A 136,499-nucleotide genomic window follows, 5' to 3' on the forward strand; every position below is an offset into this window, starting at 1 on the left:
CATACATAACAATGGGGACAGTAAAAACCTTCTACTTGTAAAAAGCTGAAACAGAGACTAACTTGTTAAATTGGGAAAGGTATCTAAAATAAAATTGTATTTGCTTCCTTAAGTAAAAAAATGACATTCAATACAAAACAAAAGAGTAACAGGCATTGACACAGATTGTGATACTTACTCTTTGCAATACTCAAAAGGCACTTTCACGTAGCCATAGTCTACAAAAATTCTTCTTTTCACAAGTGAAAAAATACCCCCCACTAGAAGGTCCCCATCTTTAGCTAGCTCTACATAACCTGTCTGTCCTATCAGCCTGCATGCTGAGCTGTCTGACTGAGTATTTGCCAGTAGTCCAAGAAGGATGACTCCCAGCAGTCTCATCTCAGAGTCTCTCTCCTCCTCAAACTGCAGTCTCTGTCAGAGGACATAACCTTTATAGATGCTGAGCAATGTGAATCGATGAGTCTTTCTACCAATAACATGTTTTTTGTTTCTCCATGCCCTCCTAGTCTGTCAGATATTACATCAGTGCAGTCTCTCGGGCAGTGCAGTGATACACAACCATCTCCAAACTGCACTATTACTGTAGGCTACATATCCAGATGAATGAATGAAAGTTAGTGTCAGAATTGCTGTATGGCCAGTGAGGGAACTCACTCATGGGATGAATTTTGGGTTGCATCATGAGTAAAACTAAGGAGAACTCCCTCTTAACAAAACGTAATGTAAGAATAAACACATATTGTATCCTTCTGTCCTGCCCCTAATTAGAAAGCAGGACCCTTCTTTAGGCAACTACTATCCTATCAATGGTACATCCTCTTGCATTTTCTACATTTTGATTTTGTTCATTATGTTTAAATGTTCACTGTATGCACCTGCCCCCAAAGTACATTCCTTGTTTGTGACCACTTACTTGGCGATTCTGATTCTTACCCAGAGCCAACTGGGTCTCTCATCCTGTAGCTAGCTAGGTATTAGTATCTACATTTACATTTATGCATTTAGCAGACGCTTTTATCCAAAGCGACTTCCAAGAAAAAGCTTTACAAAAGAGCATAGGTCACTGATCATAACAACGAAATAGCCCCAAACATTGCGAGCAGCCAAAACATGAAGCATACATTGTGGAAAACCAAATAAGTGCCAAAGGGAAGAACCATAAGAGCATGCAGTTAAACAAGTTACAATTGAACAACATGAAACTCCCCACAAGAGTGCAAGAGTGTACCTGTAGAAAAAACAATCAACAGTAAAAATATTTCACAGCGAGTACAAGAATTTGAAACCGTAACAACTAACCAACAAGAGCAACAAGTCTCTCAATACCAGTCATTGTGATCCTGGAGGAAACGAACATCAGATCCAGCCAAGCATTCCTAAGTGTCGTTGTACTCCCGGAACAAGTGCGTCTTGAGCCTTTTCTTGAAGGTGGGGAGACAGTCAGTGTCTCTGACGTAGGTAGGGAGTTGATTCCACCATTGGGGGGCCAGACAGGAGAAGAGCTTGTGTTGTATCTAGATGTTTTGATGAACGAACTTGTCTCGATTAATTGCTTGACAACAATTGGAAATTCGCCAAACCGTATTTCTAGAAAACTAGTTATGTAAGCCAGTTTAGGCTATACTTTTTTTTAGGCATTCTTTCAGTTGGCAGATGCACATTTTAAAAGTAGGGCCTAACAATATTGAGATTCCAGCATTGGTACGGCCATGTAACAACGCTGTGTTTGAATCAGAATGCTCCAGAAGTTTCATTTAAAATTCTCTTTTTTTTCATCGTCACACTTGTTTGTCTGGAGTTGGCGTAAGAAGTGCACAGCCCCACCAGGTGGTCGGTTCATGGCAACACCAAACAAACTGTCCTCTACCATTCAAGTCCAGACACCGCAATTTCGTTCCACCATTAGGGCGGGTGTGATTCCCAAGCTACCAGTGCCACTCAACTGGATGTGACGGCTGAATTTTCATGTGACGGCTGAATTTTCACCAATCATGAGGGAGTTTTCATGTGACAGCTGAATTTTCACAGATCATGAGGATTTCCTGAAGAAATGAGCAACACCACTGATCCCGCCGATGCCGGTCAGGAAATAGCCAATTTGAGTAGCAGAAGTCCAGGAACACAAGGCCCTGTGCGCCCTGCATTTAGCTAGAGGTAAATATACTAGATTCGAATCCATTGGTAATTGGCCAGCTAATTTAACAATCTAGCTCAGCCATTCCCGACCTTTGCCCTTTTGCTGCCCACTTGCATATCTCAAATATTTTTAACACATCCGTTCACTAAATATTGTTAGCTAGCTAGCCTAACTAACGTTACTGCTCAAATCCTAGATAGGTAGCTATCCTAGCTAGAACTAGCCACTTTTACTGTGTGAGTTAGATAAAACTTACTTTCGTAATTGTGGATGTAGCTTGAAACGTACAATTTGAACCCTTTTCCCCTCTTGCTTGAAGGTCAGCAACATAGAATACTATGTACATCGTTGATTGTCATTTTGGGAAGGCAACCCAAACTCGTAAAACCGGCATTTTGAGTATGAGAATGAACGTAACTGCTAGCTACCAGAAGTATTTAACTTGGCTTATGCAATATGCGGAAGTGATGCGTGCATAGTGAATTGACCTATCGCGAAAGCCACACCCCAAAACATTTGACCAATCCTACCTCAGCTGCCGGTCACTAGTCAAGCTAAATACGTAGTGTTGGAGTGTAGCTGGCTAGTATAATCTGTTGTCATGGTCTAGAGCTAACGCTATGTTAGATGTGAGATAATATTCGCAACACTGGATTTTCAATGATTACTTTCTAGTATGATTAACTATTGCTAATATTATCATACTAGTAGCTTGTGTACAGCGTCAGCTGACAACATTACGTTAGCTTATGTAGCTCTACCTGGCCTCTAGCTCTATCTAGCTTAACTTTACAGCGGTTAGTTTAGTTTGTTGGTAATACTAGCTCTATAAGCTAGCTATTTTAAAGATAATATTAGAAGCCTAATCATACAATAGTAACCATAATTTTAAAATCCAGTTTTGCAAATGTAATCTCACATCTAAATGCTAGCTAGGGCTTCAATAGCATAGAATGCCTTTCGTTACCTTAACGGCTTATTGAAACAATTGACCTATCGCAAAAGCAATTAACGAATTGTCAGTGGATGAGAGGCTCTGCAGGACTACAGTGGATGAGAGAGGCTCTGTAGGACTACAGTGGATGAGAACGGCTATGTCAGGACTATAGAGTGGCAGATCAAATCAAACACTATTTGTATAGCCCTTTGGACAAGCAATGCCACAGAGGGTTCACATACGCCCATAGAACTGCCTCTAAACCAACCTAAACCCTCAAAGAAACAAATAAAAACTCCCGGGACAACTGAGGTAAAAAGGGAATATGGCCGTCATTCTTTCTTGACTTGATTCTCTCTCCAGTCAGCTTTGTTGTCTACTACTTATAAAACCAGAGTTGGAACTGGCCGTCACACCGTTATAGTAAAGACAATACAACAATATCTTTCCACAAAAATTGTATTCAATATTGTTGAAAGAAGCAGCATGTACTCAATGTCAAAAAACAAACATAATAAGCATTGTTCACTTCATTTACAAAAACTATTTATACATTAAAGGCATTTAGATTGTTTTACCATTATATGTTTCTTTGAATTTAGTTCTGGCTTGAAAACTATGATGAAGCACTTAGGCACAAATATGCATATCAACAAAGCAAAACTGGAGGCCAGGATGGCAAAGATCTCCACAGCTACAGTGAACTTCCCAGGAGAGCTGACATAAGCTGGGATAAAGGTGATCCAGACAGCACAGAATATCAACATGCTGAAGGTGATGAATTTGGCTTCATTGAAGTTATCAGGCAGCTTTCGGGCCAGGAAAGCCAGGACAAAGCACAAGAGAGCCAGGAGTCCTATATACCCCAGCACAGCCCAGAAGCCCACAGTAGAACCTAAGGCACATTCTAGAATGATCCTGTCATTATAGTATGCCATGTTCTTAAAGGGGAAAGGAGGGGAGATTGTTAACCACAGCACACAGATCAGGACCTGGATGAGAGTGAAAGCCAGGACACTGAGTCTCTCCTGTGGAGGCCCAAACCATTTCATGACATCACTTCCTGGAAGTGTGGCCCTGAAGGCCATCAGCACCACTATAGTCTTCCCCAGGACACAAGAGATGCAGAGGACAAAGGTGATCCCAAACGCCGTGTGGCGCAGCATACAGGACCACTCAGAGGGCCGGCCGATGAAGGTGAGAGAACACAGGAAACACAGAGTCAGGGAGAAGAGGAGCAGGAAGCTGAGCTCTGAGTTGTTGGCCCTGATGATTGGCGTTTCTTTGTTAACAATGAAAATAATTGACATAAGCACTGACAAAAACACACCAAAGCAAGAAAACAATGTTAACAGAGTCCCCATAATTTCTTCAAAGGAGAGGAATTCAGTGGGTTTTAAAACACACATGTCTTGGATTTCATTCGGCCAGGACTCTGGAGGGCACAGGAAACAATCTGAAGAATCTGTCCAATGAATTGTCAAATAAAAAGAATACATCATCAGTTTAGGAACAATCCCAGAGATTTGGGACGGTAAATGAAGGTCATCTTCATTGGAAACAGCCAGGTACCTGTCTGATTGCTGATCGCTCCCTCTGGGCAGATGAGGCAGTCAAAGCAGCACACTGGCTTCCTTTTGTTGATGGCCTTCCGAGTCCCAGGAGGACAAGGCTCTGTGCACACCGATCTGGGAACCTTCCAGAAACAACATTTCAATTAGGGTTAGTGTCAGCTAACCCTAACTATACAGCAACAATAGAAAATCACTGTTCCATTTGTTTTAGTTTTCATTAGATGATATCCTGTGACCATGCTGTTTTTCTACCTGTAATAGTACTGTTTAGTTGCCTAATCAATGTACACAACTTCCACAACTGTTGTATGCAGACATTACAATCACATTTTTGTTACCTCAGCATGGTTTCCACCCCAAACTATTTTTAAATTGTCTTTTATATGAAATTTCTGTCCATATGGTTTGGATCCGTCATATCTGCCGATGTTGACAATGTTAGCAGAGCCATCTTCTCCTATCTGCCAGTTAACCAAGTCATACTGGGCCACCGAGTCTCCGTTTGCATCAAAGGACACCTTATTCCCAGCCTGCGTTGTGAAGTTCACCAACCTTAGCTGCTCCAGCACCTGCATGAAGACAAACAATTCATTGGAGCTGAATGTCACCTAAAGATATGAAAGGAAATGAACACAAGTTGGGTTAATTTCTCCTCCATATTTTCACCTGTTGAGGCATGACCTCAGTCTTGTTGATACAGCTCCTCCCTGTGGTGGGATTTAACCCATTCTCACACTGCAGTAGGTTATGGAGGGCGTGTGCTACTGCGTAAACAGCCATGTAAACATTGTTGACAGTCCTGGTCTCCGTTGTGTCTGTGTAATCGTTGACGACTGTCCTCAGGTCCTCTGAGCCGGTACACAGCTTGGAGGTGTTAGAGGGGGAGAAGCTGCAGTGGAACACGTCCTCCCAGAAAGCCCTGATGTGAGAACTCTGAGGTGCGTCTGACGGCTTCAGACTCAGCAGGAACTCATTCAACCCAGGGATGTCAGACTCAGGAATGGCAAAGCCCATCGCCCCTTGTAAGATACTCCCGCTCTCCAATGCCAAGCTTGCTGTTGTGATCCATGATTCACTGCCAATCCACTGTTTCCCAGTAACATTATGGCTTACCATGATCTGTACAATAATATCAACATAGCTCATCTGACAAAACAAGAGGATCACCCTGGAGGTGGATCGCTTTATTATCTCTACAATTCCATCAAGTTCAGTAGTTGTGTACTTTTTGAGGAAACGTTGTGTGTACTCAACACAGATTCCCTCTTTCTTTGCTTCCTTTATGAATTCAGCAGTTCCTTCTAGGGAGTATGACCCAGTTGTATAAACAATTCCCACCCAGTTCCAGCCAAAATGCTTCATAAGTTGCACGAGGGCTATGACTTGGAACTGATCACTGGGCACTGTTCTGAAGAAAGAAGGATATTGTTTCTTGTCACTTAGACAAGCACAAGTGGCAAGGTGACTGATCTGTTAACAGGGGAAATAAACATATTAAACATGCTATAGAACACCTACAAATAGACAGAATATTCAGTGAAAATGTGACTAGAAATTGTGTGGTTTTACTTTGTAAATCTTGCTTGGACTGTATTATGTCATAGTAAATGTAACAGATGATTTAGTGGAGATTCTGTAGACATATTTAAAAGGAGGCAGGCTGGTTTAACCATCTCACCTGTGGTACATGTAGAGGACCGATAGCTCTGTTGATATCCCCACTAGGTCCAGAGGAGGAGTGTCCCAGCAGGGCCTGCACTCTGCCACTGCCACAGCCCTGCTCCCCCTGCTCAGCCCCGTTCACTGCCTCCAAGCCAGCCCTCATCAGGTGGTTGGAGCCACAGCCCTTGTAGATCCTGTAGCCCAGAGTCACTCCTGGAAGAAGCTGGGGGCTGCTGTTGATCTCCTCCACGGTGAATATCAACGTTCGGGCAAATTTCAGCTCCCTGTCATTCCTGCTGGAGAAGGAAGTCAGAGCAAGTTCATAATTTAAGATGAACAATCAAATAAACTGAAAAAGAACTTCCCTCCTAGTGATCGAGCATCATTAATTACATGCAGTTACATTCATAAATCTATTGACACATAGGTAAAAGACGAAAACTTACTCTATGCAGTACTCAATTGGTGGCTTCTTGTAGCCATAGTCTATTATTTTCCGTCTTGTCTCAAATGTGAATATTCCTCCAACTAGAAGGTCCCCATCTTTAGCTAGCTCTACATAACCTGTCTGTCCTATCATTCTGCATGCCGAGCTTTCTGACTGAGTCTTTGCCAGTAGACCAAGAAGGATGACTCCCAACAGTCTCATCTCAGAGTCTCTCTCCTCCTCAAACTGCAGTCTCTGTCAGAGGACATACCCTTTATAGATGGAAACACATGATGTTGTGTCCAGACTCAAGAGACGTGTCAAGTTTCCTCAAAGGTATATTTTATGACATGGAAACTGTTTACTAAAGTTACCATTTTTATTGAAACTCGCACTGTAACCTTCGCAAGCCCTTTGAGTTAATTTTTCCAAAACTATTATTAACTTATTATTATTATTATTAAAACTATTAACACCCACTTAGTCAATTATTAATAAAAGCATCTGTAGACATTAGCACCATATCAAGATTAGTGTGCTGAGGGGCAAGATGCTCAGCACAGTCACAAGATCAGACAGAAACATGAAAAGGATTGTTCATTCCCTGTTTACTCTTGATTGGTAGACACACAACGTATCAGCAACAAAATGATATCCCTGTAATACCAAAATATAGACAAATTGAACTCATTTTTATACCATTTAGATGTTGTAAGACACCTCTGCAGAAATGTAAAGGTCTTCTTAAAGTTTTTAGGGATATTGCAAAGTTGGCCTTAATTGCGTGTGGCTGTGGCTAGATTATCTCAAGAACCTGGCTCTGTTGAAGTTGAAATGTGACAGGTTATGGCTCACTACCCACGGACGTGCAGTGTCACGTGAAATTGTTTGGACTAGTGCACAGTGCCTGTGATGCAGTTAATGCTTAAGATTGCGGTGAGACACACGCACACGCAGATACCTGGAATTACAGACAGGGCACAGTGCCTGTGATGCCGTCAGTGAGTAAGATGTCGGTGACACAGATTTCTGGAATTACAGATTTTTCTGGATCAAATCCAGTGCCTGTGTGCTTGCTGATGTCCTGTCTACAGGGCACAGAATATAAATGAGGCCGTCTTTCCAGAGAAAACCAGAACCAGTGATTCTCGTTCCCAAACGACATCCGGTTATTCTATTGTTCTCGTACGAATTAATGAATTGAACCCATTTTAAACAAATAAATACAAATTAAAGAAAAACAATACGTGGTGGCCAATGCTGATATTGTGGCGGCCCTCCACAAATACATCAATGTATGGGAAATACTGGCCACATTGTCTAGCATGACCTCATAAACTGTTTAGTAAATAATGTCAAGATATATTGCCATGGATTTCGTATGATTGGCAAGGCTAACAAGCTATTAATCATAGCCTAGATCTTATTTATTTATATATATAGACACAGATTACAAAGTGTTGGTCCCATGCTTAATAAGTTATTAACTAGGCCTGTATAATAAATAATAAAATAGGAAAAAGACCACAGATAAGGATTTCTCTCATGAAATCCATAGATTAATTCCCAATGCAATTATTGGGTGTGCTTTGCCTTCGGCAAGGGCACAACCTTTGTTCTCTCACATATATATTATTGGGTGTGCTTTGCCTTCGGCAAGGGCACAACCTTTGTTCTCTCACATATATATTATTATTATTATTATTCTTTTTGCCCCCCTAAAACTCAGTCAATATTTGGCCTACATAGACAAAGTAGGTGTCAAAAGTTTCGTCTTGGTAGCGATTGAGTTGCTTCTATTGGAATTTACGTTCCGTTGCATGGTTTAGGCTGAAGTTAAGTTTTTGTGGCGAAAAGTGAAGCTAACGGTGGCTAATTTGCTAGCCACAGTCACTGACGTTACTAACGTCACTAACGTCACGAAAACACGCGTGACTACCTTTGGCAGAACATTCGTTTCGCATCTGTTAACTTGGGGGATAACTAGGCTAACTATAGCTTTACTGTAAGGCAGCTGCAGAAACGCCACAAGCAAAGAGGCCAGGGTGATAACTATTTACTCATTTTACTTTGTGATATGACACACAATTGTCATGTGTAATGTACAGTATAAGCTGATATTATTAAGGAAGTACATCTACTTTCGGAAACAGTAGTCTACTATTTCACTGAAGTATTAGCATCATGACATTAGCCTGTGTTGCCCAGGCAACACATACTACAGTGGTCTATGATGTATCTGTTTTAAATCGTTAAAATAAACATTCCTCACATATACATTTTCGTTGTAGGATTTATTCTGACATTAGTAAACGATTTGTTGGTGAAATTACCATTACCTGTGGTTTCAAACCAGTGTAGCTCACTGCAACGCTGTAGCTTACGCGAGACACACTACAAAAACATCTAAAGTACACAGCTGTTTAGGAACTCCCCTTACTTAAATCAAAAGTCTATCTAACTACTAACCTGAATTTCATTGCCACAGCCTAAACGTTGTCAATCTGTTCATGAAAATAATTAATTTCAGCCTAAACCGTACAACGGAACGTTAAATCCAATTCAACCAACGCAATCGCTACCAAGACAAACACAGCAGTAGTCTAGTACTGTACCGTAGTAGTACAATTTACCGGGGCAGCTTCTCCACACAGGGCTATATCGCATTTTGCGTTGTTACTGACAATGATCGCTACCAGTGAGCTTTTTATCAATGAGCGATTTTCCACTAAATAAATGTCAAGCTTATTTACGTTTTGGGGGGCATCATTTCAGTTAGCAGATGGTACTGTTTGAATCGCGATTCCATCTTCTACTGCCGGGTATCGTCGTAGAATAATCTTCAAAGGGGTTGTTTATTCATGAATGCATGCAATATGAGTAGGCTAAATTCCTGAAAATATCATGAGAAGGGAAAAACTTAAAATGACGTTTAAATCATAGAGATTAGGTCAATTTTTACACCGGTCTGCCAAATGTATTCGTTTTGATTCAACGATGAGGCTGCCTCTTGCAGGGGAAATGAGAAGACATCTATTTCATTCTACACTTCACTCATATTTTCAGTTGTAAATGAGCAGCAAAAAAATCTATGTAATCTTTATAAATAATAAGTAGGCATTTTTATATAAAATATACAGAAATATCAGTTGTAAAAATGTCATTCAAAAACGGACCCCTGTGCAACCGACGCAAGCAAGCACACCCTACAATTTCCCCAGAAATTGTACCCTCTCTAGTTTAATTTGATCTGATTTCTTTAGGCTATATAAATGGTAACTTTATGATTTTTTTGTCATTGTTAAATGTTGCCTTTCTGTTTTTGTCCAGTCATCCATGTTAAGTAAAACTCCAGTGTGATACAGTATAATATTCATGTCGCTTTGGATGAAAATGTTTTGCTAAATGAATAAAACACAAATGTACGTGAAGGAATTTAGAACACACATTAATTACATTTTATTATTGCACACATACTGGAAGAACTATATACACTTGCTACATTAAGAAAAAAAGGTTTGAATAGTAAACTGTTAATTGAAGTAGCATTCAGTTGTGGCCAAGATGTTTTTATTTGTGTTTATTTATTTTGTTTGTTGCCTGTTTTCAACCACAGCCTTCACTGAGATTAAACTCTTTTTTTACAATGCTGGTTTATTTATTTCAATGACAAGAGTACACTTTGTTGGTGCTGTGGAAGCTTGAAGCCAAGCCATCACATGAATCTGGATGAGAACACTGAGAAAAACAAACTTAGCCTGCAAAGAGGCTGGTCTGTTCACCAGACAGAACAGCATAAGAAAGCACACTAGAGCCAGGAGAGCTATGGAGACAAAAACAGCTGGGCCTAACACATACTCTCCTAAAGTCAGATTTGTCTTTTTATTACTGCTTAAGTCAGGAGGGGACCTCTTTAACCAAAGCACACAGATCAGGACCTGGATGAGAGTGAAAGCCAGGACACTGAGTCTCTGCTGTGGAGGCCCAAACCATTTCATGACATCACTTCCTGGAAGTGTGGCCCTGAAGGCCATCAGCACCACTATAGTCTTCCCCAGGACACAAGAGATGCAGAGGACAAAGGTGATCCCAAACGCCGTGTGGCGCAGCATACAGGACCACTCAGAAGGTCGGCCGATGAAGGTGAGAGAACACAGGAAACACAGAGTCAGGGAGAAGAGGAACAGGAAGCTGATCCTGGTGTTGGTCCTCAGGAAAGGAGAGTCTCTGTTCAGGGTGTTTGCTGCCTTGGTCACACAGACACCCACCAAGCACAGAGCTGCCAGAAGCAAGCCCTCCACCCAGCCATAGGAGACCGCCTGGGGAATCCTGCTCTCAAGACTGCTGTAGGAGATGTGTGGGATGTAGGTATGGCCATCTGGAGGAAGTGTTTATTTGTATATTAGTATTAGCAGGTTTAGAATCCTAAGCGATGTGTAATATCTATTTATTGCGTGTGATGTGCATGTGTAAGGTTTAATTCGACTGATTGTCTCATGTTAATCAAATGAGTTTCTTATTCATATTTACCCCTGCTTGGAGGAGCGACAAAAATTACCTTTATTAAGTAGATTTTTTCCATCCGTGTCTAGGAGACCATTACAGCAGTGTGAATCTGTCTCCAGAGGATGTGCCTGGATGTAAACTGTCAAGGGCACCTATCAGAGGAAAGATGGAAATGCAATGTATCTCTAGACATGTAATATAGATAACTTGTCTACTCACTCAATGACATATAATGAGAAGTTGATGATACGATGCAAATAATTGATTTGATACAAGTGTTGGATGCCCTTTAAAGTCCTGTCAATCTTCTGAACAGAGTTCATATTACTGTATAATTTAGGTTCTTATTTACGTTCTTATTTACTTATTTACATACATCTATAAAATATATGTATTATGGAAAGTGGTATTTCTATGCTTGTCTACAAACAGTAAACCTACAAAGATATACCTGGCATGGCTGAAATCCAGCTTGTTTCCGGGGTGAAAGCAGAGCCCAGTTTCCTCTCTCCTCTCTCCCAGCGGGGGCATCCAACAGCATCACTGATCCAGAGGCCAGCCCACAAGGGCAGGGCCCCGTCGGAGCCCTGGGCAGAGGGAGGCAGAGCAGGGCTGGGGACCTGCAGGCCCAGGCCTCCCTCCAGCACCTCCAGACCAGGCCTGGGGAACCAGAGCAGCGGACAGAGACCTCACCCTCCACCAGGACGGAGGGGGGCTCTGGTGAGGCATTACAATTTGTCTCTGGTCCAACAGTCTGTCTCTGAGTTTGGGTCTGTGGGCAGAGCAGGGTGGCGTGGATGTGTGGGAGACCCAGGCTGTCTGTGGGCTCCAGGACCAGGCCGCAGTCTCTGGGATCTGCTCTGAGGAGCGTGGTTGTCAGGGAAACCCTCTGGCTAATAAGACATGCACAGTGGGGTACCTGGCTTACCTGTGCAGGTAAAAAAAAACAAGAGAAAACAAAAAAACAAAAGAAGAGTTAGGCTTTCAATAAATACTGTTAAAATAAAAAACTATTTAACAACAAAAAAGTAACAGTATAATGTTGCCTTGAGAGAGGCTAATGAGAAGATTCCCCTAAAGAGTTAACAATGCAAACAAGCGCAAACAGAAGTGCTCCTTTCTTCTCCATCACCTGCAGTGTGAGTTCTGCCCAGCAGGGTCCAGACGAGGACTGTTCCAGCACTGCCTCCACGCTGCCTCCACAGCTGCCTCGGCCACAGCCCTGCTCCCCCTGCTCAGCCCCATTCACTGCCTCCAAGCCAGCCCTCATCAGGTGGTTGGAGCCACAGGCCTTGTAGATCCTGTAGCCCAGAGTCACTCCTGGAAGAGGATGGGGGCTGCTGTTGATCTGCTCCACGGTGAGAACCACCATGAGGACTGATGCTGATTCTGATCTGCAGAGCAGAGGGAGAGAGACTGAGAACAAGCAGATGTCAAATATAACTTCTACTCATAATTTCTTACAGTTATGCACTGTTTGTAAGTCACTTTGGAGAAAAGTGTCTGTTACATGAATAAACTGTTAAATGTACATTACTTGACCTATATAATTCTTTGTGATTTTGAAAATACACATTTGCATAAATAACATGCAATCTGCTTGGTTTCAAACTTTCAATGTGGGTGTTAATAACATCACGAGTAATGTAGACATTTTGACCAGTAAATAAAAGTTATCATCAACAGTGTACATCCCTGTAAAAGACTAAAAATCTAATATATTGTCAATGACAGACAACTGTGACATTTCATCAGTTTAGCTATATCCAAAATATAAGATATCTGTTATCATGATGCATCAAATTATTCCTGAATTTCAAAGTGAATGCTGCAGAAGTACGGTAGGATACAAGTTCTCCGCCTGACAGAGAGAGGATAATGGGAGTCATTTTCTTAATTGTTTCCCCTGATGACCCAAGTCACACATGGCAGGGTACAGTGGGTCTTGATTATAAGGTTATGCACAGCTACTGTAGCCAGAACCATCATCATTATGAAAACATGTCAACAATGATTAATGTTAGTGTTTTCGGTGTCATTATAGAAAAGTAATTTAGTACCACACAGTCTCTGGAGTTTCTCTGAAAGCGTTTTAATTGCCGTTTTAGCTGTCCCATCATAAGGCATTTAGACTCCTAACAATTTAATTTAAAGATCCCCACCGAGATAATTAAAACAATTATAAAGTCAGTGATTATGAAACAAACCCCTGGCAGATTTCATCCACCTGTGCGATTCCAGGAGCCCTGCAGGTAAACCAAGCTGAAGCAGGTTAACACAGAGAGAACACACCTTCCTAGCCAAGCAAAGAAAACTAAATAAACCATTTGATATAGAACTCACCTCTGAGATCCTTCCAGCGTCTCTGAAGGATGGAGGCTGGGGGTGTGAGACCGGCTGGGAGGGACGTGTGTGTGTCCTCCACCCCCAAGACAGGCAGCTGTCTCTGGGCTGAGCTGCAGTGGGAGCCAGCCTCCACAGCTCTGAGACACTGCCCCGGTGAGCAGCGCCAGCAGGACCAGGGTGAAGGGTCTCATCATAGAGCGTCACCCCTGAAAGACTGCCTCCAGCCTGGATGGTGGCAGAGTTTTATAGGGCCCCTGGTCGTGCCTCCCAGCTGGGGGGCTGTCCAAGGTGGGATGGACAGGGCTATCCTCCGAGGGCCTCAGACACGTGGGGAGAATAACAACGTCTCTTGAAATAACAACGTCACAGAGCGTCACGGTTGTTGTTGAGGTTGTCGATCGGCTTGTTGCTTACTTTGTGTGTGTGTGTGTGTGCGTGTGTGTGTGCTGGTGTGTTTGTGTGCTGGTGTGTGTGTGTGCTGGTGTGTGTGCCTATTTGTGCAGGTCAGTGTGTGTATGTGCGGTTGTACCTTTTCCATGCTTAAAAAAGGCCACAAGCTAAGTTAAGTTCCATTTTGCTTTACAATAAACACATGTTACTTGATATTGATCATTTATTTATATTTGGAAATCAAGATGATTTTAAGATATACTGTAAGTAATGAACTTTATGCATGATGCTTTGGATTAAAGCGTCTGATAAATTAATAACATCTAAATGTAATGAGTACCTGCATAGCTACATGTGCATAGGCATTGTCAAGGTATCATGGATTATTTGTGCTGATCCACATATTTAAAATCAAACTGTATATTTTAGATATACAAAAACCTGTTCACTTCCTGCTTTGGTAAAGCATCTGTTACCCAGCAGACTTTTCTGATGACTATGTTATAATGAGGAGGTGGATTGTGAGGATTATTGGGTGGATGATGGATGACGGACACTGTGCACAATGCAGCCACGTAAGAAAAGGAACAGATTGTTTATTAAGTTAATAATGCAGCAAATTATGATTACACAATAAAATGACTTCAGTAGCATTGTAATTATTAGTTGGACAGGGTTCCTGTTTCCTAAATTTCCGTATACATCATCTGTAGCCAACATATTTCGTTGCCTTACCCATTATGTGTTTTTTATTATTCTGCTCGGGCCTCAGTAATATAATGAAACATTTAGGGGCAAATATACAGAAAAGTAAAGCAAAACTGGAGGCCAGAATGGCAAAGATCTCCACAGCTACAGTGAACTTCCCAGGAGAGCTGACATAAGCTGGGATAAAGGTGATCCAGACAGCACAGAATATCAACATGCTGAAGGTGATGAACTTGGCTTCATTGAAGTTATCAGGCAGCTTTCGGGCCAGGAAAGCCAGGACAAAGCACAAGAGAGCCAGGAGTCCTATATACCCCAGCACAGCCCAGAAGCCCACAGCAGAACCTAAGGCACATTCTAGAATGACCCTGTCATTATAGTGTTCCATGTTCTTAAAGGGGAAAGGAGGGGAGATTGTTAACCACAGCACACAGATCAGGACCTGGATGAGAGTGAAAGCCAGGACACTGAGTCTCTGCTGTAAAGGCCCAAACCATTTCATGACATCACTTCCTGGAAGTGTGGCCCTGAAGGCCATCAGCACCACTATAGTCTTCCCCAGGACACAAGAGATGCAGAGGACAAAGGTGATCCCAAACGCCGTGTGGCGCAGCATACAGGACCACTCAGAGGGCCGGCCGATGAAGGTGAGAGAACACAGGAAACACAGAGTCAGGGAGAAGAGGAGCAGGAAGCTGAGCTCTGAGTTGTTGGCCCTGACGATGGGAGTGTCTTTGAACTGAAAGAATATCGCTGCTGTGGTCAGTGTTAAAAAAGCTCCAATCAAACTAAAAAGTGAGAGAACAATTCCCATGATTTCTATGTAGGTCAGGAATTCAATTTCTTTTAAGACACATCGGTCACTTCTGGCTTCGGACCAGTATTCAATAGGACATTTCAGGCATTCAGTAGAGTCTGTTTGAATAGAAACATTAAAATAGCGTTAGAAAAGACTGTTGATACTAGTATTGTATGCCGTGAATCACCTGTCTGCTTGAGTGTGGTTAAAGTCTCCGCTGTTTGGCGTTGCTACAGTTCAGAGAGAAGTGGACCTGAGTGTGTGTATCACCTGTCTGGTTGCTGATCTCTCCCTCTGCACATGGGAGACAGTCGTAGCAGCAGACAGGCTTTCCTTTCTGCACGGCCTTACGAGTTCCTGGGGGACATCTCTCACTGCACACAGACACAGGCACCTGACACACACACACACACACACATGCATGCTGCATTTAATATCATGTCAGCTTTAATTAAATATTTTCCCTTTTACATGTGACTTAGGAATTCCAGGGTGTAATGTGATTCATTTAGCAGATTCTTTTATCCAAAGCAACAAATGGGGGTGGGATTTGAACCAAGGACCTCTTGATCTACAGTCAAATGAACTCCTACTGAGCCATACTGTTCCCACGTGCTACAGAACAGCATGCAGGACAGCATTTAGATTCACCGACCAGAAATATGACAACAAAGCCACGTGTATGTGTACCGTGTCACTTCCTGTCCCCCAAACGGGTCTGAGGCCTGTCATGGTGAACTGATGATCTTCTGGTAAAGATGCATCGTAGAAACCGACAGTAGCGAATTTCATGGTTTGTGACGTGGCACTTTGTAAATTGACGAGTTCATATCTTGCGGGTGAATCTCCGTTGGGGTCGAAATACACCCACTCCCTCTCATCTGTGGTGAAATTCACGGTCTGTAGATAGTGAAGCACCTGTCCAATGTTGAAATACATTGTATTAATAACAAGAATACCATTTTAATCCGTTTGTTATGGAAAAATGCGATCAATCTAAACAGAAAATGCAAAGGAGCAGATGGTAAACCAATTACTTTTTGCTATTGCTGATACAGTGGAGTCGGAGAAGCTAGTTTAGCAATAACGTGATCTGTAGTAAGAACTCTCTCACCTGCCACGGCTGGATGTGTGTGAGTTCAGCACAGCTCCTGTTAGAGAACGGGCCCTGGCCTTGCTCACAGGAGAGCAGGTTGTGCAGAGCGTGAGCCACTGCGTACACTGCCTTGTACACGTTATTAGAGAACCTCACATCAGACACGTCTGTGAACTCGTTGTTCACATGTCTCAGACTCTCAGAGCCATTGCATGCCATTCTACGACTTTCCACGTTCTCATTCAGAGAGCAGTCAAAAACCGTTTCCCAGAAGTCTCTGAGAAACATGCTACTGGGGAACTGGGCGGGGTGGACCTGCTTCAGATGCTCCCCAAGGCCGGGGATGTGAGCCGTGCTGACAGCAAACCCCACAGATCCCACCAGCATACCCAGTTCCGTGCTGTCAATTAGGGACGTGTCAGTGATCCAGGCATCACTGCCTATCCACTGCAGCCCTGAGATATTTTGTCTGTACAGCTCCTGCACCAGCACCTTGATCTCTCTGTGTGTCATGAAAGCTATGATCACCTTGGAAGTCGATTCTTTTATGATCTCAACTACCCTGAGCAGCTTGTCTGGTGCTCCTGTCTGCTCAAAAGCCTCAGAGTACTCTAAGCAAACTCCCTCCTCTTCTGCAGCTTGAATGAAGGTGGCCATGCCATTGAGACCGTAGTCATTGTCACTGCACACGGCCCCCACCCAGGTCCAGCCGAAGTGTTTCACCAGCTGGGCCAGGGCTCTGCTCTGGTAGTAGTCGCTGGGGATGGTCCTGAAGAAGGAGGGGTACAGTTTCCTGTTGCTCAGACACGCACAGGTGGCAAAGTGGCTGATCTGTGTTAACATCAAAACAGAAAGTTGACATCAAAACAGTATGCTATTACAAATAATCACAAAATCAATTTGAGATTAGATAAACATTACACATTTGTAAATCTTATGATGGTTGACACAAGTACGCTCGAATGAACATTTTACAACAGACAAAGTTGATAACTAACAACTAGATCCTTTTGAGGGGGGTTATAAAATATCTGAAAGGCATTTAAGCACAATTGATTCCAACCGACACAAAATCTTACCACTGGTACGTGAAACCTGCCAATGATGCGTGCAAACCCCATGGTTGGTGTGGAGGCAGAGTGACCGATGATCGCGTGGGCCATGTCCTTAGTGCAGTTGTTGTCATCAGCAACCTCTGTCTGGCCGTTAGCTAGAGATACAGCTGACATCAGGATGTTGTCAAATCCACAGGCGTTGTAGATCTTGTATCCCAGAGTATGGTCCGGCAGAATATCTGTATTTCTATTAATCTCTTCGATCGCAAAGATCATTGTTAGCGCGAACTGCAACTCTCTGAAATTCATACTAAAGACAAAACCCATAAACTTTCATCATGAGTCAGTTGGGGGGAAAAGAAAACACCTGAGACCTGGTATACAACAACATGGCAAATATCGATTCCCCCAAAAAGTTTAAGACAAACCGCCTACTTCAAGCATGTCGGGGGTTTGGGTAAGCTGCGGAAGGTGGGCACCCTCCCCACATACCCCGTCCGAAAGGTGAAAATGCCTCCGATGATGAGGTCTCCGTCTCGGGCCAGCTCCGGAGGCTGAGGCCTCCCCAGCAGCCTGCACGTGGGGTCTCCCAGCCCAAACAGCAGGGCCAACAGGACGAGCATCACCAGTGTCATGGCTCCACTCTGGCCTCTGCCTCTCTGTCCTCACTTCTGTTCCCTTTTTATGACCGCAGCAGCCAACCAGATTTGGTTGGCCAGGTCCTCGTCTTGTTCTACCTCCCTGCAGCTAGGGGGAGCCTGAGGACGCGTTGACACGCTCCTCGACCCCAGGAGAGATGCTGGCTGAGAACGTAAAAAAATGTTTCTCTTTAACTGTTCTTATTGCATATTTTCTCTTCCTTTATATTGACTGTATTTGTATTGCTTATGTTGTAAATGCTTTGAGATACAACTTTTAAAAGCGCTATAGAAATAAAGTTATTTTTATTATTATTATTTAATGGTTTAGTTTTTGTCCACAGCGACGGGCAGGGCCGGATTAACAATTTTCTGTTCCCTGGGCAACAAGGCTCAAGGCCCCCCCCCCATCAATTCCATATTGCCTAAACTTGGTGATCGCCTTTCCTCGGAGACAGACTATGAAAAAAAAAAATGCTATTTTTGGTATATGGTTTCAAATTGTCGACTAACTTCAATTCTTTTTTTCTTTTCAATTTTCTTTTAGCAGTCCCGCTTAACTGCTTTTCAATCTTGCTACACTGCTTCTCCCCATAGAGTGCTCTCCTCCAGCCGCAGCGCTTCAAGTCACGTGACTCTCGCTCGCAGTGTCCGCGGCGTAGAGCTGGCAAGCCGCAAGCGGCATTTGTGCAGGCACACTGTTTTTGGCGTGATTTAACATAATATTTTGATCGAACGAGTTGCAATAAATTGCTCACATTAAGGAAAGTAAGGTCTGCGTTCATAACGTGATATAACATTTTAGTTGACGTTGTCCAGGGCCCCTTAGATGTCATGTGCCCCTGGGCAAGTGCCCAGTTGCCCTAATGGTTAATCCGGCCTTGGGCACATGATAAATGCAGGATATAATAAAGGTCTAGAAGTGTAAAGTTTTAACAGTTTCTACAGTGGTTAGTGCCAAGGGACAGGTTGTAAGACACAGGGCAACAACCAACATCATATCTGAAACACAACATCGTAATAAGGTCAATAAAAATAAAAAAGACTCAATGTAAATGTACCCATTCCCTGTAAACCCTGTTTATCCAAAGCACATTCACAGCCCCCAGTTCTGTTACATACAGCAAGAACCAGCCTTATTTAGGAATGAGCTAAACCTTCATTCAGGTGGATGAAGGTCCTGTTGAGATGTTTGGAGTTTTGTTGGGCTGCTTCAGGGCCCGTATGTCTGCAGTCTGGTGAGGATGGGACACCATGACCACTTGAAGGAAACTTGTGAGTTGTGAGTGAATAGTACTGTATTCACACCAACACTTTTATCCAAAGTGATGTTCGGTACTGGGTGGAAATTGAATAAGCATCCTCTTGATCTTAAGGCAAGTCTCGAACCACTGAGCTGTGCCATCAAACTTGATCAAAAGCGACATATTGGGTGGGGGGAATTAAGCCTGCAACCTCTTGATCTGCACTCTGATGCTGTAGTGCTGAGCTGTATGTATCTTTGTGGCAGTAAAATGTAATGAGAAGGCCAACCTCGACTGCAGACTGGGAACAGGGCATCAGGGGAATAGATGTGTGGGAACCAATTTCTGCTGAATACTTTAATCTCAAACATTTCAGAAAAAATATTTTTTAAATAATAATTTTTATGGATGTTTCTGCTTAGTGGGGACAGGTACAGTGAAGAGAGTCAGGAAATGAATGGGAGACGAGGACATTCAGGAAACATCCCAGACTGGAGTTGAACCTGGGCCCCAGCAGTAGGGTCTCAGCCGACATGTTACACACACTTGACCAGTGCACCCCTGCGAAATAGAAAATGTTCTTACGATATATAAAAACTGGTAATTCCATACTGGTTATAACAGATGATTCTATTGAATCCTTTCTGTACCGTGTCGCAACACCATCTCTTGACTTTCATCATGTTCGCCCTGAGGCAGGTAGTGCCAGCTGGGTGCCTGACATGTTGATGTTGTTGAGGCAGGATGTTGTGTTGCTTCATGTGCTTGTGTCAGCTCCGTCCCTGGAGAGACCACCGCCACACACAACCTGTCCGAACTGGCAGCTAGCTTATTTACCTGCTTGTGTGTGTGTCCGTGTGTGTGTGTGTGTCTGTGTGTGTTATGGTTAGATGATGAAAGTCACATCCAATCCACTTACTCACAAATCACTTTTTTATTGTCAACAATCATTACATCATTGTCTATCTGAGTGGCCTGTTTAACTTTAAACATGTTTTCAGGTTTTATCAAATTTATAAAACCAAAGATGACTTTTCTACGGCCATGAAGGCATACAATTGAAAATTATTTGTATTCATAAGAATATTATAATATTAGAACTATGTAAAGCATAAAATCAGTCCTGCTAAAGGACTTATTCAAATATATACAACTACATTTATCATGTAACGTGATATCAATGGTTCAGTTGAATTTGGTTTCACTTACTTTACATTTGATTGATTTAGATGATCATTTTATTCAAAGCAACATGCAAATAGTTTATGTTGTGTTTGCGGTACCTTAGTCACAATTTCAAACTGAGGAAATATTTGCAAGTGTCAAATTGACTCTGGCTAATATTGGATGTCTTTGGAGGTCTTCCCCATGATATGCTTCTTAGTATTTTTATTGGGCCTCAGTAATATGATGAAACACTTAGGACCGAATATACAGAAAAGTAAAGCAAAACTGGAGGCCAGGATGGCAAAGATCTCCACAGCTACAGTGAACTTCCCAGGAGAGCTGACATAAGCTGGGATAAAGGTGATCCAGACAGCACAGAATATCAACATGCTGAAGGTGATGTATTTGGCTTCGTTAAAATGATCAGGCAGCTTTCGACCCAGAAAAGCCAACACAAAGCACAAGAGAGCCAGGAGTCCTATATACCCCAGCACAGCCCAGAAGCCCACAGCAGAACCTAAGGCACATTCTAGAATGATCCTGTCATTATAGTGTGCCATGTTCTTAAAGGGGAAGGGAGGGGAGATTGTTAACCACAGCACACAGATCAGGACCTGGATGAGAGTGAAAGCCAGGACACTGAGTCTCTGCTGTAAAGGCCCAAACCATTTCATGACATCACTTCCTGGAAGTGTGGCCCTGAAGGCCATCAGCACCACTATAGTCTTCCCCAGGACACAAGAGATGCAGAGGACAAAGGTGATCCCAAACGCCGTGTGGCGCAGCATACAGGACCACTCAGAGGGCCGGCCGATGAAGGTGAGAGAACACAGGAAACACAGAGTCAGGGAGAAGAGGAGCAGGAAGCTGAGCTCTGAGTTGTTGGCCCTGACGATGGGTGTGGTTCTGCTACAGTAGAAGATGAAGATTGTTCCCAGAGTCAGAGAGATCCCTAACAATGAACAGAAGACGAGGATTGCTCCCATGGTTTCATCATAAGCCAAGAATTCTATTTGTTTGGGTACACAGCCGTCTCTCTGTCTGTTGGACCAGTATTCATGTGCACACTTCACACAGTCTAGGGAGTCTGCAAACACATTTAAACAAAATAAATAAGTATGAATGAACTTTTTACAGCAAATATGGTGTGGTTAAAATCTCTGCTGTTCAGAGAGTGTGTGTATCACCTGTCTGGTTGCTGATCTCTCCCTCTGCACATGGGAGACAGTCGTAGCAGCAGACAGGCTTTCCTTTCTGCACGGCCTTACGAGTTCCTGGGGGACATCTCTCACTGCACACAGACACAGGCACCTGACACACACAGACAAAGGAGAAACATATTATCTAATTTAACAGACGGGTACTTTACAGGATATTTGCTTTTGCCATATAGAAAGAAAACTAATAAAGAGTTTCAAATGTTTTCCTATTGGTAAATATGAAGATATCAGTATTACTGACACTGATTATATTAGTATTCATACTACAGTTTTACTTGTATTTATTTTTGTTGTTGTTGATTAGAGTAGATAACACATAACTTTATTCATCCCTGAAAGGAAAGTCAGGTTTACCTTGGTCACCCCTCCTCCCCAGACAACAGTGCTGTTGTGCCTCATGAACTGGTGACTCGCAGGCAGGGAAGCATCATAGATACCGATAGTCACAGCTTTCATGGTGCCACTGTGGGCCAGCTGCAAACTGACAAGCTCATATCTGGCTGGGGAGTCTCCATTGCTGTCAAAGAAAACACTTTCCCCCTCCTTAGTGGTGAAATTCACCGTCTGCAAGTAATGTAGAACCTATTGCCGGACGGCAGAATTGTTTGAGAGACAGAAAGAAAAAAAAGTGGGATTTTGTCAGTGTGGGTTTGAGAACATGGCGTGAAGAGGATTCCCCTGGTGTGTTGATGTGACTGCTCACCTGCCACGGCTGGATGTGTGTGAGTTCAGCACAGCTCCTGTTAGAGAACGGGCCCTGGCCTTGCTCACAGGAGAGCAGGTTGTGCAGAGCGTGAGCCACTGCGTACACTGCCTTGTACACGTTATTAGAGAACCTCACATCAGACACGTCTGTGAACTCGTTGTTCACATGTCTCAGACTCTCAGAGCCATTGCATGCCATTCTACGACTTTCCACGTTCTCATTCAGAGAGCAGTCAAAAACCGTTTCCCAGAAGTCTCTGAGAAACATGCTACTGGGGAACTGGGCGGGGTGGACCTGCTTCAGATGCTCCCCAAGGCCGGGGATGTGAGCCGTGCTGACAGCAAACCCCACAGATCCCACCAGCATACCCAGTTCCGTGCTGTCAATTAGGGACGTGTCAGTGATCCAGGCATCACTGCCTATCCACTGCAGCCCTGAGATATTCTGTCTGTACAGCTCCTGCACCAGCACCTTGATCTCCCTTTGTGTCACAAAGGCTACAATAACCTTGGAAGTGGACTTCTTAATGATGTCAACTACCCAGAGTAACTTATTAATCGGCCCTGAACTTTCATAAGCCTCAGAGTACTCTAAGCAAACTCCCTCCTCTTCTGCAGCTTGAATGAAGGTGGCCATGCCATTGAGACCGTAATCATTGTCACTGCACACGGCCCCCACCCAGGTCCAGCCGAAGTGCTTCACCAGCTGGGCCAGGGCTCTGCTCTGGTAGTAGTCACTGGGGATGGTCCTGAAGAAGGAGGGGTACTCTCTCCTGTTGCTCAGACACGCACAGGTGGCAAAGTGGCTGATCTGTGTTCGAGAAGGTGGGCATTTCAATAAAACACAAAAAAGGAAGATAAGGTTAGCAAGCATCAATCAAGATCTACATTTACATTTATTCATTTAGCAGACGCTTTTATCCAAAGCGACTTCCAAGAGAGAGCTTTACAAAGTGCATAGGTCACTGATCATAACAACAAGATAGCCAAGAAACATTGCGAGTAGCCAAAACATGAAGCACACATTGTGAACAACCAAAGTAAGTGCCAAAGGGAAGAACCATAAGAGCATGTAGTTAAACAAGTTACAATTAAACAACATGAACCGCTATAAGTGCAAGTGTACCTGTGGAAAAAAAGCAAGCAACAGTAATAAAAACAATATATCACAGCGAGAACAAAAATTTAAGTCTCTAAGCAAGAGTCATTGTGATCCTTGAGGTAACATCGGGTCAAGCGAACCATTCCTAAGTACCGTTGTACTCCCGGAACAAGTGCTAGTTTGACATTACATTTGAAACTGTACTTCAAACAGTACATCTACGTCAAGTTGCAGATATCAGACCCCAGAATTCACATAACACAACTGAGCAGGACTGCGATGCCTTTCGGCTGTTTTGTAATATTTCTGTGATTCGTACCACTGGTATCTGAAATCTCCCCACCAGCCGGGCGAATCCTATAGTGGGCGTGGAGCCAGAGTGGCCCAGGATGGCAGGGGTTGTGTCGCTGCAGCTACTGTCACCGACGACAGTCTCCTGGCCGCTCACCAGCGTCATGGCCGCTCTCAGGATGTCCATGGTACCACAGTTGTTGTAGATCTTGTATCCGAGCCTGACTCCTGGCAGGATGTCTGTGTCGCTGTTGATCTCCTCGATCGCAAAGATCATGGTTTGAGCGAACTGGAACTCTCTGAAATTGAAGCTTAGAAATGACTGAACAGTCAGGTTGTTGCAAAGACAGGATCAGAAACCAAGTCATACAAAACGTATAGGTAGTGATTGAACAGCACATGAATGAAAATATTGAATAGAAAAATGTCACCTCAGAAAAACATACAAATGTGTTCTAAATAATGTCTCATACTCTAAGCATTCACGTGTGTCTGGAATCGTCTCGTAGCTGTCAACAACCCCGTTCTGCCTCGTGCGGAAAGAGAAGATGCCTCCGATGACGAGGTCCCCATCGTGGGCCAGCTCCGGGGGCTGAGCCCTCCCCCGCAGCCTGCACGTGGGGTCTCCCAGCCCAAGCAGCAGGGCCAACAGGACCAGCCTCTGCATGGCTTCGCTCTGCTGACTGGTGTCTCCAGCTCCTCTCTGCTCTCACCGCTGGTCTCTCCTCTCTGCAGGCTGGTCCTCCAGCCACACAGCCCCAGCCCTTATGTAGACCCTGAGCCCAGACAGAAAGCCCTTATGTAGACCCTGAGCCCAGGCAGAGAGCCCTGACACTGCTGGGGAAGCTGGGGCACCAGGTCTCTGGAGAACCCCAGACACCTGACTGCAACATCAAGCATGAGACGCCTTCAGTCAGGGCGGATGAAAGACATGTAGACGTACAGAAATACAGACATATAGAGATACAGACATATAGAGATATATACATATTGAGATATAGACATATAGACATATACAGAAATAAAGAATTATGAAATTGCAGAAATATAGAGCGATAGAAATACAGAAATATAGAGCGATAGAAATACAGAAATATTGATAGACAGAGATGTAGAAATGAAGAAATATAGGGATATGAAAAGACAGACATGCTGAAATATCTAGAAATTTTGAAATATAAAAATAAAGTTTCTTAGGTTCATCGAATATTTTTTTATGGAAATGTGATGGTGCTTTGGTGTGACAATGTGTTGTTGATGGTTTATTCTCTCCTTAAAGTTTTCATTTTAACTACATAATTAGATAAAACTCTCATTATATGAGGTCTCATACACTTAACATTCATTTTGAGATTATCAATAAAAACATCTCTTTTGGTTGGTTTTTTAAATGTTTAATTATTCATTTAACATTTTAATGCAGTTGAGATTTAAATCTTAACTATCAACTTTAAATAGGCTTTACTGTACATTCTCAGTCTATCTGGTCAGTCATAAGGATTTCAAAGCCTTTTTCCCCATCATCATGCTCTTTCTGGTATTTTTTTTAGGTTTGAGTAAAATTATGTAACATTTTGGAATAAATATGCAGAAAAGTAAACCAAAACTGGAGGCCAGGATGGCAAAGATCTCCACAGCTACAGTGAACTTCCCAGGAGAGCTGACATAAGCTGGGATAAAGGTGATCCAGACAGCACAGAATATCAACATGCTGAAGGTGATGAACTTGGCTTCATTGAAGTTATCAGGCAGCTTTCGGGCCAGGAAAGCCAGGACAAAGCACAAGAGAGCCAGGAGTCCTATATACCCCAGCACAGCCCAGAAGCCCACAGCAGAACCTAAGGCACATTCTAGAATGATCCTGTCATTATAGTGTTCCATGTTCTTAAAGGGGAAAGGAGGGGAGATTGTTAACCACAGCACACAGATCAGGACCTGGATGAGAGTGAAAGCCAGGACACTGAGTCTCTGCTGTAAAGGCCCAAACCATTTCATGACATCACTTCCTGGAAGTGTGGCCCTGAAGGCCATCAGCACCACTATAGTCTTCCCCAGGACACAAGAGATGCAGAGGACAAAGGTGATCCCAAACGCCGTGTGGCGCAGCATACAGGACCACTCAGAGGGCCGGCCGATGAAGGTGAGAGAACACAGGAAACACAAAGCCAATGAGAAGAGGAGCAGGAAGCTGAGCTCTGAGTTGTTGGCCCTGACGATGGGAGTGTTCTTGTACCTGAAGAAAATGAATCCCACAACACCAGTCATGCACGTCCCAAGCAGCGATACAGAGGTCAGAAGCGCGCCCATGACCTCTTCATAGGACAGGAACTCTGTGTCCTTCTTCTCACAGCTCTCTCTCCTCGCATTCGACCAGAACTCAGAATGACATTTCACACAGGTTATAGAATCTAAAAAATAAATGAAATCGATTAGTTAGAAACTTGGCCTGTATGCCTACAACGTAGACAGATATTTTGATTTCATAATTAAAGTTTGTTTGATTCGTATCATGTAGGCGGGTGACTGTTTGTGTGCTGGGATATATAGTGTTTAACTAAAAACATTTTTAGATAAGAGCCACACATCACCTGTCTGGTTGCTGATCTCTCCCTCTGCACATGGGAGACAGTCGTAGCAGCAGACAGGCTTTCCTTTCTGCACGGCCTTACGAGTTCCTGGGGGACATCTCTCACTGCACACAGACACAGGCACCTGCAGGACACAGAGGAGGAATCAACCGTACAAATGAAAGCATCTGCTAAATGAACACATTATCACATAAAAAAGAGAATTCATTCATGTGATTTGTTGCTCCGCTGACAGGCCTCACCTGTCTGGAGTTGTGGGCCCAGACCAGAGGGATGTTCCTCACAGTCAGCTGTCTGTGGGCAGGTACGGAGGCGTCGTACAGACCCACCACCACAAAGCCCACACTGCCGTCTGCTCTCGGCTGCCAGTTGATGATGTCGTACTTGGCAGCTGGATCTCCATTCTCATTGAAATACACCTCATCTCCCTCTTTGGTCTCGAAGCGGACCTTTTTAATCTCCTCTAAGATCTAAAAAAAGAAAGGAAAAAAAAATTCATAAAAAAGTGAAATGTTTGGCCTCTCAAAGTTCCTTTGTAACAAAATTAACTATGTTAAAAAATACAATAAATCAATAACAAATTATATCATTTTAATAATTATCTTATTTTTTATTTTCTTCAGTTATGACTTTTTATTTGCATTTTTAAACAGCACCTTCCTTCAGAGCAACTGGTTACTGTCAGGCAACAAATCCTACTGTTTCAGGTCCGGTGTCACGGAGATAAGCCTCAGATCAGCAGTGTGTAACTCACCGCGTGTGGGTCTGGCTGCATGCTCACCGTGTGTGGGTCTGGCTGCATGCTCGCAGTGTGTGGGTCTGGCTGCATGCTCACCGCGTGTGGGTCTGGCTGCATGCTCGCCGCGTGTGGGTCTGGCTGCATGCTCGCCGTGTGTGGGTCTGGCTGCATGCTCACCGTGTGTGGGTCTGGCTGCATGCTCACCGTGTGTGGGTCTGGCTGCATGCTCGCAGTGTGTGGGTCTGGCTGCATGCTCACCGCGTGTGGGTCTGGCTGCATGCTCGCCGTGTGTGGGTCTGGCTGCATGCTCACCGTGTGTGGGTCTGGCTGCATGCTCGCCGTGTGTGGGTCTGGCTGCATGCTCGCCGTGTGTGGGTCTGGCTGCATGCTCGCCGTGTGTGGGTCTGGCTGCATGCTCGCAGTGTGTGGGTCTGGCTGCATGCTCACCGCGTGTGGGTCTGGCTGCATGCTCGCCGTGTGTGGGTCTGGCTGCATGCTCACCGTGTGTGGGTCTGGCTGCATGCTCGCCGTGTGTGGGTCTGGCTGCATGCTCGCCGTGTGTGGGTCTGGCTGCATGCTCGCCGTGTGTGGGTCTGGCTGCATGCTCGCCGTGTGTGGGTCTGGCTGCATGCTCGCAGTGTGTGGGTCTGGCTGCATGCTCACCGTGTGTGGGTCTGGCTGCATGCTCACCGTGTGTGGGTCTGGCTGCATGCGACCGGCACACGTCTGCTCACAGTGCAGCAGGCGGTGGAGCGCGTGGGCCACAGCGTGCACACCCTTGTAGATGTTGTTAAAGATGGCCATGAGCGACATGTCCGTGAAGGTGTTCTGCATGCCTGTCAGGTCCTCCTGCCCTGTACACTCCCTCCACCTCCCCTCCGCTCCGCTCGCTGCTCGCTGAAACCTGCAGTCAAACAGAGCCTCCCAGAACTCTGTAAACAGCAGGTTACCGGAGGTGTTCAGGGGCTTCACGTCCAGGATAAACTCCCTCATGCCTGTGACCTCAGCCTTGGGGATGGCGAGGCCTATGGCCCCGTCCAGGACATGGTGGCCCTCCATGGTGGCGGTGTAGGAGTCGGTGATCCAGCCCTCGGTGCCCACCCACTGGTACCCAGTCAGGTTGTGGCGGTCCAGCTCGCGAACCAGCACCTTAAACAAGCACAGAACAGTTTCTGACTGTCTCACATCCTGAGTACCAGCTTCTCCCTTTTGGTAAAAGATTCAGGGTTCCAAAATGCAGGGGGAATAAATACCAAAACAAATTTGTCCCTGCAGCAATTACGGCTCTTATTTCTATGAAGTAATACTCTCGTTCAAGTGCTTGTGTTATTTATCACTTTGTATGTTTTGTAAATGATGCTTCTACATACAGATGTATGACTGCAATGATTTGTGTCAATGTTTTTTTTATGTTTGCCAACTGCAGCACAGAAGTCCGAGGCAGGTTTTCGTACACAATAAACACAATAAAGTGGATGTTTGTGTTTACCTCCAGGTCCATGTAGGACATGAAAGACACGATGACCCTGGAGGAGGAGGCCTGGATGCTATTCACCACTCTCTGCAGCTTCTCCCTGGGGTCGTTCCTGAAGAAGGAGACAGAGTACTCCAGGCAGATGCCCAGCTGCTCCGCCTGCTCCCTGAAAGCTGCCATGCCGTTGTTGCCATAGTCGTCGTCCGTCCGGATGGCGCCCACCCAGGTCCAGCCAAAGTGCTTCACCAGCTGGGCCAGGGCTCTGCTCTGGTAGAGGTCGCTGGGGATGGTCCTGAGGAAGGAGGGGTAGCGGGCTTTGTCACTGAGACAGGCGCAGGTGGCGAAGTGACTGATCTGGGAAGATATTTAAACACATACCCTTGATTTAACCGGTAAGGTTTACAGATCTGAAAACCTCTTTTTCTGGAAATGCCCCCTTGAATTACACAGTATTTATAGTATGTGACTCACTGACGTATCCTCTATGAATCTGAAATGTAATTAGGACTAATTGGCCAGAAATATCCTTGTTGAAAAGATTTAAAGCTTAAAATCACAAGCACTGTGGAAAGCATTGACAGCTTTAAATTATGGGCAAAGAGCATGTTTAGAGTTTTCCAGCAGAGAGGGTTAGAGAAGCTCTCTGTGTGGCTGAACTACCCACCACAGGGATGTGAAAGGGCCCCAGGACGGTAGCTATGGCCATGCAGGGAGAGGAGGAGGATTCCCCCAGGATGGCCTGGACCTGGGCTGGTCTACTGCAGTTAGAGGCTGGGGACGAGGCCGGGAATGAGTCCTTGTTCCCATTAGCCAGGGCGAGAGCCACCCTCACCCCCCTGGCTATGGACCCGCAGGAGTCGTAGATCTTGTATCCCAGAGTGATGCCAGGCAGGAGGGCTGAGCTGTTGTTAATCTCCTCAATGGCAAAGATCATCGCTTGGGCCTCCTGGAACGCCCTGAAATTTAGACTGCCAGAACCACACCTGAAACACGAGGCTTCCCATCTCTACTACAATACTACTGTAACTCACATCTGATAATACCAAAAGTCTGTCCGATGCAACATACTTTTTTCAGGATTTGAACCTGGACTGCTTTATCTGCAGTCAAACACTAACCACTAATCTATACCCATTCCCAAAAGAACTAACCCTCATTCTCAATGTTATTTTTCTGTGAATATCTATGAATAAGTACAATACAACAGCAATGCCCTAAGGGAAATACAGTGCTGTGTATGACGATCCATGACTGCAGTTAATCTCCTTATTGTGTGTTTACCAGCACACGAATAGAAGACAACTGATCCTGACCCTTAATATTCTTCTTCACGTTCCATATGCACTACTGACTCCCCTCTTTGGATAAAAGCAACGTATAAAAGAATGAATACAAAAGTAAACTGTAAAAAAACAAAAAACATAACCTTCCGGTTCTCTCCCAGGTGGAGAGAGTTGGTACCTTTCACACAGCAGGGCCGAGGGGACGTCAGTGTAGTCGCGGTCCACGTTCCTCCAGCTGCTGTGGAAGGACAAGATCCCCCCCAGCATGATGTCCCCCTCTCTGGCCAGCTGGGGCAGGTCTGAGGCCCCTCTCCTCCGGCAGACGGACTCCGAGGCCCTGGAGGCTCCCAGGAGCAGCAGCTGCAGGAGGGCCCAGCCCTGCTCTGGCCACCTCTGTGAGGGCTGCATGTCTGGAGGAGGGATCGCTGCTACTCCGCTGGTGTCAGAAGCGCCCAGACCAGACCAGGGCCTGGCTGGCACAGTTTTATACTGTGCTGTTCCATGTATGGTGGGTGGAGAACAGACAAGCTGGCAGAGTGTTCTGCCTGGGGGAGGGGAGCACCCCTGTGACCCAGTGGACGAGTGGGGGAAGGAGGGAGGAAGGAAAGGAGAGAGGGAGGGAAAGAAACATGGAGAAGGTAGGGGAGTTGTAGAAATGACATCATACTGGCTGTGACTGGAAAGTCCCCACTGTTCTTATAATTATAATAAAATTAAGTAAACTAACAATAATTCTAGGAATCTCAGTGTGTGAGAGAGGCTGTCGCTCGATGATTTCGGAAAACCAGACGTTGCGTATGACAATCTGGCATTATCAGCGAAACATTTCATAAACTTTTGCTGTATAGTGTTTGTGTATTATATTTAGGCTAACACTTTATAAAGTTAGACAAACTCAAAACTCGTCTTTCCGTCGTCTAATGAAGACACTTGTGGCCATATTCATATGATCGGTATGACATTTGAAAAGTGAAAATCAACTACAAAGCTAATAAATCGGAGTGTAACGATACACTCAGCTCACGATTCGATACGTATTACGATACTGAGTGTACGATACAATACGTATCACGATATTTTTAACAGCATTTTTTATTAAACAAATTCAATTAACAGATTTATTTCCAAAACATTTAAAATTTTCAATAATTTTCAGTTTTTTTTATGTTGCATTTTATGTTGCATTGTAATTAAATCTTAAACAACGCTCATTATCCATCCTGGGGCGCTGCGGTCTCTTAAAAACTTTAAATTAAAATATAGGCTACTACGGGACGTACGTAGACCTGAGCCTACCCTACACTCATGAACGCAGCATGACTGCACTTCACCCCCACACCACTAGGCTATGTGTGAGCAAATCACGTACGATCGATTTGACAGCACTCGCAAGTCCGAAGAAGGCCATTTTGCAGGTTAAACACCACTGTTGATTAATGGGTACATGAAGCACTCAATATATCATTTAAAATATCTCCAAATGGTGTCTCCAAATGGTGTTAAAGACCAGTTTTTGTCGTTTTTGGTGTTAGCATTAGCATATTAGCGCAATTCGGTGATGACGTCACGTTACATTACATTTAGTCATTTAGCAGACGCTCTTATCCAGAGCGACTTAGAGTAAGTACAGGGACATTCCCCCGAGGCAAGTAGGGTGAAGTGTCTTGCCCAAGGACACAGCGTCAGTTGGCATGACCGGGAATCGAACTGGCAACCTTCGGATTACTAGCCCGATTCTCTCACCACTCAGCCACCTGACTCCCTTATCGCACTTGTTTAACAACACCACAGGAGCAAAACGGTTCGCTTTCATGGCAAAATTTAATTGAGCTATCAAAGAAGACAAAGCATATCATTTGCATTTGCATATCAGCGCCACACTAAGCACACGTTGTAAAGAGAGGTAACCTGCGTAACTACCACGGCCAAGCCAGGTCTAAAACTTCAGTTCGAAGTTAGAAACTTCCCAAACAGGTTGTTAACCCTTAGCTATGGCTCTCTTACTAACCCACTCAGATTGTGAGACGAATATGGTCGATTGAATGTTGACAGACTTTACCAAAAAGTATTGATCCATCCTCATAAAGATCGCCTGAAAACTCCCTGGCCCTGTCTCTTGCTGTCATTTTGGTCAATAAGTGTTTCCTTTTCAATTCTTAGCGTTTTTTTCTTAACAATACTGCTCAAATCCTAGATAGAAAGAGAGCTAGCACTACCACTAGCTACTTTTACTGTGTGAGTTAGATAAACTTTACCTTCGTAATTGTCTCTGTAGCTCGAAACGCACAATTTGAACACCTTTCCCCTCTTGCTTGAAGGGAAGCAACATAGAATCCTTTGTACATCATTGATTGTCATTTTGGGAAAACATGCCAAACTTCTTAAAATATATTTTGAACCGTTCTAAACTTTTTTTTCACCCACAGTGAAAGGAGAGGGTAGAGTAGAACAGAGAAGCCTTAAACAGAGTACAGTAAAGCAGAGCAGAGTACAATAGAGCAGGGACGGGCCAAGCCTTTATGGGGCCTTAAGCAGGATTGATTTGGTGACGCCGAGAACCTTTAGAAACTTTTTTACTACAGCCACACCAAGAATTGTGTTAGCCCCACTATGAAACTAAAACATTGTGTATTATATTGTGTATGTATTCACATAAACACAATAATTTACATTTTGGGACAGGTCAAGTTCAGTTTGGGACGGTTCATTTTGGGCAATGAAAGATGACGTCCAAGTTCACAAGGACACAAAATACTGGTCTAAAATACACTTTAGATACACTATTAGGTTAGATTCTTAAAGGAGCAGATTAGAGCGTTTTATGATTGTTGGTTCATTTAAAACATTTAATGTAAATTGTATTCAGCAGTTGCAAGACAGCAAAACGTAGTCATGAATATCACTCAATAGATGGGACACCGTTTTTCTTTTGAACGTAACTCTGTGGTTGCATGTGAACCTTAAAACCAAAGTTTCAATCTCTTTTATGTCCTCATTTTGTATTGTTGATGCTCATTAACATACTTTTTATTTTATTTTTTTTAACCCAAGTTTCTGGGCCACAGGCCGGCCTACAGGATCAGGTTGAGAAAGTCTATGTCATTTCTGAAGAGGTAGTAGACCATGGTGGTCCACATCAGACCAGAGAGAGACAGACTCAGCTGGAGATGATACATGTGGAGAGTTCTGCTCTGGTCTAGTGACAGGTGCAGACAGGTGTGGGGACTCTTGGACTGTTCCAGAGTCCAGGCCTGGTTTAGAGTCAGACTTGGACTGGCCTGGGCTTGGGCCTGGGGTAAGGTCAGACAGAGGTAACAGGTCTGGAGAGACAGGTGCAGACAGGTGTGGGGAGCACTGGACTGGGCTTGGGCCTGGGGTAAGGTCAGACAGAGGTAACAGGTCTGGAGAGACAGGTGCAGACAGGTGTGGGGAGCACTGGACTGGGCTTGGGCCTGGGGTAAGGTCAGACAGAGGTAACAGGTCTGGAGAGACAGGTGCAGACAGGTGTGGGGAGCACTGGACTGGGCCTGGGCCTGGGGTAAGGTCAGACAGAGGTAACAGGTCTGGAGAGACAGGTGCAGACAGGTGTGGGGAGCACTGGACTGGGCCTGGGCCTGGGGTAAGGTCAGACAGAGGTAACAGGTCTGGAGAGACAGGTGCAGACAGGTGTGGGGAGCACTGGACTGGGCCTGGGCCTGGGGTAAGGTCAGACAGAGGTAACAGGTCTGGAGAGACAGGTGCAGACAGGTGTGGGGAGCACTGGACTGGGCTTGGGCCTGGGGTAAGGTCAGACAGAGGTAACAGGTCTGGAGAGACAGGTGCAGACAGGTGTGGGGAGCACTGGACTGGGCCTGGGCCTGGGGTAAGGTCAGACAGAGGTAACAGGTCTGGAGAGACAGGTGCAGACAGGTGTGGGGAGCACTGGACTGGGCTTGGGCCTGGGGTAAGGTCAGACAGAGGTAACAGGTCTGGAGAGACAGGTGCAGACAGGTGTGGGGAGCACTGGACTGGGCCTGGGCCTGGGGTAAGGTCAGACAGAGGTAACAGGTCTGGAGAGACAGGTGCAGACAGGTGTGGGGAGCACTGGACTGGGCCTGGGACAGGTTCAGACAGGAATGGAGGGTCTCTCTTCCAGAGAGCAGACGTATGTGGAGAGGCAGTCTGTGGAAGTAGAGCAGCCCTGTCATTCTCCACTAGGGGGCAGCACTGCTACCTACACACCAACAGTGCACATACTAATGGAATAATCACATTCTTTAATAAGGAATCGGAACATTTGACATACTTGACGTAATATTTTATGTTGGATGGTAACATGTTCACTGTTGATGTGGAAGTAATTTCTACTTGTTTTTGTTAAGGTGTTTGAAGAGTATAGAATAGCTTAATTTTAATTAAAGGGTCTTTGAGGCAGTTTTCCCCATCATGTGTTTCTTAGTATTGTGCTCAGGCCTCAGTAATATGATGAAACATTTTGGGCCAAAAATACAGAAAAGTAAAGCAAAGCTGGAGGCCAGGATGGCAAAGATCTCCACAGCTACAGTGAACTTCCCAGGAGAGCTGACATAAGCTGGGATAAAGGTGATCCAGACAGCACAGAATATCAACATGCTGAAGGTGATGAATTTGGCTTCATTGAAGTTATCAGGCAGCTTTCGGGCCAGGAAAGCCAGGACAAAGCACAAGAGAGCCAGGAGTCCTATATACCCCAGCACAGCCCAGAAGCCCACAGCAGAACCTAAGGCACATTCTAGAATGATCCTGTCATTATAGTGTTCCATGTTCTTAAAGGGGAAAGGAGGGGAGATTGTTAACCACAGCACACAGATCAGGACCTGGATGAGAGTGAAAGCCAGGACACTGAGTCTCTGCTGTAAAGGCCCAAACCATTTCATGACATCACTTCCTGGAAGTGTGGCCCTGAAGGCCATCAGCACCACTATAGTCTTCCCCAGAACACAAGAGATGCAGAGGACAAAGGTGATCCCAAACGCCGTGTGGCGCAGCATACAGGACCACTCAGAGGGCCGGCCGATGAAGGTGAGAGAACACAGGAAACACAGAGTCAGGGAGAAGAGAAGCAGGAAGCTGAGCTCTGAGTTGTTGGCCCTGACGATGGGCGTGTCCTTAAATTTGAAAAACACAACTGCTATCAAAGTGGTAACTAAGGCCCCAGACAAGGAGCAAATAACCAGGACAATCCCCATGATTTCTTCAAAGGAGAGGAATTCAATAGTTTTCAACACACACCGGTCTCTGTTGTCATTGGACCAGAACTCCAAGTCACAAGGAACACAGTTGTTTGAATCTGTAAGGAAATGAGGAAACACATCAAGGGCTTGACCGGACTTAAAACTCTTTCTACAATGATTTTTAGTGCTTGCTCCTTCATCACCTGTCTGGTTGCTGATCTCTCCCTCTGCACATGGGAGACAGTCGTAGCAGCAGACAGGCTTTCCTTTCTGCACGGCCTTACGAGTTCCTGGGGGACATCTCTCACTGCACACAGACACAGGCACCTGCAGGACACAGAGGAGGAATCAACCATACGGCATGACAGAGGAGAACTATTTAACAACCTCTGCTGTTGAAGATCGTTGGTGTAAATAAGTTGACATAGATGTTGTGTTGGAAGATTTACAACTCGGTCCCAAATTTGGTTTCAGAGGGGCTTTGGTGTTTGGCGGACAGGTTTCCAGGGGGTGTGTCTTGACCTGAGTGTGGCCCTGAGCCCAGAGAGTGTCTGAAGCTGACCTGAGTGTGGCCCTGAGCCCAGAGAGTGTCTGGAGCTGACCTGAGTGTGGCCCTGAGCCCAGAGAGTGTCTGGAGCTGACCTGAGTGTGGCCCTGAGCCCAGAGAGTGTCTGAAGCTGACCTGAGTGTGGCCCTGAGCCCAGAGAGTGTCTGAAGCTGACCCGAGTGTGGCCCTGAGCCCAGAGAGTGTCTGGAGCTGACCTGAGTGTGGCCCTAAGCCCAGAGAGTGTCTGGAGCTGACCTGAGTGTGGCCCTGAGCCCAGAGAGTGTCTGGAGCTGACCTGAGTGTGGCCCTGAGCCCAGGTCAGAGAGTGGTTGAAGCTGAGCTGCTTCTCTGGGGTCAGTGAGGCGTCGTAGAGACCCACGGTCCTGAACCCCCAGGCCCCGTGGTCGAGCTGCTGCCAGTTGACGAGGTCGTAGCGCGCCGGGGGGTCTCCACTGGCGCTGAAGGACACCTCCTCCCCGGTCTTCACCTGGAACCGCACCCCTCTCAGGGACTCCAGAACCTGGGGAGAAACACACACAGGCCGTCCCATGGGGGTGACAATGTCACATCCTAATAATCTGTTATCATACCAGACACTTGTATCCAAAGCAACGTACAGACGAGAGGGGGATTTGAACCTGCAACCTCTTGATCTGCAGGCACAGGATGGATATGAGAGACTATGTGATCGCTCTGGGCCATCAGGTAAACCTGTTTTAACCTGACCAGGTTGGGTATACCAGCTCAGAGGTGGATAAAAAACTGCAGATCAAGAAAAGGTCACACTCTCAACTTCCCTCCTCTCAGCGTCTGCAGAATGAGGACATGTAGTGACCTGCTGGGGGCTGGTGCTGGACAGGGGGCTGTCTCCAGTGGTGTTGGTCCCGGTCAGCAGGTCGTGGAGAGCGTGAGCGAGGGCGTACACGGCTGTGTAAACCTTACTGGTTATCCTGAGCTCTGACGTGTCGGTGTACAGGTTGTTCAGGCCTGCGAGGCTCTCCTCTCCCGTGCACCTGCCCCTCCCTCCACCCCCACCCTCCTCCATCCAACACCTAAACACCATCTCCCAGAACTCCCTGAGGAGGGAGTTGCCCGGGGCCTGGGAGGGGTGCACGGCTTCCAAGAACCCCTTCAACCCGTCCAGGCGGGCATCCCCGACGGCGAATCCCAACGCGCCCCTCAGGAAGCTGTAGGCCTCTGCCTGCAGCAGGTACTTAGAGGTGATCCAGGACTCGCTGGCGACCCACTGCAGCCCTGCGACTTCATCCAGAGCCAGCAAGTCCAGCAGGGGGATGATGTCCCCCAGTGCCAGGAAGGCCACCACCACCCTGGCCGAGGCCGTCCTCATCACCCTGACCACCTCCAGCAGCCTCTCCCGTGGGTCCGTCCGGTAGATGGCCTCCATGTACTCCACACACACCCCCTCCTCCGCCGCCATTTTGACGAAGGCGGACGCTCCGTTGTTGCCGTAGTCGTTGTTGCTGTTGACGACGCCCACCCAGGTCCAGCCGAAGTGTTTCACCAGCTGGGCCAGGGCTCTGCTCTGGTAGTAGTCACTGGGGATGGTCCTGAAGAAGGAGGGGTACAGTTTCCTGTTGCTCAGACACGCACAGGTGGCAAAGTGGCTGATCTGTGTGGTTTTAGACAGGGAGAGGGAGAGGGTGTGTGAGGGCGGTTTTTAATCATGCTTTTCCTTCTCAGTGGAGTGTCATAGATGTAGCCAGTCATTTAGGCTATGTGTATATCTGTACACAACCAACTCAATTAAATTAAATGAACCAAATGAAAATGACAGTTAATGTCAAGCCTTTAGCAGGACAAACAACAGTGCCTTCAACGAACAGCAGTGTATATCACCAGCCTTCAGGACCCTGATGCATCCGGATGCCTGAACTGCATTTCTCACCACTGGGATGCTGAAGGGCCCTGCCACAGAGGCGAGCCCGATGGTGGGAGAGGAGCCCGACTCCCCCACGATGCCCAGCACGCCTGGGGGTGTGGGGCAGGAAAAGCCCCTGCTTAGGCCCTCTGGAGGGTTCATGAGGGCCAGGCCGGCGCGGACAGCCAGGGGCACGAAGCCACAGGTGTCGTGGATGCTGTAGCCCAGAGACACGCCCGGCAGAAGCTCGCTACTGTTGTTGATCTCCTCCAGAGCAAAGATCAGAGTCTGGGCAAACTGGAACTCTCGCAGGTTCAGCCTGGGCACAAAAGAAGGTAAGACAGGGATTCAAAGGTTGATATAATGAGTATGTTAAATTATCTTGGCGCAGAGCAAAGGTTTAAAATATTAAAGCAACAATGTCATATATGAAATATCCTGGACACATAAAAATGTTACTAATTACAATATGTGGAATAACCTGAAAAAAAAAGGTTAAAAGAAAAAAAGAAGAAATACAATAATATCTTAATTAACCGATGCACAGAAATGTTTAAGGTTTTACAATGTCAACATATGGCTAAAACAATTTCAGAAACAACAATTCGTCATCTTTGTAGAAACATTGCATCCGCATTGTAATGTCACATTCCCACAATAGAAACACAATCATCCAACACATTAAACACGTATGAGGTGCAGGTTTCAGTACAGCATTTCCCCTGCTAGCACGGAGGCTGAAAGCACAGGTGGAGCTGCTTCCTGTCAGGTGCAGCAGCTCAGGTACGCACGTCTCACAGGTCAGCGGCTCCGGCTCTGAGGTGTAGGAGTGCACCTTGACCAGGGGGTTCCTGTGGAGGGAAAACACGGCCCCGATGTTGATGTCGCCCGCGGCCGAGAAGAGAGGGAGGGCGGGTGTGCCCAGCGGAGAGCAGGACAGGGCGCGCGCCCAGACGGAGGGGCGCAGCATCGACGGCAGCAGAAGAAGAAGAAGAAGTAGGTGTTCCTGCCGTGTCATGCCAGTTACCAGCAAGGAAGCCCTGACTCTGAAAAACTCTGGTACACGTGTGAGGGAGGGGTGCCCTTAAGAGCGTTGTGCGTGCATATGTATATGAATGCTGATCTGTGGTTGTTTGGTTTTCTGTGTAAATGTTGGGGCTGGTCTGGGTTTTATAGAGGAATGGCGCGGTGTTGAGGCTGGGGGCCGGTCTGACACCCTCCCTTCACATGAGTTGTGGTGTGATCCTTTGGGCTCAGGGGGGAGGAGAGAGGCAGGGTGAGAGAGGATGGAGGGAAGGGGGCAGGGAGGGAAGAGAGAGCAGAGAGGAGAGGAGGGAGGAGCAACAGGAGGGAGGGGAGAGAGAGATGAGGGAGGGAGGAAGGGAGGGGAAAGAGAGGAGGGAGGAAGGGATGGTGGTTGGAGAGAAAAAAGAGAAAGGGCTTCTGAGGCCTACCTTGGTTTCTGTGCTCTGTATATTCAGTCTTCTGATCATGAGATAGTATTGATTAACGATAGGATTGATTCATGATAGGATTGATTGAGGACTCATTTTAAGTGCTTCATGTACAGGTGATTGGAAATGTATTAACCTGCTTATGACACATGTTTGGAATCAAGACAGATCTCCTTTAAAGCAGTGACACACCCACGCAGTGATGTTTTGTCCATATATGGGGGTTACAGACATCCCAACTTGCAGAGACTCATTTCCGGGAGGTAGCCCCCCTCAACCTGCCCGTAAACCCCCCCCCCCCCCCCCCCCCCTCGACGCAATCAGGAAGCGCAATATGCACCTATCTCTACCAGAAATGACCATTAGACAGTCTCTCGCTCGCTCGAAATACAAAATCCCCGAGATTGTACTGCATTTGCGGGCGTCAGGGAGCCGCTATTGAAATGCGGGACACTCCCGGACTTTACGGGAGACTTGGGATGTCTGGGGTTAACATTGTTTCTCCAATGTTTGCTTCAGTGACTTAAGTCTATTTAGAAATCAGGATTGGGGCCTACAGTAATCACAGGCAGATAACAACGATGATCACATCTGAATCAAAGGCAAAAGCTGTAAATTAACTATTTAGATGTTTAATGATAAGCATGGGTATATATGATTATGTCCTAACATTTACATTCAAATATACCAAATAACATCCATTTTCAACGTGCATTTTAAAGGCCTTTTGCAGACATCTTACCCATCATGTGTTTTTTAGTGTTGGTTTCTGGCTTCAGTAAAATTATGTAGCATTTAGGCACAAATATGCATATCAACAAAGCAAAACTGGAGGCCAGGATTGCAAAGATCTCCACAGCTACAGTGAACTTCCCAGGAGAGCTGACATAAGCTGGGATAAAGGTGATCCAGACAGCACAGAATATCAACATGCTGAAGGTGATGAACTTGGCTTCATTGAAGTTATCAGGCAGCTTTCGGGCCAGGAAAGCCAGGACAAAGCACAAGAGAGCCAGGAGTCCTATATACCCCAGCACAGCCCAGAAGCCCACAGCAGAACCTAAGGCACATTCTAGAATGATCCTGTCATTATAGTGTTCCATGTTCTTAAAGGGGAAAGGAGGGGATATTGTTAACCACAGCACACAGATCAGGACCTGGATGAGAGTGAAAGCCAGGACACTGAGTCTCTGCTGTAAAGGCCCAAACCATTTCATGACATCACTTCCTGGAAGTGTGGCCCTGAAGGCCATCAGCACCACTATAGTCTTCCCCAGAACACAAGAGATGCAGAGGACAAAGGTGATCCCAAACGCAGTGTGGCGCAGCATACAGGACCACTCAGAGGGCCGGCCGATGAAGGTGAGAGAACACAGGAAACACAGAGTCAGGGAGAAGAGGAGCAGGAAGCTGAGCTCTGAGTTGTTGGCCCTGACGACGGGCGTCTGTCTGTAGTGGTAGAATATGAAAGCTATCGTCATGGTGAGACAACCTCCAAACACAGACAAGGTCACCAGCAGAACCCCCATCAGCTCATGGAAGGTCAGGAACTCGATGCGTTTCAAATCACAGTAATTCCTGTCTTGGTTTGAGTTGTACTCTGGAGGGCAGGTGTCACACGTGACTGCGTCTGAAAGCAGAAACACGTTTAAGCAGTGCAACAGGGACATCCTCAGGTAGAGCAGCAGAGTTCTGCCTGTGATTCTCCTCAGCAGGAACAGGAGGAGGGCTAACGAGGCCACGAGTCCAGCAGGCTCACTTGTGGTGTTGCTGAACTCTCTGTCGGCGCAGGGGAGGCAGTCGAAGCAGCAGAGAGGTTTGCCCTTCACGAAGGCTCGGCGCGTGCCTGGCAGGCAGCTCTCGCTGCAGACAGACCGGGGGACCTGGGGCGGAGAGGGGAAAGGGAGGTGAGTGGAGGGAGAGGGAAAGAAAGGAAGAGAGGTGAGGGAGGGGAGGGGGGGTGGAGTTGGGGAGATAGGGTAAGGGAAGGAGAGAGGTGAGAGAGGGGAGGGGAGAGGGGTTGCTGTAATTATTACACACACACATACATGCACGTACACACATGCACACAAACACACACACGCTCTGTGTCACCTCTGCTCTCTGGCCGGCCCACACAGCTTCCACGCCATCCGTCATCTCAAACTGCTGTCCATCAGGCCGCGAGGCGTCGTAGTAGCCAATGGTCTTAAACAGGACGTAGCCCGTGGTGTCCATCTGCCAGTTGACCAGAGCGTAGCGAGCCGCTGGGTCGCCCTGCTCGTCGAAGAACACTCTCTCTCCGTGCTTGGTGGTGAAGTTCACCAGGTTCAACGCATGGAACACCTGCAGGAGGAGCAGAAAGAGTTGGTTCCTTTTCACACCTGATTCCGCTCCTCCTGTACCTGAGCTGTGTGGTTTACCTGCCAGGGCTGGATGTGGTCCCTGCTGGCACACGTGTTGTTCTGGAAGGGCCCTCGTCCAGGCCGGCAGGTGAGCAGCAGCTGCAGCGCGTGGGCCACGGCGTACACGGCCTTGTACACGTTGTTGAGCAGGCTGGCGTCCGTCACGTCCGTGAAGCGGGAGTCCGTGTCCCTCAGGGACTCCTCCCCGCTGCACGGCCGCGCCTCGCCCCCCGAAGACGGATCAAGCGAGCAGCTGAACACGCCCTCCCACAGCTCCACCAGCCCACGGTCCCCAGGCCTGACGGAAGGTCGGCTGGAGGCCATGAACTCCCCCAGTCCGGGGATGTGGACGTTGGGCACGGCGAAGCCCACTGCCCCCTGGACCACGGCGTAGAAGATGGGGGAGGCGATGTAGCGGTAGGTGATCCAGCCCTCGCTTCCCACCCACTGGAGCCCTGTGACATTCTGCAGGAACAGCTCCTTCACCAGGATGTCCAGGTCAGTGCCGTCCGCGAACGCCACGATCACCCTGGAGGTGGACTCTCTGATGACGTCCACCACCTCCAGGAACCACTTCCTGGGGTCCGTCCTGTAGATCGCCAGGGAGTACTCCACGCACACGCCCTCAGCCTCGGCCGCCTCCAGGAAAGCGGCCATGCCGTTGTTGCCGTAGTCGCTGTTGGTCCGGATGGCGCCCACCCAGGTCCAGCCGAAGTGCTTCATCAGCTTGGCCAGGGCTCTGCTCTGGTAGAGGTCGCTGGGGATGGTCCTGAAGAAGGAGGGGTATGCTTTCCTGTTGCTCAGACACGCACAGGTGGCTGAGTGGCTGAGCTGGAGGAAACAAGCAACCCAAGACCAGCACAGCTAAATATTTTAGCAACAGCAAATATTAAACTTGTATCGCCCTTTGGGGGGGAAAACTTGTCTTATTTTTTGCATACATATTTGACAAGTACACTCTCACAGGTAGACAAACTCACAAAAACACACCTGCACACACACACACACACTCACCACAGGTATGTGGAAGGGCCCCATAGTGCTTGCGATGCCTATGGTGGAGGTGGAGGTGGTCTCCCCTATGACGGCGTACACAGTGGAGGGCTTGGAGCAGTTCGCTGCTTGCTCCTCATACCTGTTCATCAGGGACAGGGAGGCCCTCACAGACAGAGGGATGCTGGGGCACGAGTCGTAGATTCTGTAGCCCAGAGACACATCCGGTAGCAGCTCTGAACTGTTGTTGATTTCCTCCACGGCAAACACCATCGTCTGGGCGTACTGCAGCTCACCTGGGTCCAGCCTGCACAGGGGAGATAGGACAGCCAAACACTGTAACTGAGGGGGAGAGAGGGAGAGAGACCAGCCAAACACTGTAACTGAGGGGGAGAGAGGGAGAGAGACCAGCCAAACACTGTAACTGAAGGGGAGAGAGACCAGCCAAACACTGTAACTGAGGGGGAGAGAGAAACCTGCGAAACACTGTTACTGAGGGGGAGAGAGGGAGAGAGACCAGCCAAACACTGTAACTGAGGGAGAGAGAGGGTGGGAGAGAGAAAATAAGGGGAGAGACATTGTACAGGAAGAGTACAGTAACAATAATCAGAGGGTAAGAAAAAGAAATAAAAGGTTAATTTGAAGGAAACAAGAGAGGGCTATAGAAGGGTAGAGTGCCTGGTAGATGAGATGTGGTCCTTATCTTCTGCTGTATTTTCTATATGCACTATTAATATAATATACGTATATAGATAAAAGTATATGTTAATAAATGTGTTACTGCTATCTGCTGTAGTACAACTCTGTTTGCAAGTTTAAGACTTTTTTATCCTCCTCTCACTGTATCTAGCCTGAGGATCACAACAGAAATGTCATTAATTCTGCCTCACATCACACATCTCAGCTGGTCGTTACCCCTCACACACATCACTGATATCGGTCTTCAGTGAGAATTCAAAGACGAACACATCAGATTGAACACAGTATAGTGTGAAACATGTTTTTCTCTTTGAAGATGTCGTCATTCATTCTTACACATGCCAGTGGTGTCTTTAGTGCCCTCACAATGACACGATGAGGTGAGATGTCATTGTTGTAGTTGCAGTAGTTGCATTGTGCCTGGATATACAGATTGTTCCTTGACTCTGAACACTGAAATACTGAACACTTTCTGATCCTTGATTTTGACAGTGTTCTCACTGTAAACATGACAGAGTGTTCTCACTGTAAACATGACAGACAGTGTTCTCACTGTAAAGAAGACAGACAGCGTTCTCACTGTAAACATGACAGTGTTCTCACTGTAAACAGGAAAGACAGTGTTCTCACTGTAAACATGACAGTGTTCTCACTGTAAACAGGAAAGACAGTGTTCTCACCCCTCGCACTGAATGTTCCCCGGGTTCTCCTGCAGGGCTGGGTTCACGGCGACGGGGTTCTGGTGGAAGGAGAAGATGCCTCCGATGTTAAAGTCCCCCTCCTTGGAGAACATGGACAGCTCTGTGCTCCCGTACGGAGAGCAGGAGGGCTCGTCCGCTCTGCTGGTGAACAAGGTGAGCAGAACCAGGTCTGCCAACAGCAGCTGCACAGCCATCCTGGGTCTGTCAGGGGCCCCTAGGACTGTGCTGCCTGCACAGGCTCTATATACTCTGCTGATGCTGGGGCTGGTTGCCATGCTGGGGCTGTTTGGCTATAGCTTGCAGGGTTGTCATGGCTCTCCACCAATAGCATGGGTCCTAGTTTGATTGACAGGTGGTTTGGACCAACAGTGTTCATGTTTTAGACTATAGGCTGTCTGTTGTTGTTTTTTGTCAAACTAGCTTGGCTTGGTCGGGTATTTGGGGAAATCTGAATTTCTGTTGTTTCAGATAGATCTAATCTAACTGTAAAAAATATAGATTTGAACTCAGAATATATTATGATTATGTTTTTCATATAATACTACATCAAACTATATCTATATGGTTTATTGGCTTTTCCCATGACTTTTTCCCATAATATGTTTCTTTGTGTTTCTTTCTGGTTTTAACAAAATTATAAAACATTTTGGAGCAAATATGCACATCAGTAAGCCAAAACTGGAGGCCAGGATGGCAAAGATCTCCACAGCTACAGTGAACTTCCCAGGAGAGCTGACATAAGCTGGGATAAAGGTGATCCAGACAGCACAGAATATCAACATGCTGAAGGTGATGAACTTGGCTTCATTGAAGTTATCAGGCAGCTTTCGGGCCAGGAAAGCCAGGACAAAGCACAAGAGAGCCAGGAGTCCTATATACCCCAGCACAGCCCAGAAGCCCACAGCAGAACCTAAGGCACATTCTAGAATGATCTTCTCTATGGCGTGGGCCGTGTTCTTGTACGGGAAAGGAGGGGCAAGAGCCAACCACAACACACAGACTATAACCTGTAGGAAGGTCCCACTAAACACACTTGTTCTCAGGAGAGGAAGGGAGCACAGGACTGTATTTCCTGGCATTGTAGCCTTGAAAGCTATGACCACTGCTATGGTTTTCCCCAAGACACAGGACATGCAGAGGGCAAAGGTGATCCCAAACGCTGTGTGGCGCAGCATACAGGACCACTCAGAGGGCCGGCCGATGAAGGTGAGAGAACACAGGAAACACAGAGTCAGGGAGAAGAGAAGCAGGAAGCTGAGCTCTGAGTTGCTGGCTTTGACAAGGGGCGTGTTTCGGAACCAGAAGAAGACCAACGACACGGCGATGGTGGAACACGCTCCGACCAATGAGAACACGGTGAGGAGGATTCCCATGTTGTCCTCAAAAGACAGGAACTCCACAGCCTTGGGAACGCAGTGGGTCCTGTCTTTGTTCGACCAGAACTCCAGGGGACACACTGTGCAGTCAGCAGAATCTAAAACAACGTTAAAAACATCCCTCAATACTCGAGTCTTGAATTCTTATAAAGTGAACACTATTTGGAATACTTTGTGATGAAATTAATGATAAGATATGATGTTTCTTTGAACCTTTATTCTGAACAAATATTTATTATATACAATATTATGTTAATTATTTAGAGTGTCTTGCCTGTGTGTCTGTATGTGGTGGAAAACCTCAGCTCTTTATTCTAAACAGTGTCTTACCTGTGTGTGTGTGTGTGCGTGTGTGTGTGTGTGCAGTGAGACCTACGTGAGTCAGTCTCTCACCAGTGGTGTTGCTGATCTCCCCGGCTCCACAGGGGATGCAGGAGAAGCAGCAGGCCGGCTTGCCTCGTATCACCGCCTGGCGGAACCCTGGGAGGCAGCTCTCGCTGCACACCGACCGCGGACGCTGAAACACAGCGCAGCGCTAACTGCTCCCATCAACTGAGGCTGTCTGGTGTGTGATCAGGGATCTCTCTGGCGTGAGAGCTTCTCCCGCCCACCCTTCACCTCCTCTCAACCCCCTCTCTTCTCTCACTTTCTTCACTCTCACTAACCCAGGGTCTATTATTCACCTACTCACTCTCACTAACCCAGGCAGGGTATATTATTCAGTTGTTTTTTTCTTGTTTCCACTGATTAAAGGAAATCAGGTGAAAGAAGCAAAAAAATCATGTGAATGGATAGGATAGATCTGGATAGATCTGGAGATGGAGAGATTAGAATTATTCTGACACTGTCATTACATAGACATTTAACAAAGCATCAATACCCCGGAATCTAAGATTCATCATCATGTTGTCGAGAGATCTCACCTCCGCCTGGTCCCCAGCCCAGGTCATGTCCAGTCCGTTCATGGTGAACTGGCGTCCTTCAGGGAGAGACGCATCGTAGTTCCCAACAGTCACAAACACGGTCTCTCCCTGCTTGTCTCTCTGCCAATTCACCAGCTCGTAAGTGGCAGTTGGGTCTCCGTTCTGGTCGAAGAACACTCTCTCTCCTGAAGGCATGGTGAAGTTCACCCTGCTGATCTGAAGCAGCACCTTCGGGAGGGTCACACCAGCTCATTCACATGCATGGATTTGTATTCAAAGCCCTTCAATAGAACACAACTCTACATATTACATAGCAGACACGTGCATCTGTGTGATACTGTGTTAAAGAGAGGATGATAGTGCAGGTGTTACGCTCAAAACACAGTGTGGTTCTCCCCTGACCTGGGCCTCTGACCTGGGCCTCTGACCTGGACCCCTGACCTGGGCCCCTGACCTGGGCCCCTGACCTGGGCCCCTGACCAGGGCCCCTGACCAGGGCCCCTGACCTGGGCCTCTCACCTGGGCCCCTGACCAGAGCCCCTGACCAGGGCCCCTGACCTGGGCCCCTGACCTGGGCCCCTGACCAGGGCCTCTGACCTGGGCCCCTGACCTGGGCCCCTGACCTGGGACCCTGAGCAGGGCCTCTGCTGTCTTTCCATGCACAGAGATTTGCATTTCAAACACAGCTAACACTACATTGAAAACTAAACTTCTGTGTCACTTTTAGTACAGAACACATACAGGCATCTGTGTGGTACGATAAACTGTGTTAGCGCAGTTAGCTCCTCACCTGTCCTGGCTGGACGCTGTGTCTCTGTGGGGAAGGCTGTCTCCCTCCCTGGCCTCCCTCGCTGTCCCTGATCTGCTCGTGCAGGGCGTGGGCCACGGCGTACAGTGCCTTGTACACGGTACCAGAGATCCTAAGAGACGACACATCAGTGAAGGAGTTCCTCACGTTCTCCAGGTTCTCCAAGCCCGAGCAGCGCCCGGCCTGAGCGCCGGCCTCCAAGCTGCAGTCAAACGTCGTCTCCCAGAACTCCCTGAGGAGGGCGCTGTGGGGGTCCTGGCCCGGACCCACCCTGAACAGGAAGTCCTTCAGCCCGGGGATCAGGGATCTCTGGATGGTGAAGCCCAGAGCACCACTGAGCACGGTGGAGCGCCCCCCGGTGGTCAGGTGGCCAGCCGTGATCCAGGACTCGCTGCCCACCCACTGTAACCCCGTCAGGTTCTGCATCACAGCCTCCTCCAGCAGGACTTCCATCTCCCCCTGGGCCAGGAACCCCACCAGAACCCTGGAGCCGGCCCGTCGGATCTGCCTCACCACCGCGGAGATCTTATCCTGGGGGTCGGTCCTGGAGATCGCCATGGAGAACTCGATGCACACGCCCTCCAGCTTGGCCGCTTGGACGAAGGCGGACGCTCCGTTGTTGCCGTAGTCGTTGTTGCTGTTGACGACGCCCACCCAGGTCCAGCCGAAGTGTTTCACCAGCTGGGCCAGGGCTCTGCTCTGGTAGTAGTCGCTGGGGATGGTCCTGAAGAAGGAGGGGTACAGTTTCCTGTTGCTCAGACACGCACAGGTGGCAAAGTGACTGATCTGTGTGGTTTTAGACAGGGAGAGGGAGAGGGTGTGTGAGGGCAGTTTTTAATCATGCTTTTCCCTCTCAGCAGTGAATCATACATGTAGTTTTCATACATTCCTAAAAGGAACAGGAAGACTAAACAAAACATTTCAAACCTTCCTTTAAGCTACTTCAACACCGATAACTAGAGTATTTTTAAGAAACAATCATTTCAAACATCATCCATGCAGCATTACCACCGGAATCTGAAAAGCTCCGGTCGTTTGTGACATCACAATAGTGGCGGAAGACTCAGATGCCCCGATGATGGCGTGGACAGCTGATTGGCCGGAGCAGTTCCGTCCAGAGGTCCTCTCCCCTCCGTTCATCAGAGCCATGGCCGCTCGCATCGAGGACAGCGTCGAGCCACAGCTGTCATAGATACGGTAACCCAGGGAGACGTTTGGCAGCAGGAAGCTGCTGTTGTTGATCTCCTCAATAGCGAACATCATGGTCTGGGCGAAGCGGAACTCCCTCAGATTCAAACTGAAAAAGAGAGGACGTTTTTTGTAAGTACCGTAAACTTTTATTAGTTTTAAAAGTTGAGTCATTGTCTGACAGGGTTTTTATAAAACCTTCAACCTTTTTTATCAAACCTAGGAATGGAAACTGCAGACATTGACTGTAGATTTGTCAAAAACAATCAAATTCAGAAAGACTCATATATAACTCATACTTCTGAGAATGCAAACCTACCCGGAGCAGGTGATTGGCTGGGGGGTGTCTGTGAAGGAGAGGGGGGGCTCGGTGATCTTGCTGTGGATGGAGAAAGCTCCTCCGATGGTCACGTCTCCTTCCTTGGTCAGCAGGGGGAACTCTGGGCTCCCCAGCATCCTGCACACAGGCTCCTCTCCCTGCCCCCTGCAGCCTCCCAGAGCCAGCAGCACCACCAGCAGCACCAGCAGCAGCATCACACACACACACACACACACACAGGGGTCAGATCAAACCCCCACTAAAAAACTCTGACTAACAATCTTCCTTTAAGTACGTTTTGGAACAACTGATGAGTTCCCCTTCAGCCAATCACAGCAGAGGGTTTAGGTCATATGGTCTATGTTTGGCTTGTGTGACGTTGTTGTGATGAGCGTTGGACACATTCTGTCACCATACTCCCTCACCTGTGGAATATCACCTGTGCTTTAGCTGTGTTACTGCACTACGAGTCCAGCTGGCTGTCCATCCCTAATCGCTCTGGATAAGAGTGTCTGCTAAATGACTAACGACTCACCGTTAAGCCTCTTAAAACCTGTGACTACCGATATATCAACAGGGTTTATTCAGAACACAGCTGTTACAGCACTGTGCTGGTCTACTGTGCTTCAAACAGAAAACATCGCAAAATACCATGTTTGTGCATAGGTTTAGTTAGGGATTGTGGGGGTCATTTGATTTGAGGCTTTTCACAAACCAAAATTCAGCAAATTTTATGTAGTTTTTCCATCTTTTGATTGTGTGTGCTGTGGTGAAGGACATGTAGTTTGATCTGGAGTCTGAGTCAACGGCAGGAGGTGTGTGGTGTTGTTCGGGGTAAACGACACGGTCATGGTGTTGAGTTCAGGTTCTTCTGGGGTCTTTGTTGGTCCCCCCCCCAGGTGGCCTGCACCGTGTTCTGATTCCTGCAGCACACCTTAATTACAGGGCCCTGTCACCACCTCACCTCACCTGAACACTACAAACCGGGGGAGGGGGGGAAGGGGATTTACAAAGTGGTGCTTCTGCTTTTCACTGCTTGTTCAAAAAGTAGTGACACTATATAATGCAGATCTTCTTTTTTTATATATAACTACAGAGGGTAGAATTACTGTTTAAATAGTTGTGTGCTTGTTTTGTTTGTTTAACTTTATAACCTCCAAACCTCTTGTTTAACCTGCAAGAGGTTTAGCTACATTATCACGTTGCTAAAGGACAAACGCAGACAAAACTGATTTAACTGTACTGTATATATGTAAAAAGTTATATTCATCATCGATGAATATTGCAGATTAAAAAGTATACAACATATATATGTGTGGCTTGTTTAACGTTAAGGATAAAGTAATCTTGTTACCTACATTGCTAGCAAAACAATGACAAGAAATACAGGTTGCTGATATCGCAGAAAAGAGCCACATCTAGCGTTAGTCATTTCACAGTTTTAGTTGGCTAGCTAACCCTGAGAAACAGCTAGCTTAGCTGCAGAACAACGGGGTGATATCACAGATATAGCTAGACCCAGCCATGTTTTCCTGCAGTTTCAACACCCTAGTATTTTTAGGTAGCTGTGTAAAGTAGATGGCAAAATGACTTAAGGCTTAACTTTCAAAGTGGTCACTGCTTACAACAACCACGAGTGCCGGGCACCAGACTTAATTAACAGCGCCATTAAACAGCGCCAATACAGTACAGTCATTGCTGAGTGTTCGTTGCTAACAGGCGCTGGTTTGTGACAGGATATGCTAGTTAGCCACAATAATAATAAAATAAATATATATATTAATTATATAAAAGTAAATCATTTCTTAAATTCAACTTTCAGGAATGAGATGCATATTTTGACAATTTTCATGTCTATGTAATGCAAAAACTGACATGAGATGACTCATGACAGACATGAGTATATTTTTTATTTATTTTGATATTCAGAGAGACTTAGATTGCACTTTTCCCATCATGTGTTTCTTTGTGTTTAGTTCGGGTTTCAGTATAATAATGTAACATTTAGGGGAAAATATACAAAGAAGTAAAGCAAAACTGGAGGCCAGGATGGCAAAGATCTCCACAGCTACAGTGAACTTCCCAGGAGAGCTGACATAAGCTGGGATAAAGGTGATCCACACAGCACAGAATATCAACATGCTGAAGGTGATGAACTTGGCTTCATTGAAGTTATCAGGCAGCTTTCGGGCCAGGAAAGCCAGCACAAAGCACAAGAGAGCCAGGAGTCCTATATACCCCAGCACAGCCCAGAAGCCCACAGCAGAACCTAAGGCACATTCTAGAATGATCCTGTCATTATAGTGTTCCATGTTCTTAAAGGGGAAAGGAGGGGAGATTGTTAACCACAGCACACAGATCAGGACCTGGATGAGAGTGAAAGCCAGGACACTGAGTCTCTGCTGTAAAGGCCCAAACCATTTCATGACATCACTTCCTGGAAGTGTGGCCCTGAAGGCCATCAGCACCACGATAGTCTTCCCCAGAACACAAGAGATGCAGAGGACAAAGGTGATCCCAAACGCCGTGTGGCGCAGCATACAGGACCACTCAGAGGGCCGGCCGATGAAGGTGAGAGAACACAGGAAACACAGAGTCAGGGAGAAGAGGAGCAGGAAGCTGAGCTCTGAGTTGTTGGCCCTGACGATGGGTGTATCTTTTTTAATCAAAAACAGAACGGCCACTAGTGAAGTAAGGAAAACCCCAAACAGAGAAAAAACCACGAGAACTATTCCCATAACTTCAGAGAACGACAGAAACTCAACAGCTTTCAGTACACACTTGTCTCTGCTCGGATTTGACCAATACTCCCCAGGACAACGTTCGCAGTTGTTAGAATCTGAAAATAAATCGGGATTAGTAAGATTAGGAGAACAGCGATCATACAGGAAGTGGGAAACGTTTAGAGGCTCAGAACAAAGACCAGCCACTGAACCCTAAGAAACCTCATCAGAACGCACACGGACAACGTGATGACTGTTTGGAAGAGACTGAGGACTGAATCGGACTTGAGGGTGCCTGTCTGCTTGTGTGTGGTTAAAGTATACACTGTTAGAGTTTTGGTGTTGCTACAGTTCAGAGAGAAGTGGACCTGAGTGTGTGTATCACCTGTCTGGTTGCTGATCTCTCCCTCTGCACATGGGAGACAGTCGTAGCAGCAGACAGGCTTTCCTTTCTGCACGGCCTTACGAGTTCCTGGGGGACATCTCTCACTGCACACAGACACAGGCTGGAGGAGAGACATACAGGGTTTGGTCATCGGGGAGGCTTAGACTGTGGTCACTGTGGCTTGGACTGTGTTCTCCAACGATAATATGCTGCACTGTTGAGGTCGCCTGGAAGTCAAGCATTTAACAACTCTATGACTGTACATACAGTACTGTGCAAAAGCCTCCCACATTTGTTTAACATGGAAATCGTCCTAAATATTTATTATTTTTTCCTCTGGATATGTGTGGCAGTTTAAAAGGGCAATGTTGAGAAATGTTTTGTTTACTCCTTTCATTTCTTTATAAATTCAAAAGAAAAAACTTTTTAATTATCTTTTATTTATACCAAATACTATTTCACAGTACTGTATATAAATGAAAATCTAACTAAAGAAATATTTAAAACACATTAAAGAGTGTCATGGACCAAATGTAATTTAACTGCTCTTGATGATAAACCTGAACCAAACCTGTTTCTCCCCTCCCGGCCACATGATGTCCTCGGTCCTGAGGACAAAGTTCTGTCCAGCGGGCAGCGAGGCGTCGTAGTAACCGACGGCTCTGAAGACGACTGCCCCGTCCAGAGCTTGCTGCCAGTTCACCACCTCATAACGGGCCGTGGCAGCACCCGTCTGATCAAACCACACCTGGTCCCCGTTCCTCACCGTGAAGTTCACCCTCCTCAGCGACTCCACCACCTCGCAAGAGAGACCACAGCTGGATGATATCTTCTGGTTGTTTATCGTTAATAGTTGTTTGCTTTGTTAATGATTGGTTAGGGTTTACGACAACTGTGTTGTGTTGTGACTGATATCTGTAATGTGGGAATTACTTTTGCAAAAGTGACATAAATTGAAACTTCTGAGCCATGATTTTCTGATGTACGTTCTGTATGCAGTTTTATGTATTTGCATATCGCTTTAGATTTAAAAAAAGAGCCAAATAATTGATCATTAAAACAGGCATAAATTAGTGAAAGTTGGATAAAAGCCAAAACAAAATAAATCACAGATTTAGACATGAACTAGGTGAGGAGCTGAACCCTGTTTGAGGTGAACCCTGATCACCTGCCAGGGCTGGATCCCGACGTCCTTGTCACAGCCCTGTCGGGAGGAACAGCCCAGAAGACTGTGGAGGGAATGAGCCACGGCATAGATGGCCTTGTAGATGTTACTGGAGTACCTCAGCTCCTCCACATCGTCGTTATAGCCCTTCAGCTCCATCAGATCCTCGTTCCCGCTGCAGGGCGCCTCCATGTTGCCCCCGTCCGTCCCCGCGCACGGGAACAGCATCTCCCAGAAGTCCTTGATGACAAACTCGGCAAACCCGCTGATGTCGGCTTTCTGAACGGCGAACCCCAGGGATCCGCCCAGCACAGAGAAGCTGGTGGGGGTGACCAGGCTGTCGGCCGTGATCCAGGCCTCCACGCCGACAAACTGCAGCCCAGAGATGTTCTGCAGGCTCAGCTGCTCCAGGAGGTTGTTCATCTCCACGTGGGCCAGGAACCCCACCACTACCCTGGCTGAGCCCCTCCGCATCACCTCCACCACCTTCAGCAGCTGAGCCGGCTCGTTGCGGTCGAACTTCTCCGTGTACTCCACACACACGCCCTCCACCCGGGCGGCCGCCAGGAAGATGGCCATGCCGTTGTTGCCGTAGTCACTGTCGCTGTTGACCGCCCCCACCCAGGTCCAGCCGAAGTGCTTCACCAGCTGGGCCAGGGCTCTGCTCTGGTAGAGGTCACTGGCGATGGTCCTGAAGAAGGAGGGGTACTCCTTTCTGCTGCTCAGACACTCACATGTAGCAGAGTGGCTGATCTGAAACACAGAGAGAGCAGGAGAGGAGATAGAGGGAAGAAAGAAAGAGGAGTGATAGAGACAGAAAGAGGAAAGAGAAAAAGAAAGAAAGAGAGGAAAGAGAGATAAAAGAAGATTGTGTTTATTGTCTAATTCACCTAAGTGTTATTTGCAATGATTTCTTGGTTTACAGGCTTCACCCAACAGTGCAGACAAGTAGAATATATTACCGGTATACAAGATAGAAATAAGACCATTTAAATACAACCAATATGACTGACTGAGCAGTAAAGGAGGGTGTTTGGGTTTAGAGTCTTGAGCACAAGGAAGTAAACATGAAAACAGGAATGAACATGAATCCTCAACCACAATATGAATAAACATGAATCCTAACATGAACATGAACCCACTGTGGCTAAGATGATGATATAGACTATTTTGTATTTAAATGTTGACCAGGATGTGGAGCACTCCTTTTCAGGTTGTTTTCTATGTTTATGTTCCCCCCCTGCAAACCAAATCTACCTACGGGTATATATGAAGTAACCTTAACCTGATCCTTGACCACAATATGACTGACTCCTCGACACAGCACCTGTGAGATCTTACTACTGGTATTTGGAATGGTCCGGTCGTGCGTGACAGGACAATAGTGGAGGAGGACTCTGACTCCCCGATGATGGCGTGGACAGCTGATTGGCCGGAGCAGTTCCGTCCAGAGGTCCTCTCCCCTCCGTTCATCAGAGCCATGGCCGCTCGCATCGAGGACAGCGTCGAGCCACAGTTGTCATAGATACGGTATCCGATGGACACGTTGGGAAGCAGATCGTCGCTCTGGTTGATCTCCTCGATGGCAAAGATCATAGTCTGGGCGAAGCGGAACTCTCGGAGGTTGACTCTGGGAGAGGGTGTTTTATAAACACGGTTAAGAAAGATGTCACACAATACTGTGAGTGAATCCCAGACAAATCTTTTTTTAATTTTTTTACCGTTTCACTTGTTAAAACATTACACACACAGGTTCAAATGCTGAGACTTACATGGAGCAGGTGATTGGCTGGGGGGTGTCTGTGAAGGAGAGGGGGGGCTCGGTGATCTTGCTGTGGATGGAGAAAGCTCCTCCGATGGTCACGTCTCCTTCCTTGGTCAGCAGGGGGAACTCTGGGCTCCCCAGCATCCTGCACACAGGCTCCTCTCCCTGCCCCCTGCAGCCTCCCAGAGCCAGCAGCACCACCAGCAGCACCAGCAGCAGCATCACACACACACACACCAAGGGCACTGCCACCCTGACCGGACCCATTCGTCTCTTCAGCAACGGCTTTTTATGAGCCTTTGATTGACTGCAGGGCAAGTGTTTGCCAATAGGTCACAGGCTCTGAGGCATTAGCCAATAGGAGACGGGCAGGGAGGTGCATGGCACATGCTAGGGAATGAGGTGGCACAAGAGGGTTGCTTTGACAACAGGCTGGACAGACACATCATTACCATTCCCTAACTACACTAAGGCCAGGAGAGTGACACCCTGAATCCCAGCTGATGTGGATAGACAGATGAATGAAAAGTAAATGGATCCTGATTGATACTTTCTGATCTGGTTCACAATACCTGAGGTTGCGACGGGGATAAGAGGCCGTGGTTAATCTTCAGGTCACCGGAGATGTAAGGATCTCCCTCTGATTCCAGAGGTACAGCACAGATCTCCCTCTGACGCCAGAGGTACAGCACAGATCTCCCTCTGATGCCAGAGGTACAGCACAGGTCTCCCTCTGATGCCAGAGGTACAGCACAGATCTCCCTCTGATGCCAGAGGTACAGCACAGGTCTCCCTCTGATGCCAGAGGTACAGCACAGATCTCCCTCTGATGCCAGAGGTACAGCACAGATCTCCCTCTGATGCCAGAGGTACAGCACAGATCTCCCTCTGATGCCAGAGGTACAGCACAGATCTCCCTCTGATGCCAGAGGTACAGCACAGGTCTCCCTCTGATGCCAGAGGTACAGCACAGATCTCCCTCTGATGCCAGAGGTACAGCACAGATCTCCCTCTGATGCCAGAGGTACAGCACAGATCTCCCTCTGATGCCAGAGGTACAGCACAGATCTCCCTCTGATGCCAGAGGTACAGCACAGATCTCCCTCTGATGCCAGAGGTACAGCACCCATCAGGCTTCTGCTTTTGACCACACAGATCTGGAAGCAAGCCTGTTACTAGTGTGTACATGTTCGTCTGTGAAAACAGACTAGGCCAATACAGTGCCTGGGGTGTGAGGACAGAGCAGGCCTACCCTCTACAGGGTCTGGGGTGTGAGGACAGAGCAGGCCTACCCTCTACAGGGTCTGGGGTGTGAGGGCAGAGCAGGCCTACCCTCTACAGGGTCTGGGGTGTGAGGACAGAGCAGGCCTACCCTCTACAGGGTCTGGGGTGTGAGGGCAGAGCAGGCCTACCCTCTACAGGGTCTGGGGTGTGAGGGCAGAGCAGGCCTACCCTCTACAGGGTCTGCGGTGTGAGGGCAGAGCAGGCCTACCCTCTACAGGGTCTGGGGTGTGAGGGCAGAGCAGGCCTACCCTCTACAGGGTATGGGGTGTGAGGGCAGAGCAGGCCTACCCTCTACAGGGTCTGCGGTGTGAGGGCAGAGCAGGCCTACCCTCTACAGGGTCTGGGGTGTGAGGGCAGAGCAGGCCTACCCTCTACAGGGTCTGGGGTGTGAGGGCAGAGCAGGCCTACCCTCTACAGGGTCTGGGGTGTGAGGGCAGAGCAGGCCTACCCTCTACAGGGTCTGCGGTGTGAGGGCAGAGCAGGCCTACCCTCTACAGGGTCTGGGGTGTGAGGGCAGAGCAGGCCTACCCTCTACAGGGTATGGGGTGTGAGGGCAGAGCAGGCCTACCCTCTACAGGGTCTGCGGTGTGAGGGCAGAGCAGGCCTACCCTCTACAGGGTCTGGGGTGTGAGGGCAGAGCAGGCCTACCCTCTACAGGGTCTGGGGTGTGAGGGCAGAGCACGCCTACCCTCTACAGGGTGAACAGGTAGACTGTAAGGGACTCAGGACTGTAGACAACTTACATAATTGTAACCCTCTCATGCTTGTATCCGAGTGTGTGTGTGTGTCAGGGTTTGTTGTTCTGTGTCATTGAGTCTAAGCCTTGACTACACCAAATGTTGTGTGTTAAATATGTCTGTGTGTGATTTATTTTCACATGTTTAGCTGTTCAGCTGACCTGGCAAATCGCATTACACACAGTGGATTGTGTATTACCTTAAAATCCACATCACTCCAAACTGTTTATAAGCCAGTGAGCATCTGGATGTGTGTATTAAAAGTACACTTTTGACAGTCGCACTAAATAAACAATTAATTCAGTCTGCCTGATTAAACGAGTCACTGAACCGTACAATATTCCAGGTTGTGTTATTGTTATTTTCCAGCCCTGCGGTCGTTTAATGACGCTCTGATTCGCCTCTCAGGCCAGCTTTAATTAGAAGATGTTGTTTGTGGGGAAGCCTGTCAGATGTGTTTCTGGCTGAGTGCTCCTCTGAGGTCCTGTGTCAGGGCAGAGAGCTTAGATCAGGGGCTCTCCTATCAGGTAGCAGGGGCAGGGAGGCCGGATACAGGGGGCTGGGGCATCTCCTGGACTCCCACCCGACCACCCCTCACCTCCAGGCTCTTCCTATTGATGCATGACCACCCCTCACCTCCAGGCTCTTCCTATTGATGCATGACCTCCCCTCACCTCCAGGCTCTTCCTATTGATACATGGCCTCCCCTGGCCACTCTCCTTAACAGCCCCCTGGCCTTCCTTAACTGAAACCTACCACCACATACACACATGCTTAGTGTACACACACACACACACACACTACATGTCCACATTCACACACACACACTTAGTGTACGTACAAACACATACACACACTCACACACTTGTATACACGCAGGTACACACTGAAATACAAACACAAGACATACACTAACACACTTAAGATACACTCAATCATACACACCGCTCTCGCTCCTAACCCCTGGAGAGAGCTCTCTATCAAACCTGACAGAACACATTCAACATAAAAACATGTTTTGAATGATTGCATTACCTCCTCAAATGTAGTCCGCCCTAATAGATTAGATCCAAAATAAAAACATGTTTTGAATGATCATATTACCTCCTCAAACTTTTCCTGCCCTAATAGAATAAATGGATAATTAAAAACATGTTTTTAACTATATTCACTCCTCTAACGTATCCTGCCCTAATAGGATACAAAGCAAAAACATGTTTTCGAATGATCAGATTACCTCCTCACTTCATCAGAAATGTATTTATTAACTTTGTTTTTAACCAAGTTTAGTTGCTTACTGTGTCCTGTGTTTGAAGGCATTAACCACTGTAGTTCTGGTCAAAACGATGCCGTTCAAGGCCTTGATGGTCTGATGCACTTACTATGCTATTGTATGTAAATTTGGATGAAAGCATCTGCTAAATGTTTACATATCAACGTAGTCTGGGCTTGGTCACTAGTTAACTGTTCTGAAGGGGCATCTCAGTTCATGGTGCATTTCCCACAGCTACTAATATACAGAAAGAATGGATGCGTAATGTAATGTACTCACTTAACAGACTTAACAGACTTGTTTCCAGTACAGGGGGAAGGTTTTATTTTTGCAATATCTTGATCTACAGTCAAGTGTTCTACCACTGAGCTAATCTAGCTACTATTACAAAGATGGTCAGGGTTTGTCATGTTCGTCCTCAGCTGAACTACAGATCCTGACGTCATACGAGGAACACAGGGCCCTAACACATGGACTCTACCGCCCCCTGGTGGCCTTATGTTTTACATGATCTTTTTTAACTACATCACAGTCATTGGAAACAGATGCTTATCATGTAACATAAAAACGTTCAGCTATATTTGTTCTAAATAGAAAGTCCCTCATCCATCATTCAATTATCCTCATGTAGATTCTACATCTGGTTTCAGTTATTGTGTAAGACCGGCCAAGCCAGAACCATCTCGGGATGGGGCTGAATCAGGGGTAGAGCAATTGACTGCACATCAAGAGGTCACAGGTTCAAATCCCCCCACCCATAGGTCTGGATGACAGTGTCTGCTAATTGTACATGTTTTATTATTATTATGAAATGGCATGGTAGTTTATTTCCTGTTCCTGTGACGTGGGGCAGCTTGACATACAAGTACAACCCTGAAGAAAGGTGAGCAGTACCGTACACCTCGTCCAGAACCACTCGGGGGAGTGGCACAGGGTAGCCTAGTATTTGTAGACCGTTTTCCAAAGATATTTATACGGCTTTAGTACAACCCATCTTCACACCCACACTTTAATTTCAGAAAAGACACGCTACGCCTACGCCTAGGCCGCAGGACAGCCATGTTAGCGTGAATCCACATTTCTGCGATGAAGAAGTCTTTGTCTTATGCTTATTTTATGTTGAATATTGAAAGACCTTTAGTCGTAGGCCTACACTATACATCTCAACATTTACCCTTTTCTCTAAGCTGTTATTTTCTAAATATCTTATTTCTTTGTCAAATAAAAGACAACAAAGAAGGCTCCCGCTGCCTTCAAAGTTCATACTTTGTAATCATGTTTTGATAATGAAGGAGATGTTCCTCTGGGAGGGTTTTGCCCACCTGTTGCTATGCTTAATCACATCCTTATGCCTTGGAAGTTAATTAAAGTTACACACCACACCTGGTGAATTTCTTTTCATAGCCCCGAGTCTTGATGTCATCATCCGGGAAGGAAATACGAACATGTCTCCGCTTGCCCGGACCGCTCCTCCGTTTCGGCAGAGACTCTGGGGTAAAAGGTAAATTGGCAGGTTTGTGGCGTCATCTCTCTGCCAATACCGGTCCCTAGGTGCCATTCTTAATCGCTTCACCTAGCCTTTGTTACACTTGAGTGCGTGCTGCAGTTCGTGGTTCATTAAAAAAGAGCTTTAGGCTTATCCTGAGACCCAGCAGAGGCACACAGGTGATTTGGCGGGTATTCAAGATCACAAACAATCCTTCTCTCGTCTCGGAGGGGGGACACACCTAATTGTTTTTCAACGGATACTTTGCTACTTTGCAACTGTCAAAGCAGCTCCTCAGAAGTAGGCCATGAACTGTGATATCCTGGACTATGGTCTTTAGGTTCATGTCTAACTTTAAAATGTCTCTGTTTTTCCCTTTCTATTGAAATTTAGAGTAGACCATTAATCTTATTTTCAGTTATGTAGGGCCTACTGTACCCTAGCTATTGTAACATTACCAGACGTGTTGTCTAATTATGTAACAAACTACAGTGCTTGAATCCATTGCAGCTGGGGCAGTTTAAAAAAAAGTTTAAACTCATCAAACATCCAAACATTTGGAGAAAGACAACATTTTTCATGGGTGGTAGACTACATTGAAAGAACTGTTGCGACCAAATCTATTGATCAGTATGCGATCGATCGGGGGATGGGGAGATATAGCCTATGGTTTACCTGCTCAAAAGAAAAAAATACTTCCACAATGCAAAAGCCTACTCGAGATTTGCCCATTTATAATTTTTTGTCTGTAGATTTAAAGGGAACTAAACTTAAATGACCTGTCAGGCTAGTTGTAGTAGATAGGCCGCCTACTTGATTTATCAAATGCAACTTTGGTTTTACATGAACTACTGCTCTTGCGTAACCCGCCATCCACACTTAGAACTGGAGTCCCAATGTTACAGTAATAGCCTGTATATAAAACCACAATAGACATTCTCAAACCAGTATGATATTATCCACTGCCTATCAGGCTAGACACTGCCTGTCTTGTCATTCCAAAAGCTGTTAGGCTAAGCATCTACATGTCACATCAAGTCGCTTGCCTAGTCCAGAATGTCCAAACTAATTACACTCGGCTCTCATTTTTACAATAGGCGGACCGTGTCCTGACAATAAATGAAGAACCTTAAATGTTTTGCCAGGATAACTGGATCTAATTAGACCATGATGTCCCTGTGTGTTTAGGCCTATACTTTTGACTGGGGACAGCAACGTGATAAATCAGCCGACTTTTTTGATAATTTGATAATTTCAGGCTACTTAACTGCAAGTCCTTTAGCCAATAAGTTACATTTTTCTGAATGATTGAAAGACTACACAACAAATGTTCTAAGGAACCGGTTGCAGCTGGCTGACTTGAAGCAGTGAATTCTGGTTAGACTTTTTGTCCGACTTGAGACGGCGCCGAGGCTAGGTCACTGTGACGTATCCATCAAAGTACCGTGAGATCGATTTGATAACTGCCGGCTGTGTAGCCGGGCACATTTTCTCAAGAGCAACCAAAAAGTATGGAAGCACAAGAGGCGACACTCTGATGCTTTTTTGGTAACAGTCACTAGGTGACGCTTCGGTAGCGCGCCGCCATTGTGGAGGGAAAATTCCAACTGGAGTTACTGGACAACAGCACAGATAGTTACATACAAGCTAGTTATAGGTAACAGATGATTTTATATATATTTTTTGTGTTGACGTTAGCTAGCTAGTCGGCAGCTGTGTAGTAGCCTACCTAGCAAGCATTAGCAGCATTTGATCGGTTAAATTTAAGTAGTTAAATATCAGCTAATGTTCAACTGTAAAGTATAGGCCTACACCTTTTAAAGGATCCCTTGGTAAATCAGCCTCTGCCGGGTAGAAAGGGAATTTTTTGAAAAAATAAAACATTTAGTGGCAAAATACATTGTTATGTCTACAAATTATTTTAGATATGGTATAATTTATACTGAGGATAGCCTACGGAAGTTGAGTTAGCAAATGTCGATGCTAGCTAACGTTAGCTCTACATTTTACTGGGTCTTGCAGCGCTGCTTTTTTATTTTTATTAATTTATGTTTATGTTTATTAAGGATCCCCATTAGTCTACACCATAGTGGAGACTATTCTTCCTGGGGTCCAGGCAGAAAACATTACAATAGAAATCATAAAATGCAGGAGAAATAGGGAGTCAGATGGCTGAGTGGTGAGGGAGTCGGGCTAGTAATCTGAAGGATTCCCAGCCGTGCCAAAGGACGTTGTGTCCTTGGGCAAGGCACTTCACCCTACTTGCTTCCCGGGGAATGTCCCTGTACTCACTGTAAGTCGCTCTGGATAAGAGCGTCTGCTAAATGACTAAATGTAAATGTAAAATGCAGTACAACATAATCAATGTGGGTGAACAAAAACACAAACTTAGAAAACAATATTTACAGTAAAAATAAAATAACAAGCAAAAACAGAAACAAAGACTTAAAACATCATTGTTGTCTGTCCTAAAATACCTAAAATAATAACCTAATCTACTCTAATTTCCTTTCTTTCCTTGCTGCCTTAAGTTTCCTTTTGAAATCACATTTATTTCTTGTTAGAGCTTGATTAGAGCTTGATTTACTGAAATTATTATGAAATGTTATGTACTAGCCATTTGCTTACTTTAGAAAGTCACGTGGCTAGCCTGATACAGATCAGAATCCATCATATCTTAGACACCCAAAATCAGCGAATGTCACAGCCAAGTCAGTGCAATAGAAAATGTGCTTTAAAGAATTTCAAACAAAACTTTTTTGGTGGAAAACAGTGGAAGACTTGACTGTAAGTCTGTGAAATAAACTGTTACCTGTTTTTCGTCTGGGCCCGCCCGCGGGACCGAAAACACTGCCCCCTACTCCCCCCTGTTACTACGCACTAAATGTTAATAAATATATTTTTTAGACTACTACACATGTTATACATCATTGGAAAGCTACGATTCCTGTGCTTGTAGATATGTAAACCATTTCAAGATCGAGTCACAACAACAAGTTTAGTCAACGTCTTTGTCCAGTCACCACTTTAGTGTTGTTTACAAAGCCAAACGTCTCTACTTACCCTCAAAGGTTCCGTGTCGTCCAGGTATGCAAACAACACATCAAAACTTGATCTGCGTACATTCCCAAGGGTTCAAAGTATCTAGCCATGTAAAGTAATTCGTCCAAATACAATGTTTTACGTTCATGAATATCCATTATCCTTTGTTTCATTATGCAAGTTAGCCGACGTAAGAAACAACTTCTTCACATAAAAGTGTTCTTTTCTCCGGTTAGCAACGGAGTATTTACTATATGAATCAAAATGTCCGTTGAACCCTCCCCTTTTGATTGACACCTTGTTTGACCCAATAGGAGCTTCCATGCCCCGTTGACAGCCCTCTAAAGCCAACTAGGTCTGTGCGTCCTGCCCCCCCCCCCCCCCCCCCCCCCCGCCCCGCCCCCGCCCCCACACTCGTTCTAAACTAATTTCTCGAACTGGCTTCGACTGGCTCTGAAATTAGCTCGTTAGCCTTGTAGCTGACAGCTAGCTGAAAATGCCAATACCTCATTTGTATGTGTCTGTGGAGCCGTCAAAATAAAAGTCGATTGCGCAATATGGTTGACAGAATCAGTGTTCTTTGTGCGCCAATCCTGGGAATCAGATAAAGCACTCCAATGTGTTCATGCTTCAGTTTTTGTGTTTCAGTAATACTAATTAGGGATTTAGCTATTATATATGATAGTTCTAAGTACCACCTTTCATTAGAGATAACAATTATGAAAAATAATACCTTTTTATCCTAAGTATTTGACCTTGGTTACAAAGGGTCATTTTGGAGTCTCCAAAAGGCCCTTTTAGAAAACACCTGGATGTACTCTTATAAAAACATGTGTCAAATATGAATATATTGTGGTATTATGTTTGACTTTTGATTTGAATTGGATAAGGCTTCAACCTGTGGTCCAATTTAGTCTTCCAGCTAATACCTACCACATCTAGGCCTCTTCAGGCCTCTGTTTTCAAAACAAAATCTAGGCGGAAATAGAAACTTTCACTTTCCTTGTGTTCAAGCTTCTATTACTCAACACCAGTAGGACTGACAGGGGTCCTGACATCAGGGGAAATAACTTCAGAGTGTCAGCTTTCAAAAGAGATCATTTACATGCATGTACTCCAAATGGTTCAAGAACAGCTTTCAATTTACTTTGGGTATGCTGTTTAGGCGTTTTCAGGCAAATTTAACAGGATTATGAAAAGGTTAAAAGGGATTTGATGATCACTAGTCTAGTGATTACATTATTCTGTGTTGTTATCATCGTTCTTAAGTGGACACTGGTTTTAACCTCTTTAGTTCGGACACACATGGACAAATTGACGCTTGACAAGATGGATTCTTCAGTGGTCGTGATCTCGCAAATCCAGCTGTCTCGCAAATTTACAGAGCACAGCTAATTGTGGAGATCAAGAGGTCTAAAAGCATCAGTTTAATTAATTTATTATTAGTGATATTAATAATTGTATGTGTGCTCCCTTTTGTCGGCCTGTCCGCCTATCTACATGTCTACACTGCCTGTTGAACTGCATGTCTGTCTGCTTGCCTGTAGGACTGCCCGTTGAACTGCATGTCTGTCTGCTTGCCTGTAGGACTGCCTGTTGAACTGCATGTCTGTCTGCTTGCCTGTAGGACTGCCTGTTGAACTGCATGTCTGTCTGCTTGCCTGTAGGACTGTCAGGTGTCAGGTGGCTGAGCGGTGAGGGAGTCGGGCTAGTAATCTGAAGGTTGCTAGTTCGATTCCCAGCCGTGTCAAATGACGTTGTGTCCTTGGGCAAGGCACTTCACCCTACTTGCTTCGGGGGGAATGTCCCTGTACTTACTGTAAGTCGCTCTGGATAAGAGCGTCTGCTAAATGACAATTTTTTTTTTTTTTTAGGACTGCCTGTTGAACTGCATGTGCCTGCCATGTCTGTCTGCTTGCCTGTAGGACTGCCTGTTGAACTGCATGTGTCTGCTTGCCTGTAGGACTGCCTGTTGAACTGCATGTGCCTGCCTGCCTGTCTCCCTTCTCCTCCCCCCTCCTCAGAATCCTTGGTGGACATAATGGAGGTGTTTGATACAATGACCTTGTCTCTCTGTGTTGTTTTCCTTCCAATCCTCTGCGTCCCTTCTGAGAGCAGTACATCCTGGGAGGTCTCATTAGGAGCCACTGAGCGGTCTGGGGGGGTGGGGGGGTCATTAACCCAGTGAAGAGAAACTAGAGCCTGGAGACACAAAACACACCTGCCTCTTCATCCCTCTCTCCATCACACCAGGGGACACATTACTGTGTAAAGGGCCAACTGTGACCTGGGGCGGTACAACACACCACTCCCCTCTCTATCTCTTTCCCCCTCTCTAACCTCTATCTCTCTCTCTTTCCCTCTCTCTCCTCTCTTTCCCTCTAGCTCTCTCTTCAGCCCTGTCTCTCTTTCCCTCTCCTCCATCTTTCTTTTGTTCCCCCCACTGTCTCCCTATTCCTTACTATCTCTTTATCTGATATAGGCTGCAGGCTAGGGTTAATGATCTGCTCCCAAGCACCAAAGCAGACTTTTACACACATTATGGCCTAATAAGCAATTAATTATAAACAAAACACAAAAAAAAAACATTGAAACGGTTTCTTCCCTAACCCTGACCCTAATAGTCTTTGAAATCAGATTAATTAAGGTTATTTTAGCAGCCTGATTACACTGTTATAAAGTCCAACCTGGAGTCTGGGTTGTGCTTTTTAGAATGAGGTAATGTCAAATAAAAACAGCTAGCAACTTCTGAACTGCTCCTGAACCCTATATTGCTCACAGCAAATCTTTTTATATATTTGTATAATATATATAAACTCCTCAAAAAAAGTTCGGAAACGTTATTTCGGTCGATTATTCCTCCCCTTCAATAATACCAATTGGTATTGTATTTTATATCGTTGGAAATCCTGATTAGGCACCTTTACAACGAGGTACAACTTGTAAGGATCGTGCATTCGTGGAATGAGCAACACAGCTAACCGTGTGGGTAGTGGCCCAAAATGCTGTGCTAGTGAGAAGAACAGGCAGAGACAAGTAGATATGCCTTCAGAAACTGTCATCACACAGAACTTCATATGTAGCAAGTGTGTGTATGTGTACAAAGGGAGCAAGAGAGTGTACAGAGAAAGAGAGAGCGTGTAGTTGGCAGGCACCTATCTGCAAGGAGGTGAGGAGAGCGGGAACTTCTGCCTCTTCACATCAGTGCAGGATCACTGCTCTCTGCTCAGGCAGAACAGTGTCTCCCTGCGAAAGAACAAAACAAAACCAGTCCTGTCACTCTCCATCATGGTAAGATGTGCATTCCTGTTTCCAGTTGCTGCCTCTACTTGCAGTGCAACTGGCGGCTTCTGTCTTTCCATTGATCCACGCCCCAGGGGTGTTGGGACCTGAGATCCTGAGGGTTGTTTCAGCCAGTCAGCGCGTATAAATGTCATCCCATGGACTAGAGAGGAACAGGAGGGGGTTTGGTGTGATGTGTGTTGGGGTAGGACTCTAGGTAATGTTCTGGGTGAGGCTAGGTTGAAGGAGCAACTACTTCTGAGCTAGGGGTTATGGGTGAGCTTCCGTGCTGTGGTTTGACTTGGCAGACATCGTTGGGAAGTCTTTAGGATCAATGCTTAATTTCCTCTGTTTTGCGGTTCTGCTGTGTTGGGGAGTCCTTATCTCCCAGACCCAGGACCACCAGACCCAAGCCCAGGACCACCAGACCCAGGCTCAGCAATGCAGTTTGATCCATGGCTCCATTTCCCTGCCGGTGCTCCAAAGGCCAGGAAACATCACCCTGGGTGGCCTCTTCTCCCTCCATGACGCTGTTCTGGAGACGGACCTCTCCTTCGCCACCCTGCCTGCTGCCATGCGCTGCACGGGGTCAGATCTCCATCCTCCCGGACTAGGCCTCCTTCAGGGACGCCAACAACTAAGGGAGACACTGTAGATATATACTCATGTAACTAGGGTAGACACTAGATACCTACAGGGAACTAGGAAAACACAATGTAGATATCCATTCAGGGTTGATTTGAATATCCTGTGTGATCTACATCAGGGGATATAGCCAGTTGTTGGTTGCTCTTATGGTTTAGTTAATGATGTATTTATGCTTCTCTTGGGTTTCACATTGGAGGAGTTTCATCCCCTTCTTTCCCTCCTCGCCCTCCTCCTTCTCCCTCTCCTCAGGTTTAACTTCCGGACGTTCCGCTGGATGCAGACGATGATCTTTGCGATCGAGGAGATCAACAGGAATGCTAGCCTGCTTCCAGGCGTAACCCTGGGTTACAAGATCTACGACTCGTGCAGTATGCCCTACCACGCCCTCAGGGCCGCCATGGAACTGATGGAGGGGGACGGAGGGGTGGGGGAGGTCGGGGGAGGGCTGGGGGGCACCTGCTCAGTTTCGGTTCCTGTGGTGATTGGAGACGGAGGGTCGACCCAGTCTCTGGTTGTGGCTCGTTTCCTGGGAGTGTTTCACGTGCCACAGGTGAGTGCCTGTTCTGGTTTATTAGCCTGGAAAGGGAAACAGAAAGGGAGAAGGGGAAGAGAGGAAATAGAGAGGGTGAGAAAGAAAGAGAAGGGGGGGAGAGAGCGTGAAGGAGAGGGAATGAGAGAAGACAAAATGAGCGAGAAAGGGAGCAAGATGCAGCACGTAATCTCTAGTTGTCTATCTTAACTGGCCTGGGGATATGAAGAATTTAAATGCACACATTATCTTGCTACCTGCTAATGTTTGTCTCCCAGGTGAGTTATTTCTCCAGCTGTGCATGTCTGAGTGACAAGAGTCAGTTTCCTGCCTTCCTCAGGACCATGCCTAGCGACTTCTTCCAGGTCAGAGACACACTTACTGTTTTGTCTTTATGGATATGTGTACTTCACAATTTTACATATGATTTAACACAAATTATGTAAAATGTATTTGTACATAAGTATTTGTATAGTCAAAGGTTAGTTCCCCTCATGGGCAATAACTTTTTTTTAATTCAAACCATTTTAAATAATCTTTATTGTCTAATAAGTCATAGTGACTGGTTATAGTCTCATTGTCTGTCTGTGTCCTTGTCTGAGTTCTGTGACTGTCTCTGCTCTCCACCCCCCCCCCCCCCTCTCTCTCTCTCTCTCTCTGTCCTCCCCCTCCTTCCATCTCTCCCTCCCTCCCCCTTTATCCCTCCAGGTAGATGCGTTGGCGCAGCTTGTCCAACACTTCGGCTGGACCTGGGTGGGCGTGGTCGCTGGTGATGATGCGTATGGGAGAGGAGGAGCCCAGATCTTCGCTGAGAAGGTGGGCTGTGATCCTCTCAGATGCTGTATTAAACATGTTTAACTAACTCTTCTGCCATATTCCAAAATGTGTACATAAAAAAACATAGATTTTTGCACAATTAACTACTGATATGAATGAGTGACAAATGAATATTTGGATGAAAACAATCTTTTTAACAGCCAATCATATTAAACCTCCATACTCCATCCACGTGACCAGGTACAGAAGCTGGGGGCTTGTGTGGCTCTGCATGAGATCATCCCCAAGAACCATGAAGAGGCTGCCATGGCTACCATCGTGGCTGACATCCGAGCCTCCAAGGCTGGGGTGGTCCTGGTGTTCGCCCTGGAGCAGGATGCTGGAGCTCTGTTCGATGAGGTGCTCAGGTCAGCCCAGCACCCTGTTGTTTAATATATATTTAGGATATTTTATTTGTTTAGCACACGTGCACACCCGCACAGTAGATTATCAAGGATTAGAAGTGCACATTTCAAACTGTATTTTAGAGTTCAGAGCTAAGGATGGCTTCTGTATTTTAACCACGACATCTCAACCACAATATCACAGTGCATTTCATCACTGAACAGTAGCTCATTGAGTTCTCGATTCGACCACAGTGTCAAAGAAATTAGGTGACGATTTTTACTGGATCCGCGTGTTGTTTGAGTAAAGTCTGTCTCCAGACAGGGGCTGACGGGGGTCCAGTGGCTGGCCAGCGAGGCCTGGAGCACGGCCTCGGTCCTCTCCATGCCACCCCGTTACCGGCCCATCCTGCTGGGCTCCATGGGCTTCGCCATCCGCCGGGCGCACATCCCAGGCCTCCAGGACTTCCTGCTCCGCCTGCATCCCTCCAGCCCCGAGGCCAAGCTGGACCCCTTCCTCAGGCCCTTCTGGGAGGCTGTGTTTGGCTGCAGCCTGAGCCAGGGTAAGAGTGGGGGCCACGTGGGGGTCTACTAGGGGTGGGGGAAAAAATCGATTCACATTCGAATCGCGATTCAGTCTTCTAGCGATACACAAATGTCGATTTTTTGGGGGGGTATTATTATTATTTTTTGTATAGTTTTCATTTATTTATCGAGAATCAATTTTTAATCGAATCGTGAACCCAAGAATCGATTGGAATTGTGCGGTACCAAAAGATTCCCGCCCCTGGGGTGTACCTAGTTATAATCAAGTAAGTCATCAACCCCATCTAGTAAGCAGGTATAATCGCTGGGTCGATCTGGCCGTTCCTCGACAGGGTCCATCGTTCCTCCGTGTTCAGGCAAGGAGAACCTGGGCACCGTGAGGAACATCTACTCTGACGTGTCACAGCTGAGGATCTCCTATAACGTGTACAAAGCTGTGTACGCCATCGCCCACGCTCTGCACGACCTGAAGGGATGTGAGGCTGGCCGCGGGCCGTTTCCTCTGCAGGCCTGTCCAGACACAGACAGCTTTCAGCCCTGGCAGGTAGGAAGGACTGGCACTGGCAAAGAATTCAAAAGCAGGATTTGATTTCACAAAACGCCATCTCTTGAAAGGATTACGTAGTCATTTAGCAGACCGAATGTCATCTATCCAAAACGACATTCTGCACAGGGTGGGATTTGGACCGTTAACGTCTTGATCTGCAGGCAAATAGTCTTAACCCAGGGTGCGTATTACAGGGGGGAGTTTGGGGGGATCTGACCCCCCTAATTAAGACTTGGACCCCCCCAAAAGAGGTAAAAACAACAGGTTGAGGGGGGGGTCGATACACACCCTGGAGAAGAAGTTGACCCCCCCGATTGTCATTGTATAATTCACACTCTGCTCTAACCACTGCGCTGAACCCATTCCGTCCTTTTGAATTGTTCCTAGCTGCTGCATTACCTGAAGCAGGTGGACTACACCAACGCGTTCAACGAGGAGACCAAGTTTGACGAGAACGGGGACCCCGTAGCCATGTACGACCTGGTGAGCTGGCAGGCGCGGGCCGACGGCCAGGTGGAGTATGTGACGGTGGGAAGGTTCGACCAGACCGTCAGCGTAGGCAGGAGGAAGCTGCAGATCCAGGAGACGGACATCGTCTGGAGCAGCAACCAGACCACAGTAAGACCCTCTCTAATGGTCTGGAGCAGCAACCAGACCACAGTAAGACGCTCTCTAATGGTCTGGAGCAACAACCAGACCACAGTAAGACCCTCTCTAATGGTCTGGAGCAGCAACCAGACCACAGTAAGACGCTCTATAATGGTCTGGAGCAGCAACCAGACCACAGTCAGATGCTCTCTAATGGTCTGGAGCAGCAACCAGACCACAGTAAGACGCTCTGTAATGGTCTGGAGCAGTAACCAGACCACAGTAAGACCCTCTCTAATGGCTCAACATGTTTGTAGCATGTTATGTTGGTCACATTTTAAATTATATTCATTATGGGATACGTTTCACTCTGTCACGTTGAAAAGAGTAATATAACCAGATTGGATTTATGATTACACAGTACTTCAAATACTTTAAATCAAATTCTTTGAGTTCTATGAGGTTTTCTCATCAAATTGTAAAATGGAGTCTCGTTGACTTGTTTTACCCCAGCCAGTGACCTTTGACCTCTTTCTCTGACCTCTATTGGTGACCTCTGACCTCTGTAGTTGGTGTTCTCCCTGCCTGTCAGGCTCCCCTCTCCGTGTGTAGCTCCAGCTGCTTCCCAGGAACCAGGAAGGCCATCAAGCCCAACCTGCCTGTATGCTGCTTTGACTGTGTGGTCTGCACAGCAGGGGAGATTAGCAATGAGACAGGTGAGACTGTGTGCTCTGAACAGCAGAGGATGCCGGGGAAAAGATTTAGTATGTTCTAATACCCATACTACCATTTAGTATGCCAGAAAAAGATTGAGTATTTCCCAATACATAAGTGTGTATTACTACTGAGTAAAGAGACAGGTGACATGGGAATAGCAGTTCTTCTCGTCCAACTTTCTTCCCTCCTCTAGATAATTGGTAGCAGCTGTGTAGATAACCCACAATGCCCCCCTCGAACCTGGCTCTTGTATCTCAGAGAAAGGGGGGGAAGGAAGCTTGGATTTCAGACAACTTGCCAAGCGGCGTTGTGAAATACTAAACACCACGATGACCCACAGACGGACCGTAGCAACCTCCTGTCCTTCCTGTCTGACCGCTGGTTCCTGCTCCCCCAGATGCTATAGAGTGCGTGCGCTGCCTGCCAGAGTTCTGGTCCAACCCTGACCATACCGCCTGCATCCCCAGGCAGGTGGACTTCCTGTCCTACACGGACACCATGGGCGTCACCCTGCTGGCACTGGCTCTGACAGGGTCCTTCTGCACCACCTTGGTCCTCCTCATATTCGCCTGCCACAGACAGACGCCGATCGTCAGGGCCAACAACTCAGAGCTCAGCTTCCTGCTACTCTTCTCCCTGACTCTGTGTTTCCTGTGTTCTCTCACCTTCATCGGCCGGCCCTCTGAGTGGTCCTGTATGCTGCGCCAAACGGCGTTTGGGATCACCTTTGTCCTCTGCATCTCTTGTGTCCTGGGGAAGACTATAGTGGTGCTGATGGCCTTCAGGGCCACACTTCCAGGAAGTGATATCATGAAATGGTTTGGGCCTCCACAGCAACGAGCCATCATCCTCATGTGCACACTGGTACAGGTAGGAAAACTTCAAGGAGTATCTTTCAGAAACGAGTGATTGGAGTTTTCCACCAACTGTGGCTTTGTTAATTCAACTATTCACACCCAGATTAGTGTTGATTGAGTCATGTAAGGATGAGTGTTGAGTCATGTAAGGATGTAGACTGTTTGACTGCAGATCATTAGGTTGTAGGTTTAAATCCCCCTGTGTACGCTTTGGATAAAACCATCTGCCAGAAGAATTCACTGTCCTTATGTGTGGAGCATATGTTTCATCTGAGTGTGTTTCAGACAAATCTGTGTTTCAGACCTATGTGTGTTTCAACTTGGCCTGTCCTCCTTTGCGGTCCAGGTGGTGATCTGTGTTGTGTGGCTGGCTGTGGCCCCTCCCACCCCTCACAGACTGATGAGCCATGAGAACGCCCAGATCATCCTGCTCTGTCATGAGGGCTCAGCTCTGGGCTTCTCCCTGGTCTTGGGGTACATCGGCCTGCTGGCCTCCCTCTGCCTCCTCCTGGCCTTCCTGGCCAGAAAACTCCCGGACAACTTCAACGAGGCCAAGCTCATCACCTTCAGCATGCTGATCTTCTGCGCCGTGTGGGTCGCGTTCGTCCCCGCCTATGTCAGCTCTCCAGGGAAGTACACGGTTGCAGTGGAGATCTTTGCCATCCTGGCCTCCAGTTACGGACTTCTGGCCTGCATCTTCGCCCCAAAGTGTTACATCATCCTGCTGAGACCTGAGAGGAACACCAAGAGACACATCATGGCCACAGCTGACAAGAGGTTCTAGTCTATTTACCTAACCCTCAAACTGAGAAATATATAAAACAACACTCAAAGGCTTGCTTTTTTCTCATGCTGGAAAAATATTCATGACCAGAACTTTGGTGTTCTGGAACCAGAAATCTTTAGCCGCTTAGGATGTATGAATCTATGCAGTGATGTTTAGTTAATGCATAACATGCAAAAAATCTATAATGCAATCATTTAGATTGTAAAAGCATAGTATTGAATATTGTGTATGTCGTGTGATTAACAACGTTAAAGAGAGAGGATAGGGCATAACTATGATGTGGTGGTAGTGTTTAACTGCAGTTAACCTCTTGCAAATCAAGAGGTTACAGGCAAAGACTTCAACCTGCATGTTGCTTTGGATTTGAATGTGTTAGCTAAATTTACACATTAAAAGATTATCCTTTAGGTGCAACTCTTACTTCTAACCACATGAGGGTGCTGTTGTGTGTCTGATTTTCCACCTGCACAATTGGTCAGCTGTGACCAATCCTTTGCAACAAAATTCACCTTTGGTGAATGGGACACCCAAAGACACAACAACGTACCATACTGTTGCTAGCTAGCTAACTAAAGAATTAGCTCTGTGACACAAAAAGTTGAATATTGATTGATGGGTGGATGTCATGATATTATTGTTTGAAATTGGTTGATACAAGCTTACCTATGCTCAAATGTTGTTTTACAGGAAGAAAAAGGATTGGATTTCGATATAAGAATTCAAATACATTTGTTGTATTTTTGGGGCATATATGCGTACTGTTAAGTGTACAATATGATATAGGGGATATGATGTAAAATGGTAAAAAACAATTTCAGCTCAAATTTCCCTCTTCGGCCCTGGGGTGATTCACACATAAACAGCGTTGCAGGTGGTCCCTAGCATTACAAACAAGGAGCTCTGCCAGGTTTCCAACTCGGCCCAGCTGCAACGCGAACATTGATTAGCTGACCCTGATTGATCTGTTTTGGTTCCCGCTGAGGTGAAGAGATGACAGGGAGAGAGACACGGGGGAATTAGAGAAGAGAGGGAGCGTATGGATGAAGGGAGAGGAAATGAGTGAAGAGTATCCTGAGGTGAAAGCAGGTTTGAGACATTCGATATTCGTCAAAACAGAATTGTGAAGATAAACAACCTAATTTACTCGTAACACAGTGCTTCAGCAACTCGATACATTCCTTCCTGTTTCTCCTCTCATTTTCATCTATTTCTCTCATAAAGGGCAACCACATGCAGTCTGGAGAATGGTGTCCAAAACTCTATGTTTCTATGGATTATGCTGACTGCCAGAGAAAAAAGTAGGCTACACACATCCTTCGCTCAAGTAGAAGTACAGATACTCATGTTTAAAAAAACTGGTAAAAGTTGGAAGTACTGACTACACTTTTTCACTCAAGTTAAAGTGTGGGCTCTGACATATAGTTTATGTAAGTAAAAAGTAGCCATTACTACTAACTTTTAGTGTCACGCTGGTAACTGGACCTCACATCATATTAATACATTAAGCAGAGAATAGTACAATAGAGTACAGTAGAGTAGTAGAGTTCTCATCATTGATGTTATTATTATTTATTTGTTTACTTTGTTTTGGAAAATATTTTAAACCTTTAGAAACGTTTTTTTCCTCACACGTTTTTTTGAAAATATATTGATAAAATATATTTTTCAACCTTTAGAAACGTTTTTTTCCACACACAACATGACACAAAGTTTTTTTTTTACACACACGAGACAAAGTTTATATTCATATATATTTTTAAAAATTCTACCTTTCCAAACTTTTTGGGGGAAAACTTTTTAGATTTTTTTTCCCAACCTTTAGAAACGTTTTTGTCGAAAAGTCTTTTTCACACAACATGACACAAAAAAGTTTCAAATATTTTTTCTATATTTTCTTTTCATTTACTTGCATCGTGAATTGTAGATTTACATGACAACACAGGTTATTTATTTGAATGAAACACAGGAAGGAACATGAAATAACGCATTAGCCCCATTGCCAATAAACTAAATTATACCTATGCTAGATACAGGATACGTTAGCATTGCTAATAACTGTTAGCGACAAAATCATACTACAGCTTGCGGTTTTGATGAACATAAGGTCGGAACAGCACCTCTTTTCAGCAACAGCTTCATAGCATATACTGCTTTACATTGTCCCAGGTTTTCAAAACTGTCCTGGTTCGAGCAAATGTGTAATTGAGTGTTGAATTGCACAGGGATCTTCTAATCTACGGTATAGACAAACATCGGCCATGCCCGTCGAGTGTTTGGTTCCTTGGGAAGACTATGAAAAGTGGCAGCATTCCCTGTACAGCCTGGAACACTGCATTTACGACTGTGGTCCATTTTCAATATCCTTGAAAAACTTCCAAACTTTCTTATTTGTAATTTCCGTGGAAGTACACAGAGAAACGCGCAGCTAAACTAGTAGTGTCTGAGATCTACACGAACCCTGAGATTGGGGCGTGACAAAGGTACAGACCAGAGCCAAATAGGGTGGATTTTAAACCGACCGTTTTACAGCAGCAGTTTCAAATTGTGTGATTTGCATAGGAAAGAGGTTTCAATGGACTTACAGGTTCACTGTATGTCCATTTTACTCACCGAACTGTCGTTATTCAACTATGACAAGGTAAACTCGGTTTTGCAGTCAATGACCCCTTTAAATATTATATACAATTTCTAGGTCTTTGATCTTTTATTTTGCAAAATAAAAACAGTATTTCTCATACAGTGTCTCTCCACTCAGCTGACTGATGAAGATACATAAACTTCAGAACCTGAAAAGAAGCCACATTGTTGGTAGAAACAGACTTCTTTCTCTCACAATTGAATCGTAGGAGTAACAGTAACACCACGGTCTCGGAAGGCCATTGGCCGACATTTTTACAACACGCTCACATGGCTTCTCCCCAATCACCCCACCCCTTCCCTCAGAATACCCTGCCCTCCCTGTCTGGTCTGTATCTCACTGTGTGCCATTTAGCCGCAGGCTAATTTCGTCCTATATCAGGGGTATACCTGCCATCTCTTCTACTTCTCTCTCCCTTTCTCTCTGGAAGGAGGATGCCCAGAAACACTTCTGTGTCTCCTCTGTCTTTCTCGATCTCTCTCTCTTTCTCTCTCTCACTCTCTCTCTTTATCGATTTACTAACTATAATACAACATTTTCATCTTTATAGTTCGGTGAAGCTGTTGGAGTATAATTCCATGAACAGAAAATACCTGTACCGTGAGAATAGATTTGTATCTAGTTTTATCTTACTGTGTCTGATCACTGTCCATCCTTTAAGTTGGTCTTCTTTTCTCATCTCCATGTGATGGTTCTCCGTCGGTCCTCTCCCCAGGTGATGTGGCTCTCTGGCTGGCTGTGGTTGCTGGCCTGCCTCCCTGGGCTGGTCCTGGGGCTGGCAGGAGGGGGGGCCTGCCGGCTGTTGGCTAAGCCTGTGTCCGGCAGTGTATATCGGGCAGGGGACGTGGTGATCGGGGGACTGTTCCCCATCCATGTGAAAGCTCCAGAACCTGAGCTGGAGTTTAGGAGCCAACGCAGCAACACTAACTGTACCATGTAAGTGGTTTGTAAATTAAATGTATATAATTGTTTATCAAAGTAATGTATGAAATTGTCCCAATTTCTGCTCTTTGCACTAGTTTTTCTTTCTTGTTAAAATGTTTTCCCTCTTTTCCATATACTTTAACCCAGAACTCTCACTTCTTCTCCCTCCCCTCCCTCCATCTTGCTCCCTTGCTCCAGTTTCAACCAGCGTGCATACCGCTGGCTCCAGACCATGATCTTTGCTGTGGAGGAGGTGAACCGTAACCCTAGCATCCTCCCTGGGCTCAGGCTGGGGTACCTGGCCTCAGACTCCTGCCTGGCCGAGGGCACCACCCTGGGGGCAGCCCTGGGCATGGTGACCGGGCAGGAAGACTCCATATCAGGCACAGACTGTGGCACAACCCCCGAGGTGCCAGTCATCATCGGAGACGCCCGCTCCTCCTCCTCCATCGTGGTGGCACAGACCCTGGGAGTGTTTACCCTGCCCATGGTAGGCAGGGAGGCTCCGTCTATGGATGAATACTACTTCTTATTTACCCCTCCCAAATTTGCTGGGATGCTGTGCAAAGAAACTGATTCTCTGTAAAGATTACATCTGTATTTCCAAACAACATTTGAACCTGTCTTTATTCCTTGTTTCTTTCTTGTTTGTCTCTCTTTCTGCCCCTCTCTCTCCTTTCCCCCCAGGTGAGCTACTTTGCGTCCTGTGCGTGTTTGAGTGACAGTAGGAAGTACCCCTCCTTCTTCAGGACTGTTCCCAGCGATGCCTTCCAGGCACGGGCCATGGCCTGGCTTCTGTCCCGGCTAGGCTGGACCTGGGTGGGCCTGTTGTCTGGGGACGATGACTACGGGAAGTACGGGGTCCAAATGCTGCTTCAGGAGCTGAGGGGTTCTGGAGTCTGTGTCTCCTACTCTGAGGTCATCCCCAAGGTATTCTAGACAAGTCTGTGTATGTTCATTCATCTGTATAGGCTTTCCTCTCTATCTTTCTCTCTCTCTCTCTCTTTCTCTCTCTCTGAGGTCCCCAAAGTACTGTCTGAAGACCTGCCTTATTGTTTTTGTGTCGGTATCTGTTTCTGTGTGTCTGATTTTGTATATTCTTCTCTCTCTTTTTCTCTCTCTTCTCTCTCATCCTCTTTCTCTCACTTCTCTTCAGTTTCGCTTCTCTTCTCTCTCTCTAATCATAATTTTCTCCTCCCCTAAGGTCCATTCCCAGAGCAGGATCAGTCGGGTGGTTGACACCATCCAGAGGTCCTCTGCCAAGGTTGTGGTGGTGTTTGCCAGCTCCCAGGACGCACAGGTGAGCCATGTTAGTACATGTCTGTCTCAGATCTTCACAATTAATATGTTTCCACTTGCATCATTATCTTGTATTGTTGCCACATATGCATCTGAAGAATATTGCAAAGCAGAGATGCCCTATGTCAATATTTTATGTGGCCCTGATATATGCTTTTGTCTTCACAGAGAATGTTATGATCAGTGACCTATGCACTTTGTAAAGCTCTCTCTTGGAAGTCGCTTTGGATAAAAGCGTCTGCTAAATGAATAAATGTAAATGTATAGGTGTATGTAGCACTTACCTGAGGTCCACACACAGAATTCTGTAAAAGACAGATCTGTCAATTTCTCTGCCAGAAAAAGGCAACTTCCTTTATCCTGTTTTTCATTCTACAGTTTCTTTTAAAAGAAGTGGTGCGTCAGAACATCACAGATAAGCAGTGGATCGCTACTGAGGGCTGGGTCACCTTCACCAGCCTCTCAGTCCCCCAGAACCTCCCATCGCTGGCCGGCACCATCGGGTTTGCCCTCCGGAGGGCCCCTATCCCTGGGCTGGGAGCCTTCCTGACCCAGCTGAGGCCAGATGGGCCCTCGCCCCATCACGACCCCTTCCTCAGGGAATTGTGGGAAGAGCTGTTTGGGTGTTCTTTGGAGGCCGGTCAGGGCACTGCTCGGCTGTGTTCAGGGTCAGAGGTCATAGGTCAGTGTAGCTGTTACAGGAAAAAACGACTGTGTTGATCAAAATGAAGCATTGTGTTGTCATACCTTTTGTCATATTGTCGTATTGACCATTAACCATGTTCTGAAATTCTGTGATCGTTTTAAACCCAGTGGAGGGGGAGAGTATGTACGCGGATGTGTCTCAGCTGAGGGCCACCTATAACGTGTACAAGGCAGTGTACGCCATCGCCCACGCTCTGCATGGCATGCTGGCCTGCCCTCCTGGAGACCAGTGTCCCAACCTCCAGCACCTGCAGCCCAAAGACGTGAGCTGACCTTTAAAATCATACTGATTAAGGATTTAGAAACACGTAATCAAAGGGATTATTATTCTCTTACAGATAGTTCAGTACCTGAGAGGTGTGAACTTCACCACACATGTGGGTGATCCCGTCCACTTTGACCAGAATGGAGATCCACCTACTTCCTATGACATCATCAACTGGCACGTGACCCCGCAGGGTGGGGTGGAGTTTGCCACTGTCGGACATTTTGTGTCATCTGACGGATCAGGGGGTCAGTTTCACCTGGAAATTGAGAGAGTGATGTGGGGTGCTGGGAGCGGACGTAAGGTAAGACTCAAGTAAATAAATAAATTGTGCAAAGGGGAAAGTGCAGTGATATTTTGTAACATTTTGGTAGTATCTTGTATTTTAGTAGTATATTGTCCACTAAAATATTTGCAAGTGTAAAAACTTAGGACTTTGGTAACATTGCTACTGATGCCAGGATATTTGATAATCTCTTTATTAATGATCCCAGGATTTGTGAAGCTAGCAGAGCTAATTATAACAGGATATACTATTCTAGCATTGCTAATGATGCTACATTAATTCCTAACTACGCCAGTTTACTGTATAGGAGGCTAGCACTGCTAATGATGCTAAGATATGCTATAATTGCTAATGATGTGCGGATATGCTATGCTAGCATTGCTAATGATGCCAGGACATTCCCCCAGGTGCCCGTGTCTGTGTGCAGCACTCCCTGCCCCCCTGGCACCTGGAAGGCTGCACAGAAGGGCCGACCAATCTGCTGCTTCGACTGTCTGCCCTGCTCAGAGGGGGAGGTCAGCAGAGAGACAGGTACCTGAGATTGACTGGGATTCTAATTCTAGATTCCGATACTAACCAATATTGATCCTGGAATTGATCCTGATACTAAGTCTTATTCTAGATTCCGATTCTGACCCTAATTCTGGCTGGGATTCTAATTCTAGATTCCAATTCTGATACTGACTGACTCTGATTCTAAGTGACTCTGATTTTGATCGGAACTGACCTCTTCTCCCGACTCGGGCCCATCCCCCTCAGGGTCGGTGGAGTGCAGCCGGTGTCCTGAGAGGTTCTGGTCCAGCCCAGACCACAATGAGTGCATCCCCCAGCAGGTGGACTTCCTGTCCCTCAGCGACAGCATGGGAATCGTCCTGTCCGTCATCTCTGTCGTCGGGGCAACACTAACAGCCGCAACCTTGATTACTTTTATTTGTCACCGACACACGCCATTGGTACGAGTACACTGTGTGATTTAGAACATGCTACACTGCTGTTACATATTTGTACTCATACAACATTTTATATGATAGGTTTCCTGTATAATGTTTTTGTATTTATTAATCTCTTTAGGTCCGGGCCAACAACTCAGAGCTGAGCTTCCTGCTTCTGCTGTCACTCAAGCTCTGCTTCCTGTGTGCGCTGGCGTTCATTGGTCAGCCCAGGCCTTGGTCCTGCATGCTGAGACACACCCTGTTTGGGATCAGCTTCGTGCTGTGCCTCTCCTGCCTGCTGAGCAGAACCGTGGTGGTTCTGGTGGCCTTCCGCTCCACCCTCCCTGGAGAGAACCTGATGCGGTACCTGGGTCCCAACCAGCAGAGGCTGGGCATCTCTCTCTGCACGCTGGTACAGGTGGGCCTGACAAGCTTACAATGTAATGAACTAATGGTACACCAAGCAGTGGCTTCAGGGTTATAAACTGAAGGCTTTCTGTTCCCAGGTGCTGATCTGTGTGTTGTGGCTGTCCCTGGCCCCCCCTCGGCCTACAGAGAGGGGCATCAGAGGAGACCAGGGGCCCAAGATCTTGTTGGAGTGTGCTGTGGGCTCCGTGGTGGGCTTCTCCCTGGTCCTTGGGTACATTGGCCTGCTGGCCTCCCTCTGCCTCCTCCTGGCCTTCCTGGCCAGGAAACTCCCAGACAACTTCAACGAGGCCAAGCTCATCACCTTCAGCATGCTGATCTTCTGCGCCGTCTGGGTCGCGTTCATCCCAGCTTACGTCAGCTCTCCAGGGAAGTACACGGTTGCCGTGGAGATCTTTGCCATCCTGGCCTCCAGTTACGGACTTCTGGCCTGCATCTTCGTCCCAAAGTGTTACATCATCCTGCTGAGGCCTGAGAGGAACACCAAGAAACAGATGATGGCCAAATAACATCAAGGCCTTCTGTACAATAATACTTTGCTATTGCTTTTAGTGACTTCATTGAGGTCTGTGAATTTTACAGAAAAATCTTCTAATGCTAAAATAAGTTCATGTTACCAGATGTTGTTCAAAAAGCACACTTTGTCTCATATCTTACAAGTCACCTCAAGGTCCTTTATTTTGTCAAAAATGTCTAAATATTCTAGCCTGCTTCGTCCAAAAGTTAGTCTGTTGTATATGCATGACTATTAAATAATAATAAAAGACAGGGTTTAGAAACAACTGTAGTTATTCTGGCTATCCTTGTCTGTCTACAGTATACTGTAAAATTTTTATTATTATCATCTACGTATTACTTTTCGCGATTTATTTTGATGCTTGTTTATTGGAGTCTTTCAGGTATGTTGGCTTTACAGCCATTGTGGGTTCCCCATGCCCCGTGACCAGGAAGAAAGCTGTCAGGACCATATATCACAAGGCACATTGCACAACAACCTCCTTTTGTCTGTAAAACTCATGCATCAGAGAGACGTTACTGCAGACCATTTCCTGTGATTTTGATATTTTGTGAAAATTCTTGAGTCTTATTTTTTGTCTGCTGTTACTGCGGCTCAAATCAGCAAAATGATTAACCCTTGTGCTGCCTTCGGGTAACATGACCCAAAGGTTCATAACGAACCATCGTTGTGTTTACCCAATTTTACCCAATACAAGAACAAATAAAAATAATTTTCTTTTAACCTTCGCAATGTGGGGGGTCTGAGACAGCCCACCGGTTAAAGAAAATGCTTCACTTTGTTTTTGTATGCGGTAAAGTTGTCGCAATACGACGGTGGGTCACAATGACTGATGGGTCAGAATGACCCGAAGATAACACAAGGGTTAAGATATAAAACCCAACCTCGACAGAAGCCACGTCGGTGGAGACGGACATTATTTGTTACTCTCGTTCAACAATAGGAATCGTAAAAGAAGAATAACGCAAGGTGGTTTCAGAAGGCCACTAACTCCCGTTATTACAACACGCTCACATGGCTTCTCCCCAGTTACCCCACCCCTTCCCTCAGAATTCCCTGCCCTCCCTCTCACTGTGCCCCATGGTGGCCATGGATTATTTAGCCGCGGGCTAATTTCTTCCTATATCAGTGATACCCTGGCTGTCTCCTCTTTCTTCCTCTCCCCTTCTCTCTGGAAGGAGGATGCCCAGGAACATTTCTGTCTCCTCTGAGTTTCCCTCTCTTTCTCTCTCACTCTCTCTTATTAATCTGTTTACCAATTCAAAATGTTTTTTCAGGTGGCTGGAGCTGGTGAAGTATAATTTCATGAACAGAAAAGAAATGTACAGTGAGAATAGATTGTTTTATCTTACTGTGTCTGATCACTGTCCATCCTTTAAGTTGGTCTTCTTTTCTCAGCTCCATGTGATGGTTCTCCGTCGGTCCTCTCCCCAGGTGATGTGGCTCTCTGGCTGGCTGTGGTTGCTGGCCTGCCTCCCTGGGCTGGTCCTGGGGCTGGCAGGAGGGGGGGCCTGCCGGCTGTTGGCTAAGCCTGTGTCCGGCAGTGTATATCGGGCAGGGGACGTGGTGATCGGGGGACTGTTCCCCATCCATGTGGAAGCTCCAGAACCTGAGCTAGAGTTTAGGAGCAAGCGCAGCAACACTAACTGTACCATGTAAGTGGTTTGTAAAAGCAAATGTATACAATTGTTTTTGGAGTGTCGTCTGTGAAATGGTTCAATCTCCTTCTTTGCAGTTGTGCAAACCCAGGTCCTTTAACCCAGAACTCTTTTCTTCTCCCTTCCCTCCCTACATCTTGCTCCCCTGCTCCAGTTTCTACCAGCGGGCGTACCGCTGGCTCCAGACCATGATCTTTGCTGTGGAGGAGGTGAACCGTAACCCCAGCCTCCTCCCTGGGCTCAGGCTGGGGTACCTGGCCTCAGACTCCTGCCTGGCCGAGGGCATCACCCTGGGGGCAGCCCTGGGCATGGTGACCGGGCAGGAAGACTCCATATCAGGCACAGACTGTGGCACAACCCCCGAGGTGCCAGTCATCATCGGAGACACCAGCTCCTCCTCCTCCATCGTGGTGGCACAGACCCTGGGAGTGTTTACCCTGCCCATGGTAGGCAGGGAGGCTCCGTCTATGGATGAATACTACTTCTTCTTTCCCCCTCCCAACTTTGCTGGGATGCTGTGCAAAGAAACTGATTCTCTAAAGATTACATCTGTGTTTCCAGGAACATTTCAACCTGGGTTTATTCCTTGTTTCTTTCTTGTTTGTCTCTCTTCCTGCCCCTCTCTCTCCTTTCCCCCCAGGTGAGCTACTTTGCGTCCTGTACTTGTTTGAGTGACAGTAGGAAGTACCCCTCCTTCTTCAGGACTGTTCCCAGTGATGCCTTCCAGGCACGGGCCATGGCCTGGCTTCTGTCCCGGCTAGGCTGGACCTGGGTGGGCCTGTTGTCTGGGGACGATGACTACGGGAAGTATGGGGTCCAAATGCTGCTGCAGGAGCTGAGGGGCTCTGGAGTGTGTGTCTCTTACTCTGAGGTCATCCCCAAGGTATTCTAGACAAGTCTGTGTCTGTTCATCCATCTGTATAGGCTTTCCTCTTTCACTCTCTCTCTCTCTCTCCTTCTCTCTCTCTGAGGTCCCCAAAGTACTGTCTGAAGACCTGCCTCATTGTTTTCATGTCGGTATCTGTTTCTGTGTGTTTTTGATTTGGTATATTCTCTCTCTTTTTCTCTCTGTCCTCTTTCTCTCACTTCTCTTTAGTTTCACTTCTCTTCTCTCTCTCTAATCATCATTTTCTCCTCCCTTAAGGTCCATTCCCAGAGCAGGATCAGTCGGGTGGTTGACACCATCCAGAGGTCCTCTGCCACGGTTGTGGTGGTGTTTGCCAGCCCCCAGGATGCACAGGTGAGCCTCGTCAATACAGGTCTATCTCAGATACTCATAATTAATACGATTCCACTTGCATCATTATCCTGTATTGTTGCCATATATGCATCGGAAGAATACCTGGTCTCTTTAACACATGTTACGTGTACAGTAGGTTCCACATCTGTGGAAGAGAGACAGATGCAAACAGGCTCTAACAGAATGTATATAAAATGTATATTCGTAAATATTGAATATTTTCACTATTTATTGAAATTTCAATATATTGAATTTTTCTTTCAAAACATCTCTTAAAATCTCAGGTTAACATAGTATACACATTAGTGTACACATTACTAATTACCTTCTTGATGCAGGGGATATCATGTTTTTTATTTACTGGAAACGTCAGATGGATATTTCAGACAGTTCTCTCCTCCTGTTTCTTTGCCTGCAGGCTCTCCTGAAAGAAGTGGTGCGTCAGAACATCACAGATAAGCAGTGGATCGCTAGCGAGGCCTGGGTCACCTTCACCAGTCTCTCAGTCCCCCAGAACCTCCCAACGCTGGCCGGCACCATCGGATTTGCCCTCCGGAGGGCCCCTATTCCTGGGCTGGGAGCCTTCCTGACCCAGCTGAGGCCAGGCGGACCCTCACCCCATCACGACCCCTTCCTCTGGGAATTGTGGGAAGAGCTGTTTGGGTGTTCTTTGGAGGCCGGTCAGGGCACTGCTCGGCTGTGTTCAGGGTCAGAGGTCATAGGTCAGTGTACCTGTTATAGGAAAACTGTCTTGTTCATAACAATTAGGGTCTTGATTGACTCACTTTGACATGATTTTCATGTAAATCAGCTTGTTTCAATTTCTCAAAACCAGTGGAGGGGGAGAGTATGTACGCAGACGTGTCACAGCTGAGGGGCACCTATAACGTGTACAAGGCAGTGTACGCCATCGCCCACGCTCTGCATGGCATGCTGGCCTGCCCTCCTGGAGACCAGTGTCCCAACCTCCAGCACCTGCAGCCCAAAGACGTGAGCTGACCTTTAACATCATACTGAATAAGGCTTTAGAAACACGTAATCAAAGGGATTATTATCCTTTAAGGGATTATAAATACAAATTATTCGATCCTATTTTAAGGACAAGTGTACTTCCCCAAAGGACACTTGTCCTTCGGGGAAGTTAGCCATATTTTTCACTTGTTTACCACCTGAATGTACTTGTTACAAATGTATTTATACATTTGCTAATGTATAAATATGCCAACTATAGACAGATAGCAAATTGATAAATGTTATTTTATAACTGATTGGGCTTGTTTTGTACAAATGACTTGAAGTCACTGTGACATTGACATCTTGACAGGCAGGCTTACATGTGTCATATCTAAAAGAGCTTGTTCCTTTGAACAAAGAGGAGGATCTGAAATTATAACTAGAGAGGGTACAATTTCCACCCCGATTTGTAGGAAACTTGGTGAAGAGGTGTAGCATTGGCCAACATAATTCTTACCATGATTCATCATTCGGCTCCTTAACAATCGCTGCAAAAGAGCTGCAGTTCCTGTGCAGAGAAAGGAGAACATAGCAGAACAACCATCTCTCCAGATCTACATCATAGCAGAAGCCCACCTGAGGTCGCGACAGCTAGTCAGACTCGTTAGATCAGAGAGGTATATCAGGTCTCAACATTAACATTTTTTGGAACTTACTGGCCCCAAGACAATTTTTACTGGCCCCCCCTCCAAAAGTTGTAATTTATCATTGTTACAACAAAACCAAAGACTTATAAGTTTTGTTATTCTGTTAACATGTTTAACCATTTATTAACCCTTGTGTTATCTTCGGGTCATTCTGACCCATCAGTCATTGTGACCCACCGTCGTATTGCGACAACTTTACCGCATACAAAAACAAAGTGAAGCATTTTCTTTTAACCGTTGGGCTGTCTCAGACCCCCCCACATTGCGAAGGTTAAAATAAAATATTTTTTATTTGTTTTTGTATTGGGTAAAATTGGGTAAACACAACGATGGTTCGTTATGAACCTTTGGGTCATGTGACCCGAAGGCAGCACAAGGGTTAAAAACATCCTGGATATAAAAAGAACAAAAATGAAATCACATTTCTAGTGATAAAAAATAAAAAGGTAATAGTCAGGAAACAATTGACTTTTAACCTCAAAAATGTGCTCTCTTCCCTGCTGACAGCCATCTCTGCACAACTCTGTCAGGCTGAAACTGAAACCTCTGGTCCCTGAATGCTAATATATAAAAGCTTCCATAGCATTTCATCAGTATGATACTAAGTACCCAAGTCGGCACCATTCTTCTGCTGCAGTTCAATAGCCTGGGGGAACGAGGCGAACGGCTGGCCCGTCTTAATTACGTGATATGCCGTTGGTATAAGTCGTGCAATAACATGATGGGCATCTAGATTTAAATTCCTGACCAGCATGGTCAACAGCCTGGAAGATGAATTGTCAACCATCCGCTTAGCTGTCACGCAAAAAACTTTTTTTACTGTTGCTACTTTACAGCCTTTTACCGTTACAAATACGGATTTTTTTTACAGTGTAGTAATGAAGAAGGCTCGCTGATATCGCTAGAACGTTGTATCTATGCATCGTTGCTAACGTGTGATGACGAGTGACTGAGTTCCCTTGTGCCACAAACGGCACTTTTTGCCAGAAAAACTTAGTTCAAGCCTAAACCGTCAAACGGAACCTTCGCGCGAATACAAGCGACTCAATCTGGACCAAGACAAACATTTCAGTAAGCTATCCTCATTATTTGCAAGCTAGCTAAACTTATACTATATCTAAAATAATTTTGTAGACATAACAATGGGTTTTGCCACTAAATGTGTCCAGTGGGGCAAGTCAATTTCTCTTCCACTTGCCCTACCAAAAAATCCACTTGTCCCAGACAAGCAGACAAGCCTTAAGGTCTTTGAGTCCGAAATTCGTGTCCGAAATGTTCGCACGTAAAAAAATAAATACGACCTAACATTATGTCAATCGCGTTTACAAACTGCCTCCGAAACTTTCGTCCGTCAAAAAAAAGTTTGGATTGGGTTCGATTTTCTGCGTTTCTCGCATCCATAGCCAGCATTTTGAGAGTTTTTTTGACAATTCAGAGGCACTGAATTTTGAGGCTGACGATTACGAAAAAACGGAAACGAAAATTTCGCACTCAGTGTGCAAGGGTCTTTAATGTTGATCCCTGTAATGGGAGTTGTTTGCTCTCTTACAGATTGTTCAGTACCTGAGAGGTGTGAACTTCACCACACATGTGGGTGACCCCGTCCACTTTGACCAGAATGGAGATCCACCTGCTTCCTATGACATCATCAACTGGCACGTGACCCCACAGGGTGGGGCGGAATTTGCCACTGTCGGACATTTTTTGACATCTGAGGGATCGGGGGGCCAGTTTCACCTGGAACTTGAGAGAGTGATGTGGGGTGCTGGGAGTGGACGTGAGGTGAGACTCAAGGAAATGTAGAAAAAATATGTGCAAAGGTGAAGCAATACTATGTAGTATGTAGTTTGTCAACTAAAATATCTGGAAGAGGTTACTGTTGAAAGTGTATGATGTGGTTCTGTAAATCAAATGATAGTATTTGATAATATATTTAAACTTTTTTGTGTATTGTTGTTGTTGAAAAATTAGTATAGAATTTTTGAAAGGCAGAAAAAATAATTTCAGGCAAACTAGAAACTGGAAAAAAAAGTGTAGATTTATTACTTTTTTTCTAAAGTATTCGATATATATTTTCTGAAAAAAGTTTCCCCATAACTTTTGAAAGGGTAAAGTTTTTTTGGGGGAAAACGGTTTTGAAGAAAAGTTTTGGAAAGTTGAACAAATATTTTCGAAAAATTGTGACTCTACTGTACTCTACTGTATGCCTACTCTTCTCTGCTTAGTTAATTAACATGATTTGAGGTCGAGTTACCAGCGTGACACTAAAACAGGTAGAAGCAGGGCTGTAAAGTCTCACGCATTCGCCGTGAGACTCACGCATTTGAACAATTTCTCACACTCACGCAACACCTTGTACTTGTCACGTATTTCAACCGTTTCTCGCGCTGAGAAGGGATAACATCCAGCTAAATACAATTAAAAATCAGCTATCGTCCTTGTTGTGAACGGCCTTTACACCCTGTGAGCTGTCTGGTTTCCTTGGAAACGATAAACAAACTGCTATCTAGCGATTCGCGCCCTGGCTCTAAACATGTACATTTGATTACATTTAGGAGGAAACAACAACAACAGAAAATGTTAACTACAAGAACACTATAGTTCATACATTGATATATATCAGTCGAGTCAGACGTTACAGTGACGCCCTTCGACATGGTTTGACAAGTGTAGTTTGACAACAACCTACAAGCTAGTGCTAACTCGCCCTACTTTAGAATACTAGAGCAAAGCCAGCTAGAGCTAATATACTACAATGTACATGTGCTACAATATAATATAAAGGTACACTATACAAAACGAATTACAACCGTATGAACGATTGTGTGACGTTTACTCACCTGAAAGAATAATGAAAATAGAGAGTCGGCTGGTCGTCAGTGGCTTCTCAAGTTAGATGTTATCCGCCAACTGAGGAACGCTGACGCAGCACGAGCCCACTGCTTTTATAACCGCGGTGACCTCGTGCCCTTTGTAACTCACAATAAAAATGCTACATATAAGCAAGTGGGCAATCACATACATATCCTGTGTGCCACACTGATGATGCCAGTATATAAGGGTCGCATTGCTAATGATGCCAGTACATACTGTATGATGCTAGCAATGTCAGGATTAGTGATGCTGGCATAGCTATTGCTAATAATAACAGGATATATGCTAATGATGCTAGGATATGCTACGCTAGCATGCTAATGATGCCAGGACACTCCTCCAGGTGCCCATGTCTGTGTGCAGCACTCCCTGCCCCCCTGGCACCTGGAAGGCGGCACAGAAGGGCCGACCAATCTGCTGCTTCGACTGTCTGCCCTGCTCAGAGGGGGAGGTCAGCAGAGAGACAGGTAACTGGGATTGACTGGGATTCTAATTCTAGATTCCAATTCTGATACTGTGACTCTGATTCTGATCAGAACTGAGCTCTTCTCCCGACTCGGGCCCTTCCCTCTCAGGGTCGGTGGAGTGCAGCCGGTGTCCTGAGAGGTTCTGGTCCAGCCCAGACCACACTGAGTGCATCCCCCAGCAGGTGGACTTCCTGTCCCTCAGCGACAGCATGGGAATCGTCCTGTCCGTCATCTCTGTTGTCGGGGCAACACTAACAGCCGCAACCTTGATTACTTTTATTTGTCACCGACACACGCCACTTGTACGAATACACTGGGGGATTTAGAACATGCTACACTGCTGTTACATATTTGTACTCTTACAACATTTTATATGATAGGTTTCCTGTATAATGTTTTTGTATTTATTAATCTCTTTAGGTCCGGGCCAACAACTCAGAGCTGAGCTTCCTGCTTCTGCTGTCACTCAAGCTCTGCTTCCTGTGTGCGCTGGCATTCATTGGTCAGCCCAGGCCTTGGTCCTGCATGCTGAGACACACCCTGTTTGGGATCAGCTTCGTGCTGTGCCTCTCCTGCCTGCTGAGCAGAACCGTGGTGGTTCTGGTGGCCTTCCGCTCCACCCTCCCTGGAGAGAACCTGATGCGGTACCTGGGTCCCAACCAGCAGAGGCTGGGCATCTCTCTCTGCACGCTGGTACAGGTGGGCCTGACAAGCTTTCAATGTAATGAACTAATGGTATACCAAGCAGTGACTTCAGGGTTATAAACTAAAGGCTTTCTGTTCCCAGGTGCTTATCTGTGTGTTGTGGCTGTCCCTGGCCCCCCCTCGGCCTACAGAGAGGGGCATCAGAGGAGACCAGGGGCCCAAGATCTTGTTGGAATGTGCTGTGGGCTCCGTGGCGGGCTTCTCCCTGGTCCTTGGGTACATCGGCCTGCTGGCCTCCCTCTGCCTCCTCCTGGCCTTCCTGGCCAGAAAACTCCCAGACAACTTCAACGAGGCCAAGCTCATCACCTTCAGCATGCTGATCTTCTGCGCTGTGTGGGTGGCATTCGTCCCCGCCTATGTCAGCTCTCCGGGAAAGTACACGGTTGCCGTGGAGATCTTTGCCATCCTGGCCTCCAGTTACGGACTTCTGGCCTGCATCTTCGTCCCAAAGTGTTACATCATCCTGCTGAGGCCTGAGAGGAACACCAAGAAACAGATGATGGCCAAATAACATCAAGGCCTTCTGTATGATAATACTTTGCTATTGCTTTTAGTGACTTCATTGAGGTCTGTGAATTTTACTGAGAAATCTTCTAATGCTAAAATAAGTTCATGTACACCAGTGGTTCCCAAACTTTCTACAGTCCTGTACCCCTTCAGACATTTAATGTCCATCTACGTATCCCCCCTGTTTTTTGTAAACGCCGCCGCCGCCCCCTCCCCTCGCGCACATATACAGTCTATAACACTTCAAACTGAGTTTTATTAGCAATACAACCAGGTAAAGGGAAATGAGAAACAAATAAGGAGGTTGAACTAACTCACTCAGGGGTTTAACGGGAATGACTATTTAACTCAAACAAGGCAAAACAGATGAAAACCAAGATACTCAGCGTCAAACGCCGGAAGAACACAAACTAGCAATGTTTAACTATAAGGACATAAATAAACTAAACAGTGTGCAGAAGTGTGTGTGTTGAATTTGAAAAGGGGGGCGTGGCTGGAGCGGAGTTCAGACAGAAATAATCACCACAGTAGCTGTTTTGAGACGTCCTCTGCCATGTCACTGATACGCCGTGAAACAGTGTTGTTTGATGAAGCCATTGTCTGTATAGTTTTTTGGCCTTTTCCCCCAGCATTGCCCCAACCATATCCACGGCAGACAGCAGTTAGCAAATGTATTTAGTTTCTAACGTAAATTAAATTTTCTCCCCACGTACCCCCTGAACCACTTCGCGTACCCAGTTTGGGAACCGATGATGTACACTTTGTCTCATCTTACGAGTCCCCTCAAGGTCCTTTATTTTGTCAAAAACTTCTAAATATTCTAGCCTGCTTTGTCCAAAAGTTAGTCTGTTGTATATGCATAACTATTGAATAATAATAAAAGACAGTGTTTACAAACAACTGTGGTTATTTTGTCTCTCCTTGTATGTCTACAATACACTGTGAAATAAAATGTGAATGCTAACCTCTAGATTAAGTCTTATTTTGTATCCCCTTATTCATATCTTACATTTAATTATTATCATCTACGTCTTACTTTTCATGATTTATTTGGATGCTTGTTTATTAGAGTCTTTCAGGTATGTTGGCTTTACAGCCATTGTGGGTTCCCCAAGCCCTGTGACCAGGAAGACACCTGTCAGGACCATATATCACAAGGCACACTGCACAACAACTGCCTTTTGTCTCTAAAATGAGCTCTCTGACCTTCATGCATCAGAGAGACGTTACTGCAGACCATTTTTTGTCTGCTGTTACTGCGGCTCAAATCAGCAAACTGATTAAAGGTCCCATTACATGAAATGTTCATTTTAGGAGGTTATTTAACCCTCGTGCTGCCTTCGGGTCACATGACCCAAAGGTTCATAACGAACCATCGTTGTGTTTACCCAATTTTACACAATACAAAAACAAATTAAAATAATTTTCTTTTAACCTTTGCAATGTGGGGGGTCTGAGACAGCCTAGCTGTTAAAAGAAAATGCTTCACTTTGTCTTTGTATGCGGTAAATCTGTCGCAATACGACGGTGGGTCACAATGACTGATGGGTCAGAATGACCCGAAGATAACACAAGGGTTAACATAAATGAGTTCCCCTAGCCTGCCTTTGGTCCCCCAGTGGATAGAAATGTTGATAGGTGTAAACCAAGCCCTGGGTATTCTTCTCTGCCTTTGAGAAAATGAAAGCTGAAAGACTGAAACTGAACACTCGCGCGCGGTGTTTCTTGAGTTTTATTGGGCACTGGTCACTCGCGCTGTGTTTATTGAGTGAATTTTGACTATGGCAGTCAGTGTAATAGTGTGTGATATTCCCTGCCATAATGTCAACATTCCTGTGTTGACATTTTTCCGACATAAAAAAAGAAGAGAAAAATAAATTATATAAATAAAAAATATAAAAAAGCATCATAAAAAAATCGATTCACATACATTTATGAATCGATCTGAATCGCTAGCAGACTGAGTGGTGATTCAAATGTGAATCCATTTTTTCTCCCACCCCTAATTCTTTGTTACTCTCGTTCAACAATAGGAATCGTAAAAGAAGAGTAACTAACCCCCGTTATTACAACACGCTCACATGGCTTCTCCCCAATTACCCCACCCCTTCCCTCAGAATGCCCTGCCCTCCCTCTCACTGTGACCCATGGTGGCCATGGATTATTTAGCCGCGGGCTAATTTCTTCCTATATCAGTGATCCCTGGCTGTCTCCTCTTTCTTCCTCTCCCCTTCTGTCTGGAAGGAGGATGCCCAGGAACATTTCTGTCTCCTCTGAGTTTCCCTCTCTTTCTCTCTCACTCTCTCTCTCTTATTAATCTGTTTACCAATTCAAAATGTTTTTTCAGGTGGCTGGAGCTGGTGAAGTATAATTTCATGAACAGAAAAGAAATGTACAGTGAGAATACATTGTTTTATCTTACTGTGTCTGATCACTGTCCATCCTTTAAGTTGGTCTTCTTTTCTCAGCTCCATGTGATGGTTCTCCGGTGGTCCTCTCCCCAGGTGATGTGGCTCTCTGGCTGGCTGTGGTTGCTGGCCTGCCTCCCTGGGCTGGTCCTGGGGCTGGCAGGAGGGGGGGCCTGCCGGCTGTTGGCTAAGCCTGTGTCCGGCAGTGTATATCGGGCAGGGGACGTGGTGATCGGGGGACTGTTCCCCATCCATGTGGAAGCTCCAGAACCTGAGCTGGAGTTTAGGAGCCAACGCAGCAACACTAACTGTACCATGTAAGTGGTTTGTAAAAGCAAATGCATACAATTGTTTTTGAAGAGTCGTCTGTGAAATTATTCAATCTCCCTCTTTGCAGTTGTGCAAACCCAGGTCCTTTAACCCAGAACTCTTTTCTTCTCCCTTCCCTCCCTCTATCTTGTGTCCCGGCTCCAGTTTCTACCAGCGTGCGTACCGCTGGCTCCAGACCATGATCTTTGCTGTGGAGGAGGTGAACCGTAATCCTAGCCTCCTCCCTGGGCTCAGGCTGGGGTACCTGGCCTCAGACTCCTGCCTGGCCGAGGGCACCACCCTGGGGGCAGCCCTGGGCATGGTGACCGGGCAGGAAGACTCCATATCAGGCACAGACTGTGGCACAACCCCCGAGGTGCCAGTCATCATCGGAGATGCCCGCTCCTCCTCCTCCATCGTGGTGGCACAGACCCTGGGAGTGTTTACCCTGCCCATGGTAGGCAGGGAGGCTCCGTCTATGGATGAATACTACTTCTTCTTTCCCCCTTATTTGCACAGCATCCCAACTTTGCTGGGATGCTGTGCAAATAAACTGCTTCTCTCTAAAAATTACATCTGTATTTCCAGGAAAATTTTAAACTGGGTTTATTCCTTGTTTCTTTCTTGTTTGTCTCTCTTTCTGCCCCTCTCTCTCCTTTCCCCCCAGGTGAGCTACTTTGCGTCCTGTGCGTGTTTGAGTGACAGTAGGAAGTGGCCCTCCTTCTTCAGGACTGTTCCCAGCGATGCCTTCCAGGCACGGGCGATGGCCTGGCTTCTGTCCCGGCTTGGCTGGACCTGGGTGGGCCTGGTATCTGGGGACGATGACTACGGGAAGTACGGGGTCCAAATGCTGCTGCAAGAGCTGAGGGGCTCTGGAGTGTGTGTCTCCTACTCTGAGGTCATCCCCAAGGTATTCTAAACAAGTCTGTCTCGGTTCATCCATCTGTATAGGCTTTCCCCTCTCTCTCTCTTTCACAGTATCTCTCTCTCTGAGGTCCCCAAAGTACTGTCTGAAGACCTGCCTCATTGTTTTTGTGTCGGTATCTGTTTCTGTGTTTTTGATTTTGTATTCTTCTCTCTCTTTTTCTCTCTCCTCTCTCATCCTCTTGCACTTTCTCTCACTTCTCTTTAGTTTCGCTTCTCTTCTCTCTCTCTAATCATCCTTTTCTTCTCCCCTAAGGTCCATTCCCAGAGCAGGATCAGTCGGGTGGTTGACACCATCCAGGTGTCCTCTGCCACGGTTGTGGTGGTGTTTGCCATCTCACAGGATGCACAGGTGAGCCTCATCAGTTCAAGTCTGTCTCAAATACTCACAATTAATATGATTCCACTTGCAGCTTTATCTTGTATTGTTGCCATATATGCATCAGAAGAATATCGTCGGGCAGAGATGCCCAATGCCTATATTTTATGTGGCCCGGATATCTGCTATTGTCACATCTTCACAGAGAATGCCAGGTGTATGTAGCACTTACCTGAGGTCCACATACAGAATTCTGTAAAAGAAAGATCTGTCAATTTCTCTGCCAGAAAAAAGCAACTTCCCTTATCCTGTTTTTCATTCTACAGTTTCTTTTAAAAGAAGTAGTCCGTCAGAACATCACAGATAAGCAGTGGATTGCTACTGAGGCCTGGGTCACCTTCACCAGCCTCTCAGTCCCCCAGAACCTCCCATCGCTGGCCGGCACCATCGGGTTTGCCCTCCGGAGGGCCCCTATCCCTGGGCTGGGAGCCTTCCTGACCCAGCTGACGCCAGGCGGACCCTCACCCCATCACGACCCCTTCCTCAGGGAATTGTGGGAAGAGCTGTTTGGGTGTTCTTTGGAGGACGGTCAGGGCACTGCTCGGCTGTGTTCAGGGTCAGAGGTCATAGGTCAGTGTAGCTGTTACAGGAAAAAACGACTGTGTTGATTGTAACAAAATGAAGCACTGCATTGTCATACCTTTTGTTATATTGACCTTCACTGTTAACCATGTTTTCTGTAATTCTGTGATCGTTTTAAACCCAGTGGAGGGGGAGAGTATGTACGCGGATGTGTCTCAGCTGAGGGCCACCTATAACGTGTACAAGGCAGTGTACGCCATCGCCCACGCTCTGCATGGCATGCTGGCCTGCCCTCCTGGAGACCAGTGTCCCAACCTCCAGCACCTGCAGCCCAAAGACGTGAGCTGACCTTTAAAATCATACTGATTAAGGATTTAGAAACACGTAATCAAAGGGATTATTATTCTTTAAGGGATTATCAATACAAATGATTCTATCTATATTTTATTCTGATCTATTTTCATGATTAGCAACCTAATACTGTAAAATGGGAGTTGTTTGCTCTCTTACAGATTGTTCAGTACCTGAGAGGTGTGAACTTCACTACACATGTGGGTGACCCCGTCAACTTCGACCAGAATGGAGATCCACCTGCTTCCTATGACATCATCAACTGGCACGTGACCCCGCAGGGTGGGGTGGAGTTTGCCACTGTCGGACATTTTGTGTCATCTGACGGATCAGGGGGTCAGTTTCACCTGGAAATTGAGAGAGTGATGTGGGGTGCTGGGAGCGGACGTAAGGTAAGACTCAAGTAAATAAATAAATAAATTGTGCAAAGGGGAAAGTGCAGTGATATTTTGTAACATTTTGGTAGTATCTTGTATTTTAGTAGTATATTGTCCACTAAAATATTTGCAAGTGTAAAAACTTAGGACTTTGGTAACATTGCTACTGATGCCAGGATATTTGATAATCTCTTTATTAATGATCCCAGGATTTGTGAAGCTGGCAGAGCTAATTATAACAGGATATACTATTCTAGCATTGCTACTGATGCTACATTAATTCCTAACTACGCCAGTTTATTGTATATGATGCTAGCACTGTTAATGATGCTAGGATATGCTATGCTAGAATTGCTAATGATGCTAGGATATGCTATGCTAGCATGCTAATGATGACAGGACACTCCCCCAGGTGCCCGTGTCTGTGTGCAGCACTCCCTGCCCCCCTGGCACCTGGAAGGCGGCACAGAAGGGCCGACCAATCTGCTGCTTCGACTGTCTGCCCTGCTCAGAGGGGGAGGTCAGCAGAGAAACAGGTACCTGGGATTGACTGGGATTCTAATTCTAGATTCCGATTCTGATAATAACCGATTCTGATCCTGGAATTGATCCTGATACTAACTCTGATGGTCTTATTCTAGATTCCGATTCTGACCCTAATTCTGACTGGGATTCTGATTCTAGAGACCGATTCTGATACTGACTGACTCTGATTCTAAGTGACTCTGATTCTGATCAGAACTGACCTCTTCTCCCGACTCGGGCCCTTCCCTCTCAGGGTCGGTGGAGTGCAGCCGGTGTCCTGAGAGGTTCTGGTCCAGCCCAGACCACACTGAGTGCATCCCCCAGCAGGTGGACTTCCTGTCCCTCAGCGACAGCATGGGAATCGTCCTGTCCGTCATCTCTGTCGTCGGGGCAACACTAACAGCCGCAACCTTGATTACTTTTATTTGTCACCGACACACGCCACTGGTACCAGTACACTGGGGGATTTAGAACATGCTACACTGTTGTTACATATTTGTACTCATACAACATTTTATATGATAGGTTTCCTGTATAATATTTTTGTATTTATTAATCTCTTTAGGTCCGGGCCAACAACTCAGAGCTGAGCTTCCTGCTTCTGCTGTCACTCAAGCTCTGCTTCCTGTGTGCGCTGGCGTTCATTGGTCAGCCCAGGCCTTGGTCCTGCATGCTGAGACACACCCTGTTTGGGATCAGCTTCGTGCTGTGCCTCTCCTGCCTGCTGAGCAGAACCGTGGTGGTTCTGGTGGCCTTCCGCTCCACCCTCCCTGGAGAGAACCTGATGCAGTACCTGGGTCCCAACCAGCAGAGGCTGGGCATCTCTCTCTGCACGCTGGTACAGGTGGGCCTGACAAGCTTACAATGTAATGAACTAATGGTACACCAAGCAGTGGCTTCAGGGTTATAAACTGAAGGCTTTCTGTTCCCAGGTGCTGATCTGTGTGTTGTGGCTGTCCCTGGCACCCCCTCGGCCTACAGAGAGGGGCATCAGAGGAGACCAGGGGCCCAAGATCTTGTTGGAGTGTGCTGTGGGCTCCGTGGTGGGCTTCTCCCTGGTCCTTGGGTACATCGGCCTGCTGGCCTGCCTCTGCCTCCTCCTGGCCTTCCTGGCCAGAAAACTCCCAGACAACTTCAACGAGGCCAAGCTCATCACCTTCAGCATGCTGATCTTCTGCGCCGTCTGGGTCGCGTTCATCCCAGCTTACGTCAGCTCTCCAGGGAAGTACACGGTTGCCGTGGAGATCTTTGCCATCCTGGCCTCCAGTTACGGACTTCTGGCCTGCATCTTCGTCCCAAAGTGTTACATCATCCTGCTGAGGCCTGAGAGGAACACCAAGAAACAGATGATGGCCAAATAACATCATGGCCTTCTGTATGATAATACTTTGCTATTGCTTTTAGTGACTTCATTGAGGTCTGTGAATTTTACAGAAAAATCTTCTGTAAAAATCTAATGCTAAAATAAGTTAATGTTACCAGATGTTGTTCAAAAAGCACACTTTGTCTCATATCTTACAAGTCACCCCAAGGTCCTTTATTTTGTCAAAAAAGTCTAAATATTCTAGCCTGCTTTGTCCAAAAGTTAGTCTGTTGTATATGCATACCTATTGAATAATAATAAAAGACAGTGTTTAGAAACAACTGTATTTATTCTGGCTATCCTTGTCTGTCTACAGTATACTGTAAATGTTTTATTATTATCATCTACGACTTACTTTTCACGATTTATTTTGATGCTTGTTCATTGGAGTCTTTCAGGTATGTTGGCTTTACAGCCATTGTGGGTTCCCCATGCCCTGTGACCAGGAAGAAAATCTGAAAGGACCATATATCACAAGGCACACTGCACAACAACTGCCTTTTGTCTGTAAAACTCATGCATCGGAGAGACGTTACTGCAGACCATTTCCTGTGATTTTGATATTTTGTGAAAATTCTTGAGTCTTATTTTTTGTCTGCTGTTACTGCGGCTCAAATCAGCATAAACCCAACCTCGACAGAAGCCACATCATCAGTGGAGACGGACATTCTTTGTTACTCTCATTCAACAATAGGAATCGTAAAAGAAGAGTAACGCAAGGTGGTTTCAGAAGGTCACTAACCCCCGTTATTACAACACGCTCACATGGCTTCTCCCCAGTTCCCCCACCCCTTCCCTCAGAATGCCCTGCCCTCCCTCTCACTGTGCCCCATGGTGGCCATGGATTATTTAGCCGCGGGCTAATTTCTTCCTATATCAGTGATACCCTGGCTGTCTCCTCTTCCTTCCTCTCCCCTTCTCTCTGGAAGGAGGATGCCCAGGAACATTTCTGTCTCCTCTGAGTTCCCCTCTCTTTCTCTCTCACTTTCTCTTATTAATCTGTTTACCAATTCAAAATGTTTTTTCAGGTAGCTGGAGCTGGTGAAGTATAATTTCATGAACAGAAAAGAAATGTACAGTGAGAATAGATACTAGAATACATTGTTTTATCTTACTGTGTCTGATCACTGTCCATCCTTTAAGTTGGTCTTCTTTTCTCAGCTCCATGTGATGGTTCTCCGTCGGTCCTCTCTCCAGGTGATGTGGCTCTCTGGCTGGCTGTGGTTGCTGGCCTGCCTCCCTGGGCTGGTCCTGGGGCTGGCAGGAGGGGGGGCCTGCCGGCTGTTGGCTAAGCCTGTGTCCGGCAGTGTATATCGGGCAGGGGACGTGGTGATCGGGGGACTGTTCCCCATCCATGTGAAAGCTCCAGAACCTGAGCTGGAGTTTAGGAGCCAACGCAGCAACACTAACTGTACCATGTAAGTGGTTTGTAAAAGCAAATGTTTACAATTGTTTTTGAAGAGTCGTCTGTGAAATTATTAAATCTCCCTCTTTGCAGTTGTGCAAACCCAGGTCCTTTAACCCAGAACTCTTTTCTTCTCCCTTCCCTCCCTTTATCTTGCTCCCCTGCTCCAGTTTCAACCAGCGTGCGTACCGCTGGCTCAAGACCATGATCTTTGCTGTGGAGGAGGTGAACCGTAACCCTAGCCTCCTCCCTGGGCTCAGGCTGGGGTACCTGGCTTCAGACTCCTGCCTGGCTGAGGGCACCACCTTGGGGGCAGCCCTGGGCATGGTGACCGGGCAGGAAGACTCCATATCAGGCACAGACTGTGGCACAACCCCCGAGGTGCCAGTCATCATCGGAGACGACCGCTCCTCCTCCTCCATCGTGGTGGCACAGACCCTGGGAGTGTTTACCCTGCCCATGGTAGGTTGGGAGGTTACTAATAAATATTCCTTCTTCTTTCCACTTCCTTACTTTTTTGCGATGCTGTGCTCGAATATGAGGGAGAACAACAGTTTTTCTATGTCTAAATACTCCATCTGTGTGTGTCACGGCAAATTTTGATGGCTTTAATTATACTGTAATAATACTGATTTGCTTCCATTGCTGTCACCTGCGTTTAAATTGTTTCATGCATAAGTGAATTTACCCTCTTTATTACCCCTTGTACAGCCCTGTGTATTTATTTGTATATCTTTTTTATTTTGACTACTATTACGCTGATATTTCCCCTCATAGATGAATATAGTACCTACCCACCTACATTTAAATCTAGTTCTTACTTTCCCTCTCCTTTGTCATTTTCTCTCTCTCCCTCTCTCTCCTTTCCCCCAGGTGAGCTACTTTGCATCCTGTGCATGTTTGAGTGACAGTAGGAAGTACCCCTCCTTCTTCAGGACTGTTCCCAGCGATGCCTTCCAGGCGCAGGCCATGGCCTCACTTCTGTCCCGGCTTGGCTGGACCTGGGTGGGCCTGGTGTCTGGGGACGATGACTACGGGAAGTATGGGGTCCAAATGCTGCTGCAGGAGCTGAAGGGCTCTGGAGTGTGTGTCTCCTACTCTGAGGTCATCCCCAAGGTATTCTAGACAAGTCTGTGTCTGTTCATTCATCTGTATAGGCTTTCCTCTTTCATGCTCTCTCTCTCTTTCTCTCTCTCTCTCTCTGAGGTCCCAAAAGTACTGTCTGAAGACCTGCCTCATTGTTCTCGTGTCGGTATCTGTTTCTGTATGTTTTTGATTTTGTATATTCTTCTCTCTCTTTTTCTCTCTCCTCTCTCATCCTCTTGCACTTTCTCTCACTTCTCTTCAGTTTCACTTCTCTTCTCTCTCTCTAATCATCCTTTTCTTCTCCCTTAAGGTCCATTCCCAGAGCAGGATCAGTCGGGTGGTTGACACCATCCAGAGGTCCTCTGCCACGGTTGTGGTGGTGTTTGCCATCTCCCAGGATGCACAGGTGAGCCTCGTCAATACAGGACTATCTCAGATACTCACAATTAATATGATTCCACTTGCAGCATTATCTTGTATTGTTGCCATATATGCATCAGAACAATATAGCAGGGCAGAGATGCCCTATGTCGATATTTTATGTGGCCCTGATATCTGCCATTGTCACATAACGTAGCATAGCACACAACATAGCTTTGGTGGAGCATGCAACACATTATCTTATTCCATGGTGCAAGGGGGATTCCACAAATAGCATACTTTAAAAGACAAACCGATTACTCAGACAGAAAAAGACAACTTCCCTGACCCTGTTTTTCATTCAACAGTTTCTGTTAAAAGAAGTAGTCCGTCAGAACATCACAGATAAGCAGTGGATCGCTACTGAGGCCTGGGTCACCTTCACCAGCCTCTCAGTCCCCCAGAACCTCCCATCGCTGGCCGGCACCATCGGGTTTGCCCTCCGGAGGGCCCCTATTCCTGGGCTGGGAGCCTTCCTGACCCAGCTGAGGCCAGATGGGCCCTCACCCCATCACGACCCCTTCCTCAGGGAATTGTGGGAAGAGCTGTTTGGGTGTTCTTTGGAGGCCGGTCAGGGCACTGCTCGGCTGTGTTCAGGGTCAGAAGTCATAGGTCAGTGTACCTATTATAGGAAAACTGTCTTGTTCATAACAATGAAGGTCTTGATTGACTCACTTTGACATGATTTTCATGTAAATCAGCTTGTTTCAATTTCTCAAACCCAGTGGAGGGGGAGAGTATGTACGCAGACGTGTCTCAGCTGAGGGGCACCTATAACGTGTACAAGGCAGTGTACGCCATCGCCCACGCTCTGCATGGCATGCTGGCCTGCCCTCCTGGAGACCAGTGTCCCAACCTCCAGCACCTGCAGCCCAAAGACGTGAGCTGACCTTTAACATCATACTGAATAAGGATTTAGAAACACGTAATCAAAGGCATTATTATTCTTTAAGGGATTATCAATACAAATTATTCTATCTATATTTTATTCTGATCTATTTTCATGATTAGCAACCTAATACTGTAAAATGGGAGTTGTTTGCTCTCTTACAGATTGTTCAGTACCTGAGAGGTGTGAACTTCACTACACATGTGGGTGACCCCGTCAACTTCGACCAGAATGGAGATCCACCTGCTTCCTATGACATCATCAACTGGCACGTGACCCCACAGGGTGGGGCAGAATTTGCCACTGTCGGACATTTTGTGACATCTGAGGGATCGGGGGGCCAGTTTCACCTGGAAATCGAGAGAGTGATGTGGGGTGGTGGGAGTGGACGTGAGGTGAGACTCAAGGAAATTTTGAAAAAATATGTGCAAAGGTGAAGCAATACTATGTAGTATTTTGGTAGTATTTTAGTGGTATTTTGTCAACTAAAATATCTGGAAGAGGTTCCTTTTAAAAGCGTATGATGTGGTTCTGTAAATCAAAGGATTTACAGAACCACAGTATTTGATTATATATTTAAACTTTTTGTGTATTGTTGTGTATGGAAAAATTATTTTGATTTATGACTTTTTTTGAAAGTATTCGATATATATTTTCTGAAAAAAGTTTCCCCTAAAAAGTTTTGAAAGGGTAAAGTTTGTCGGGGGGGAAAAACGGTTTTGAAGAAATTCTTTGAAAAGTTGAAAGAATGTTTTCGAAAAATAGTTACTCTACTGTACTCTACTGTAGGCCTACTCTTCTCTGCTTAATTAATTAATTTGATTTGAGGTCGAGTTACCAGCGTGACACTTAAACAGGTAGAAGCAGGGCTTTAAAGTCTCAGCATTTGCCGTGAGACTCACGCATTTGAACAATTGTCGAATTTTAGATTGAACTACTTGTCACGTATTTCAACCGTTTCTCACGCTGAGAAGGGATAACATCCAGCTATATACAATTAATGGACGAGGCGCATATTTCTTCAGAGTTGATAGTTGTCTCGAGCTAAAAATCAGCTATCGTCCTTGTTGTGAACGGCTTCTACGGTGCATTTACACTGCAGCGACGCGATGCGAGCAACAACATGTTTTCCATTCATTTTCAATGGAGCCAGATGAATCGCTTGCGTGGAGCATTGTGGGTAGCGACACGATCGAGTTGAGATTTTCTCAACTATATGCAAATGAGGAGCGATTTTCGCAAGCGATGGCCAATCGCAGTGTTTTCTTGTTTCTCGTAACGTAGCAACCATGGTAAACATTTCTAGCTTTCAGTTTTTAAGATGGAGGACAAACTAATCACCTGTGTGGCTGCATATCCAGTCCTGTACTATACGTCTCTGTATTTGTACAAAGACATTAATAAAAAGAATGAGGCCAGGCGCAGGTTTGCCGTAGTTGTCGGTGCTCCTGGTGGTTTTTTTGTACTTTCAAATTCATTCTCTCGTCACATTAGTTACGTAACTTTGTTCTGGTAACTAGCTAGTTACAGTAGCCCGGCTGGAACTCCCTGGTCGTATCGACAGATTAGCAGAGACTTTGAATAATATAATAAAACGTTTTTACACATGTCAACGATATGTCTATTAAACAGTTTTGTATTATGTATACAAGTTGTATTTTGATCGATGTTGCGAGTACGTAAACCCAAGTCTGAACACTTGGCCATGACAACTACAACAGTGACTTTAGAGAACTACAATTCTATTTTAATCTGTTTGATACGCCCCCGCGCGTGGTGAACTGTGGGAAGGCAAGCGATGGCAAGCGATTCGCGTCGCTGCAGTGTAAACGCACTGTTACACCCTGTGAGCTGTCTGGTTTCTTTGGAAACGATAAACTAACTGCTATCTAGCGATTCGCGCCCTGGCTCTAACCATGTACATTTGATTACATTTAGGAGGAAACAACAACAGAAAATGTTAACTACAAAAACACTATAGTTCATACATTGATATATATCAGTCGAGTCAGACAAACGTTGCAGTGCCTTCGACATGGTTTCACAAGTGTAGTTTGACAACAACCTACAAGCTAGTGCTAACTCGCCCTACTTTAGAATACTAGAGCAAAGCCAGCTAGAGCTAATATACTACAATGTACATGTGCTACAATATAAAGGTACACTATACAAAACGAATTACAACCGTATGAACGAGTGTGTGACGTTTACCCACCTGAAAGAATAATGAAAATAGAGTCGGCTGGTCGTCAGTAGCTTCTCAGGTTAGATGTTAACCGCCAACTGAGGAACGCTGACGCAGCGGAAGCCCACTGATTTTATAACCGCGGTGATCTCGTGCCCTTTGTAACTCACAATAAAAATGCTACATATAAACATGTGGGCAATTACATACATATCCTGTGTGCCACACTAATGATGCCAGTATATAAAGTTAGCATTACTAATGATGCCAGTACATACTGTATGCTGCTAGCAATGTCAGGATTAGTGATGCTGGCATTGCTATTGCTAACAATAACAGGATATATGCTAATGATGCTAGGATATGCTACGCTAGCATGCTAATGATGCCAGGACATTCCCCCAGGTGCCCGTGTCTGTGTGCAGCACTCCCTGCCCCCCTGGCACCTGGAAGGCGGCACAGAAGGGCCGACCAATCTGCTGCTTCGACTGTCTGCCCTGCTCAGAGGGGGAGGTCAGCAGAGAGACAGGTACCTGGGATTGACTGGGATTCTAATTCTAGATTCCGATTCCGATACTAACCAATTCTGATCCTGGAATTGATCCTGATACTAACTCTGATGGTCTTATTCTAGATTCCGATTCTGATTCTGACCCTAATTCTGGCTGGGATTCTAATTGTAGATTCCAATTCTGATACTGACTGACTCTGATTCTAAGTGACTCTGATTCTGATCAGAACTGAGCTCTTCTCCCGACTCGGGCCCATCCCCCTCAGGGTCGGTGGAGTGCAGCCGGTGTCCTGAGAGGTTCTGGTCCAGCCCAGACCACACTGAGTGCATCCCCCAGCAGGTGGACTTCCTGTCCCTCAGCGACAGCATGGGAATCGTCCTGTCCGTCATCTCTGTCGTCGGGGCAACACTAACAGCCGCAACCTTGATTACTTTTATTTGTCACCGACACACGCCACTTGTACGAGTACACTGGGGGATTTAGAACATGCTACACTGCTGTTACATATTTGTAGTCTTACAACATTTTATATGATAGGTTTCCTGTATAATGTTTTTGTATTTATTAATCTCTTTAGGTCCGGGCCAACAACTCAGAGCTGAGCTTCCTGCTTCTGCTGTCACTCAAGCTCTGCTTCCTGTGTGCGCTGGCATTTATTGGTCAGCCCAGGCCTTGGTCCTGCATGCTGAGACACACCCTGTTTGGGATCAGCTTCGTGCTGTGCCTCTCCTGCCTGCTGAGCAGAACCGTGGTGGTTCTGGTGGCCTTCCGCTCCACCCTCCCTGGAGAGAACCTGATGCGGTACCTGGGTCCCAACCAGCAGAGGCTGGGCATCTCTCTCTGCACGCTGGTACAGGTGGGCCTGACAAGCTTACAATGTAATGAACTAATGGTACACCAAGCAGTGGCTTCAGGGTTATAAACTGAAGGCTTTCTGTTCCCAGGTGCTGATCTGTGTGTTGTGGCTGTCCCTGGCCCCCCCTCGGCCTACAGAGAGGGGCATCAGAGGAGACCAGGGGCCCAAGATCTTGTTGGAGTGTGCTGTGGGCTCCGTGGTGGGCTTCTCCCTGGTCCTGGGGTATATCGGCCTGCTGGCCTCCCTCTGCCTCCTCCTGGCCTTCCTGGCCAGGAAACTCCCAGACAACTTCAACGAGGCCAAGCTCATCACCTTCAGCATGCTGATCTTCTGCGCCGTCTGGGTCGCGTTCATTCCTGCCTACGTCAGCTCTCCGGGGAAGTACACGGTTGCCGTGGAGATCTTTGCCATCCTGGCCTCCAGTTACGGACTTCTGGCCTGCATCTTCGCCCCAAAGTGTTACATCATCCTGCTGAGGCCTGAGAGGAACACCAAGAAACAGATGATGGCCAAATAACATCATGGCCTTCTGTATGATAATACTTTGCTATTGCTTTTAGTGACTTCATTGAGGTCTGTGAATTTTACAGAGAATTCTTCTAATGTTAATATACTGTAACTTAATGTTGTTCACAAAGCAACCTTTGCCTCTAATCTTACTAGTCAGCTCAAGATCGTTTCTTCGGTCAAAAATTAGAAAAATAATAAAGTATACATTGTTTTGGAACAATTGAAGTTATTGTTGCTTTCCTGTCTGTCAGAGGAGGACAGAGGAGAGATGGTTGATCTACCTTCCTTCCAGAGAGGAGAGATGGGAAACCAAGGAGGCGTGATCTACCTTCCTTCCAGAGAGGAGAGAGGAAGAAAGAGTGGCTGGAGGGGGGCACCCTTAAATAGGCAGAAATTTGCCTCCGGCGAAATATTTCAGTGGCCGTTTGAGACCATGATGCAACAACAACACAAATTGAGGGAATATCTTTCCTGTACTTTGACCTCTGATGGTTTACATGCAGCTCTATGAGGGCCTTTGAAGCTTTTTGTGTTGTTGCTTGTAAAAAGGGCTAAAAAAACAAAAAAAGATTTGAGATTTCATTTAATTACACTGTGAGTGTGGTTTGTGAGTATGTGTGAGGGGGTGGGGAGGTTTAAGGTCGACTTTTGCTCTGACTGCAGACTTTGCAATCACTCTAATTACAGTTGCAATTGAGTGCACTTACAGTCCACTCTCACCCACTTGACTTTCAACTGTCTGTTCCAAGTGACAGTCACTTCGGAAACTTGACCGGGCCTGTCAGAGTGGGAATTTGTGTGTATGTGTGGGTGTTTATGAGTGGGTGTGTGCATACGTGGGTGTGTGTGTGTGTGTGTCTGTGCATATCTGTGTGTGTCATTGTGTGTGTGTGTGTGTGTGTGTGTGTGTGTGTGTGTGTGTGTGTGTGTGTGTGTGTGTGTGTAGAGGAAGGCCATGGGATTTCAATTAGGACTCTATTTTGAAAGAGAGGAGAGCGACAAGCCAGCAGCTTCTGTCGGTGAGCACCTAATTATACCCGGTGTCCTCTCCTTCTCTCCTCTTTCCCCTCTCCTTCTCCCCTCTTTCTCCTCTCCTCCCCTCTTTCCCCTCTCCTTCTCCCCTCTTTCGCCTCTCCTTCTTTCCTCTTTCCCCTCTCCTTCTCTCCTCTTTCCCCTCTCCTTCTCTCCTCTTTCCCCTCTCCCTCTCTCCTCTTTCCCCTCTCCTTCTCCCCTCTTTCCCCTCTCCTTCTCTCCTCTTTCCCCTCTCCCTCTCTCCTCTTTCCCCTCTCCTTCTCCCCTCTTTCCCCTCTCCTTCTCTCCTCTTTCCCCTCTCCTTCTCTCCTCTTTCCCCTCTCCTTCTCCCCTCTTTCTCCTCTCCTTCTCCCCTATTTCCCCTCTTTCTCCTCTCCTTCTCCCCTCTTTCCCCTCTCCTTCTCTCCTCTTTCCCCTCTCCTTCACCCCTCTTTCCCCTCTCCTTCTCTCCTCTTTGCCCTCTCCTTCTCCCCTCTTTCTCCTCTCCTCCCCTCTTTCTCCTCTCCTTCTCCCCTCTTTCTCCTCTCCTTCTCCCCTCTTTCTCCTCTCCTTCTCCCCTCTTTCCCCTCTCCTTCTCTCCCGTCCTCTCCTTCTTCCCTCCCCTCTCCCCCACCCTCTAAACTTGAATCCTCTCTTCCACATCTCTCCTCCCCTGCTCTCCACCTTTTTTCTCTTCCTCATCCCCGCTCCTCCCTTCCCCTCTATCCTCTTGTGCCCTCTTCCCCTCCCCTCCCTTCTCTACTCCTCTCCACGTTCCCTCTCTTCCTCCTCTACTCCTTTCTCCCATGCTCTCCCCTCTTTCCTCTCTTGTGCCCTCCCTTCTCTCCTCCTCTCCACCTTCCCTCTCTCCCCCTTCTCTCCACCTCCCCTCTCTCCACCTCCTCCCCTGTGCTCTCCACTTAGCCATGCCACCTGAACCCGCTCATCCTCTATTCATCCCCCTCTTTCAATCCCTCCATCTCCAAGGGTGTCCAATTAGAACCAAGCCTGTTTTCCAGTGCTCTTCTCCTCCACCTCTCCTCTCATCCCTTGTTTCCCCCTGCCCTCCACTTAACCTTTCCTGCGTGTGTGTGGCTGGTTTTAGTGGCATCTAGTACCAGGTGGGCTGGCGAGGCCTTCACAGCCACACTGGAAACAACAGAGGGGAGGTGAGAGACTGGAAAATGCAGTGAACACTGAAGGGCAGGTATCAGACACAATACATAAGAACAGATCCACGAGAATACACGTCCTCATATGGTCCCTGACTGTCTGTCTGTTTTCCTGTCTGTCTCTCTGCCAGTTTGTCTGTCTTCCTGTTTGTTTATCTGTCTGTCTTTCTGGCCAGCTCACTGTTTGTCTGTCTGTTTCCTGTCTGTCTCGGTGTCTGTCTGTCTGTCTATGTGTCTAACTGTCTGTCTGCCTGTTTATCTGCCTGTCTGGCTGTCTGTCTGCATGTCTATCTGTATGTCTGTATGATAATACTTTGCTATTACTTTCAGTGAATTCATCGAGGTCTGTGAATTTTACAGAGAATTCTTCTAATGTTAATATACTGTAAGTTAATGTTGTTCACAAAGCACCCTTTGCCTATAATCTTACTAATCAGCTCAAGATCATTTCTTCGGTCAAAAATTTGAAAAAATAATAATGTATACATTGTTTTGGAACAATTGAAGTTATTGTTGCTTTCCTGTCTGTCTACAGTAACACTGTGGACCCATTCTGGGTCACTTGTAAATTGAAATGTGAATCCTAAATTCTATTATTTAATATTAGCTCATTGATATTTTACATTTTAATATCCATTCTTATCTTAATACAAAGTGTATTTACATTTATGATAGTAGTGTTATGTATCAGGAAAGTAACTGTCTTTAGTTTTCATCAGGCAGTTTTTCTGAAAATCAGATACTGTGTTTTCTGTGTTGACAAAAACAAATGCTCTCTGACCCTTATCCCTTTCAGACACTTTTAGTGTCTTTGATATTTTGGGGAAATTCCTGAGTCTTGTGTGGTGTTACTTAAGACATAAAACCCAACCTAGACAGAGGCCACGTTGTTAGTGGAGACGGACATTCTTTGTTAATCTCGTTCTACAACAGGAATTGTAGAAGGAAAGCAACACACATTGGTTTCAGAAGGCGCTGAAGTTATTACAACCAGCCCACATGGGTTTTCTCCAATTACCCCACCCCTTCTCAGACATAGTAAACAGACACAATAACAGTTCTAAACATTATGTGCTTTATTATTATTCAAAAGACGTTTAGACATAACATGCTACGTAAATGTCTCTGTCAAAAGAAATCTCCGAAAGCTGACTGGTAAATTAGCAAAGTTTAGCGCTCACTTTCTTTCACATATTAAAACATTCAGTTCCACAAAAGGTTTATCAATAGGCTAGCAATCTGTCACAATGGAAAATATATATTATTGCACCATTATGTAAAACGCATGGAACTCTAAGAGGTCACTAAGCGATAGCAAAGTATTGAAGGCCGTGATGTTATTTGGCCATCATCTGTTTCTTGGTGTTCCTCTCAGGCCTCAGCAGGATGATGTAACACTTTGGGGCGAAGATGCAGGCCAGAAGTCCGTAACTGGAGGCCAGGATGGCGAAGATCTCCACAGCAACCGTGAACTTCCCCGGAGAACTGACATAAGCTGGGATGAACGCGACCCAGACGGCGCAGAAGATCAGCATGCTGAAGGTGATGAGCTTGGCCTCGTTGAAGTTGTCTGGGAGTTTTCTGGCCAGGAAGGCCAGGAGGAGGCAGAGGCAGGCCAGCAGGCCGATGTACCCAAGGACCAGGGAGAAGCCCGCCACGGAGCCCACAGCACATTCCAACAAGATCTTGGGCCCCTGGTCTCCTCTGATGCCCCTCTCTGTAGGCCGAGGGGGGGCCAGGGACAGCCACAACACACAGATCAGCACCTGGGAACAGAAAGCCTTCAGTTTATAACCCTGAAGCCACTGCTTGGTGTACCATTAGTTCATTACATTGTAAGCTTGTCAGGCCCACCTGTACCAGCGTGCAGAGAGAGATGCCCAGCCTCTGCTGGTTGGGACCCAGGTACCGCATCAGGTTCTCTCCAGGGAGGGTGGAGCGGAAGGCCACCAGAACCACCACGGTTCTGCTCAGCAGGCAGGAGAGGCACAGCACGAAGCTGATCCCAAACAGGGTGTGTCTCAGCATGCAGGACCAAGGCCTGGGCTGACCAATGAACGCAAGCGCACACAGGAAGCAGAGCTTGAGTGACAGCAGAAGCAGGAAGCTCAGCTCTGAGTTGTTGGCCCGGACCTAAAGAGATTAATAAATACAAAAACATTATACTGGAAACCTATCATATAAAATGTTATAAGAGTACAAATATGTAACAGCAGTGTAGCATGTTCTAAATCACCCAGTTTACTCGTACCAATGGCGTGTGTCGGTGACAAATAAAAGTAATCAAGGTTATGGCTGTTAGTGTTGCCCCGACAACAGAGATGACGGACAGGATGATTCCCATGCTGTCGCTGAGGGACAGGAAGTCCACCTGCTGGGGGATGCACTCAGTGTGGTCTGGGCTGGACCAGAACCTCTCAGGACACCGGCTGCACTCCACTGACCCTGAGAGGGAAGGGCCCGAGTCGGGAGAAGAGCTCAGTTCTGATCAGAATCAGAGTCACTTAGAATCAAATTCAGTCAGTATCAGAATTGGAATCTAGAATTAGAATCCCAGTCAGAATTAGGGTCAGAATCGGAATCTAGAATAAGACCATCAGAGTTAGTATCAGGATCAATTCCAGGATCAGTATTGGTTAGTATCGGAATCAGAATCTAGAATTAGAATCCCAGTCAATCTCAGGTACCTGTCTCTCTGCTGACCTCCCCCTCTGAGCAGGGCAGACAGTCGAAGCAGCAGATTGGTCGGCCCTTCTGTGCCGCCTTCCAGGTGCCAGGGGGGCAGGGAGTGCTGCACACAGACACGGGCACCTGGGGGAGTGTCCTGGCATCATTAGCATGCTAGCGTAGCATATCCTAGCATCATTAGCAATTATAGCATAGCATATCCTAGCATCATTAGCAGTGCTAGCATCCTATACAGTAAATTGGCATAGCAAGGAATGCCAGCATAATTTAATTAGCAATGCTAGAATAGTATATTGACATTTGACATTTACACAATGTCATTTTGCAGGGCCGGGAATCGAATCGGCAACCTTCTGATTAATTGCCCGATTCCCTAACCGCTCAGCCATCTGACCCTCCTGTTATAATTAGCACTGCTGGCTTCACACATCCAGTGATCATTAGTAAAGAGATTATCAAATATCCTGGCATCAGTAGCAATGTTACCAAATTTTTACTCTTACAAATATTTTAGTGGACAATATACTACTAAAATACAAGATACTACCAAAATGTTACAAAATATCACTGCACTTTCCCCTTTGCACAATTTATTTATTTATTTACTTGAGTCTTACCTTACGTCCGCTCCCAGCACCCCACATCACTCTCTCAATTTCCAGGTGAAACTGACCCCCTGATCCGTCAGATGACACAAAATGTCCGACAGTGGCAAACTCCACCCCACCCTGCGGGGTCACGTGCCAGTTGATGATGTCATAGGAAGCAGGTGGATCTCCATTCTGGTCAAAGTTGACGGGATCACCCACATGTGTAGTGAAGTTCACACCTCTCAGGTACTGAACAATCTGTAAGAGAGCAAACAACTCCCATTTTACAGTATTAGGTTGTTAATCATGAAAATAGATAAGAATAAAATAGGATTGAATAATTTGTATTTATAATCCCTTAAAGAATAATAATCCCTTTGATTACGTGTTTCTAAAGCCTTATTCAGTATGATGTTAAAGGTCAGCTCACGTCTTTGGGCTGCAGGTGCTGGAGGTTGGGACACTGGTCTCCAGGAGGGCAGGCCAGCATGCCATGCAGAGCGTGGGCGATGGCGTACACTGCCTTGTACACGTTATAGGTGCCCCTCAGCTGTGACACGTCCGCGTACATACTCTCCCCCTCCACTGGGTTTGAGAAATTGAAACAAGCAGAAACATGTAAATTGACTCACTTTACATGTCAAAGTGAGTCAATCAAGACCCTCATTGTTATGAACAAGACAGTTTTCCAATAACAGGTACACTGACCTATGACCTCTGACCCTGAACACAGCCGAGCAGTGCCCTGACCGGCCTCCAAAGAACACCCAAACAGCTCTTCCCACAATTCTCTGAGGAAGGGGTCGTGATGGGGCGAGGGCCCATCTGGCCTCAGCTGGGTCAGGAAGGCTCCCAGCCCAGGGATAGGGGCCCTCCGGACGGCAAACCCGATGGTGCCGGCCAGCGACGGGAGGTTCTCGAGGACCGAGAGGCTGGTCTCAGAGACCCAGGCCTCGGTAGCGATCCATTGCTTGTCTGTGATGTTCTGACGGACCACCTCCTTCATGAGAGCCTGTAGGCAAAGAAACAGGAGGAGGGAAGTGGCCGCTGTCTGAAATACCAATCTGACATTTCCAGTAAATCAAAAACATGATATCCCCTGCATCAAGAAGGTAATTAGTAATGTGTATACTAATGTGTATACTATGTTAACCTGAGATTTTAAGCGATAAAAAAAAAAATCAACATTTATGAATTCTGTTAGAGCGTGTTTGCATCTGTCTCTCTTCCACAGATGTGGAACCTACACGTAACATAAAAGAGACCTGATACTCTTCAAATGCATATATGGCAACAATACAAGATAATGCTGCAAGTGGAATTGTATTAATTGTGAGTATCTGAGACAGACCTGTATTGACGAGGCTCACCTGTGCATCCTGGGGGATGGCAAACACCACCACAACCGTGGCAGAGGACCTCTGGATGGTGTCAACCACCCGACTGATCCTGCTCTGGGAATGGACCTTAGGGGAGAAGAAAATTATGATTACAAAGAGAGAGAGACTGAAGAGAAATGAGACAGAGAGACTGATGAGAGAGAAAAAAGAGAGAGAAGCAGATACAGATACAAAATCAAAAACACAGAAACAGATACCGACACGAAAACAATGAGGCAGGTCTTCAGACAGTACTTTGGGGACCTCAGAGAGAGAGAGAGAGAGTCAAAGAGAGAGAGAGGAAAGCCTATACAGATGGATGAACCGACAAAGACTTGTCTAGAATACCTTGGGGATGACCTCAGAGTAGGAGACACACACTCCAGAGCCCCTCAGCTCCTGCAGCAGCATTTGGACCCCATACTTCCCGTAGTCATCGTCCCCAGACACCAGGCCCACCCAGGTCCAGCCTAGCCGGGACAGAAGTGAGGCCATGGCCCGTGCCTGGAAGGCATCGCTGGGAACAGTCCTGAAGAAGGAGGGGTACTTCCTACTGTCACTCAAACACGCACAGGACGCAAAGTAGCTCACCTGGGGGGAAAGGAGAGAGAGGGGCAGAAAGAGAGACAAACAAGAAAGAAACAAGGAATAAACCCAGGTTGAAATGTTCCTGGAAACACAGATGTAATCTTTAGAGAATCAGTTTCTTTGCACAGCATCCCAGCAAAGTTGGGAGGCTTAAGAAGAAGTAGTATTCATCCATAGACGGAGCCTCCCTGCCTAAGAGGGTACATTCACGTATGCATTAAACAATTTAAACACAGGTGACACAGAAATGGAAGCAAATCAGTATGATTACAGTACAATTAAAACCTTTACAATTTGCCGTGACACACACAGATGGAGTATTTAGACATAGAAAAACAGTTGTTTTCCCTCATATTCGAGCACAGCATCGCAACAAAGTAAGGAAGTGGAAAGAAGAAGGAATATTTATTAGTAACCTCCCAACCTACCATGGGCAGGGTAAACACTCCCAGGGTCTGTGCCACCACGATGGAGGAGGAGGAGCGGGCGTCTCCGATGATGACTGGCACCTCGGGGGTTGTGCCACAGTCTGTGCCTGATATGGAGTCTTCCTGCCCGGTCACCATGCCCAGGGCTGCCCCCAGGGTGGTGCCCTCGGCCAGGCAGGAGTCTGAGGCCAGGTACCCCAGCCTGAGCCCAGGGAGGAGGCTAGGGTTACGGTTCACCTCCTCCACAGCAAAGATCATGGTCTGGAGCCAGCGGTACGCCCGCTGGTAGAAACTGGAGCCGGGGAGCAAGATAAAGGGAGGGAAGGGAGAAGAAAAGAGTTCTGGGTTAAAGGACCTGGGTTTGCACAACTGCAAAGAGGGAGATTTAATAATTTCACAGACGACACTCTAAAAACAATTGTATGCATTTGCTTTTACAAACCACTTACATGGTACAGTTGGTGTTGCTGCGTTGGCTCCTAAACTCCAGCTCAGGTTCTGGAGCTTCCACATGGATAGGGAACAGTCCCCCGATCACCACGTCCCCTGCCCGATATACACTGCCGGACACAGGCTTAGCCAACAGCCGGCAGGCCCCCCCTCCTGCCAGCCCCAGGACCAGCCCAGGGAGGCAGGCCAGCAACCACAGCCAGCCAGAGAGCCACATCACCTGGAGAGAGGACCACCGGAGGCCAGGCAGAGAACCATCACATGGAGGAGACAAAACATACAACCTTGTTATTTGATGTCCAGGTAGCAGACAGAGAGATACAGACACTTGATAACATCGACACTCTGGAACGACTGCCAGGTCGACTGTCAGGTCTCCAGAAATCACAGACCTCCAACTCACAACCAGCTGTGGAAGAACTCTTAGTTAGTACATGTACAGAACGAGTGACAGAGAGAGAGAGACAGAGAGAGACAGAAAGAGACAGAAAGAGAGAGAGAGAGAGAGAGAGAGAGAGAGAGAGAGAGAGAGAGTAGAGACAGAAAGAGACAGAAAGAGAGAGAGAGAGAGAGAGAGAGAGAGAGAGAGTAGAGAAAAGCGCCACACTGTATGAATGAGGAGACGACCTACTGATGTAGGCTTTTTTGTGTTTCTGTTAGTTCATAGACACACCCACATATAGAGGATGGTTGATCTACCTTCCTTCCAGAGAGGAGAGAGGAAGAAAGAGTGGCTGGAGGGGGGCACCCTTAAATAGGCAGAAATTTGCCTCCGGCGAAATATTTCAGTGGCCATTTGAGACCATGATGCAGCAACAACACAAATTGAGGGAATATCTTTCCTATACTTTGACCTCTGATGGTTTACATGCAGCTCTATGAGCGCCTTTGAAGCTTTTTGTGTCGTTGCTTGTAAAAAGGGCTAAACAATAAAAATATTTGAGATTTGATTTAATTACGCTGTGAGTGTGGTTTGTGAGTATGTGTGAGGGGGTGGGGAGATTTAAGGTCGACTTTTGCTCTGACCGCAGACTTTGCAATCACTTTAATCACAGTTGCAATTGAGTGCGGTGGTGGCAAATTCTCATGGTACTGTGTAATTCGACTAGTCAAAATGGAGGTTCAAATTCAATTTATTTAGTTTGTACAAAACTTCAGATTAACAGAGTACTCCATGACCCGTCATAGCGGAGGACATGTGAGCTGTAAGCTACAGGTCTTTCGGAAGAGAGGTGAAGAACATCCATAAACACTGCCTTATTTAAACTTAGAACAAATGGTCTCTTAGATGGTCAATCAATGTAGCGATCTCTGTGATTGGCTAACTCTACTCAGTGGTGATTGGCTAACTCTACTCAGTGGTGATTGGCTAACTCTACTCAGTGGTGATTGGCTAACTCTACTCAGTGGTGATTGGCTAATTCTACTCAGTGACAGGTGAAACAATAGTCTCAGGACCTGATGCCCCCAGCTTCTTTGATGTGGCATCTCTCCCCAAACCAGTAGATAATAAAGCCAAAGGACAGTTGACCAGTCAAATGGTCAACTGTCCTTTGTGTGGTCATCTTCAAACAAGACTTTTAACTTTTAACTCAAACAATGAAACAGGACACAGTCCTTCTAGCCAGAGTTCAGAGCAGCTAGATCAATTGATCTATCTAAACCTACTCCCTCAGGTCACGAGAACAATACAGTTGAATCCACATTGTCTTCAGACCAACTGTCTCTTCCTCCCAGGTGACAAGAACTCTTCCAGGTCACCCAGACTTCCCGTCTCTAGACTTCACATCTCCTAGTTAGGTGTCATAAAACTACAGGTGGCTTCTCTGCCAAATGGAGTTGAATTAACATTCACTGTATCAAGCTTCTTAACCAACTGTAAACTTCTCTTAAGACACATTCATTGTACATATGACCAACATTTCTTTCACAGTGCACTTACAGTCCACTCTCACCCACTTGACTTTCAACTGTCTGTTCCAAGTGACAGTCACTTCGGAAACTTGACCGGGCCTGTCAGAGTGGGAATTTGTGTGTATGTGTGGGTGTTTATGAGTGGGTGTGTGCGTACGTGGGTGTGTGTGTGTGTGTCTGTGCATATCTGTGTGTGTCATTGTGTGTGTGTGTGTGTGTGTGTGTGTAGAGGAAGGCCATGGGAGTTCAATTAGGACACTATTTTGAAAGAGAGGAGAGAGACAAGCCAGCAGCTTCTGTCGGTGAGCACCTAATTATACCCGGTGTCCTCTCCTTCTCTCCTCTTTCCCCTCTCCTTCTCCCCTCTTTCTCCTCTCCTTATCCCCTCTTTTCCCTCTCCTTCTCCCCTCTTTCCCCTCTCCTTCTCCCCTCTTTCTCCTCTCCTTCTCTCCTCTTTCCCCTCTCCTTCTCTCCTCTTTCCCCTCTCCCTCTCTCCTCTTTCCCCTCTCCTTCTCCCCTCTTTCCCCTCTCCCTCTCTCCTCTTTCCCCTCTCCTTCTCTCCTCTTTCCCCTCTCCTTCTCCCCTCTTTCTCCTCTCCTTCTCCCCTCTTTCCCCTCTCCTTCTCCCCTCTTTCCCCTCTCCTTCCCTCCCATCCTCTCCTTCCCTGTCCTTCTCCCCTCCCTCTCCCCCACCCTCTCCACCTGAATCCTCTCTTCCTCATCCCCTCTTCTCTTCTCATCTCCTCCCTTCCCCTCTATCCTCTCGTGCCCTCTTCCCCTCCCATCCTTTCTCTCCTCCTCCTCTTCTCCACCTTCCCTCTCTCCCCCTCTCCTCTCGACCTTCCCTCTCTCCCCTTCCCCTCTCTCCCCTTCCCCTCTCTCCTCCTCCTCTCCACCTGCCCTTCCCCCCCTCCCCTCTCCTCCCCTCTCTCCACCTCCTCCCCTGTGCTCTCCACTTAGCCATGCCACCTGAACCCTCTCATCCTCTATTCATCCCCCTCTTTCAATCCCTCCATCTCCAAGGGTGTCCAATTAGAACCAAGCCTGTTTTCCAGTGCTCTTCTCCTCCGCCTCTCCTCTCATCCCTTGTTTCCCCCTGCCCTCCACTTAACCTTTCCTGCGTGTGCGTGGCTGGTTTTAGTGGCATCTAGTACCAGGTGGGCTGGCGAGGCCTTCACAGCCACACTGGAAACAACAGAGGGGAGGTGAGAGACTGGAAAATGCAGTGAACACTGAAGGGCAGGTATCAGACACAATACATAAGAACAGATCCACGAGAATACACGTCCTCATATGGTCCCTGACTGTCTGTCTGTTTTCCTCTCTGTCTCTCTGCCAGTTTGTCTGTCTTCCTGTTTGTTTATCTGTCTGTGTTTCTGGCCAGATCACTGTTTGTCTGTCTATCTATCTGCCTGTCTGTCTGTCTGTCTGTCTGCCTGTCTATCTGCCTGTCTATCTGCCTGTCTATCTGCCTGCCTGTCTCTCTGTGTGGGATTGTCCTCAGAGAGGTCAAGGCCCGAGGGAGCTCCAGGAGTCCCAGAGGGCAGGGACGGGCCAGTGAGGCCCAGCTGGAGGCGCCCCTGCTGGGGGAGATCTGAGGAAGAGCCCTGGGTCTCTCACAGCTGGGACCAGGCCTACAGAGGAATCTCTCTGTGGAATTTCCTCTTTTCTCATTCCTTCCTCAGAATGGGGGCTGTGCTGTTGTAGTGTCTCACACGTGCTGTGTGTGTGCGTGACAGAGAAGTTGAGTGTGTGTGCCAGCGTAAGTGTGTGTGTGTGAGGGGTTGAGGCAGGGCGGGGAGGGTAGGGTGTGTTTTCAGAGCTGTGTGTGTTGGGCGCTGAGGGTGAATCTGCTGATTCCAGTTGGGCTTCCAGGGTGAGCCACACTTATCCCCTGTGTGACTCCTGTCACTGGGGCTCCAAGCCAGACTGGGTGTCCAGCTGGAGGACCAGATCAGAGGAACCATGGCCCAGAGAGGTGAGGAGCTCCAGCCTGCTTTTACCCTCCCGTAGAAGGGTAGCTTTACAACCTTCCTATAGAAAGTAGTGTTATTAAGCTTTATAACCCTCCTATAGAACCGTGTTAGTAGTCTTTATAACCTTCCTATGGAACAGTGTTGTTAAGCTCCTTTGTGATGTGTCTCATTTATCAGCTATGCGACTCATAACTCATAACTAACTCTCTCCCTCTCCCTCTCCCTCTCCCTCTCTCAGCTGTTGGTCAGTCTGACTCGTCCTGTCAGCTCTACCCGGCTCTCCTGATGGTGGGCTGGATCGTAGGCTGTGTGGTGGTCATATACTTTGTCTTTGCTTAGGTATGGAGAGAGAGAACGGGAGGAGGGAGAGAGAGGGAGAAAAAGAAAGAGAGATAAACGGGTGGGAGGAGAGGGGGGAGTGAGTTGGGAAAGGAGAGGAGAAATAGAGAGAGAGAAAGACAGACAGAGTTGCATATCATCTTGCGTAACATAATATAATAAAAGTCCTAACTGTAACATGATGACCCTGTTTCTCCAGCAGGAGAGAAGTTCATGAAGGTCTGGCTGATGGTTCTTCTCCTGGGCGCTGGATGCCGATGGTGATGATGCCGATGGTGATGATGACGATGGTGATGATGACGATGGTGATGTTGACGATGGTGATGATGACGATGGTGATGATGACGATGGTGATGATGACGATGGTGATGATGACGATGGTGATGATGACGATGGTGACAAGCTGCCGAGCAGATCCTGTCCTGATCGTAGCACACAGTCTGGTCGCCATGGTAAAGAAGTAGACCTTCCTGTACAACACACATCTAGCAGTGTGATTAGGTGCTCTCCTTCTCTCTCTTTATTCCTTTCCCTCTTGCTCTCTATACATATTCTCTCTCTCAGTCAAACCTTGTTAGAGAAGTTGACTTTACCATAGTCTTTGTTTACTCAGAACAAGGGTGATTTGTTTTGTGTATGTTATAAGAATAGTACAACTATAAAAAAGTGTGTCAACATATACAGTATTATGCGATGCGTTTAAAAAAACGAATTCTTTCCCTGCTAAATGTGCACTGTCCTTTTGCTGTATTAGTAAACAGATTAATCATATATTTAGAGTCATTTACCCTAAGTATAAATGGAATGATTATTATTTGTACACTGTATCCAATTCTTTATTGTAATTTCAAATGAAATAAAAGGAACTTAGATGAACAGGGTTCATCTAAGTGTTGTCTGCTTGCCAGCCCATCATATCAGTTATAATCATATCAATTATAATCATATCAGTATTCATCATATACGTTTTAATCATATCAGTTTTAATCATATCAGTTATAATCATTTCAGTATTAATCATATCAGTTTTAATCATATCAGTTATAATCATATCAGTTACATTTAGTCATTTAGCAGACGCTCTTATCCAGAGAGCAGTTGTCATATAAGTTATAATCATATCAGTTATAATCATATCAGTATTCATCATATACGTTTTAATCATATCAGTATTCATCATATACGTTTTAATCATATCAGTTTTAATCATATCAGTATTCATCATGTCAGTATTAATCATATCTCATTTGTCATTATTAATCATTTATCATAATTAATCATGTATCATTTATTAATGGTGTATCATGTACCCTAATGTGAGAACAGACCCCTCCTGGTAAAACAATACACAGAAGAAACCTTGGGAGGAGCAGTTCAGTGAGGGATCTCCTCTTCCCGACACGCTCGGTCACACAGAGCAGAGCACAGCCTGAACACAGTCATGCAGTCACACAGAGAGCAGAGCACAGGCTGAACACAGTCATGCAGTCACACAGAGAGCAGAGCACAGCCTGAACACAGTCATGCAGTCACACAGAGAGCAGAGCACAGCCTGAACACAGTCATGCAGTCACACAGAGAGCAGAGCACAGCCTGAACACAGTCATGCAGTCACGCAGAGAGCAGAGCACAGGCTGAACACAGTCATGCAGTCACACAGAGAGCAGAGCACAGCCTGAACACAGTCATGCAGTCACAGAGAGCAGAGCACAGCCTGAACACAGTCATGCAGTCACACAGAGAGCAGAGCACAGGCTGAACACAGTCATGCAGTCACACAGAGAGCAGAGCACAGCCTGAACACAGTCATGCAGTCACACAGAGAGCAGAGCACAGGCTGAACACAGTCATGCAGTCACACAGAGAGCAGAGCACAGCCTGAACACAGTCATGCAGTCACAGAGAACAGAGCACAGCCTGAACACAGTCATGCAGTCACACAGAGAGCAGAGCACAGGCTGAACACAGTCATGCAGTCACACAGAGAGCAGAGCACAGGCTGAACACAGTCATGCAGTCACACAGAGAGCAGAGCACAGCCTGAACACAGTCATGCAGTCACACAGAGAGCAGAGCACAGCCTGAACACAGTCATGCAGTCACACAGAGAGCAGAGCACAGCCTGAACACAGTCATGCAGTCACGCAGAGAGCAGAGCACAGCCTGAACACAGTCATGCAGTCACACAGAGAGCAGAGCACAGCCTGAACACAGTCATGCAGTCACAGAGAGCAGAGCACAGCCTGAACACAGTCATGCAGTCACACAGAGAGCAGAGCACAGGCTGAACACAGTCATGCAGTCACACAGAGAGCAGAGCACAGCCTGAACACAGTCATGCAGTCACACAGAGAGCAGAGCACAGGCTGAACACAGTCATGCAGTCACACAGAGAGCAGAGCACAGCCTGAACACAGTCATGCAGTCACAGAGAGCAGAGCACAGCCTGAACACAGTCATGCAGTCACACAGAGAGCAGAGCACAGGCTGAACACAGTCATGCAGTCACGCAGAGAGCAGAGCACAGCCTGAACACAGTCATGCAGTCACGCAGAGAGCAGAGCACAGCCTGAACACAGTCATGCAGTCACGCAGAGAGCAGAGCACAGCCTGAACACAGTCATGCAGTCACGCAGAGAGCAGAGCACAGCCTGAACACAGTCATGCAGTCACACAGAGAGCAGAGCACAGCCTGAACACAGTCATGCAGTCACACAGAGAGCAGAGCACAGCCTGAACACAGTCATGCAGTCACACAGAGAGCAGAGCACAGCCTGAACACAGTCATGCAGTCACGCAGAGAGCAGAGCACAGCCTGAACACAGTCATGCAGTCACGCAGAGAGCAGAGCACAGCCTGAACACAGTCATGCAGTCACGCAGAGAGCAGAGCACAGCCTGAACACAGTCATGCAGTCACACAGAGAGCAGAGCACAGCCTGAACACAGTCATGCAGTCACACAGAGAGCAGAGCACAGCCTGAACACAGTCATGCAGTCACACAGAGAGCAGAGCACAGCCTGAACACAGTCATGCAGTCACACAGAGAGCAGAGCACAGCCTGAACACAGTCATGCAGTCACACAGAGAGCAGAGCACAGGCTGAACACAGTCATGCAGTCACACAGAGAGCAGAGCACAGCCTGAACACAGTCATGCAGTCACACAGAGCAGAGCACAGCCTGAACACAGTCATGCAGTCACACAGAGAGCAGAGCACAGCCTGAACACAGTCATGCAGTCACGCAGAGAGCAGAGCACAGCCTGAACACAGTCATGCAGTCACACAGAGAGCAGAGCACAGCCTGCACAAGCACATATACAGCTACACACACACACATATACATACACAGCTACACACACACATAAACACAGCTACAAGCACACACACTACCAGGCAAATGGAGTTGATTTGATTAGATCGCATAAACCGGTGAGCACCTGTTGAGCAATAAAAATAACTTCCAGGTGTTGCGCAATAGCTCTCTCCTCTTGATCACTGAGTCAGTTTCCTCATAAACACACTACTTGCTGGCACACACACACGCAGACACACACACTCTCTCTCACACACACACACACACACACACACACACACACACAGACACAAACAATCACACACACAAACACACTGTAACACACACACACAGTCATGCACACACTCACACATACTCACACACACACACATACACACTTGTTGGTGGGAAGAGAAATAGAGCCTGAGGTGGTGGCAGTTAAAGCAGATATAGCAGCTCTATAGGAGTCAGGTGGCTGAGCGGTTAGGGAATCGGACTAGTAATCAGAAGGTTGCAGGTTCGATTCTTGGCCGTGTCAATTGACATTGTGTCCTTGGGCAAGGCACTTCACCCTACTTGCCTCAGGGGAATGTCCCTGTACTTACTGTAAGTCGCTCTGGATAAAAGCGTCTGCTAAATGTAAATGTAAGCTGTGCTTTCCCGCTGGAGAGCTTCCTATAAGCCTATGTCATCCTAACTGGTGTTTCTGCCAGATCCATCCATAATCCATCCTTCTGTCCATCCACTACATGAGATCAGTCAAAGTTGTAGTGTAAAAAATGTAGTTCTAGCTAAATAAAGTGGTTAGAGCATTCAACTGTATATCAAGAAGTCTCAGATTCGAATCCGCCGTTTGGGATAAAAGCGTCTGCTGAACGGACAAATTATTGTTATTGTTCTACAGAAACTCGACTGTATTTCCACAATACTCTGTGTGACCACTAGATGTCACTGTTGTGTCCAGCAGATCTGTCTGGGCGTCCGTGTCAGTGGCCGCTGCCCCACAGCACAAAACACTCGTCCCCTCAATCTCCCCTAGCTACAATATATACGTTGTTACATTATAGTACATTTCATTATATAATATTGATATTATTGTCATTATTAAAACTACGTTATAGTCATTTATGGTCTCTTCATGCCTCCATGCCACCCTACAACTACCAACTGCCTTTCCCCCCTCTCTCTAGCAGCTGGTCTCATGTCTGTATTCTTGATGTAATATCCCTTTTCCACTCACATTTTAAGTGATGGATGCGTCATCAGTCACACTCCTTGAAAGGTGAACAAGATCCTAGAGGGTCTCCAGACTGTTTTACTGCCGTTACATCACCTTGTGGTAAAAGCTGGTTGATTTATGGAGAACACGTGTGTGTGTGTCTCTCTCTCTCTCTCTCTCTCTCTCTCTCTCTCTCTCTCTCTCTCTCTCTCTCTCTCTATCTCTCTCTCTCTCTCTCTCTCTCTCTCCATCCCTCCCTCTATATCTTTCTCTCCTTTCTCATATCATGTCCGATTTGAACCATTACAAATTTGACACGACAGCTTTTAAACAAATTTAGAAGGGCTTGTATCCCGTGGAGAGAGAGGGAGCGAGACAGAGAGGAAGAGAGGGGGAGAGAGGGAGGGAGACAGAGAGAGGGAGGGAGGGCGATAGAGAGGAAGAGAGGGGGAGAGAGGGAGGGAGACAGAGAGAGGGAGGGAGACAGAGAGAGGGAGGGAGGGCGATAGAGAGGAAGAGAGGGGGAGAGAGGGAGGGAGACAGAGAGAGGGAGGGAGACAGAGAGAGGGAGGGAGGGCGATAGAGAGGTTTCCAGGAGGTCTAAATGCAGGCGGGTGGACAGAGAGGCTGTCTCCAGCGTTAAAGAGCACTCCAGATCAAGTGTTGTGTGATTCCTCGCTGTGAGAGAGTCTCTTCATCATGTGGAGCACAGTAAGAACCACTACAGACCATGAAGATGTCACGGCAACATGACTCTTGCGTGTGTGTGTAGGGGTGTGTGTGTCTGTGAGAGGGTGGTGTGTGTGTGTGTGTGTGTGTGTGTGTGAATGTGTGTGTGCCTGCTTGGTTTGTCCTCATCTTATCATAATGTGATAACACTATAAGCTGTCACAAACACTTACTGCCATGGAAACCAACATCTGCACGCCCCCCCCCCCACCCCCCATTTACCCTCTGCCCTCCACCTGAATCTCCACCTGTGAGTGTGTCTAAGTGTGTGTGTCTGAGTGTGTGTGTAAGTGTCTGAGTTTATGTGCGGGTCGCTGCGTTCTCCCAGCAACATGCTGAGGTGTTGTAACGTTAGTCTCCAACCCGCCACACAACCACACATCCCTGTACACACACAAGCACACACACACAACCCCGCACACACACAACCACACATCACTGTACACACACAAGCACACACACACAACCCCGCACACACACAACCATATACAAACAAAAGCACAACCACACACACTCCACCCACCAGCAACACGGAGGGTATGAGAGCACCATGAATGCCAGCGGATGGTTGAACCCCACGGCATTCTGCCAGGAGATGGGGAGGGGGACGGAGGGAGGGAGAGTGGGGAAGGTGGAGGGAGGGAGAGTGGGGGAGGTGGAGGGAGGGAGACGGAGGGAGGGAGAGTGGGGGAGGTGGAGGGAGACGGAGGGAGAGTGGGGGAGGTGGAGGGAGGGAGATGGAGGGAGAGTGGGGGAGGGAGATGGAGGGAGGGAGAGTGGGGGAGGTGGAGGGAGGGAGAGAAAGAGAAGGGAACAGAGGGAGGGAGGGGAAGGGGAGTGTAAAATTTATTTTTATATCAACGTCAGCGTACGTCTCCATGTCTCCATGTCTGCCTTCTCCCTCAACATCGTTACGTCATTTTCATTCCTTGAATGTTTCTCTCCCCCCTCTCATTCCCCCCCCCCCTCTCTCTCCTCGCTCTCATTCCCCCCCGCTCTCATTCCCCCCCCCCCCCCCCCCCGCTCTCATTCCCCCCCCCCCTCTTTCCCCCCTCTCATGTTTCTCTGTGATCACGCTAGCCTGTGTGCCAGTGAATGTGTTTCTAATCAGCCCGTGGGCCGCATGGCCTATATTTAACACAGCCGTAAAGATACCACAGATAGGCGCCCTGCAAACCAGGAGGAGAGGGAGGGGAGGAGAAGGAGGAGAGGGAGGAGAGGGAGGAAGGGTAATTTTGGATGAGAACGAAGACAACCATTTCCTGATTGAACCAGATTTAAATATATAAACATTCACCAGAATTATATAAAAATATACCAGATTTAAATATATAAACATACTTTTTTTTTCCCTCTAAACTGGCAAAAAAAATAGGCACAATTACTAGTGCAAGGAGTGTTCATGCACACACACACACACACAATGATTTCAAATAACTCAACCCCAGTCAGCAGTCTCCATAAGGATTTAGCATTTATTATTAAAGCAATACTTGTGCCCTTTATAATCATCGTTATTACAAAGTATCTAAATACAGGCAGCTGAGGTATATCTGAATCCTACAGGTGTGTGAGACAGAGTGTGTGTGTGAGTGTGTGTGAGAGAGAGAGTGTGTGAGACAGTGTGTGTGAGAAAGAGAGTGGTTGGTGAGAGGTGAGAAGCATCTAGTGTTCCTCTCTTCTGCACGGCAGCAGTGTTTTGGTTAATGGTATTTCTATACGTATGCATCAATGAGTGGTCGTCGTTCACACACAAACACATGTGCTATGGTCACAAAACAGAGCCGTGTTACCAGGCAGAATATGGAACATAAAAGTGAGGTCATTCTGTCAAGGAGAATCTTCCATTGACTTTGCATGATCTGTGTGTTTATCTAGCCATTTATATCTATTCAATCCAGTGCTACAGCTCTAGGATTTGGCCCTGTGAAGAGATCAGGTAAATACATTGTTTTAGCAACTTCAGCACAAAATAACATTTCTCATTTGGCTCCGGTATCAGTGCATGAGACATGGGATGGATGGACTGATGGATAGATGGATGAATGATGGAGAGAAATGGATGGATGGAAGGATAGAAAGACAGATGGAAGGATGGATGAATAGATGCTTTCAAACATTCAAGCACAAGGAATGAAGCACTAAAGAATTTTGTAAGGCTTATGTTGTACATTTACTGTCCAAACACACACACACACACAGACACACACACACACAGAGGTAAGAGTGATGTCATCCCAGGGGTGTAATGGAGCAAGTGACAGCTACATGATTCCTGACCAGCTTAGCTTCTCAGCTGTCCTCCTAAAGGCAAAAACTCGATTTTGGTTTGTTCTGTTGCTTGGTAACAGTATCCACCACAACCTAAACATCAAAGACAGAACAACGCACTTTTATTTCTAAATCAGACTTGGACTTGTTGGTCTATTAAGTCAAATAAATGCAGATTTTCTTTTAAATATACATAAACACATGTAGAGAGATTGCTCCCCATGTTACTGTAATCTTAATCACTGTAATCTTAAATTACCTATAACTGTTACACATCCTTCTACAGGTTCAGTGTGAAACAGACTCGGGGAGGGTAGCAAGAGTGTGTGTGACTGTGTGTGCATGTGAACTGTGCGTGGAATTCATCACTGGTCTTCTACAAATAAAACGTCTCTCAATTTGACACCAAACGAAAATTAATCAGCTTTGAAATACAGCCAAAAGAAAAGTGAAAACAGATAAAGACATTCGTCTACGACAGGCTGACGAGGTGACCAGGAGACGTCAACACGTCCTGGGAGAAGACCAGGAGACGTCAACACGTCCTGGGAGAAGACCAGGAGACGTCAACACGTCCTGGGAGAAGACCAGGAGACGTCAACACGTCCTGGGAGAAGTAGGGATTAGGTTGATCGTGAACTATCTGCCAGCTGACTGGAGGCACCTCTGGCTGGGGGGAAAAGATACCGCCAAGGACCCAGCTGGTTCTGACCCACCAGGCCTGGTCCACAGCAGGGGGTCCAACCACAAGCCCCAGCCCAGCCTAGAGCTCCTTGGGTCGGGGAGAGATGGGCTGGTGGGGGGGGGGGGGGGGTGGACCGGACCATCACCAGACCCGGCATGTGTTCTCAGGAACCATGTAGCTGTTCTTTCTGCACTTGAAGGCTTTCGCGAACTCTGGGAAGTTCTGGAGGGAACCCAGGACCCTGCGAAAGGGGGTCAAAGGTCAAACAACTGCGGTTCGTTTCTTGTAGTTATTATGGGATGGGTTTAGATGATGGTAGAGAGTTATTATGGGATGGGTTTAGATGATGGTAGAGAGTTATTATGGGATGGGTTTAGATGATGGTAGAGTTATTATGGGATGGGTTTAGATGATGGTAGAGTTATTATGGGATGGGTTTAGATGATGGTAGAGAGTTATTATGGGATGGGTTTAGATGATGGTAGAGTTATTATGGGATGGGTTTAGATGATGGTAGAGTTATTATGGGATGGGTTTAGATGATGGTAGAGTTATTATGGGATGGGTTTAGATGATGGTAGAGAGTTATTATGGGATGGGTTTAGATGATGGTAGAGCTTCTGATGACAGAGGGAAAAGCCTCTTTGGATCAATATTCCTGGTAAACACAGAGCATTCCCTGACAGCACACTTCTGACCCTTGACCTTCTGCTGCACATTCCATATGTACTATTTGTTTGTCACTTTGGATAAAAACATCCAACAGCTAAATGGATAAAAAGTGAAATGTAATAAAAGCCTCTGCTACTTAAATACATGATCATTACTACATCACTCAGTTCATCTTTCTTATTCAGTTTTTTGGTGAGTGTGAGATGAAAGGTTACCGGAAGTTTCCAGGACTGTGCACGTCAACTTTGATGGAGTTGACTGCTTGCTCCGGGCGATGGGTCCCACACCACACCTGTCAGGGAGAGAGAATAGAAACCTGGTCAGCTGACCTAGGTCAGCCTTTACTGACCTCATTGCTTTGTCCATTAGTCCATCCCTCTCTCCCTCCGTTTATTCATATTTTTATAGCTTGAATCTTTCTATTCATCCATTTATCTTTCCATCTTTCCCTCCTGATCCCTCCCTCCCACGCAGTCCACCTCTCCCTCCCCCTCTGTCTCCTCCCCCAGCCCCCTCCCCCCCTCCAGACCCCTCTCCTCCCGCCTCCCCCCCTCCAGACCTCCCCCCCCTCCAGACCTGGGCAAAGTTGAGGAAGAACAGCTGGTTGTGAGAGAGCTGTATTCCAGGCAGACGGAGCTCCTCTCCATGTGTCCTGACAAAGTTCTGGTAGGCCTGTAACACACACACACAGGTTTGTATTGCTATCCTAGTGGGGCCCGACCATTCACTCCCATTCAAAATGTTGTTCTCTCTAACCACTCCTAACCCTCCTAACCTCTTAATCCCTGTAATACATGTAACTCTAATTCTAACTCTAAAACCCCATAACTACAAAAGTGCCCCTCAAGGTCAAGTTTTTCATGTTTCACCAGTGAGGTCCCCACAAGGATAGACAAAGCGAAAAACATGCTCGCGTATATGGAAGCAAATCGTGACCAAAATTTAAATTAAAATGCATTTGCAGAAATGCCTTTTCATTTTAAGAATGTGGCTGCATTATTCGACTCATAAATGAAATTAGTAATCAATCATTCTATTTGCATTTGCATTTTTTTCAAGACTGCACATTTTATGCCATAATCAAAAAGAAAACAGAGCGGACATTGCTTTTTCGTTTTCGTGGTCTGCCCGCAAAGTACTGCCCAGAATTCGAAAACGAAAAAGCATTCTGAGCGGCGCAGCAGAGTGACATCAGTAGCCGCTCTTCTTCAGCTCCCTGCTGACCGAGCTACCCATCTTGTTCGGTAGGGGGCGGTGTGCACATCTGCATTGCATTACATTGCAAATGTGCCGGGAAATTTATTGAATTGCCGGGTCTTTAGAGGACGCATCACCGATCATGGCGCTCCCTCCAATTGTGCAAACACTGTTAGAATTATCTGAGCAGGTAGAATCTAATAATATATGTCTTTCTATAATAATTCCTCAATTTATTTCTTTTATATCAGTTTTGATGTGAGCAAGACGACAGGAAGGTGATTGGTTGAGGGGTAGGGTGTCATTGTTAGCGCCAATATCATTGTTAACGCCAGACAGCTCTCTGATTGGCCCATTAGCTATGTACCCTGTGCCTAGAATGAGTAGGAGGTACATGATTGGTCAAATTAGGTTTCAGGTTTGTAGACTACTGAAGGCCAGTGATAACTGTGTGCGTGTATGTATGTGTGTGTACCTGATATGACTGGCGAATCCCACCGTTGTCTGCAATGTTCTCTCCCAAAGTGTTGTTCCCATTTAACTAGGGAGAGAGAGAGAGATAGAGAAAGATAGAGAGAGAAAGAAACAAATACATATAGTAACAGTACATTCTGTGTTCCAGAAAAACTATTTGCAACTCTGCCGGTAACAAGATGATTCTTTTTGTTGCTATTATCGAAAATGAGAAGAGGAATAAAGGGTGAGAGGGAGAAGAGGAGGAGGAGAGAGGAAGAAGGGTAAAGTAGGACAGCAGAAGTGGAGAGGAAGAGGGGTAGGAGAGGTCGTACGTGCAGGCCGTTGGCCAGATCCCAGGAGAAGTTTCCGTACTGGTCCACCATGCACTTAGACAGCTCCAGGAACTTGTGGGTGGATCCAGGGGTCCACCAATCCTTCAGGTCACCGTCCTTGTCATAGTTCCTTCCTGTTGGACCAGGAAGAGAGGTGAAGACATGAGCCGGCAGCTCTCAATATAATAAGATACTGCCCTGAGACAGATCCTGTGGAAGAGGAGGAAGATGAAGAAGAGGAGGAGGAAGAGCACATTAAAAGTACTGCAAAAAAATCGAGGATCACAAGTGCATAGTGTGACAAGGGGGCCTTGTCAGCCATGGGCCTGGCAGCCCGTTGGCCTCGTTACAGGAGCAAAGCCTCAACGAGGCACACCTGTTCCTCATCTACCTCACGCCTGGTGAGTACAAAAGGGGACAAACAGGGGCAACATGGGGGTTGACATGGTTTTGTGCTACACAGACTCGCCGTAGGAGAAACGAGACCAACCACATGAGCCAGGAGGGCTGAAGGAAGAGACCCTGGGAGAACAAGAAACACGCCGACGTAACTCAGTTCTTGTTAATGTTTTTTGTTTTGTACCAAAAGGTGCTATTAAAACCCTTTGGCGTACCTTCTCTCTTGGAGTCTGTCTCCGTGCTTCACAATAGTTCTAACAGTATTTGGTACTGTTAGAACCTCGGTGGTCAGAGCGGTCTGCATTTACTGGCCACAGTGCAAAGTTACCTCAGCTACCAGGCACTGTGAACAAAAAATGACTATTTTCCCTGACAACACCACGGCAACAGAGAACAACAGAGCAGCCAATGAGAAGGCCAGATCCGTCCGGAAGTCCTACCGTTGTCGTCGAAGCCGTGCGTGATCTCATGTCCGATCACCATGCCGATGCCCCCGTAGTTCAGAGACTTGCTCTGACCCTTCCCGAAGAACGGGGGCTGCAGGATCCCTGCTGGGAACACTGGAACACACACACACACCTGTCAGGCAAGGTACTGGGCTTGTGTGTGTGAGTGTGTGTCCATGTTGAGGGGGAGGGGTTACCTATTTGGTTTTTGCTGGAGGAGTAGAAGGCGTTGACAATGGCTGCTCCTGTTACCCACCTGAGATAGAGAGAGAGATGGGTCGAGAGTGAGGAAGAGAGGAGAAGTAGGAGACAGAGTGAGAAAATAAAGAGGGGGAGAGAGAGAGAAGTAGTGTGTGAGGAAGATAAAGATTGCTCAGATTAACATTGATGAGGGTTCATGATTGGCCTACAGTTATTAATAACCAGGCTAAAAATATCCCTCAGTGCCCTGTATTAGCCAGTGCTGAGAGAGAGAGAGAGAGAGAGAGAGAGAGAGAGAGGAGGTGTGAGTGGGGAGGATGTGTGCTGGAGGAGTGTGTTTTATGTCTAACACAAGGAAGAGAAGTGTTGCTCAGTGATATGGTTTAGCAGTGGGTTTAGGGAGACGTGTTGGACCAAACTCCAGTCAGAAAAGGAGGAGGAAGAAGAGGAGTGAGATCCTACTCCTCCTTGTTGACTTTGACTCGTAGCTTCCTGAGGCGTTTCTTCTGGGCGTACTCCAGGTTCTGCAGGATGTTCTCAAAATATTCCTCACCGCTGTAGCTCAACTGGGACACACAAGCAGAAATCACATTATGGATACAGCGCAGTGTGTGTCAGCTGTGATGTCATATCCTGCCGTGACGTCATATCCTGCCGTCCTCGTGCATACATCTTTGTACTCGTTGTTCAGATGGTTGTCGTCCATTATGTTTTCGGAGTAGCCAATCCGCTCCCGGATAGCGCGTGCCTGCAGGGGAGGGAGAGGGGTCAGATGTCGACAGGTGGAAAGGTAGAGGTGTGTCATGTGACTGTGTGAGGTAAGATGACCCTGTCATGTGACCCTGTCAGGGTCGTGATCGCTGACCTTCTCCTCTGCTGCCTTCTTGGTCTCTGCGTCCATCCAGGGGAGATCGTCAAGATTACTGATAAACACCTCCCGGATAGAGGCGATCATCTCGTCCATCTGACACACACACACACACACACACACACACACACACACACACAGTGTCTGGATGGAACACGTGTTTACTTCCTGAACCAATAAGCCAACAACATAAAAACAGCCGTTCTCCACCAGCGAGCCGGCGCTGCAGAGACGGCCTGTGTCACGCGTGTAACATGACCTCCTCAGCTGGCATGAGGGGAACACGGGCTGCAGGTCATGCAGAGGTCAGCTCAACAAGCTCACACACACTCATTTGCACATGCACATTTACACACATGTTGGGCATGTGGAAGACTGTGTGCAGATCAGGGCAGTAATCCAGGAGGAGATTCTCACTTCATAACAGGTGGTGAGGCCATATTCACACACACACACACACACAGAGAGAGAGCATGGTTCAGGATGAGCAAGCTTTGGAAGGTGAGGACTCTAACACAGTCAACATGGCTTGCAGAGGAGGAGAGGACATCCTCACACACCTCGGAAGAACACACATGCCTGCGAAGTGAAGACAGGAGAGAGGTGACAGGTGAGGGTGCACAGAAAGATGGAAAGAGAGAGGTAGTGAAAGAGACTGACAGACAGAGACAGAGACACAGAGAGAGACAGACAGAGACGGAGAGACAGACAGAGACAGACAGAGACAGAGAGACAGAGAGACAGAGACAAACAGAAAGACAGAGACAGAGACACAGAGAGAGAGAGACAGAGAGAGACAGACAGACAGAGAGAGAGACAGAGACACAGAGAGAGAGACAGAGGTGCCAGGTCAGGTGAGGTCACCAGGATCTTGCTCTCTCCAGAGAAGGCCTCCTGCACGTAGAGACGGCCCACAGCGTTGTCCATGTTGCTGTTGACGTACAGCGCACACTGGCGCCACACTGCTGCCTCCGCAGTGGTGCCTGACAGGGCCTGCAGGGGGCAGAGCAGAGAGCTGCAGAGAAGAAGTATATGGATGTGTGTGGGTGTGTGTGTGTGTATGTGTGTGTGTACCTTGCGGAAGGCCTTCCTGGTATCTCTGTAAGCTCTGCTCAGTCCGACCACCATGTTCATCACGAAGCGCCACACCATGTAGTTCTGAATGTCCCTGAAGACACACACCAGTTACAACACACACAAATAGGCCTACACATGTCCACACACACAGTACACATGGCCACACAAACACACACACACACACACACACACACACACACACACACACACACAGTACACATCTACCTCTTGGTGTACTTGGCCAGGACAGGGTTGAGTCTCCTGTAGTAGTTGGGGGCGTAGTTGATGACTGGCTCGGAGTCAGGGACAGAGGTGTCCACGGTGTCCAGGATCTTAGCAGTGAAGTACGTCCAGTTAAATTCCTGCAGGAGGGCAGGGAGAGGGAGCGGTTACGCACACACACATGCACACACACAGAGAAAAGCAGGGTGTTCTTACTCTAGAGTCGACCTCCAGGGTGAAATTGGTCCTGAGAACAGACAGCTCCATCTTGTTATAGAGCAGGACGGGGTTGTTACGGTCCTCAGCAGTATCAGTGGCCTGGGAGAGGGGGAGAGAGAGAGAGAGAGAGGAGAGATAGAGGAGGACAGAGATAGACTATCAGACTAGTGTGTGAGGGTTTAGGCATAGGCTACATCATAAATACCCATCTGTCACTGGAGCCAGAACACACACACACTGGGAAGGGGAACTGTACATATTGGGCCTAGAAGAGCCCTGGTTAAAATCAGCAACATGGCCCAGATCAAGACAGACTGGGTTTGGGTAATCTTGTTTCCTGCTTGGTCATGGTTGTGGTGCAGTTGTTTTTGTGAGTGTGTGTCTCTGTGAGTGTGTGTCTGTCTCTGTGTGTGTGTTTGTGTGTCTCTGTGAGTGTGTGTGTGCGTGTCTGTCTCTGTGAGTGTGAGTGTGTGTGTGTGTCTCTGTGTGTGTGAGCTCACGTTGGCGATGTCCTTCTCCAGGTTCATGACCCTGGTGACGTCCTCCTGGATGAGGGTCTGGTTGAGCTGCAGTCCCCGGTCCCTGCGGATCAGCATCACCACGTCCACCATAAACTGCTCATACGCCCGGCACGCCTGGGGGACACACACAAGAAATAAAAACAAACAAACCAACTCTCACACACGGACACACACAGAACGATGCACCAGCATTCATTCAAATTTTCTCTCCTGTTTCTCATTAGACAACATGAAGGAAGGCTGTAACCTTACCAGGGGTAATCAAAAATGCATTGAACAACACGTACACACACACACACACACACACACACACACACACACACACACACACACACACACACACACACACACACACACACACACACACACACACACACACACACACACACACACACACACACACACACACACACACACACACACACACACACACACACACACACACACACACACACACACACACACACACACACACACACACACACACACACACACACACACACACACACACACACACACACACACACACACACACACACACACACACACACACACACACACACACACACACACACACACACACACACACACACACACACACACACACACACACACACACACACACACACACACACACACACACACACACACACACACACACACACACACACACACACACACACACACACACACACACACACACACACACACACACACCTTCAGGGCTCAGGGTTGGAGCACAGCAGGGCTGGTGAATTAGACGCAGCACTGGTGACAGTCGTACCAGATCTTGTCCAGTAACGATGTGGTTTAAGCTCCTCTTAAGACAGAGTGTGTGTACAGTATATGTGTATGTATATACTGCATGTATGTATTTATTTATGTACTTGTGTGTGTGTTGGTGTGTGTGAGCCAGGCTGTTGTGGGTGTGTGTGTTGGTGTGTGTGTTGGTGTGTGTGAGCCAGGCTGTTGTGGGTGTGTGTGTTGGTGTGTGTGAGCCAGGCTGTTGTGGGTGTGTGTGTTGGTGTGTGTGGGTGTGTGTGTTGGTGTGTGTGAGCCAGGCTGTTGTGGGTGTGTGTGTTGGTGTGTGTTGGTGTGTGTGGGTGTGTGTGTTGGTGTGTGTGAGCTAGGCAGTTGTGGGTGTGTGTGTTGGTGTGTGTGAGCCAGGCTGTTGTGGGTGTGTGTGTTGGTGTGTGTTGGTGTGTGTGGGTGTGTGAGCCAGGCTGTTGTTGGTGGGTGGAGAGTGAAACCACTGAAGGGTTGAAACCCAAACCCACAGTTGCTGGTCCAGAACAAACATGCTGATGGCCAGATAGACTCTCCAGCCAGGCTGGGGGGGTGATTAGGGTGTGTGTGTGTGTGTGTGTGTGTGTGTGTGTGTGTGTGTGTGTGTGTGTGTGTGTGAGACCCACCTCAGTGTAGGGCCCGGTACAGACGTAGTAATCCCTGGACAGAAGCCCCAGGCTGGTCTGCTGGTCAAACTAACAGAGATACAAACACAAGCCGTCATTCACGCCTGTTGCTAAGGCCCAGGGTCATGCCTGTTACTAAGGCCCACGGTCACGCCTGTTAGTAAGGCCCAGGGTCACGCCTGTTACTAAGGCCCACAGTCACGCCTGTTACTAAGGCCCAGGGTCACGCTTGTTACTAAGGCCCAGGGTCACGCTTCTTACTAAGGCCCACGGTCACGCTTGTTACTAAGGTCCAGGTTCACGCCTGTTACTAAGCTGAGTCTTTTAAGTGAGAATGTTGGGAGAGTCTAGAGTCTCTAGTGTTCTAGAATGTTTATATTCAGTGATGAGGTCTGAGGGGCGTGGCAAGGGGTTGGCAAGGGGGCGTGGCACCTACATGGATGATGTGGGAGTTGGAGTCTCTGTCGTCCGTGCCGACAAAAAAGTTAACCAAAACTTGAGTCCCGTATTTCTCATTCAGTTTGGCAAGAACGTCTTCAAACCTCCAGCTAGCACCTGAGGAGAGGAGAGGAGAGGTGAACCACCATGCTGGGTGTGGGAGGAGTTAGGGTTGTGGGCGTGGCCTCAGTATCTTACCATGGGTCGCCTCCCAGTCATCTGTTGCTATTGGCCACTCCAGAAGATCAGGGAGCATGTCAAGCAGCGGAGCCCCGCCCCTTTGCTCAATCTGACCTTAGAGAGAAGACAGCACAGGACATCTAACCAATCAGCTGGCTCCCAGTCAGAAAAGGACTGATTTCATAGGTGGGCTGTCATGAGATCGACATGGCGTGCTTCCGCCCCCAAGGCCCCAAGACTCACTCTCATTGGTGCAGGACCTGTAGAGGGTTTTTGCTTTGCTGAGGGCAGCGGCCTCACCTTCCACTGTTCTCTCCAGCACTCCTGCAGAGAGAGAGAGACACAGAGAGAGAGAGAGACAGAGAGAGCGAGACAGAGAGAGAGACACAGAGAGAGAGAGAGCGAGACAGAGAGAGAGACACAGAGAGAGAGAGAGAGAGAGAGAGAGACAGAGAGAGCGAGACAGAGAGAGAGACAGACACACAGAGAGAGACAGTGAGAGAGAGACACAGAGAGAGACGGAGAGAGAGACAGAAAACAGAATGAGTAAACCATCTCTGGTCTCCAACATCAGCAGAGCTGTAGAAAGACACTGCTCACAGAAGACAATGTGCTTGTGGGGAGCTACTGAGAAAAGAATCTCACCTCCCCCCTCCCCTTACCCTCCTTTCTTCCCTTACCCCCCCCCCCCCCTCCCTCTCCCTTACCCTCCTCTCTTCCCTTACCCTCCCGCCCCTCCCTCTCCCTTACCCTCCCACCCCTCCATCTCCCTTGCCCTCCTCCCCCCCTCCCTCTGCTGACAGGGCAGACCCCTGTTGTCTCATTACCCAGCGTGCACAATTTATGTGCTCATGTAATCTTAATGAAGTTCAGGATTTAGACCTGATCGGGCACTTCCTGGGAAAGGCCACAGGTCATGATTGGATTACAGACTTCCTGGTGTTCATGTGGCAGTGAGGGTGTGTGTGTGTAAGCAAACATGTTTGCATGTCCCCGTGTACAAATGTTTGTCTGTGTATACCTGTCTGTGTTTGTCAGCTTGTGTCAGTATATGTGTGTGTGCGTCTGTGTGTGTGTTTGTGTTTGACTTGGTTGGGTACCACCTGTAGTTTATTTGGCACACACCCCTCTAATTTGAGGCCCCCTTCCCAGCATGCACTGCTCTGTGGGCTGCTTCTCATGGAGACTTCCTTCTCTCTCCCTCTATCCTTTCTCCATCTGTCTCCATCCCTCCTTCTCTCTCTCTCCTTTCTCCATCTGTCTCCATCCCTCCTTCTCTCTCTCCCTGCCTGTCTCCCTGCCTGCCTGTCTCCCTGCCTGCCTGTCTCCCTGCCTCCTTCTCTCTCTCTCTCTCCCTCCCTCCCTGCCCGTCTCCCTGCCTGTCTCCATCCCTCCTTCTCTCTCTCTCTCCCTGCCTGTCTCCCTGCCTGCCTGTCTCCATCCCTCCTTCTCTCTCTCTCTCCTTTCTCCATCTGTCTCCATCCCTCCTTCTCTCTCTCCCTCCTCTCTCTCCCTGCCTGCCTGTCTCCCTGCCTGTCTCCATCCCTCCTTCTCTCTCTCTCTCTCTCTCCCTGCCTGTCTCCCTGCCTGCCTGTCTCCATCCCTCCTTCTCTCTCTCTCCCTGCCTGTCTGTCTCCCTGCCTGCCTGTCTCCCTGCCTGCCTGTCTCCCTGCCTGCCTGTCTCCCTGCCCGCCTGTCTCCCTGCCCGCCTCGGTCCCTAGGAGGCTCTAGGATGACATCAGACATTATACGTTACACATTAACTGCGACCTTATCACCATGGCACCACTTCCTACCTCGGGGGGTCTAGACAGGAAGTCTCTCTCAGCCCCGCCCCTGTGGGCTGCACTGATGCATATTTATCAGCCCCTAACCTTACATAGACCAGACATCCAGGATAAGGCCCTTGTAACATTTATGTTGAGACCACGATGTTCTCACAAGCACACAAGTTCTTCACTGCTGATTACTTCATCTTTCCTCTCCTTCTCCATTTCCCCCCCTCTCTCCCCCCCTCGCTCTCCCCCCCCCCCCTCCCTCCAGCCCATCTGGCACAAACAAGGTAGTAATTAAAAAGCTTGAGCTCAATTGGGCAAATTATTGCACAGTATGCCACACCTGAAAAAAGTGTAGACATGGAAAATACTCTGACTCTTTCTCTTATACGCACACACACACACCTGGAGTTAAACTGAACTCAGACCATCATTAGAGATCCTTTATGGCATCGGACCGCTTCGGGCAAGAACGCAAAAGGCATTTACAAGCATACACACACGGATGACACTTGGGCGATGTCCAAAGGTGTCCAGCTGTTAACAGCCAATAGGGGGAAGGGGGTGTGTCTGGCCAGTCAGGAGGAATGAGCCCAAGGTTAAAGGTTGCATGTCTGATTTCATGTTCTGGGTGTGACAGCCCCTGACCTTTGAGGGGCCTGAGCCCAGAGGTCAGGTGACCCTAACACCCCAGCAACAACACAGAGGGGGGGATCCCTTTGGTGGGACCTTCTGAGGCCATGTCCATTTTCACACGCTCACTCACAGCAGGCTGAGTGAGCGTCAAGAGTGTACACACACACACACACACACACACAACTTCTGGCTCTGAACTGGCCCTTGTGAGTTTCATGCAGTGTAGTTTCACATGAAGTGGATTTAAACGATGCAAACACACACGCATACACAACTACTTTACATACACACACGATTTCTGTCTGGGTTACAAGACTGTGTTCTTGTAACATGCCGTCGTGGTTTGGCATGAATCAGTCTCTGAGATCTGAGACGTGATGGTAAAGAAGCCCACCTGCATGTTTCTAAATGACCACCTGTTTCAGGGAGAAACTCACCTCAGAAAACAACCAAGACACGCCTCTTAACAGAATGGTTTTGTTGCGGGCGTTGTGAGCGAGTGAGAAGCCTTCAT

The 136,499-nt window shown here is 46.9% G+C and overlaps 15 protein-coding genes across 18 annotated transcripts in view; 5 read left to right on the top strand and 10 right to left on the bottom strand.

The window, feature by feature from the left end:
• Positions 1–3,631: 3,631 nt before the first annotated feature.
• LOC136951354 (vomeronasal type-2 receptor 1-like) lies at positions 3,632–13,783 on the bottom strand. Its single transcript, XM_067245706.1, has 9 exons — positions 13,590–13,783; positions 12,353–12,640; positions 11,698–11,906; positions 10,659–11,118; positions 6,330–6,609; positions 5,318–6,121; positions 4,990–5,220; positions 4,650–4,773; positions 3,632–4,542 (listed from the first exon to the last, which is right to left on the bottom strand). The coding sequence occupies exons 1-9, from the start codon at positions 13,781–13,783 to the stop codon at positions 3,632–3,634; spliced, it is 3,501 nt and encodes a 1,166-aa protein (XP_067101807.1).
• A 902-nt stretch (positions 13,784–14,685) lies between these two features.
• On the bottom strand, positions 14,686–18,221 carry LOC136951355 (extracellular calcium-sensing receptor-like). Its single transcript, XM_067245708.1, has 6 exons — positions 18,076–18,221; positions 17,665–17,950; positions 16,604–17,416; positions 16,180–16,407; positions 15,760–15,883; positions 14,686–15,605 (listed from the first exon to the last, which is right to left on the bottom strand). The coding sequence occupies exons 2-6, from the start codon at positions 17,947–17,949 to the stop codon at positions 14,686–14,688; spliced, it is 2,370 nt and encodes a 789-aa protein (XP_067101809.1). The 5' UTR covers position 17,950; positions 18,076–18,221.
• A 2,638-nt stretch (positions 18,222–20,859) lies between these two features.
• LOC136951293 (extracellular calcium-sensing receptor-like) lies at positions 20,860–24,311 on the bottom strand. 2 transcript variants are annotated; one of them, XM_067245635.1, is made up of 6 exons: positions 24,036–24,311; positions 22,923–23,425; positions 22,613–22,883; positions 22,264–22,491; positions 21,877–22,000; positions 20,860–21,776 (listed from the first exon to the last, which is right to left on the bottom strand). In XM_067245635.1, exons 1-6 carry the CDS (start codon positions 24,282–24,284, stop codon positions 20,860–20,862), a joined length of 2,292 nt encoding a protein of 763 aa, XP_067101736.1. In that variant the 5' UTR covers positions 24,285–24,311. The 2 variants fall into 2 exon arrangements, with proteins under 2 accessions (XP_067101736.1, XP_067101735.1); XM_067245634.1 differs by having other exon boundaries at positions 22,613–23,425.
• Positions 24,312–25,498: 1,187 nt separating this feature from the next.
• Positions 25,499–30,460, bottom strand: LOC136951289 (extracellular calcium-sensing receptor). The gene is made up of 7 exons (XM_067245631.1): positions 30,270–30,460; positions 29,473–29,776; positions 28,824–29,162; positions 28,025–28,483; positions 26,838–27,065; positions 26,596–26,719; positions 25,499–26,415 (listed from the first exon to the last, which is right to left on the bottom strand). Exons 1-7 carry the CDS (start codon positions 30,356–30,358, stop codon positions 25,499–25,501), a joined length of 2,460 nt encoding a protein of 819 aa, XP_067101732.1. The 5' UTR covers positions 30,359–30,460.
• Positions 30,461–34,485: 4,025 nt separating this feature from the next.
• Positions 34,486–38,727, bottom strand: LOC136951287 (extracellular calcium-sensing receptor-like). The gene is made up of 6 exons (XM_067245628.1): positions 38,501–38,727; positions 37,737–38,028; positions 36,666–37,460; positions 36,126–36,350; positions 35,487–35,610; positions 34,486–35,399 (listed from the first exon to the last, which is right to left on the bottom strand). Exons 1-6 carry the CDS (start codon positions 38,725–38,727, stop codon positions 34,486–34,488), a joined length of 2,577 nt encoding a protein of 858 aa, XP_067101729.1.
• A 1,152-nt stretch (positions 38,728–39,879) lies between these two features.
• LOC136951292 (extracellular calcium-sensing receptor-like) lies at positions 39,880–44,023 on the bottom strand. The gene is made up of 6 exons (XM_067245633.1): positions 43,920–44,023; positions 42,562–42,847; positions 41,566–42,378; positions 41,258–41,488; positions 40,923–41,046; positions 39,880–40,793 (listed from the first exon to the last, which is right to left on the bottom strand). The coding sequence occupies exons 2-6, from the start codon at positions 42,811–42,813 to the stop codon at positions 39,880–39,882; spliced, it is 2,334 nt and encodes a 777-aa protein (XP_067101734.1). The 5' UTR covers positions 42,814–42,847; positions 43,920–44,023.
• Positions 44,024–44,506: 483 nt separating this feature from the next.
• On the bottom strand, positions 44,507–48,769 carry olfch1 (olfactory receptor C family, h1). The gene is made up of 6 exons (XM_067245773.1): positions 48,555–48,769; positions 48,056–48,344; positions 47,030–47,833; positions 46,240–46,467; positions 45,710–45,833; positions 44,507–45,414 (listed from the first exon to the last, which is right to left on the bottom strand). Exons 1-6 carry the CDS (start codon positions 48,767–48,769, stop codon positions 44,507–44,509), a joined length of 2,568 nt encoding a protein of 855 aa, XP_067101874.1.
• A 1,710-nt stretch (positions 48,770–50,479) lies between these two features.
• LOC136951288 (extracellular calcium-sensing receptor-like) lies at positions 50,480–71,175 on the bottom strand. 2 transcript variants are annotated; one of them, XM_067245630.1, is made up of 8 exons: positions 71,012–71,175; positions 68,403–68,412; positions 54,600–54,700; positions 54,169–54,457; positions 52,831–53,580; positions 52,234–52,461; positions 51,663–51,783; positions 50,480–51,393 (listed from the first exon to the last, which is right to left on the bottom strand). In XM_067245630.1, exons 4-8 carry the CDS (start codon positions 54,421–54,423, stop codon positions 50,480–50,482), a joined length of 2,268 nt encoding a protein of 755 aa, XP_067101731.1. In that variant the 5' UTR covers positions 54,424–54,457; positions 54,600–54,700; positions 68,403–68,412; positions 71,012–71,175. The 2 variants fall into 2 exon arrangements, with proteins under 2 accessions (XP_067101731.1, XP_067101730.1); XM_067245629.1 differs by lacking the exons at positions 68,403–68,412; positions 71,012–71,175 and having other exon boundaries at positions 54,600–54,814.
• Positions 66,256–72,072, top strand: LOC136951290 (extracellular calcium-sensing receptor-like). Its single transcript, XM_067245632.1, has 11 exons — positions 66,256–66,284; positions 66,594–66,894; positions 67,152–67,238; positions 67,582–67,689; positions 67,891–68,057; positions 68,355–68,602; positions 68,912–69,123; positions 69,514–69,744; positions 70,307–70,430; positions 70,829–71,301; positions 71,635–72,072. The coding sequence occupies exons 1-11, from the start codon at positions 66,271–66,273 to the stop codon at positions 72,070–72,072; spliced, it is 2,403 nt and encodes an 800-aa protein (XP_067101733.1). The 5' UTR covers positions 66,256–66,270.
• A 3,359-nt stretch (positions 72,073–75,431) lies between these two features.
• On the top strand, positions 75,432–80,059 carry LOC136951285 (extracellular calcium-sensing receptor-like). Its single transcript, XM_067245626.1, has 11 exons — positions 75,432–75,649; positions 75,836–76,127; positions 76,325–76,567; positions 76,842–76,937; positions 77,315–77,618; positions 77,750–77,904; positions 77,980–78,210; positions 78,600–78,723; positions 78,952–79,145; positions 79,264–79,542; positions 79,631–80,059. The coding sequence occupies exons 1-11, from the start codon at positions 75,432–75,434 to the stop codon at positions 80,057–80,059; spliced, it is 2,565 nt and encodes an 854-aa protein (XP_067101727.1).
• Positions 80,060–81,504: 1,445 nt separating this feature from the next.
• On the top strand, positions 81,505–89,183 carry LOC136952209 (extracellular calcium-sensing receptor-like). The gene is made up of 11 exons (XM_067246912.1): positions 81,505–81,722; positions 81,880–82,171; positions 82,366–82,608; positions 82,870–82,965; positions 83,384–83,687; positions 83,801–83,955; positions 86,178–86,408; positions 87,844–87,967; positions 88,076–88,269; positions 88,388–88,666; positions 88,755–89,183. The coding sequence occupies exons 1-11, from the start codon at positions 81,505–81,507 to the stop codon at positions 89,181–89,183; spliced, it is 2,565 nt and encodes an 854-aa protein (XP_067103013.1).
• Positions 89,184–91,686: 2,503 nt separating this feature from the next.
• On the top strand, positions 91,687–96,335 carry LOC136952208 (extracellular calcium-sensing receptor-like). The gene is made up of 11 exons (XM_067246911.1): positions 91,687–91,904; positions 92,062–92,353; positions 92,564–92,806; positions 93,077–93,172; positions 93,466–93,769; positions 93,906–94,060; positions 94,234–94,464; positions 94,862–94,985; positions 95,228–95,421; positions 95,540–95,818; positions 95,907–96,335. The coding sequence occupies exons 1-11, from the start codon at positions 91,687–91,689 to the stop codon at positions 96,333–96,335; spliced, it is 2,565 nt and encodes an 854-aa protein (XP_067103012.1).
• A 1,202-nt stretch (positions 96,336–97,537) lies between these two features.
• LOC136952286 (extracellular calcium-sensing receptor-like) lies at positions 97,538–104,207 on the top strand. The gene is made up of 11 exons (XM_067247003.1): positions 97,538–97,755; positions 97,913–98,204; positions 98,616–98,858; positions 99,139–99,234; positions 99,557–99,860; positions 99,974–100,128; positions 100,302–100,532; positions 102,728–102,851; positions 103,100–103,293; positions 103,412–103,690; positions 103,779–104,207. The coding sequence occupies exons 1-11, from the start codon at positions 97,538–97,540 to the stop codon at positions 104,205–104,207; spliced, it is 2,565 nt and encodes an 854-aa protein (XP_067103104.1).
• A 3,513-nt stretch (positions 104,208–107,720) lies between these two features.
• Positions 107,721–112,723, bottom strand: LOC136952284 (extracellular calcium-sensing receptor-like). The gene is made up of 11 exons (XM_067247002.1): positions 112,506–112,723; positions 112,057–112,348; positions 111,389–111,631; positions 111,032–111,127; positions 110,370–110,673; positions 110,092–110,246; positions 109,689–109,919; positions 109,071–109,194; positions 108,635–108,828; positions 108,238–108,516; positions 107,721–108,149 (listed from the first exon to the last, which is right to left on the bottom strand). The coding sequence occupies exons 1-11, from the start codon at positions 112,721–112,723 to the stop codon at positions 107,721–107,723; spliced, it is 2,565 nt and encodes an 854-aa protein (XP_067103103.1).
• Positions 112,724–123,440: 10,717 nt separating this feature from the next.
• Positions 123,441–136,499, bottom strand: part of LOC136951903 (neprilysin-like) — a 22,825-nt gene continuing 9,766 nt past the window's right edge. The window contains exons 6-24 of one of the 2 annotated variants that reach the window (XM_067246556.1): positions 133,818–133,898; positions 133,593–133,688; positions 133,393–133,511; positions 132,957–133,025; positions 131,524–131,658; positions 131,021–131,122; positions 130,808–130,944; positions 130,580–130,673; positions 130,370–130,498; positions 129,503–129,601; positions 129,308–129,385; positions 129,100–129,203; positions 128,634–128,692; positions 128,431–128,550; positions 127,592–127,725; positions 127,279–127,344; positions 126,183–126,278; positions 125,822–125,898; positions 123,441–125,175 (exon numbers count right to left, since the gene is read on the bottom strand). In XM_067246556.1, the coding sequence (XP_067102657.1) occupies positions 125,076–125,175; positions 125,822–125,898; positions 126,183–126,278; positions 127,279–127,344; positions 127,592–127,725; positions 128,431–128,550; positions 128,634–128,692; positions 129,100–129,203; positions 129,308–129,385; positions 129,503–129,601; positions 130,370–130,498; positions 130,580–130,673; positions 130,808–130,944; positions 131,021–131,122; positions 131,524–131,658; positions 132,957–133,025; positions 133,393–133,511; positions 133,593–133,688; positions 133,818–133,898 (1,895 nt within the window). In that variant the 3' untranslated portion in view covers positions 123,441–125,075. Of the gene's footprint in view, positions 125,176–125,821; positions 125,899–126,182; positions 126,279–127,278; positions 127,345–127,591; positions 127,726–128,272; positions 128,334–128,430; positions 128,551–128,633; positions 128,693–129,099; positions 129,204–129,307; positions 129,386–129,502; positions 129,602–130,369; positions 130,499–130,579; positions 130,674–130,807; positions 130,945–131,020; positions 131,123–131,523; positions 131,659–132,956; positions 133,026–133,392; positions 133,512–133,592; positions 133,689–133,817; positions 133,899–136,499 lie in introns of those variants that run through there. The other variant, XM_067246558.1, reaches the window with a different exon arrangement.

Source organism: Osmerus mordax, chromosome 11 (genome assembly GCF_038355195.1).
Source record: "Osmerus mordax isolate fOsmMor3 chromosome 11, fOsmMor3.pri, whole genome shotgun sequence".
In the NCBI taxonomy this organism is placed as follows: domain Eukaryota; kingdom Metazoa; phylum Chordata; class Actinopteri; order Osmeriformes; family Osmeridae; genus Osmerus; species Osmerus mordax.

Bases quoted from the DNA above. Each gene is read 5' to 3' on its own strand.
- LOC136951354 (XM_067245706.1), bottom strand. From the start codon at position 13,783: ATGAGACCCTTCACCCTGGTCCTGCTGGCGCTGCTCACCGGGGCAGTG. The intron at 11,907-12,352 runs GTTTGCGCTTGT...CTGGTTCCCCAG, and splicing joins GAGAAGAAAGGAGCACTTCT to GCCTGGTCTGGAGGTGCTGG. The intron at 5,221-5,317 runs GTGAAAATATGG...GTCTTCATGCAG, and splicing joins CTGAGGTCATGCCTCAACAG to GTGCTGGAGCAGCTAAGGTT.
- LOC136951355 (XM_067245708.1), bottom strand. From the start codon at position 17,949: ATGAATTTCAGAGAGTTGCAGTTCGCGCTAACAATGATCTTTGCGATC. The intron at 16,408-16,603 runs GTGAGAGAGTTC...AACATTGGACAG, and splicing joins CACACATCCAGCCGTGGCAG to GTGCTTCACTATCTACAGAC. The intron at 15,884-16,179 runs GTACACATACAC...TGTGTGTGTCAG, and splicing joins GGGGGACAGGAAGTGACACG to GTGCCTGTGTCTGTGTGCAG.
- LOC136951293 (XM_067245634.1), bottom strand. From the start codon at position 24,284: ATGATCTTTGCGATCGAGGAGATCAACAGCGACACAGACATCCTGCCA. The intron at 23,426-24,035 runs GTACGAATCACA...TCTCGAACACAG, and splicing joins GGAGATTTCAGATACCAGTG to ATCAGCCACTTTGCCACCTG. The intron at 21,777-21,876 runs GTGATACACACA...ATGTGTTTGCAG, and splicing joins AGAGATCAGCAACCAGACAG to ACTCCCTAGACTGTGTGAAG.
- LOC136951289 (XM_067245631.1), bottom strand. From the start codon at position 30,358: ATGCTGGGGGGGATCTTGTCCTTCCACAGCAGCTGGAGGAACGTGGAC. The intron at 27,066-28,024 runs GTGAGCATGCAG...TTCTTTTTTTAG, and splicing joins TGCAGCCAGACCCACACACG to ATCTTAGAGGAGATTAAAAA. The intron at 26,416-26,595 runs GTGATGTGTGGC...TTTATTTTTTAG, and splicing joins AGAGATCAGCAACCAGACAG to ATTCTATAACCTGTGTGAAA.
- LOC136951287 (XM_067245628.1), bottom strand. From the start codon at position 38,727: ATGACACGGCAGGAACACCTACTTCTTCTTCTTCTTCTGCTGCCGTCG. The intron at 37,461-37,736 runs GTGAGAAATGCA...AAAACCACACAG, and splicing joins GGCCCTTCAGCATCCCAGTG to ATCAGCCACTTTGCCACCTG. The intron at 36,351-36,665 runs GTCACTACATGT...GTTTCTCCCCAG, and splicing joins CCAGCACCAGCCCCCAGCAG to GTTCTGGAGTCCCTGAGAGG.
- LOC136951292 (XM_067245633.1), bottom strand. From the start codon at position 42,813: ATGGTGTTTGCCGTGGAGGAAATCAACAACAGTTCAGAGCTGCTACCG. The intron at 41,489-41,565 runs GTAAACCACACA...CTCCTCCTGCAG, and splicing joins ACCACATCCAGCCCTGGCAG to GTGTTCCATGCGTTGAACCT. The intron at 40,794-40,922 runs GTGAGCCTGCTG...TTCTGCTTTCAG, and splicing joins AGAGTTCAGCAACACCACAA to ACGCAGTCACGTGTGACACC.
- olfch1 (XM_067245773.1), bottom strand. From the start codon at position 48,769: ATGCTGCTGCTGGTGCTGCTGGTGGTGCTGCTGGCTCTGGGAGGCTGC. The intron at 47,834-48,055 runs GTAATGCTGCAT...AAAACCACACAG, and splicing joins GAGCTTTTCAGATTCCGGTG to ATCAGTCACTTTGCCACCTG. The intron at 46,468-47,029 runs GTGAGGAGCTAA...ACCCTCCCGAAG, and splicing joins ACAGCGTCCAGCCAGGACAG to GTGCTGCTTCAGATCAGCAG.
- LOC136951288 (XM_067245629.1), bottom strand. From the start codon at position 54,814: ATGCTGCTGCTGGTGCTGCTGGTGGTGCTGCTGGCTCTGGGAGGCTGC. The intron at 54,458-54,599 runs GTAAGTCTCAGC...ACCCTCTCCCAG, and splicing joins CAGCCAATCACCTGCTCCAT to AGTCAACCTCCGAGAGTTCC. The intron at 51,394-51,662 runs GTGATACACACA...ATTTATTTTCAG, and splicing joins AGAGATCAGCAACCAGACAG to ATTCTAACAACTGCGAACGT.
- LOC136951290 (XM_067245632.1), top strand. The intron at 67,239-67,581 runs GTCAGAGACACA...TTATCCCTCCAG, and splicing joins TGCCTAGCGACTTCTTCCAG to GTAGATGCGTTGGCGCAGCT. The intron at 67,690-67,890 runs GTGGGCTGTGAT...CCACGTGACCAG, and splicing joins CCCAGATCTTCGCTGAGAAG to GTACAGAAGCTGGGGGCTTG.
- LOC136951285 (XM_067245626.1), top strand. From the start codon at position 75,432: ATGTGGCTCTCTGGCTGGCTGTGGTTGCTGGCCTGCCTCCCTGGGCTG. The intron at 77,905-77,979 runs GTGAGCTGACCT...ATTCTCTTACAG, and splicing joins AGCACCTGCAGCCCAAAGAC to ATAGTTCAGTACCTGAGAGG. The intron at 78,211-78,599 runs GTAAGACTCAAG...ACATTCCCCCAG, and splicing joins GTGCTGGGAGCGGACGTAAG to GTGCCCGTGTCTGTGTGCAG.
- LOC136952209 (XM_067246912.1), top strand. From the start codon at position 81,505: ATGTGGCTCTCTGGCTGGCTGTGGTTGCTGGCCTGCCTCCCTGGGCTG. The intron at 82,966-83,383 runs GTGAGCCTCGTC...CTTTGCCTGCAG, and splicing joins CCAGCCCCCAGGATGCACAG to GCTCTCCTGAAAGAAGTGGT. The intron at 83,956-86,177 runs GTGAGCTGACCT...GCTCTCTTACAG, and splicing joins AGCACCTGCAGCCCAAAGAC to ATTGTTCAGTACCTGAGAGG.
- LOC136952208 (XM_067246911.1), top strand. From the start codon at position 91,687: ATGTGGCTCTCTGGCTGGCTGTGGTTGCTGGCCTGCCTCCCTGGGCTG. The intron at 95,422-95,539 runs GTACCAGTACAC...TAATCTCTTTAG, and splicing joins GTCACCGACACACGCCACTG to GTCCGGGCCAACAACTCAGA. The intron at 95,819-95,906 runs GTGGGCCTGACA...TTCTGTTCCCAG, and splicing joins CTCTCTGCACGCTGGTACAG to GTGCTGATCTGTGTGTTGTG.
- LOC136952286 (XM_067247003.1), top strand. From the start codon at position 97,538: ATGTGGCTCTCTGGCTGGCTGTGGTTGCTGGCCTGCCTCCCTGGGCTG. The intron at 98,859-99,138 runs GTATTCTAGACA...TTCTCCCTTAAG, and splicing joins ACTCTGAGGTCATCCCCAAG to GTCCATTCCCAGAGCAGGAT. The intron at 103,691-103,778 runs GTGGGCCTGACA...TTCTGTTCCCAG, and splicing joins CTCTCTGCACGCTGGTACAG to GTGCTGATCTGTGTGTTGTG.
- LOC136952284 (XM_067247002.1), bottom strand. From the start codon at position 112,723: ATGTGGCTCTCTGGCTGGCTGTGGTTGCTGGCCTGCCTCCCTGGGCTG. The intron at 109,195-109,688 runs GTAAGACTCAAG...ACACTCCCCCAG, and splicing joins GTGCTGGGAGCGGACGTAAG to GTGCCCGTGTCTGTGTGCAG. The intron at 108,150-108,237 runs GTGGGCCTGACA...TTCTGTTCCCAG, and splicing joins CTCTCTGCACGCTGGTACAG to GTGCTGATCTGTGTGTTGTG.